The 144,179-nt window shown below is 34.9% G+C and overlaps 2 protein-coding genes and 1 long non-coding RNA gene across 3 annotated transcripts in view; 2 read left to right on the top strand and 1 right to left on the bottom strand.

Annotated features, from left to right (window-relative positions):
• Positions 1–27,593: 27,593 nt before the first annotated feature.
• On the top strand, positions 27,594–93,564 carry LOC150095505 (cytochrome P450 3A8-like). Its single transcript, XM_090410274.1, has 14 exons — positions 27,594–27,766; positions 35,097–35,193; positions 39,408–39,460; positions 51,734–51,830; positions 53,691–53,807; positions 58,253–58,341; positions 63,171–63,316; positions 64,194–64,309; positions 66,588–66,714; positions 75,185–75,345; positions 77,325–77,413; positions 86,017–86,160; positions 90,110–90,272; positions 92,920–93,564. The coding sequence occupies exons 1-14, from the start codon at positions 27,684–27,686 to the stop codon at positions 93,019–93,021; spliced, it is 1,584 nt and encodes a 527-aa protein (XP_090266400.1). The 5' UTR covers positions 27,594–27,683; the 3' UTR covers positions 93,022–93,564.
• A 15,671-nt stretch (positions 93,565–109,235) lies between these two features.
• The window catches only part of LOC150095503 (cytochrome P450 3A8-like), a 59,212-nt gene continuing 24,268 nt past the window's right edge, over positions 109,236–144,179 (bottom strand). The window contains exons 9-14 of the mRNA XM_090410356.1: positions 143,508–143,634; positions 130,913–131,073; positions 127,321–127,409; positions 118,841–118,984; positions 112,280–112,442; positions 109,236–109,677 (exon numbers count right to left, since the gene is read on the bottom strand). Coding sequence (XP_090266482.1) covers positions 109,576–109,677; positions 112,280–112,442; positions 118,841–118,984; positions 127,321–127,409; positions 130,913–131,073; positions 143,508–143,634 — 786 coding nt within the window. The 3' untranslated portion in view covers positions 109,236–109,575. The remainder of the gene's footprint in view (positions 109,678–112,279; positions 112,443–118,840; positions 118,985–127,320; positions 127,410–130,912; positions 131,074–143,507; positions 143,635–144,179) is intronic.
• LOC150095504 (uncharacterized) lies at positions 131,011–143,223 on the top strand. Its single transcript, XR_016550069.1, has 3 exons — positions 131,011–131,136; positions 135,804–135,894; positions 142,972–143,223. It is a non-coding gene; the product is annotated as an uncharacterized LOC150095504 (long non-coding RNA).

Below are 144,179 nucleotides of genomic sequence, written 5' to 3'. Positions count from 1 at the left end.
TTATATATTTTTTGTCCATTTAAGGTGGCAATCTATGTAGAGACCAAGGTATTTTGTATGTGTTACAGGTTTGATTTCGGGACATTGGCAGATTTTTTGTTGTTAATGCAGCGGTATGTGTGACAGCGTAGCGGTAATGGTGCGGGGCGCATGATTCTTCGGATGTGTATTACCAACATCTGTGTTTTGGTGCCGTTGATTACATTTTGCGTTTTGGTAGAAGTATGATATGATTTCATTTAGATCGTCTTGTGCTTTGGAGACACTTATTTGCAAACTATTTTTGTAAATTGATATTATCGAAATTATGCAAAATAGTTGCATAAACCTATAATTAAAAAAAATATTCCGGATGAGTCTAAAGAATACTTCTTTACCATGCTACTCAGGGTTATTCTTAATTTACCTCATTTGGAATGGTATAAGAAACGATAATATCCCATTTTATGGACATTTTACTAAGAAACCATTATTACAACTGATAATTTCATAGCAGGAAACTCAGTCTCAATTTCCACATTGATACATAAAAAATAGGGATGTGATACAACATTCCTTAAATGGGATGTCGTCAATGTGTTGTACGGAGTGAGGTCACTCAAGAGCGCATGCAAACACTATATGTATACGCGGCATTCAAATGATAGACTACAGTTGTCACGGGTGGTGTCTGATATCTCATTTGCTGGCGAAGAATTGTTAACTATTCACAACATCTCTTTAATTCTCTAATATTTAAAAAAAGTAACTACCGTCGGCATCCCCTAATTCCTCTAAACTTCCAGGAGCATAATATAAACAGATACGAAGTACTAATAATAAATAAATTATATCTATCATTTATAATCACGAGTATCTATTGATTTTCTCCAAATAAAATTAATAAGAATTATGAAAATAAGTAAAGATGAAAGTCTCACTTTGTAACTGATTAATAAGATGCTTTTCATAAAACTGTATTAAGGTAGTAAATAATATGTATATTATGAAAAAAAACGTGATATCATTACGTAGGAATCAATATTTTACATATTTTGTGGTTGTACATCATCCAGTAATTCAGACCTTTCATCATGTTCGCTTAATGTCCCAGTATCGACCTCTGGTGGTGGTTAAAATATGATTGAATTTATATCAATTGCAAATTCAACACTATTCAAATTAATAATCCTTAATTCATAAAAATGAAATCAAAAATTGTTTCAAATATTATAATTTGAATTTTCGAATTTCAGATTATTAACCATTCCATACTTATTCTTCAAGAATTTATATCATAATTTAAGGGCAAGTATTTAGCACTTAGAATATTGTTATGTTTCTGTTTTTGTTTTCATTTCATTTGAACCATTATCCAAATTGTTCAAAACAAAATTATGTTTTCAATGCATAAAGTGAAACAACTCTGTGTCAGCAGAGTGTGAAAATGAAAATATATAAAATTTATGATTGTCTGCAATCGCTGCCTCACTTCTTCTTATTCTCTTCCACTTGCTCCTCTTCCTTCCCTTCCTCTTTGTGCTCCTTGACACATCTTCAGCTCGCCTCATTCAGCTGAATTTCTACCAAAGTTTTATATCAATTATTCCTTTTGTTGCTGAATTCCCTGTCATAATAACAATTCGAAGATAACACCTCTAAATTTTCGTGGATAAAATGAAGAAGGGAAGATCCTCTACAGATGAGAATCATTGTAGCACAGTTAGACTAAAAGACACATTAGTTCTAAACGCTGCTTTCAAATCCCATTTAGGACGAAAACGTTTTATGAAGATATCTTCATCTGAAAGTAAACCAGTCACATCTGAAGCCAACAAGGTCTTTCCTATCGGACACTATTTTTTTTTCCTGATTGTATTCTGAAAAACAGAGAAACATGCCAGAGGAACCTGTCAAAATTACAGGTATAACACACTGCTCATAACTGCTTCGACTGTAATTCCAAACAACCATTGACCAAAACGCCAGTGGACACCTCCATAAGTCGCATCATTTAATCAATGTGTAGATTTCATTCGTCGACTGTTTTTCCTACTTCATCTCTAAAAATAATTGTATGTTTAGCACTAAAACAAAATCATAAATACAAAAAGAATAAGCCAAGTACCGAGATAGCAGGAAACCTGCAATTTAGGAACAGTTACGTGGTTGGTGTTAAACTTTTACTTGTTCAGAATGCAAAATTCAGAATAACATTCGAGCAGTGTCATACAGTAGAAACAACATTCCACTAAGTAACAAAAATAATGTCAGTAAATTTGAAAATTTCTTTCTTCGCTGAATACTTGACTTTTCTCTGATAATAAAAACATAAGCGTCAAATACTATCTAATTCGAATTTAATATGCTTTTACTCAGATCTCGTTTTTCTATTTTATTTCAGTTATCTTACTAAGAACCATAACTAGTTTCTTGAAGTATTTGGAAAGGTAAAATGTTGATGTTTTCACGAAAAGCCCTCGTGGTTTAAGATTAATGTTGCTGTTTATTTTGATTAAAGAAAAAACTAATTAAATTGATAAAAGATTTTATTGAAACATTGAGTGACTTAAACTTGATGAAGCAGACAAGTGGTGAAAAAGAATATGATAAAAGGAATTCATGTGATAAACAGTAAATGACGCGATACAAGATGTGCGTTTAAAATGATGAAGAACCACAATAGATGCATATACAGTAGATATGCATCTACTGTATATGCCCCTATTATACGAATATGTTTTACCCTGGGGGGGAGCTTATGTTAGAGTTAACTGGAATCTAAACTTTAATAAAAATATTGTTTCTGTTAGATTAATAAATTCAATTAACATTAATTCCTCGAAAACTATTAAGTAGGTCAGTAGAATTTGGTGTGCTTTCATCGAATTAATGGCGTAAAGAGATAGCTCAGATGAATTATGTGCCGAATAACTTTGATTATTCAGACCTCGAAATCTTTTGAATTGAAGTAATTGCCTTTTACAACTAATTAAGCGACAAAAGTCAGAGATACGTTTCTCTACTGCTTGATCAGCATCAGTTTTCAATTAGGAAATGAATAGCTATTAATATAGTAATGTAGAGGAAAGTCAAATACCGTAGTTTAAATATTTGAGACGATAGGTTGAAATCCAAATATCATTACCATTTTCTAGGTAGAACAGAGAGCTAATAATTATCACCGGTGAGTTAGAAAACGGAATGGATACACCATTATACTTGGGTTTTGGAAGGATTTGACTAATTTCTGATGATGCAAATAAAGGTAGGATAATCAGTACTGTGGCTGATATGCAGTATACTTGCAGAATGATTTGAGTAGATTGGAATTGTGAGCATGTGAAAATGGCTATCATATCAATGCTACGAAATGTAAAATCATGTACTGAGATTCAATGTATTATTACCTAATACCTCCAGGGAGTCCAAAGACTCATCGGGGGAAGGCACTACTCACAACTCTGTCTCCACCACTCACAATCTACCAACAACAACGAACCGCAACTACCATCATCTACATCAACGCCATCTACCACTCACCACTAATATTTTCACAGACAATCACAAACATCCATGCCAACGGGGGGAGGGGGAGGATTCGATCTCCCGCAACCTTTCGGCTGGAGAGCGGATACGCTAACAACACGGCAAACCAGGCTGTCTTAGATTAAAAGAAACTAATTGATTAATTTCTTGGATTAAAAGAAACTAATCAGGCTAGGCATCTTGGAGGTTTTAGTAGATAGTAAGTTGAAGTTCAAGGGCCATATAGCAAAGATTGCAAATAAAACTCGGGGAATAACTGCAATGCTGACATGCAAAGGAAGTCACTGTGCTTCTTTACAACGTCTTGATAAGACCTCACTTGGACCATTGTGCACTAGTCTGGTCTCCTGATTTGTGTGGTAATTCTGATACAACGGAGAGTACAAAGGAGGGTAGGTATTAAAATGATATCAATGTTAAGGAATACTGATTATGAAGAGAGATTGAAAATTTGTAGACTGCAGACATTGGGAAGCAGGAGAAAGTAGGGTGATATGATTGACACAGACTTCTGAAAGGATCATGCAGGATTTCAGTACATGGATTTTTTTTTCATTTTATGGAGGGTGGGGTGGAAGACGCGAAGTCATCCTTGGAAGTTAAGATTGAATTCTGTCGAGAAGGTGATGAGGAGTAGATTTTTCTCACATAGAGTGGTAAGTGACTAGAATGGACTGCCATTGGATGTGGTGTGTACCATTTCTTCCAATGAATTTAAGAACAAGTATGGAAGCAGGTGCGGATAGTATGTAGTTTCCCACGATGAATTCCTGACTCCCTGGAGGTCTCTCTAAATACTAATAATAATTTTGTGATGTTAGCAAACAAAATCTAGTTACAAATCTCTAGAGATGAAAATTTTTAAAATCAGATTTTAAAATTCCGATCTGTGGCATTTGATCATTCTAGTAGATTTTTTTGAAATATTATTTTAATAAAGTGAATTATATTTATAAAAATAATAAATTTCAGAAGACTAAACCGGAAAATAAATTAAATGTGATGGGGAGTGTTTGCAGATAGGCGGGAGTGGGAGCTGTTCATTTGAAGCAGTCTGGTGTTGAGATCGAGGTCAATAAAGACAAAATATACAGTGGATTGCTGCTATAGGTCAAGCGGTTCCGCGGATGACCTGGAAGACATGCATCTGCAAATTAGCAATGAGTGACGGTCAAATGATTATTATGGGGGACAACAACTTTGGAGATATACCGGGTGATTATAAAATAACGTCAAGTGTTCATAGCCCTCTAGCGAGTAATGTATTGGACGAAACACACCAATATTCAGTAGACGTATACAGTGGAACATGGGGATTCGATTTAACGAAAAAAAATAGTACCAAAAGTCGCAACAGGAGAAATTTTGGCGCTGTTTACCGAGTAAAATGCATTAATTTGCATTATCGCGTTTCTTGTGAGCGATCATGCAATAAAAGGAAAGCGTGTGTGATTTCTTACCATTCGTAGGCGAACTGCTTTTCGATGCCTCTTACCTTAAGTGAGCGTGCTTTGTAAACAAACTCTATTATCAGCGGAACAATAATGCCAGTGCTTGTCTTCGTGATTTTCGGCGTATGAAAAATTTACGAAAAGGACCGATTAGCGTAATAATCTTACAAAAACTGATTCGGCGATTTGAAACTACTGGAACTCTAGCAGTGCAGGTAGGCAGGGAATGCAAACCAATCAATCACCAACAAGTTGAACAAGTTGCAACTGCCATTGTGGAACAGGAGATGATGAATGTGCAGGGTACCAGCAGTGCACGAGCAATATCCTGGCAAACGGATATCGCATACACAACGGTGTGGAAAATCCTACATCAGATGTTGAAGTTTTACTCCTATAAAATCAGTCATGTTCAAGAATTGCGCCCTGGTGATGCGACCACACGAATGACTTATCTTTGAGATTCTTAGCGCGCATGGAAGTGGATGATGCATCGCTGTGGCAGATTTTATGGAGTGACGAAGCGCACTTTTATTTGAATGGCGATATTAACACACGCAACTGTAGCATATGGGCTGCAACTAATCCGCACGTGCGTCTGCAGATGCCTATCCACTCGCCCAAAGTCACAGTGTGGTGCGGATTTACGGCATCTTTTATCATCGGTCCATACTTTTACGAGGAAAATCGCCAAAATGGACCAGTGACCTGTTCCGTCAATGCTAACAGGTATGCCAATATGCTACAGAACTTTGTGGTTCCACAACTGCAGCAAAGAGGATGTTTCGATTCGACCATCTTCATGCAGAATGGTGCACCACCCGATGTGGGGTGGTGCACCATCCTGCATGAAGATGGTCAACATTTATTTGACAGAAGAATCATTAGTCGTGCATTTCCCACGCCATGGCCACCCAGATCGCCTGATCTCAAGCCTTGTGACTTTTGGCTGTGGGATTCCTTAAAAGCATTCTGTATCAAGGACATGTACCCGATATTCCAACTTTGAAAGATCGAATAACGTTACACGTGAGACAAATCAATTCCAATATGTTGAGAGCCACTGTGGAAAATGTCGTCCACCGAATGCAGTTCCTGGAACATCAGAATGGTGGTGATATTGAACCTCATTTGTAATTAACAATAAACATCATGAAATTGATGTGTGCGCTCTTTCATTTGCCATTTAGTCATTCATTAGTCACACCTACTAAAATTAATTTGGCAGCGTCAAAATGTCCACTGTTGGCGACTTTTGGTACTATTGTTTTTCCGTTAAGTCGAATCCCCATGTTCCACTATGTACGTCTACCAAATATTGGTGTGTTTCGTCCAATACATTACTCGCTAGAGGGCTCTGAACACTGGACGTTATTTTATAATGACCCGGTATATTGGAAGAAAGAGTTCACATGGTAGGAAGGAAACTGAATTTATTTATATACCTACTGTGAGATAATTACTTGACGCAGAATGTGATGGAGGAGACTCGAAGTGCCATAGTATTAGATCTGTTCATTGGATCAAAAGCGCTATACATAACTAAGGAGACCATATTACCTCCGATTAGGGAAACTTACCATGCGATCTTGACTTGGGAGATTGCAAAAAATGAGGAATATTCAGTCAAGAAGGGTATGTGGAATTACAAAGCAGGTGATTATGACAATCTTAGGCGGAAGCTCGAACTATGCCATGACATAAAATTCAGGTATGAGTTATATGGATAAGTAATATCATTAAGCGTGAACTATAGAAGAAAATACTGTGAAGGGTATATAAGCAGAAAGGTGATCAGCAAACTGATGAAGAGTACAAGGCTGAGGCAAGAAGAGTGACCAGTTTGGCAAGGAAGGCAAAATCAGATTATGACAAGGAATTATCTCCGCAGCCCAAGGGAAATCCCAATTAATTCTTTCACTATGTGGCAAGTAAGAGGAAGCATGACTATAGAAGATTAACTTTAATGAGTGCTGATGGTCACAATGTTACAAAAGCAGAGAAATCAGTTGAGTTACTGAATGACAACTTCGCAAGGGTATATATATCATACAACGTGAGGTTAATGATGTGACATATATGATAGACTTATGTGGGAACAGAGGTGAATGAACTGGAGGTTCTTGGGATATTGCAGAATCTCAATTTAAATACAGCTGTGGGATGGAAATCAGCTCGCTTTTTTTGAGGGCATGCGAAAGGGAATTGGCAATGCCTCTGAGCAGGCTTTTTAATTTGTCTCATCTCTGGTAGAGTTAGAAGGGAGTGGAAAGAGGACAAAATAATTCCATTATATAGGGTGTCCCAAAATTCAAGCAAGAAGTAATTTTGATAGAAAACACAGGGTTTTAAATAAAAATTGTAATTTCTTATTGATTCATGACGTATAAAGTATAGGGTTATGCATGGAATAGCATATCGGGTAAATGGCCTCCACGGCTTTGCTGACACATACGCACTCTTTTGTCGAAATTTTCCATGACCGTTTTGCATAAATGTGGCTGAATTTCGTTGATACAACGCTCAATTTCCTCCTTCAAGGCGTGGTTGGTCGTGGGCTTGTTGGCATGAACCTTAGACTTCAAAAAAACCCAAAGAAAAAGGTCCAACGGCGTTAAGTCACATGATCTGGGCGGCCAATTCTGATCACCAAAACGGGAAATTACACGACCAAGAAACGACTCATGCAGTAATTGAATTGTTTCTCGGGCTATATGGCATGTGGCACCGTATTGTTGAAGCCACATGTTGTCCACATCCACATCTTGCAATTTAGGCACAAAAAAAACTGGATTATCATGTCGCGATAGCGAGCACCATTAACTGCTATTGCCTTACCAGCCGCATTTTCGAAGAAGAATGGACCGATGATGCCTACAGCCCAAAATCCGCACCACACAGTGACACGTTATGGATGCATTTGTTTCTCAACAATCACTCGTGGATTTTCTTAACCCCAAATGCGACAATTTTGTCGATTAACGAAGCCATCAAGATGAAAATGAGCCTCATCGCTGAAGATGATTTTGTTCGAAAAATAAGCATCCACTTGTTGTTGTTCCATAATCCATTCAACGAACTCTCTTCGCTGTGTGTGGTCAGTAGGGCTTCAGTTCTTGAGTCAATTGAACTTTGTAAGCATAAAGATGCAAATCTTTCGTGAGAATACGCTGTAGAGAGCTTCTCGAAATGCCCAATTCAAGTCCACGGTGCCGAATTGATGTTCCTGCACTCTCAGTAACACTCTCACGAAGTGCTTCGATGTTTTCTGTTGAACGACTTGTTGAAGGACGGCCAGAGTGTATAAGATCACTAATTGATCCAGTTTCCTTGAATTTTTTAATTAATCTTTTCACAGTTGATGAAGTTAAATCACTATTCCGACTATATTTTGTACGAAAAATGCGAACTATAGCTGCCAAACCTTCATTATTTTTAAAATATTGCTCAACAATGAAAATGCGTTGTTCTTTTGTGTAGTGCTCCATTTTTAATAATCCTGAACTGTCAGTTGTAACGCTGTCTTTTTTTTTCTCGTTGGCAACACTTTTTTGCACAAATGGCGCTAAATTTAAATCCTGCGTGAATTTTGGGACACCCTGTATAAGGGAGGTTTTAAGACTGCAGTAGTCAATTATGATCAGGATGTATGAATGGTGGTAACAGTACCGGAAAAATTGGTCAAAAAGAGAATTCAAGAATGGATGGATAAAAATATGATACCCTACAAGGGGGAATATGACTTTGTGAAGGGTCGGTCATGCTTTAGTAATTTACTAACTTGTTATAATAGTTAGGAAATAGTTAGGAAATATTTCCTTTATTATGATAAAGGAAATAGCTACACGATGATTCTGCTGGATTTTGCAAAGGCATTTGAGCGAATACCACATAGAACTCTGTTACAAAATTAGAACAAGTGGTGATGTGTATATAACACTGATTATATGAAAAAGAGGGATGCCTACTTGACAGATATCAAAAAGTGGTATACGAATGAGCAGAATTCAGGTGAAAGCTAGTGACTATTGGTGCGCCGCAAGGTTCGGTTCTAAGACCACCACTGTTTAATTTCCATTCAGGTTATTTCCTATATCAGTTAGGTACAAATTTAGGTACATTATCAGTTAGATAATGTAAAATTAGGTAGAGTAATAGTGAATCAAGGTGATGTGGGAATTACAGAACGATTTAAGAAGACTACCAGTACGGGGGTAAGAGATAATGGGTATCAGTTTAATGTGGAGAAATGTAAAGTTATGCATTTCGGGATAAAGGTTACAAGCTGTGTACCACATTGATGAAATTGTATTCCAGGAAATTGATAAAGCTACGGATCTAGGGATGGTGGCAGACAGAGAGTTGAGGTTGAAAGCAGTGCTTCCAAAACTTATGGATGTAAAGGCCCCTTTGGAAAAAATAAAATATTTCATGGCCCCCATCGAAAAAAAATCGTAATACAGACATATTTTGTTATAATATTTATTATAACACTGGCAATGAAACATTAATTTAAAGCGCGAAAAACTTGGCCGTGTTAAATGAGCACAAGATTTTGCATTTGTAAGCTTTTTTGCGCTTCTTATCAATATCTTTGAAATGAAACTTATATCAATAAGCATATATTTACTAATATTCATTAAGTTTACTAATATTGCCGAAATACTCATTTACTAATATTGCCGAAATACGCAGGAAGCAAAATTTGTGAACTAACACCAATGTATGACTTTTTCCATTAAAATATAAAAAAAAAATTACAAAAAAGAAATAATAAAAATTAAATACGTTTATTTTAAGATAAAAAATATCTACTTAGTCTTAATACATTTTAAATTTGTTTTCATTATTTCACGGCCCCCCTCAACAAAACTAACCATCTGAAGGGGGGGGGGGCGGCCCACATTTTGGGAAGCGCTGGTTTAGAAGACATCCTTTAAGGATACAGCTGATAACATTACTTCAGGGCTGTCCAAAGCACTGCCCGCGGACCGCATGCGGCCCGTGGTGCGATTTTGTGCTGCTCGCCTGTCAGTTTTGATTTTCACGAGCGAAAAAATAAAATAACAATCGAATTCCTATTAGATATTTTAATTCTATTACTAATCGATAATCTCGATGTTGATATATTTTTTTTTGGTGTTTTTACATCGCTATATACCCACGTGTTTTTCAAATATTAGATGTGTCAAAGAAGAGTTTTTACACTGTTTTGTTTCAACGCGCATGCTCCGGGCGCTCACGGGGAACGTGAGCGCGCGATTAGTGTTCAGTCATTACCTAAGGATGGACAGTCCTGTAATAATACAACTAGAAGTTAAAATTGAAGAAGTTTTACAATATTGAAGATATTAATCTGTTTTATGCGATAGGTTACAAGAATATTATTTAAGTCAACATTAAATAAATCTCGTAATATCTTCATTAATGTTAGTAGTGAAGTAATATTAAATTTGATATTATGCTATCAAGTATTTCTTATGATACCATGTTATCATGATATCTTATAGTTTCGAGATCATACAATTTCATTAATCCCTGTGATATATTATTGTGTTTCTTATTAAACTTCATAGCATTAAACAGCATTACCTCTGAAAGAGAAATAATTGTCACAATCAGCGGGTGGGCCTGCCACCCAAAGCACACTCTACTAGTGGTGATCACAAATAATAAAGAGCCTTCTATAAAGTTATATTTAATTTGATGAAGACTACGATATCAACTTCAGTGCTATCAAAATACTGTACTATCGTATTACACACAGATATACCTCACTGTATCTCCCCTCATCTGATAATTTAATACCCTATCTCTGCTCAAAATCTCTCTCTTCTTGGACTGACTTCCACTTCGAACATTCCCTGGCAGGAGAACATCAAATTCGCAGCCTCCTGCACCTCCGAAAAACTAAACATTCTTTTGTTCTCCTCATGTTACTTCTCGTCAGTACAACTTCTAACACTTTATAAATCCCGGCCGTCGAATATTTTTAATCAAATTTTGGTTGGTTTACCAAAATCACTCCAAAAATTATTGATGCCACTCAAAGGAAGGAAATTCGAATAACTGATGACCCCCCCTCTCTCTAAGAACCCACCTCAGTCAATGTTTCACAGTCGTTCACATCTGTCGACTTCCGTTACTTTAGTTTAAGCCTGTAACAACAAGAGCAACATTTCCTGAGATTTCATGCCTTCTATCCCTTCTATTTACCATACAAATAATGCTCTGCTGAGGGTTTTGCAATAAACCCTTAGCAGAGCATTGTATGTAGGATTGATGACGTGTTGTGAGTATGAATCCTACCCAAAGAACAGTGTAAAACTATAATGCATTCGTACGGAGATAAGCTAAGAATTGCACAATGCGGAATTCCTGTCCCAATGACCAAATTTGGAACTTTTCGAGCCACCTCAGGCCTCCGTATGAAGGTCATGATCTCACTCATGAAATTCATTTACCATCAGGATCACAGCGTGCGTTATTAGAATCGATGTCTTGTATGGTCTATGCATTTGATGAATTCAACTGAATAATTTTTTCTTATTTTTTTTCGCTCTGCACTTATTTGATTTTTACCTTGCGATCTTTTTTTATGTTGTAACTTTATATTCTTCCTTGGAAATTGAGAATCTTTTGCGCGAAATCAAAAATCACCGGTGCTGCAAGTATGATACCAGTTTGTCTCTTTATTAAGGATGTATATGATTGTTATTTAAATTTGTTGATCACATTTGAAAATTCTAAATTTTTTATCTGCCTACACGAGAATTTCCAGACAGAATACAATAACATTTAATTCTATCTGATATGATTATAATCCTAGCTATAAAGAAATAGTTTTATATCTTATTTATTGTTATCAGTATAATCAAAACCAATTCTTCATTAAATTTTCTGTTCTTTTGATAATCTTGATGCATTGATTATACTAAGAGATATTTTTACTTATTTTAATTTGTTATTTTTGTAGGAAATTCGTACTAAACAACTGGAATTGTACCGGAAATACGGAAGGATGTTTGGGTAATCATATAATGTGGTTATTTAAGTCATCTTCTTTCAGGCTTCTCTACTTTTGAGCAGCCTTTACTCAGATTCCACTCCACAAGATTCCTCTAATTCTGATACCGTAAGTCTCTTTTCTCCATCACCTTCACAATGATTCTTTTCCAGAACTTGTACAGGAGGCACTCATACTTCGTCTGAAGTAATGCATTTCCACAAATTGTACTTGTCTCGTGTCTAAATGAAAACCTGTATATACACCCTCTCTGCAAAAAGAAACTGAACTTTTCGAAAAATAAGAAACTTATGGCGCCATCTGTTGTATCTTTTTATTGTCGAAAGCAGCAACCACTTTCATTAGTGTTGTGACAACTGTTTATGACATTTGTTTCATTAGAAGCCGAGTTATAGTGCCAAGAGTGACAGTTTGTTTTGACGAACTGTCGGTAGTCACGATATTCATGCAGTACGAATGAATATCTTCAAATCGCTTCAAAACTTCGAGATAAAACTCACCACTGACTGATCGGCCAGGCTAAATGAATTCCTCGTGGATAATGCCCTTGAAATCGTAGAAACAAATGAGCATTTTCTTTACTTTTGACTTCTCCAAACGGATGCCCCTCTTCTGGTGGTCTCCACTCAGCATTCTGTCGTTCTGTTTCGGGCTCATACTCAAAACACTATGTTTCCTCACCAGTAACGATCATTTCAAGGAAGTTTGAGTCCTTTACGAGCGGTTTTAATGAGGTACTTGCAATTCGATACATTTTTTGATCGTCGGTCAACTTGTGGGGAACAAATCGCGAATTCAATTTACGAAGGCCCCAAACTCTCGGTTAAAATGTTATGCGCAGTTGATTTTGGAATCCCCAATTCAACTGCAATCAATCTCACGGACGATTTCGGATTTTGTTTGATGAAATCACGCATTTTGTGGATGTTAACTTCGCTCAATCCAGTTTTTGGATGGCCCAGCTTTTCATGGTCCTCAAGCGTCTCACGACCACTTTGAAATCGCTTAAACCACTCGTTAATTTGAGTTCGCGATACGCATTCATCACTGTATGCTTTTTGAAGCATTTGATGCGTTTCGGTAACAGTGTTGGTCATTCTTTTACCAAGTTTAACACAAAAGTCAATCGCAGCTCTCTGTTTGAAACTCATTTTCCGACCGTTCGTCAACACACACTGTTACTCTTGGCACTATAACTCGGCTTCTAATGAAATAAATGTCACAAACAGTTCACACAACACTAATGAAGGTTGCCGCTTTCGACAATGAAAAGATACAACAGTGGCGCCACTAATTTATTTTATTTTCGAAATGTTCGGTTACTTTTTGAACAGAGGGTGTATGACCATACTGGTTATTATCTTTCATTAATTGACAAGTTTTTCTGAAAAACTATACAAAAATATAATAATATTATCGAAGAATAACTTGGGTAGTTGTCGAAAGTAATACACTACATTTAACTCCTACCTCAACTTGAGAAAACTGCCTCCTATAAACAAAAATGTCTAATTTTATAAATCACTTAACCATTGAGCTTTATCATTGGAGGATTTTATACTTTTTATTATAAGAAAGATCTGCATAAAAAGTCATCGTTTGAAGAGAATCCATGATGAATGTTACCACCGGAAGTTTTACGTCTAAATTTCAACCAGTTGAGAGTTGCTTTCACAGTTTTTGGATTTGTACAAAATTAGTCAATAGTTTCTCTCTCTCTCTCTCTCTCTCTCTCTTAAGGATTCTGGAGACATGCGCAAATGTAATCAAGAATTTTTACTCTCTTTCAAGATATGTAGAAATTTTTGCAAATCAAGTTCAATAAGAAGTTGTGTAGATTTGTAAAAATTTAGGCTGCTTGCAGTGTAAAAAAAGAAATGAAAGAGATTTTACAATTACTACAGGAATTCAAAATAATCGTCGTTTTTTAATAACCTCGCAGACAAGAGATCTCGATACCTGCAACACGACAAAAATGTGTGTACGCAAGAAATTAGAGAAAACAAACAAATCTGTTGGTGTTTTTATTGTAGAGTTGTAGAAGTTGAAGGGTTGTGTGCTGAAGAAGAGTGAATGGGGACAATTGTTTCAACGCATTACGAAATTAAAGGAGAATATGAAAGTTGTTTGAAGAGTTTGGTATTGAAGAGTAAATGTTTGTTGACTAGCAGCAGTATTGCTAGTCAACATACCTGTAGAAAAGACAATTCAGAAAGAAAACATCTGTGGAAAGCGAGTCAACAAGAGAAGAAACATCTACGAAATGAGTAGATCATCTCTATAACATTCGTAAGGAGAAGTTTGGTGCAATACCCCCGGATTTGAAAGTGATAACTTCCAAAATGAAGTAAGCATCTCTGAGAGAGAATTCGTGTAGCTTCTGCTGGCAGTTGAGTGCGTTTATTTAGGCAAATTATAAAATCTTTCATTTGTTTACAGCTAGTAGTGGAATTCTGGTTAGTACGATGACGATTATTTTTTTCTATTTCATTTTACTTTCTTGGTATTGTGTTTTGCTAAAATATATTCTTCTTCGTCTTGTTTAAGGAATTGTAATGATGATATCCCACTTGTTTGCCACTTAGCAAAATTTCTATTATTCATCATTTCTTATGTGCGAAAATAGGTTTGGATGAGGGAGGGAGAGAGAGAGAGAGAGAGAGAGAGAGAGAGAGAGAGAGAGAGAGAGAGAGAGAGAGAGAGAGAGAGAGAGAGAGAGAGGGAGAGAGAGAGAGAGAGAGAGAGAAAGTGAGAGAAAAAGAAGAAGAAAAAAAAAGAAGAGGGGGAAATGCTAAGTATCATCTTTGAACTTCGTTTTATGTTATTAATACCACGACCCGTTTCTGATCACTGTTTGAATTTGAATTGAAAGACAAATGAAATAAAATAAAATAAAAATAAACGGACAATATGGCTGTTCATCAAATGCTTTTGCAGTGGGAGGGGAAGCCGACACTTTATTCAGAGATTAAAGTACGATTAAAGGTAGCCAGGTGATTAAAGGGCTTCTCAGAAAAAAAATGTGAGATCATGCCCAATTTCTTTAAATTCTTAAATTTCTTAAATTCGTTTTCTGAGTTTAGCTACATCAATATCTTATTTGGTTTCCAAATTTCTATGTGATATCACAACGGCAGCTAAAGTTTTATTGTTTTACAGAATATTTAAGGTTTCTAAAGTTTGGTGTGAGGCATAAAACGCGGGTTTTAATTACTACATAAACAGAAGGGTAAGTTAAAAGAAGTAGCTTTTGCAGTTGGTCTTAAACTTCGAGTTGAAATCGAAATGCGAATGAATGACAAACGTCCAAGTTTACACTCACGTTTATAAAGTATAATTTTTCCCCTACTTCAATTAAAGCGATGCATAACTTAGACCAGTAGCAGAAATAAAATAATGTAACACTGGGATAAAATTAAACGAACGTCGACCACAATGGACACCTTTTCCGCTGCATATGTTTTAAATCCCTACTGGTATGTCTTTTTTTTTTAAATGTTACATTTTTATAGCAACAGAAAAAGAAACGATGTTGAAAGCAAGTACCACAGAGCTATCAAACGCTTTCATTAAATACTAAATTCTAATTATTTTTTTCCTCTTTGATGCATTTGAGAATTCAAGTTTTACATTTCGATTCCTTAGTGCTTAATAAAGGAATTGTAGATAGTGCACATAAAATAAGAACACATAATATTTGATACAGATCACAAAAGAATATTGATCCTAGCAAGGTTGCACTATTCTTCTGCGATCTATCGTAAATTTTATGATGAGTCGAAGTTTTACACGCATACAGAAAACACGATCTAGAATGCATCTACAGTAGGTCTGATATCGATGAAGAAATTAAACTGTTAAACTTCGAATTAAATAGAGAAAAAATCATTATCGGAATAATCACTTACTTTTCATTGTTTGAATTTAATGCTTTTCTTTATCATTCTACATAATTCTTACTTCTGTAATTATAATTTTACATAGTGACTTTATCAATGCAATTTTCAATAGTTCCGTTTATATTGCGTTTCTTGTGTCAGTTTGCTTGTTAGCTGACCTCTTTATTACGTAAGCCAATCAAGAGAATAATTATCTCTTGATTAGCTAAAAGATTTATCATTTAGCTGCCGTTCTCGTTCTGCTTGGCAATTTAAAACGTAAACATTCGGGTTAAAGCTTACTCTTTTTGGAATTGGTTTTGCTATGGTGGCGCGCCTATTTTGTCATTCGAACGTCTTTACAAAGAAGCACAATACAATATAACCAAACGAATCGTAGAACACACCGAGTCCATTCTCGTCATAATTAAAATTAAGCTACTAGAAACAGAGTCAATGCATGAACTAAATGGAATTAATAATACAGGAGAAAAAATTAAATGTGGAACAGAAACTAATTTGTTTTTAATCACATCAACATCAATCTCTCAATTGTGAAAAATAAACGATTGAATAATCGAATGACATTTCAGACATTTTATTTCGGAAAATAAGATACCAGTTCATCCTAATATTTCTAATAAATCCTAATTCCTAATAAGCTCATTAAGTTGCTTAGGGATGGACTTTACCAACGTGGTACACATATTTCTTATTTCTACACCTCGAAACCATTCTTTTATAGTGGATTGTATTAAGTTATCCTATGTATCAAGTATAACTTAATAACTTAATTACCTGGCCACCGAAACAATTGGATGTTTTGATTTTTGAGGACCTCTTTCACATTTGTTGAACTGTGGCACGGGGAGAGATCCTGTTGGCAGTTGAGTTCTTTGTCTACCTGGATCTGTGGGGGCCACTCTTTTCTCCAATAATTTTATGTATTGGTCACTTTCATCATTGTTCAACAGGTAGAAGTGATTATGGACTGTCATGTGTAAAACAACCACAGAAGATCTTTTTAGCTAGGTGTTTAAGAGCTTGTTGAAGGTGAGCAGAAAAAGTCTTCTCAGGCGCTAATTTGCGTATATAAGATAGTCTACTCGCTCTCCTTGGAGAAAGAAATGGCTCTCATCTGAGAACATTACCTTCTTCCACTTTGTACACTTTTCCTTACTGGAGCCTCTTTTTATGCATAGCCATCGTCAGCAGTTGTTTAATTTTTTTAGGTCTGTGGACAGTTTTTCTTGCTGCCAACAATCTTCGACGAACTGACATATCAGAAACATTAATCTCACTATCTGCTAAGTCTATGTAAATCTACAGCAGACAATCTTGGATTCAATTTGCTTTTCGTAACTAGTAAATGATCTTGAAAAAAACCTCTTTAAAACGCATTAACATTACACACACCAACACAATACTAATTGAAAATTTGTCTTTGAATCGTGGATACTGTAGATAAAACGTACCGTTCGCAGATTGGGTCAAAAAAGATTTGTATTTCATGTTTATTCAAACGACACCACTTTGAAGTCATCTTGTGCAATTACATGAATGTTTCACCATCAGTTTTTCGAATGAGCTCGTCATCTCAAAATAGTAATCTTGAATCCAGTAATTTGTCTTTGTATCACTGAAAAAGCACGTGACCTGCAAACGACTTACAACCGACAGCGATGTGCATTGGGATGTCAGTTGCAAGTTCTGTTTTCCCCTGTATTATTAGTTCATTTTTCAATCCTTTGTAAAGTGGATTCATATTAGTCGTAACTAAAAAGACATAAATCATAATTTCATCAGAATAATGTCCTTCACATAAAAAAGTGGTTATTGCGTTGTTTATTATGTTATCTTTTAAAACGCATGCACGTATTGTCTACTACTTTATCTGCTGTTATAATCAGAATAAAGTACATTTAAGAATAAGTTATCAATTATAAAATAATTCATTAGTTATTTTAATAATAACTGTCATTGGATTTTAGCACATTGCATTTGGGAATCCAATACCAGATAAAATGGTGTCACTGCAAGAAGACGAAGAATGAAAAAGAATACGAAGTGTCATGAGCCCAGCATTTAGCACGGGGAAGATGAAAAGGTAATTAATGTTGTATATTCATACTTTTTAAAGATCCTTGGTTCCTTGTAAACAGTTTATTATTAAAAATATCACTCGAACTGTCACAAACATGTCGGCTGGGGATAGGAGCACAGTGGAAACTTAAAATACTAAGATTAGCAAGGGAAGACAAATCTCATTATTGTATATAAACAATAACTCTGACATCACTTCCGAATGAAGATTGGTTTATATTTGAACACTTTCATTATTAAAGAGTGATCATATAGTTTATTATTTTGCTGAGTTACAAAATAGGATAAATCTATTCGTCATCTCATTATACCATTTTCCATTTAACTTGTTTAAACACTCAGTGTCCTGTCAGAAAGCTTCACAATGGCAGCTAGTACTGGTATTCATGCTGCATAGCATGCTTTTTGATGCGCTCGCTTCAGTTTGTGTGTGTGTGTGTGTGTGTGTGTGTGTGTGTGTGTGTGTGTGTGTGTGTGTGTGTGTGTGTGTGTGTGTGTGTGTGTGTGTGTGTGTGTGTGTGTGTGTGTGTGTGTGTGTGTGTGTGTGTGTGTGTGTGTGTGTGTGTGTGTGTGTTTTGCCTGTTCTCAAGATTTTTTCGATGTCTCTCCTGTGTAAAACTTTAATTTTCGGAGAGGAGAATCCACGCAGCCCGCCTGTGATACTATTTAACTCATCTTCTGTTGAAAAGTCATTATAACATTCTTCACATTTTAGACAGGTTTTGAAATTCCAGCTAAAACACCAAGGGTATCGTCAGTTGTTTGGTATTTTCCGCCAAACGGTATTTTTGGTGAGAAATGCGTCACTAGTAGTGAACTAATTCCGTGTTTGATTCCGTAATTGGTAATTTTATGGTGATGACTTCAAAATATAAATAAGAAATTCATCAGCATAAAACTAATGAATAAAACACGCAAAAATTTGAAAATCTGAAAACCTAAAAGCCTTGGTGAAGTGATATAGAGATCCTGGCTTAGCTTGTCGTGTGGATAAAGTCCATACTACGCAGTCAAGAAGGTGCTCGTTCGAACTGTACTGTAATATGAAAGTTTGTTATAGATCTTTAGATGGTGACGAATCTCACCATCTCACCCTATGTGAGTCTTTAAACTCTTATATTGAGTCTCAAAAATACTGTTTGGTCTTCACAGAAGAGATATCGGTTTATCTAACCTTAGTTTCAAATTTCCATCTGTGGAATGCCGTACAAAACACAAATTCTAATAAATTATTTTGTCTCAGAATATTCACAATATTTTAGTCTCGCCAAGTGTTTCACATCCTCCGAGGAGAGAGAATCTCTTGTATCGGTGATCTTCAGTTTTCTACATTGGGAAATTTAATGTGAAAAACATTCAGTTCTTTAAGAAATCCTCGTTGTTGTTGTTGTCTATGTATTATAAAGGACCGACCAAACTGTGTTTGGTGGTCCTCTTTAATTTGTAGTAATAGGGAAAAATCTAGAATCTCTCGCAACACCAAACATAATATGAATGAAGACCATCCAGCTTAGATAAACGATATTTATCCGGGAAGGATAAATGTCGTTTACAGCTAGGTATAGGTCACTCTTGTTTACGAACTACATGTCAAATCATAATAACGAAAATAATCTTCAATAGTTAGGACTGTAAGGCCACCATCGGTATAGTTCAGTTTCGCATCCATAATTTCTAGATAAGATGGTTAATCTTATGTCCGAATACATATTTTATATATTTTTGTGTGCAAACTACATCTCACAGGATTCTTTCCTGCTGTTTTACCGACCAACAATGCCTTTTGTTGCAAAGACCTGGGTTCAACTCCTCTCCAGGAGTAGAACTTTTATAAAGGTTTTTTGCTTTTTCAACTGCATGTATATCTATATGGAACAGCAGGTTTTTTAATTCTGGAAACTATACTGAAAAAGCATACAATATTAATAGACATATTACAGAGCGCACACATCCTTATTGCTTCAATTCGAAATAACAAGGACGCTATTGCATACCAGGACCATTTCATATCGCTGAAAACCGTTTAATAAGACTTGTAAAGGACTCAGGAAATCGCAATAATTATTATGATACAACAAATCTGAATCTATCAACTGTTGCCATGTAGGCAGCATAAGCGAAGTGCAGAATACAAATAGAATAAGAGGGAGTAAATCTTTTTGCATAATAATTGATAAAAAAAATATGTAACTTCTCTTCGTTAGACTGGAAATATTTTTTTTCTCCTGATTAGCTTACAACTATATTTAGTGTTTTCTTAATTTCGATATTTTCTTTCGTTAGAATACTTTTATTAAAATTTGAATGAGTTCTGTGTGTTGGACTAATTTAAGAGATAGATTATATACCTGATCATCTACGCCCAAAGAAAAGGCAAATAATCGCCATGCAATAGAAAAGGTACCCCTTGCAAAAATCGTTTCTTTCCATAGACAGGACTTTAAGAACATACCACACTGCTAGACATTTAGTTGTGATCGAAGCACCAACCAACTTCACTTCAAACAGCAGATCGAGTTTTCAGGAATTCTGAATATTTGATAGTAAGCTATTCTAAGCGCCCGAGTAAGCAGCTCCTCCTAATAACGTTGTTCACCAACAGTAGCCATCTATGTTTAACACGACTGCTAATTCTAATAACCATTATTGATACACTTATCCTTCCAAACTTTCCTCTTTGTGGTTTAATCAGTTACAAATATATAAATCCTTTTCAGTTAAAAAAACCAATTCATTCCATGAGTTGGTTTTTTAACTCAAAAGGATTTAAATCGCCATTCGTACCCAGATTGCAAGTCAAGTCTTTTTCTGACGTCTTTATCTAAACAATTAATAATTTCAGTCTAACTGAATATTTTGGATATTTTTATCGATAATTAATACGAGAATAATTAAGAGTTAGAAAATATTTGAGTTTTACATTTTCCAGGGTCTTTAATATTTTGGTGGCACTTCGAAATAAGCCAATCAGTGAAAAACGTATTATGCCATTGATGAAACTTGATTTCACTGTGTTATAAAATTGCTCAGTTTTGCACAGAATGATTCAATATTTTCAAAAATAAACTCTCACTCTCTCTCTAACAAAACAAAAAAAAAACTGTGATAAATATCAAGTACAAATTATGACACGTGATATTTTATTAACTAAAATTCTTTTTATTACCTAAAATAAGCCCTATTTCTCTCAATAATTGATACGGTTTAATTTACATGGCATCGATTGCTTAAATTACCGACTAAGGGTCAAAGCCAGATAACCAGGAGGAGACGTCCATGTAACCTGTTAAGGAATGTTGAGAACCGACCTAGCTTCTGATCCAATGTCCAATCTTAACCTTCTCGTAATACAACTCACTAGTCTATATGTTTACTGAACGAACGATGACGATGATAGAAAATTTGTGGTTTAGCGAACCAACCTGTATTCCGTATTGTCTTAAATCAAAATACAATAAAGGCACAACAAAATAAAACGTTATGCCGACTTGGACGTCACTCGGTTAATCAAGGTCCAATGTCTTTGTCGGAACGAAAACCACCGGATGCAATTTGTTGTACACAAGAAAGGTCAGCACATTAAAATCGTGTATGTGATCCAGGAGACCCTAATTCAAACGAATAAAATATTATTTCCTGTGAGTTCAATCACTACATTAATTTCTGCGTCTCTCGCAAGTTGTTATTTTAGTTTAATTATTATTATTATTATTATTATCATTGTAACGCGCCACATATCCAGCTGGAACGAGTGACGCTGCTCTCGCTTACACCGTAGAAATGTTATTATTCCATTTTATCTGCCTTAATGTAATTATCCCTTGCCCAACGCCAAAATTACCCCTATCGGCAACGTTTGGTACTAAATCTTTTTTTCGCGGAAATCAGCCAGCAAAGGTTGGTCGATTGGTAGAGCCTCTGCTACTAATGGCTCAGTTAAGTAAGCTTGAGCGCGGTTAGTAGTTGGAAGGGGACCAATCGTTCGATGCTGTTGGCACACTTTCCCTCGATGAGTCTTTGGACTCCCTGGAGGTGTCAAATAATAATAATAATAATATATAATATATCTCCCCATGCCTGCAAACATCACAATATAAACTTTGCCCTCATTCCGTTTATTGGTTTTAGCTACAGATGCCTCCAAAGAGGGAAAGTTATTTTATGGCCACCCTTATAATAATAATAATAATAATAAAATAATAATTAATAATAATATGATAACGTATTTTATTCCCTTATAGGGAGTAGGCAAATCCTTTAAACCTTATCTACCTTTTGGAGATTTAGTGGGCAGTTCAATCTCCACCTGTAGCCAATCAGAGATGGTCCATGTCCATCCCTAATTATAGGCAGCCACGATTAAGAGACTAGGAAACAAGTGCTGCCATCTCTTGGTACCTAAACATAAGATATACTATTGTCTGAAATGATGTCCGTTTTACGATAGATTTTCTTGAGTTTACGAGATGAAAAATCCGAGTTTTCAAGAGAAAAAAACCCGCTTGCTCGTGCCAGAGATCGACTAACTTGGGAACCGGCACAAGAAAGGCTTAGAAAAAGTATCTCCATTTTCCAACTAGACTTGAACCATAATTCTATCTTCATGTGGCCTAGCGCAAAGGATACAAGCGCCTCTTTCACTGAGCTACACAGGCCTCCCGAAACTAAATTTCTAATAAAACCGATCCCCAACATTCCATACATGCTTGTTCCTAAGATAATTGACGAGGGAACTATAAACACTATTCCGTCGAAACCTCATCTCAGACTTCATTCATTTACAATGCATGTTAAATATATAAAAAATTTTAACCTTGCATTTCGAACAGTAAATTTCTCGAAAAGAGTGCCAACCTTTTAGTCAGCTACTTTTAGCATAATTAGACTACAGTTTCTACAGATGGGAAGCATTATAGAATGAAAGAGAAAACGGAGTATACGCAATCAATGAGCAAACTAAAACAGTCCTGAATGTCTGCTAATATAACAATTCGTGTTTATACTTCTTAGGTCATACCGTATATTCACGTTCGAAACGTCTGTCATCTATATAGTTCGACTTTAGTGTGTCCTATGTGTTCTATTCAGGACACACCCATCTACCCACGCACACATTGTGCGTGAGAATCTTTTGTTTTCCGGTTTAAAAATATGCTAGTCATCGACACCTATCCCGCTGAACAGTTTTGAAAAAGATATCCTCAAAAGTTTAGTCTAGCTAATAAAAGAGATATGGCAGATGACTAATGAAACAAACGAAATTTCTTAAAACTTTTAAACTGTCTTAAATAAACTTACTAGAACTTTTTTTATTAAGATAAAGAAAGCCAGTGTATTAGGAAGGCTATTTGTTAAAATCAGAATCACTTCATTCTTCTAATCGTGACTTTTAAATCTTGATTATTAATTAAAAATCAAATGTTGTAATTTGAATGTTGATAGCTGAAATTACATTTCTAAAATCATTTCTAGGTTTGAGCCCGAAAACAAAGCCAAACGACATCCATTCACTTATTTGCCATTTGGAGCTGGACCAAGGCATTGCCCTGCCATGAGATTCGCATTAATGGAAGTAAAACTGTGTCTAGCAAAGGTGTTATGCCACGTTAGATTCTCTGTAAGCCCTGAGACAAAGGTAAGCCTGGTTAATAAATTTTTCTCCTAGCTCGCTATGTTTACAATTTCATATTTCATAAACTAATAAATGCGGTTTATAATTGTTAATGATTTCATTTGAATTTTTATCGACTGCATTGTCCCTAAATCTACATCATTGGATATACTTAATTAATTTCATCATCACTGTGTGTTTACTGATAACTGGATTTTATAAATTGTGGGAATAAACAGAAGTTCAAAGAGAAAAAAATATTTCATTTTTTCCCAAAGTTCTCTATGACAAAAATCATACAGAAAGCCTCTAAAAATAATATTTTACGTTTTAAGCAGCAGAGTTTTAATCAGGAAACGAGCATTTATATTAAGGAATAAGGGATAATAAGAATAAGGTGAATATTGATGTAGAGAAAACAGTCTATAGAGTACTTTGGTGACTGTCTTCCTTACAAGAGGAGAAACCAACTTTTGATGAGAAGATGGCAAAAAAAGTATTAACAAATGTAGCGGTAACAGAGTTTTTCTATTACTTTATTTTTTCCGTTTACTAACTTCGCATTTCAAGAAAGAAAATAAATCAATAGCACCATAAAAACATAGTAGGAAGTGTATCAGCTTTATTGTCCTTCGTACATATGTAAATATTATATTTTTATTATTTTTTTTTATTTGAAAGTATTCAACTCTAAATACCGTTTCAAGATATTCACGATTTCCTTAGCTCAGAGGTGAAAAACATTCCAAAAAAGAACTCATTTCAAAAATTTCATGCAATTCTACAATCATTTGGTGTTCTTAATTGAAATATATTATTACTTGTACATAATGTGGAATCGGTTTATAAGAATTATTTAATTATTCTTATGTAGGATCTTTCCGCTTTCTTTCCCCACCCTTAAGAATTGAGCCCTTCGAATGAAGAATTAAGTATGTATTGTGTTATGACTGTAGATCCCTGCTTGTGTTCACAGAATCAGCTTGCCTATTCTGAGCTATCAAAAACCCGAATTTTAGTACGAAAAAACCCTTTTACCTCCGTATCTGACCGGCTAAATCACCTTTAGTCGAAAGAGACCAAAGAATGGTTCCTTATGTCATCATGGACGAAATAGAACCAAGGTCTTTCCGGACCAAAAGGCTTCGTTTATAATGACTGAGCTATGGAGGCTCTTTTATAAGAACAATTCATTGACATATTTTAAATATAATCAAAGTTCTCTATTGAATTAGTCAATAACACAAGAACACATCTAATTGACGTTCACAATCACATTTCGTCATCTATAGGACGCCAACTGCTGGCTGTTTAAACAGCAAACTGAGATGGCACCACAGTTTTTGTTTTCACATCTGAGCATTGTTAATGGATGTATCATTTTACTTTGCAATCCAAAAAGTTGAAGCCTTTAATACAAATAATTGTTACTCAAGCTGAACATAATTGTAAAGAAAATTTAAAGATATTCAAAATAAGAATAAAGACAAGAACGTAATAGAAAATGAACAAAAGAGAAGACAATTTTAGTGAGGACAGATAGCACAGAAAGTGGAGAGGCCTTTGCTAATGATTGAATGAAGATTTGAAGCTAAAAAGAATATACGTTCCTCAAGATGACAGGCATGCAGAATGAAGTTCATTTGAGGCTATTTGGTGTGAGATAGAGATCAACAAAATAAAATATGTAATCGGTTGCTGCTCGGCAAATTAGCATGATGAGTAAATCGAGTAATTATTATTGAAGATTTTAACTACGCTGCATATGGACTGAGAGAAGACATGGTCACAAGGAAGGAAAGAAGTAAATGGAGTTTATATAGTTTTTAAAAGATACGTAATTGAAACAGCATGTAACGGAAGGATCAAGAGGTACGAGATGTTGAATCTGGTCATAGCAGCGGAGAACATGTCCATAACCAGTTTAATTAAACTGTCTCCACTTGGCGGAAGCGATAATGTGGTATTTACCGAGATTGCAAGAAGGGCTGAATAATCTGTTAAGAAAGAGTAAATGTGGAGTTAAAAGACTGATGATTATGACAAACAGAGAAGTGGGGTTCAGCAGTGCTATGGGAACATTTGAAGGGGAAAGATGTTGATGGTGCGTGGAAGATTGTCAAAGGGTGTTTAAGGAAGTTTCACTGGCTGAAGAGAGTCTACAGATAGTAGAAATAGAGGTGCTTAGTATATCACAAAACTTTAATGTTAACACTTCCATATTATTAGACGGATATCGGCCCATGTGTTAGGATAATGTGCAGGAAAATTAGCATCTCCCTTGACCAAGCTGTTTCATTTTATTTAATGAGGAACGGTTGAACGTCTGTGGGTTCCAAAAACTAGCTCATAAGCGGAAGGGAGGAGATGTGATAGAAACATTTGAATTATTAAAGGGGTTTTTATAGGATTGATACTGATGACGTTCTTCTGGGTTTATATTTATTATCCCTTAATCCATTTATACGATACAGTACAGTTCTATTTGCATAACCTAGAACTTTAATTAAAGGAATTCAAAGACAAAGAAATCAGATTACAAACTGCGATCAGTGTTATAGTAGCAACTGATAAATAAATAATTTTTCGGTTAACATTTTAATAAATGAAGTTTAAAAATTACGGAAACATTAAATGTTTGTAACCAACAATTTTATCATCCATCCTCAGGTTAATCTGGAATTTTTCAACTCTGGTCTTCTCCAACCAAAAGACGTACTTTTAGCTGTGAAAGCGCGAAATGATGTTCCAGCAACTAAGGAAACTGCTCTATAATGGTTAAAAATACAAAGTTAGCAAACGCAAGGTTGAGTTAATGAACACAGAAAGCACACGATATTAAATATATTTTTCTGTGTAATATCATATAATTTCAAATGACTTTAATTCCAAATTATGTGTTTTAATGATTTTTTAATAATTACATTCACAGAAGAGAGTTGAATAAATCAGTGTCTCAGACAAGGATGTAGCTTATCTCCAAATGTGTTCAATATATATACAGTATATATGTATTGATCAGATTATTAAAATATGAAAGGCAACAATAACACAAGGTATCCAGTTATCCACAAGAACTGTTATCAATATATTACTGTATGCAGATGATCAGATTGTATTACAAGATAATGAAGATGACATTCAAAAATCAGTTTTCTACATAAAGAAAATACGCCAACAATACGACTTAAAAATTTCATAAAAGAAAATAAAAGTCATGACATCTAAAGGTCGAGATCATGTTAGATCAACAATAGGTATAGAAAATAAAGTAATCGAAAAGATTACAGAGTTTCATTATTTATGATGCATAATAACATATCAAAAAAAGATATAGATGAAAAAAATAAAATAAAATAATTCAGAAAATCTTTAGAACACTGAAAAAAAAAAACAAGACGAGAAACAACTAAACTTTTACAAAGTAATTCCCACTCTGTTATATGGTTCAGAAACATGAAATGTTAAACAGGAACATAAAAGGAAAATGCACAGATGAGATTTTTAAGAGCAATTAAAGGATGCACACAAAATTTGACACTATAAAAATTCGGCTACGAAACTTGCAAGAAAGAAATGTCTAAATAAAATCCCAAAATTATCGCGAAGAAAGTACTTATTCGTAAACAATTTTTGAACCTTTATATTATCAAAATGTTCAAACCGGTAGCATGAACCTATATTACAAAACCTTCAAACAACTTTGGATGAGATTAAAGTTCTCATAACGGGTAGTCTAATTCATACTTCGTTAAGAATAATATTAATGTTAACATTCTACTAAGAATAATATAAAATTATCTAAGAATATAATTAATGACAACCACGGTCTCAAATTCCACACTGACATAAAAAAGGGGATGTGTTGCAATATTTATTAAGTGGGATGTAGTCAACTATCTTGTGTTATACGGAGTGACGTCACTCAAGAGCGCAATCAAACGCGGCATGTATTGCAAAAGATAACAGTACTGCTATGTCGAGTGGGAGGGCACTAACGTGATATCTCATTTGGTGGCGAAGAATTGTTAACTATTCCCAGCAACTATTTAATACACGACAGGGAGTTTGACGACATCTTCGCAATGGAGATATTCGAAATTAGCATTCCAAACTGGCTTTTATATGCAGTGGTGGTTCAGCTGGTGACTCTGATTGCGTCATACTTGTAAGTAAAAGCTTCCTTATTATTTCACATCTTTCCTGTTTTACAATTAATTCTCATCGTTACTATAACGCTAGCAAAAGTGGGTAGAGCCTCTGCTACTAATGGCTCACTCAAAAAGTTAAGCAAGTTTGAGCGCAATTAGTAGTTGGAAGGGTTTAATTGTTCGATGATGTTGGCACACTCCCTCAATGAGTCTTTGGACTCCCTGGAGGTGTCACATAATAATAATAATAATAATAATAATAATAATAATAATAATAATAATAATAATGTAACGAAACGTGTATGTCAGTATATTAAAAAAGTAACTATCAGAGGCCTCCGTAATTGCTTTAAACTTCCAGATTCATAATACAAATATGAAATAACAATAAATAAATAAATAAATTATTTCTAACATTTATAATCCATGATTATCTTAGGCTTTCCTCAAATTAAAATTAATAAGGATTATTAACATACATGAAGATGAAAATCAGAATTTTGAAGGCTACAGATTAATAGGATTTCTATTCAGAAAAATATAATTAGTGTAGTAAATAATTTGTATATTACCAAAAAACATTATATCATTACGAAGGAATCAATATTTCACATCTTTCCTGATTTTACTTCATCCAGTAATTCAGACCTTTTAACGTGTAAGCTTAATGTCGTAGTGTAAGATAAGGAATCGAGACGTCATTGGCTGATAAGATAATTGACATCATTGTTTGTGATTCTGTGGGTGATGTCATGAGTCCTGGGGGCACATGTGTCATTGACGTCAGGTAATATGTTTTTGTTCGCATGGGGAATTGTGGGTAATGTTTAGAGATAATGATTCGTGATGTCATGAGTTTGGAATGTTTGGAATTTTTTGGGGAACATCTGTCATTGACGTCACATCGCGTGATTTTTGTTTCACATGGAATTGTGGGTGATGTTTAGATATTAGGAATCGTGACGTCATGAGTTTGGAATGTTGGAATTTTTCTGGGGAATATATGTGACAGTGACATCACATATTTCGAATTTTTTGTTCGCGTATGAAATTATGGGTGATGGTTTGAGATAAGATAGATTATGTAATCCTTGGAATTTCCCAGGGTGACTCCTATCCGACATTGATGTCATGTTGTATTTTTTTGTTCGCGTGTGGGATTTTGGTGATGGTTTGTATTCCTAGGAATTTCCATGAGAACACATGTGTCAGTGACATCATGTTATGTCTTTGGTTCGATTGTGGAACTGTTGGAAAATATTTGTCTATAGGTGGCACCACGAATTTTTCCAATATACGTGTGTGGTATTTCGTTCCTGTTATTGAGTATGAGAATTTTAATTTAGAGTCAAGGTATAGCAGCAACATTTAGACATTTTCTAAATAATTAATTATAGGCCATCATTGCTTCCCCCTCAAACACACTTTTTATTCTCATATACATAACTCAACCGAATTGATTTGTCTAAAAATTTAATATCTTAAAGTTCATTACTTTTTTCTAATTAAGTGTTATCTTTATTACAAAATTTTTGGCTATTGGAATTTTTAGTTTAGAGTCAAGAGCTGGCGGCAGCATTTAGACATTTTTCTGAATAATTAATTAAAGCCTATCATTGCTGTCTCTCTCAAACACACACACACAATTTTTTTTCTTTCATGTTCACATTTCTAAATTAATTAATTACTGGCTATCACTGTCCCCTCATCCCCTCAAGCAAACACACTTTTTCCTCCATATACATAACTCATCCAAATATTTTGATTTGTCTATAATTTTAAGATCTTAAAGTTCATTATTTTTTTCTAATTAATGATATCTTTATTACTAAGTTTTTGGCTCTTGGAATTTTTAGTTTAGAGTTAAGAGATGGCATCAGCCTTCAGAGATAATAATGAGTTATTTTTTTGAATGAAAAATCAAATGATATTTAAAAAAATAATAAATGGAGATTTAAATGGATTACAAGAACTTTTGTATGTAGTCGAGAAAAATTCTAATGATAATTTATATTAACTTACTTTCTCTCCAGAATGGCTCTTTTAAATGAAAATAGATATTCTAAAATAGTTGAAGTATAACCATATATTCACAGCACACACACACACACACACACACACACACACACACACACACACACACACACACACACACACACACACACACACACACACACACACACACACACACACACACACACACACACACACACACACACACACACACACACACACACACACACACACAGGCCTGAAAGATCGAGATTTCTGTAAATAACCAGAAGATGCAGTTGACTTTTGTTCCTTATAGATTTCTGTCCGTTTCGTTAATTTCATTCGCACTGTGGGTCATGGCTGTTTTTTCCCACGCTTCTGGTGGTTCTCTACTTAGTGACATCATTGGAAGAAAAGTAAACTCACCGCTTGCCTATTCTGTTAATTTTCGCAATGTAGTGCTTCAGTTTGTACTAAGACTTGTTATCTGCACTTGTTATTTTTTTCCTCCAATGTGATTGGTTATATTTTCTCTATTTTTCTTTTAAAACTTCAAAATATGCTTTTTCAAAACAAGTTTAACTATGATTTTACAGGAGCGGCAGCAGTTTACTATCAAGTATGCGCAAATGCAAAGAATGAAAGGTGTCAAGTCGCGTGTTTAACTCATTTCCCTCATTTCCGTTAGGCACAATTGACTGTTGTTCTCTTAGATAAGTACGGATGTATCTTGTTTGGAACTTGTAGCAGAGGAATTCACATGAAAAGTATAGTATCAATTAAAATACGAAAATGACTTAGCATCATAAATTTCTTTATAATGAACACAACTTTATATCCTAAAGAAATTTGTATTTCAGACAGAACAATATTTCTCAATTTTAGTTTGCAACCGGAAATTCGCATCACTCGATGCGGAGGTTTGATATGCTTCTACATATATATTTTTCAATCTGATTGGTTGTTTTTCTCTATTTTACTTTAAATTCTGCGGGGTTTTTTTTTTTTCGTTCCCGGCATTAATTTGATAGTAGTGATATTTATATATATTTTAACTGATTTATTATGTTAGGATTTTTTCTAACACAAATAAATAATTATTTATTCTTATTTCAACTGAATATGTTATCTTTATTACAATTCTATACAACTTCCAAAGATTATACTTCAGAATCCTGTATTTTTCTTTTGCTTTATTAAGTATTGAGTGAAAGGAAATGAGACAAACTATGATTGGAGTAAAGTCACCGCTATCCTATTCTGTTAATTTTCACAATATAGTTGTGACAGTTGCCCTAAGAAACGATAATTGGGAATCGTAATTTTTTTCAGCATTCATAACTAAACAGAAATTAAGACATTAAACTTAAAAAGTGTCTGAAAATAGGGTTACATATTTCTTGAAAACAATATGCAACATCAATATCAACCATCAAAAAAAAAAAAAAAGTAAAGAAAAATAAAATGTTTACCTTCAAATAAATATTTATGTTCACGGCAAACAAGAAATTCATCAGCTTTTCAAAGTACTCACATTCGCACCATATTGGTTTCATCATTTGGTATACCACAACCTGAAAATTCGCTGCATCATTCGATGTGCGCTTTTGATATGTTTCTATTTTATATATAATATATATATATATATATATATATATATATATATATATATATATATATATATATATATATATATATATATATATATTGCAGTAGTATTTTAATAATGGCAACGTCAGCAAAGAGACCATGTATTTCAACAACTGATTTTTTAGAAGTCGAAATATAAAATTAACAAATTCTGAAGATGCATCACATCAGTGGCCAGATGAAGAGCCTGTAGCTGCAGGCTCAATGCTCTGTAGCTTTGAACCTGCTTTCCCACATTTCTCATAAAATTCAAATGTGCTTTCCAAAATCTACTTTTTATGTATACATCATTGATATACAGAAATTGCTTTTTGCATTTGTAGTTTTTTTTCACATTCATAAATAAACAGAAATTAAGACTAAACTTAATGAGTATATAAAAGTAGGGTTACCATATTTCTTGAAAACAATATGCAACATCAGTATCAACCATGGAAGAAATTCATCAACTTTTCAAGGTTTTGAAATTCAAACCCATATTGTTTTCATCATTTGGTATCATCTAAATCAAGAACAGATCGACCTATTAAGTACGTTAATGTTTTTGATTTTTTTCTTCCTTTGGCAAGCAATATTTGATATTTGCTTGTTGATTCACTTATTCAATCTCTTAGTTTGTCCAGAGAAAGAGAACCAATTTTCCATTTCAATTTCTGATTATGTTTAATTAACCAAGAATTCTGCTTTTTAACTTTTTTCATGTAATTCTTTCCAAATACATGGTGTTGTTGTCAATGCATATCTTACAATAAAACCATCAGAAATAGAAATTTCTTTAGGAAATAAAATGCTTTTCAATATTTCAAATGAATATTAGCTCTGTAGTATACTTTGTTAATTTCTATGTTACCAAGTTCTAAACATTTAAAACTTTAGACTGTAGTGATGTTTAGGTGAGTGTAAAACTCAATGCATCAACTCATATCCTTTGTTTTGATGTTTTTTTTGCATTGTCTTCTGTGTTCTAATGACACGAACATTCTATTTAAGATTATCAGTTCGGGTTTTTGAGTGTGCAAATGAAATGTTTACAGACAACTCAAACAATATCAATAGGTAACATTAGACAATTTTCTAATATAATTAATTATTTACAAAATATCAGTTTTCCCCACTTTTTTTCCATTGCCAGCATTAATTTCACAGTAGTGATATTTTTTTACAATAATTAAACAGAATTGTATTAAGGCATAAAGTTATGGATTTATATATCAACTTCTAAACAGAATAACTGAGGAAAAATTCCACTCTGGAAAACACAACAACAACACCCATCTTTGTTCATTTAAGTTAAAAATGCATATCATATTTTGCTAAAATATTATTATTTACAGAGAAAATCGAAACATGTAATTACATAAAAATATTTCATAATATTTAGTTTACACTCTTAATATTTTCAAAAGAGTTCAATAAAGAAAATGTTCGTTACTCACTGTTTCTTGGTTACATTACATCAAAATACCTGGTCATGCAAAAGAGTCTTAAGATCGAATACCACAGGAAGTACAGTTCCATACATTTGATATTGCATTAGTCTGGAAATGACTCCATGCCTCCCTAATCTTTCCATATATCCTTTTGTCACCAGATATACAAAAGCTGTTTTTGTATAATGTTCGTGAATATCCTAAAATAAAGAATCTTTATCGAATTGAATAAAATCTGAAAGTCTAATTTTACCATTGATAAATTTAGATGATAAGCAATAATTCTTCCCATTATACAAATAACTGGTAATTCAGTTTCCTAAAATAGTAAATGAATATCAATGTCATACATTTTTGGTGAAAATCTCTCAGCTTCTTCACAGCTAATAGAGAAAACTTTACTTCCATCAGCTCATGTATCATCGATCATTAGTTTCCCATCTTGGCATTTCAGAATATAACAGTCATCGACATCCAATTCATAGTCAACCCTTCTTTGCAAGTAGCCAAGGATATCAGACCACTTCCTGCATATCTTTTCCCAAGTGGTCCTGGATAACCACATTACAATGTACATATCTTCTAAATTAATAAACAAGTTTCCATACTTTTAAAGTTATGTGAAGAGCTTTATCTCGTGTCATTTTCCTGAAGAAAAAAAATTTCAAAAACTTTGTGGCACATCCATTATTTTACTTTATCAGATACACAACACCACAACACAATACGATAGCTGCACTGGATGAACGAATTGCAGTAACTGAAAATGCACTCAACTCAATTGTTTTTCCTTATAGTATTGTTTACTCTGACCATTTCTTCAAAAATGTAATTTTTGCACAGATAACTCATGGACATGTTTTTGCATGCTGGTGTATATAATGTTCATGTGATTTTTATCTTACATTGTGAGATGGAGAAAACCTTATCTCTGTGGCTCGAATGATATTCTATATTGTTTATCCTTATTATGTCAAGTATTTTTATTCTCAAACATCGTTTTTCATGTAGGAGCATGTGACTACTTTTGTCACTCATATGTCCCAAATTGTTGGGATGGAAAACAAATATAGCATTAGATGGTGGAGAGTGAATGGGTAGTCGAGATGGTGACAGTGATCTTCCCTACAATGCTCTGCACCCCATCCTCCAACCCCCTCTCCTTCAGAAGATGTCTGCTCGGCCAAGGGGAGATGAGCGAGCTTGCCATTTGTGGATATCTTTTAGTGATGCCACCTCAAACTGATAACCAGGGAACTGTGTGACCTCTCCTTTTTCAGTTGTCTATTAGTGAAGTCACTTATTTCAAACTGATACTGATAAATGTGGAGCAAAAAAACCAATTTTTTTGCTCCAAATTTATCAGTAACTGTTTGAGGTAAGTGACATCACTAATAGACATCTGCAAAAGGAGAGGTCACACAACTCCCTGGTTAACACAACACTATTCCTTATCTATAACCATTACCCACAATTCCATACATGAAAAAAACATATGACCTAACGTCAATGACACATGGGCCCCATGGAAATTCCAAACATTCCACATGCATGACATCATGCAAAAAATCACGCACAATAAAGTCAATCATCTTATCAGCCAATTACGTTACGATTCCTTATCTTATCTTGATCTTGATCTTGTTCAGAGTGACTACAATACTACTTATGAACATATATTCATCAGAAAGTAAACTAGTCTCATCTGGAACTGAGAGGGTTTTATTTCAGAAACTAATTTTTATTTTTATTTTTTTTCATTCTGTAAAACAGCAAATCTGCCCGAAAAAACTAAGAAATTTAAACTCAACTCACTGGTCATCACTGTTTTGACTAGAATTCCAAACACCCATCAACCACAGCCTCTGTAGACACTCGCATCATTTAACCAATGCCTACATTTTAATCCTCTACTGATTTACCTATGTCGTCTCTAAAAATAATAGATATTTCACAAAAACAAATTATTATATACAAAATAGTAAGCCAAGTACTGAGATAGCAGGAAACCTACAATTTAGGAACAGTCACATGGTTGACGTTAAACATTTACTTCTTTAGAGTGCATAATTCAAAATAAAATTCAAGGAGGTCACACAGTAGATACAACACTCCACTTATTATCAAAAATGATGTCAGTAAATTTGAAAATTTACTTCTTCGCTGAGTACTTGAATTTTCTCTGATAATAAAAACACAAGAATGAAATGATATATAATTTGAATTAAATCTGATTTGTCTATTCTGATGTCATTTTTATCTTTTATTTCAGTTATCTTACCAAGACCCATAACTTTTGGCAATCAAGAGGTGTTCCATGTTTGAAACCCCATCCACTAGTTGGGTCATTTCATCATTTTTTTGGAAAGGTAAAATTCTTAATCTTTTCATGAAAAGTCCTTGCGGTTTAAGATTAACATCAACTTTTATATTAATTAAACAAAAAACTAATTTAGTAAACATTTTGATTTAAAACTTGACTGATTTAAACTTGATAAAGCAAATTAATGGTGAAAACAATTATGGTAAAAGTGATATTCACTTACTGTAAACGGTAAGTGAACAGATACGAGATTTGTGGTTAAAATGCTGAAGAATCCACACGTATGCACCTACAGTATATGATTTCATTATATGGATATGTATGAGTTTAACGGGGGGGAAGCATGTTAGTTAGAGCTGATGGAATCTAAACTTGTTAATTATTATTTCTATTAGATTAACAAATTCAATTAACATTAATTCCTAAAGTATTATATAGTAAGTTAGTAGGAATTGATGTACGTTCATTGAATTAATACTCTAAGAAGATGAATCACGTGCTGAAAAACTTTGAATATTCAAACTTCGAAAATCCCTCCCTGTGAAGTAATTGCCATTTACAGCTAATTAAGTGAAAAATGTCAGATAGACCTTTCTGTATTGATTGAACAGTTTATCTCATTTCAATGAGGAAATGAATAGTTGTTAGTATAGCAATTTAGAGGTAAGTCAAATTGAGTAATTAAAATATTTGAGACAATAGGTTGAAATCCAAACAAGATTACAATTTTTAGGTAGAAAAGAGAGCTAATTGAACAACTAGAGGTTGCTATTGAAGTATTTTTTAAAATATTGAAGATATTACGCTCTTTGGCATGAAAGATTAATAGGAATATTATTTAAGGCAATGTGAAGTAAATCTCTTAATATCTTCATTAATATTATTAGTGAAGTGAAGTGATATTTAGTTTGATATCATGTATCAAGTAGTTATCGTAATACCATGTTATCATGATATCTTATAGTTTTGATGTTATGTAATTTGATTTATCTCTGTGATATCATACTAAGATTCACATTAAACTACTTCATAGCATTAACCTTGAAAGATAAATAACCGTCCAAAAGAACTTGTAGGCCTGCACACAAAGCACCATCTAGTAGCTGTGATCACAAATAACAAAGGTCTCTCTATAAAGTAGATCTCCTAGCGATATTTATTTGGGTGAAGACTACGATGTCAAGTTCAGTGCTGTCAAAATACTGTCCTGTCGTATTTCACTCAGAAAGACAGCACGGCACCTTATCTTTCGTAATCTAATATCCTATCTCTGCTCAAAGTGGGACTCTCTTCTTGAACTGAACATACTTGAACATTTCCTAGTGTGGGTTACTGAAATTCACAACGTCCTGCACCTTCGAAAAAACTAAAACCCTTTTCTTCTCCCCATATTACTTCTGATCAGTGCTACTATTAACACTATATAAATACAAATCCTTCCTTCCTTTGACTACTTTGAATCAAATTTCGGGTAGGAGTGCCAAAATCCCTCCAAAATTCTTGATACCATCGAAAAGAAGGAAATTCGAATAACTGTTCACCCCCCCTCTCTAATTACCTACTTCAGTCTCTTTTTCTGAAACGTCTATACCTGTAGCCACAAAAGCAACTACCAGTCATCTGAACCAACTTTCTCTCCTCCACTTCCATGCCTTCTGCTTGTGTGTTTTGGAACATCTTTCCACAGAGTTTATTCCACAACCTTAATTTCTTCACAAACCAGGGTTCTTCTTTAGTCTTTCCCATACTCGAAAATATTCTGATAAGGGCTTCACACCTTCTTTTGTGGGGCGAGTGATCATGTTTTGTGTGTATGAATCCACCCAAAGAAGATTATAAACCTACAATGAATTTGAGGCGAAATACACTAAGAACGTGATAATGTGCTATTCCTATCCTGGGACCAAACATGTAACTTTTAGAGTGATTGCAGGCCTCCCTATGAAGTGTTGTGTCCTGAGTAAGCTAAGAAATGTTTTAATATAAAATATTCAGGTCACAACTTTAATTCAACTTAGGCAGAGAATGTGGAATGTTGGCAATAGAATAAGAAAATAACTTTGTGAATGCAAATCAATTTAAGAACAAAGAATTGTATAAAACTGTATAAAGTGCTTGTAAAATATAATCTGTAATACGTGTGGGTCAAATGTAGAAATCAATGTAAGCTATTTAATCTACTTAAGAAACCCATTTCTTGTACTAAAGTAGCAAAACTTGTGAGCCAGAGTTCAAGGGTCACCTTTAACTATCCTGTGTCAACCTTCCTTCCCTCCCTTTTCATGCATGAAAAGGGAGGGAAGGAAGATACTGGAAAGAGAAACTAAAGCGCTTTCCAGGAAGAGAAAAACAAGTGCACGTGCGATGAAATAGAGGGAGCTAAAGAGAGTGAGGTAAATACATGTGACCGCGTTGGCAGGCATTGATGGTCGAGAAATACCGAGAGGAGAAAATATAACAAAAAGGCTATGCAAACACCATTCGACGCTTTTTTTGGGGGGAATTCCTGGTTCCTGACCTCTCTTGGACAAAGGTCGAGTTCACCGTCGGGGAAGTTCCTAGCTGGCTGTGGAAGGCATTCGTTCATCTGTCGCAGCGTTTGGAATGGGCCAAGCTATATCTTTGGACTAGGATAGCTGTGCGTTGTCGTGCGATGGAGGAACCAAACAGAGTTGTTCGTTCCAGGAAATTTCCCATGCCATCTCCCATTTTTTCCGCTGAGATTCCATTCGTGTAGTCTGATCGGAGATAACCAAATAGGAAGCTAAGCTAGAAGGCCTTGATGACCAGACAAGGCAGGAAGTAAGACATAGCAACAAGATGAGAGACGGTAAAGTAGACTTTTGCATTGAGATTTCCAGTCATAGAAGAGTGTGATACCCTAAGAGAAAATATAAGATGGACTAATATTATGGAACTATAAAAATTGTCTTTAACATGGCTCAGGTCCAATTATTTAAGATTTCTTTGCCCTACAAGGCCGAGTGTATCTCTGTATGAGCTTATAGTAATGTATAAAGTAAGTTAATTAATGACCACGTGGTTGAAGAAGGAATGACTAATACCTAAGAATTAATGCTGTAGATGCTTATATGTATTAGTGGTCTATGCAAATTTGTTTGTGTGTTTATTGTAATTAGTTTTGAGACTATGATTTTACTTGAGAATACTTCTGATATGTCTATAGTGTATACTTGTGTAATTCTTCAAGCTTATTAAATTATTTATTTCAAGTACCTGCCTGACCTGTTCTGTCATATGAATTCAAACAGCCACTCATAAAATATTAACGAACCTAGTGAGATAAACCCATGTGTGTGAATGAATAAAGTGAGCCACGACTGTAAGAAAGAGATAAGTGAATGGAGGTATAAGGTTTATTTCGGTCTAATCATCATGTATCATTCTGAGAGAGCCACCCTGGGTAAGAGTCCCGTCTATCCTAGGTATTAGCTGGCGCAGTAAAAATATAAATTTTGTTAATGCTTATCGGGTGAGCTCTATCAGATTGTTGTGTGATTCAACTGTAGGGAGGCCAATAAGACTGCTTAGAACAAAAGGGAAGAAAATCAGGTAAAGAATAAACGTTTCACTTGTATGTATAAGAAAACTAAGATAACAGTATAAGGATAATAAAGAACAGCAAATACACACAAAAGAGAGAAGGGAGAGATATAACAGAAGGTTATGATTTCACGCATGAAATTCATTTACCATCTGGATCAGAGCTTATTCGAATAGAGTCTTGCATGGTCTATGCATTTGATAACTTCGTCTGAATAATGCTTTTTTATTTTCCGCTTTACTCTTATTTGATTTTTACCTTCCGAATGGTTATGTTGAAACTGGTATGTTGAAGAATATACAAAAATCATGTAATACATGATTTTCGTATATTCATCCTTGAAAATTGAGGATCAATTACGGAACCACAAACATCATCGGTGTTGCAAGGATAATAGGAGTATGTCTCTTTCTTAAGGATGTATATGAGTGTTGTTTAAATTTGTTGATCCTATTTGAAAATTATAAACTTTTTTTATCCACCACCTCAACGTGAATTATTAGATTGAATACAAAAACAATTGATTTTTACTCATTTGATTATGATTCTAGCTATCATGAAAATGTTTTATATCTTATGTATTATCATAAGTATAATCAAAACCATTCTTCATAAAAAGTCCTGTTATTTTGATAATCACTAATTATACTAAGAGATATTTTCCTTATTTTAATTTTAATTTATGATTTTTGTAGAAATTTCATACTGCACAACTGGAATTGTATCGGAAATACGGAAAGATGTTTGGGTAAGCATAAAATATATTCATTTGAATCTTCTTTTTTCAGGCCTCTCTACTTGTTAGCAGCTGCCTGTTACTCAGATTCCCCTCCACACGTTTCCTACAATTATCATCCCGGAAGCCACTTTTTTGAATCGCCCTACCAATGACCCTTTTCTGTGTAGCCCTTCATCTTCTTCTTTTCCTCCTTAGAGAGGATGACCATAATAATTCTCAATGAAAATTATTATCCTCTTATTCTCAGGAAGTGTCCATATTATTTCAAACCACCGTACGGGTAGCGCTCATACTTCTACTTCCTCTGAAGTAATCGATTTCCACAACCTCTACTTGTCTTATGACTAAACGCAAACCTGAATATATATGATTAATGACCAGGCAGGTTATTATTTTTCATTACTTGCTGAGTTTGTGAGAAAACATATACAAAAGTATATGAATATTATTAAGAATATTTTGTGCAATCTTCAAATTAATGTATTAACTTTTGCCTCGGATAGAGGAAACTGCCTTCTATAAACTAAAAATATCTGAATTTATAATTCACATAACCACTGAGCTTTATCATTGGAGGATTTTATACCTTTTATCAAAAGAAGGATCTGTATTAAAAACAAATCATCTTTTGAAGAGGATTCGTTAATGAAGTTGCCACCGTGAGTTCTAAATCAAATCTAGGTTTCAACTAGTTCAAAGTTCCTTAATGGTTTTTGGATTTGCTCAAAAGGAGGCGAGAATGTTCTCTTTCCTTCTCCTCCCCCTTAAGGATTTTGGAGTCATGCGCAAATCTAATCAAGAATTTTTCCTTTCTTTCAAGTACGTAGAGATGCTTACAAATCAAGTTTAATAAGGATTCGTCTAGAATTGTAAAACTTTAGACTGCTTACAGTGTAAACCTCATACCCGGCCATATGAATAATACACATTACTATATGCTTCATATCAATCATATATTTCAATGTAATATCAATGGTATTACAATTTTAATATGCACTCCACATTCTGACCTTGACGTCTATAAACGTCATGGCCGGTTGGGTGATTTTAAAACCAAAGATCATGCCCAAAGTTATTCATCAATAACTTCATTCTCCCGGAAATTCGGGTTTATTATCCTTTCGAACAGGTACTCATCTACAGAAATGAAAATACCAATCCTTAGAGGGATGCAAGAGAGGAACGCAAGCAGGCTGCATTACATTATCTAAACTCTCTAATTATGGAAACTCAATCCTACTTGGATGGATCAGACTTAGATATGTAAATTCCAACTTTTTTTCCCAGCAAGCAGACCATATTGCTCCTTTTAACCTAATTTACTGATTTAGAACTCGTGAGCATCTGATCTCACTCAGTCACCGACAGCTTATCCAGTGCCCGCCTATGATTTTGAAAGCCTTGCGATGACAGTGCGGCAAATAACTGCAGCCTCTCAAGAGATCCAACTCCATTAGCTTTTATTATTATTCTGATATACTGAGACTTCAACAGTCGATTATTCTGAGTTGTGATGGTGGCAAAAATCAGGAAACACAATACATATTCGCTGATCAATTTTTTTAATGAACACAAAGAAAGTGATTGCACTGCTCTGAACGAAAGATACAATTTCAGTTTCACACTTCGCGTTAGCTATGTTATTCGTTCGTTTATGATGATTCCTTGTAGACTAGGGCTACTCGCACCACTACTGATTCCATTATTATTATTATTATTATTTATTCACATACTTGATAAACAGCCCAAACAAGATTTAAACAACAATTTGACTGGTGATACAGAACAATTCAGATTCTACCTAAGAATCTAAGAATAGTCCGTCTGGTAGCGTCGTAAAATATGGACTGTACCAAGTAATGCTGTTTTTTGTAGGTCACATGGGATCACTTCGTTGATGCTTAATTTCTATAAGTAGTTGGATAGCTTCTTTGAAATTGTGCCAAGTGCACCGATAACTATTGGGACAGCTTTAGTGTGTTTAAGCCACAGCCTCCCAACTTTGATTGCCAGATCTCGATATTTAGTATTTTTTTTCAGTTCTTTGTTGTTAATGTTGTTATCACTGGGTAGGTACCGCGATGTTGATAATCCAAACTTGTCGATGTTCAATAATTGTGATGCCAGGTCTGTTGTGTTCCAAATGCTGATCAGTTTGTATTCGACAGTCCGAGAAAATTTTTGCTGTTCCGTTTTTCAATACTGTCCCTATTTTATGCTGCCACCAGTTATCAGATGTCGGTAAGCCATATATTTTGCATACATTCCAATGAACTATTTTGGCAACTTGATCATAGTGGTATTTATAGTCAGTTTGAACTATCTTACTGCAGGCACTCAATAGATGTTTTACAGTCTCATCTTTAGATCGCATAATCTGCATTTGCTGTTATTATTTATGTTCAAAATTTTCGCATTCATTCCATTAGTTTGTAATGCCTGTTTTGAGCTGCTAGAATAAATCCTTCTGTTTCTTTTTCAATATTTCCATATTATAGCCATTGCTACGTCTTGTTCACGAGAATTTTGTCCTCAGTATATCTAAGAAATTGGCCATGCAAAGGTTTATTTTTCCAGGTCACATATCGGTTATTTTGTTTTTTCTTTTTTAATCGCATTTGTTTCCTGTTGCTTTCAGAAGACTGTCTTGTGTAACTGCTTGAAACATTTGCTCAGAGCTATTGTCCATGTAACCTTTTAAGCTAATTTATTCTTCTTCTGCAGTCTGTCTCACTTGCAGAAGACCACGTCCACCTATTCTCCTTGGAAGGTACAATTGGTCAACATCACTTCGTGGATGTAATGAATCATGCATAATCATTAATTTTCTAGTTTACAGGTCCACTTTGTCCAGTCTATTATGCCAGCTGTGTATATGATCACTAGTATAGCCCAAGAATTCATTGCTCTAATTGAATTTAATTGACTTCGTTTTGTTTTCAGAATATTTTTAATTCTTTTGGTATATTCTGCTGCTGCCTGTTTTTTAACTTTTAGAATGTCACTGGCTTCTAATATTCCTAGGTATTTATAGTTTGTATCCATCTCATTGATCAATCTGATCAATGAGATGCTAGATTTTGTTCCCAACACCACCGCCTCCGAAACCATAAAACACAGCTTCATGAAAGACGCAAAACCTATCCAATAACTAGCAAATGACTTTAACCAATACTTTGCAGACTCCATTCAAGAACTGCGTAGAAATATTCCCCCAATCACAAAATGAGACTCTCAACTTGGACCACAATCAAAACAGACATTATGGTTTCCAACCATAAAAGAAGCAGAACTTCTCTCTGCAATATATCAAATCAAACCAAACAAAGGCCCAGGAATTGATGGTATCAGACCTAAAGATATAAAGCAACATGCAACTAGTTTAAGTCCTAACCTACTAAAATTAATAAATAAAATAATTAAAACAGGACAGATACCAAGAATGCTAAAGACTGCCATAATTACATATACAAACATTGGAAAAAGAAATTTAATCAGCAATTACAGACCCATAGCAACATTACCAATTATCAATCAAATTATGGAGCAGATCGTAGTGAAGAAACTCACAGCATACACTGAGATCTTTCACATTATCCCCAAAACACAATAAGGTTTCAAAAAAATAAGGGAACAACATCTCTCTTGGAAGACGTTACAGACGTAATTAATACCGCCTTAGACAAAAACAAAATTGCCATGGTAGTCTTTATTGATCTAACTAAAGCATCAGATACACTTACACATCAAACCTTGTTAGAAAAGCTGAGGCATGTTGGAATAGACGGGCCTCTTCACAGGTGGTTTACAAACTATCTTCAAAATAGAAAGCATATCACACGTATCGGGTCAAACCGAAGCAGAGAACTACCAGTAACCTGTGGAGTGCCACAGGGAGCTATACTCTCCACAACTCTATTCAACATTTACACGCTAATTAATCAGCTACCACTCAAAGGTAAGTTACTCCAATACGCAGACGATACAGCAATAATATCCATCCATAATAACGCAAGCTTAGCCCAAACAAATATGCAACATGACATAAATTTGATCACAGACTAGCTCATGAAAAACTCCATATACCTAAACTCAGAAAAGACAAAATTAATGATATTCAGAAATCCACTGACTCGACCAGTTGATAACAAATATATAACTATCCAACATCCACTTTCCAACATAAAAAACACACAGAACAGCAAAACCACTACAATCACTCAGATTGAAACAATACAATACCTTGGAATTTATTTCGATGCAGATATGAACTGGAATAGCCATATAAAACATCTACACAACAAACTCCGAACAATAAGTGGCAAACTGTACAGGGTAAAAGACATAGTTCCCATGCGCCTAAAACACTAATATACAAAGCACTATGCCAAAATATACTAAGATACGCTATAACAACGTAGGCTTTCTGTGCACCCTACAAATTAAATAGATTAATGTCGCTACAGTACAAAATGACAAAACTGATCTTTTGGGAACAAAGAGAAAATCACGACCTTATACACATTGCAATGTCAGAACACAAAATACTGACAGCAAAACATTTATGTCACTATGCAGCTTTTGCTAAAACATTATTTCGATGCAAACTACAGGACAGTTAGAAATACATACCGTATAACAAGACCTGAGACTACTAATTATATCGCATATAAATACAATAATCACTACGGAAAGGCCACACAAAACTTTTACATCCCAGACATGATAAACAAATTACGTGTTGAATACAGAAACCTTACAAACTACAAGAGCCTGAAAAGAGCACAAAGGACATACTATGAACAAGAAACACGCACCCTAAATACCGTACAAACTTAATGAAACATAATATATTCGTTGAGGCTTCCAGTTCAGCGACGCATCAATACATTCCAAGTTACTGTGTGTGTGTGTGTGTGTGTGTGTGTGTGTGTGTGTGTGTGTGTGTGTGTGTGTGTGTGTGTGTGTGTGTGTGTGTGTGTGTGCGTGCGTTTGAGTGCGCGCGCACTCACCCACCAGCTATGGAATCAATCATAGATTCCATAGCTTCCGAACACAGCAAAAAAAAAAAAAAAAAACCAATACATAATAACCAACTAGTGTCATCCTCAGATAAGCTTACATATAAGCTTCGAGGATGAAAGCAAAGAAATTAGTTCTCATACAAGATGTATCATATGTAACCAAATGCATCTAATGTGTAAGTATCGCATGAAAACCAATGTATGTATTGTATGTATTATATGTAAACAAATGTACGTAATGTAAGTACCACATGTAAATAAATGTAAGTAATGTATCATATGTAATCAAATGTATGTAATTATATAATAACTGTAACAAACGTATACAATGTAATAAAAAAATAGTAAAATAAATAAAAAAAATTATCATTATTATTATTATTATTATTATTATTATTATTATTATTATTATTATTAGGGTATAGTGATATAACGCTGGAATGTCCACATAAGCATTTTGCACTGTGTCCTGTGAAACTAATCATTTCTGTCGGCTGTACTGTATTTTTGTCTGTAAATCACTATGTTCTGATGTCCGGTGCGCTTGGTTTCGGGACGAAAAAACCTGACTTTCATAGAGAGGGCATTCGCAATCATCGGTAAATGATTGCGAATGCCCTCTTCGATTCTCACTCAGGTTATTTCAACCAAAGTGCTTCCTTTATACAAGTGGTTCCCAAACTTATTTGGCTTACTGCCGCCTTTTTTTAAACAAAATTAATTCAGCACCCCCCCCTCTGGAAACTATTTTCTAAGACCCGAGCAGCTCTGCCTGATACATGTAAAAGAAAATTGTATGAAGATTTGGCCATCAGTTCTAGAGTTTATTTAAGCAAACAAATAGATACATACAAAAATAAATAAATTTGCGTTTTATTATGCATCTCGTAGAGATTTTTGAAGTTGGAAATAAGACACCTTGAACTGAAATTTAAAAAAAAAAAAATCAGCTAACGCCTTTTTATTCCCGTATACGGGAGTAGGCGAGGCCATTTAGCCCTATCTAACTTTTGGAGACTGAGTGGGCAGTTCAATCTCCACTGGTACCCAATCAGAGACAGATGGCCCAAGGCTATCACTAATTAAGCGGTACGCAGTGAAGAGAGACGGCTCAAATCTGCCGCCATCTCGTGGTCCCTAACCCTAACACAATATATTTAATGTCTGAAATAATGTGGGTTCTACGGTCGATTTTCTTGAGTTTACAGGACGAAAAACCCGAGTTTCCGGGAGGAAAAACCTGCTTGCCCGTGCCAGAGATCGACTAACTCGGGAACCGGTCGAAAAAAGGCTTAGAAAAATTTCCTCTAGTCGCCGACTAGACTCGAAACCAAGCCTTCCTTCGTGCGGCCAAGCGCGGTGGTGTGAAACGCCACATCCACTGAGCTACACAGGCTCTGAACTGAAATTTTAAAACTATTTATCGAAATCAACAAAAGAAACATAAATTGCACATAAATAGGACACGTTGGTGCCGAAAATGTAATGACACTATTAAAATTAAGAAACAAACATAAAGTGCACATATGCCAAAATCGCACATAAAATAATAAATAACGATCAGTAATATTAAAAACTATCCTAATGAGAAGGATGAGGCTGGTGTGCGGCTACAAATTTATTGATATTTGCTCTATATTTGTCAGCAGAATTCTTAAATCACCGCGATCAGCTATTTACAGTCGGTTTCTTATTTTTAGTTAAAAGATTTTTAACCGCACCGAAGCCACGTTCCACTAATTACGGATATGCGATTAAAAACTTTTTTTACTACAGCCCACAATCCAGTATAAAGTATAGACATCTGCTTTTGCAACCAGAACTGTCGGTACCCGTTTTTGAATTTTAATTTCAATTCCTAATTTTTGTTACTTCTGTCAGTTCTTGTAATTGTAAAGATTCTTCTGTGTTTGTATTTGAAAACGGGTCCAAAACCCAATCGGGTATTTTCATTTCAAGAATATTTTTAAATCTTTGGTTAAAATTACAATTGGGAGCCTCCAAGTGCTGACAATAGCTGAGCACGTCTCCTTCAGATTTTTACGCTGTTGATAGATTTGGAAATGAACGGTATTCTCCTCGTCCTAAGTTTCGTTGGTACAGGACAAGTTTTGACACAAACGCAGAAATAATAGTTTTGTTTTTATTAAATTCAGCTCATCTCATTGGAGCTGTAGATTTGGTTCATTAAATTTGTTAAACAAGTCGGTAAAATAAGCTGTGCCACTTTTGAAATTAATTAAGTTCGCTTGTAAAGAATCATTTCTGTTTTCTAAAACCAAAGACAAAATTTGTTCTCGGCGCTGGCGGAGCCGAAAACAAGCGGATAATTACATTAAAGGCAGATAAAATGAAATACAGCAATCTCTCGATTAGTGCGCCTAATGCGTTCGTTAAAACACGCGCATTAATCGAACATGCACTAAGCGAATATAATAACCTATTGGAAAAAGTATAATTCGTTCCTCAAATTTATTTTTTGAACCTTAAGTTTTTTTTATAAAAGAATTAAGGTATGGTTCATGGTCGCTGACCTTCGATAGAAGATAGCACAATAATAAGAAGAAGGTATGATTCAGGGCCTAGTTAAAGGAAAACCACGAAGCTGAAAGACAATAAAACATATTCAGAATATATATTTTATTATTCTACTTCTTAACAAAGAATTCAGTTAACGTAGTTTGACGGGCATTTTGTTTCTTTTTGTTTCATACAACCGACGGTATGGCCCTATTGCCTCTTTTACTCTTCTGCAAATTTTACTGCTTCTCTCTTCATCAGGGTCAGCCCATAAGCATCGCTGCTTAAAAACTTCGATTGTACGAAAAAGTAATTTCAAATTGTTTCTGTGAAATCTCTTTTGGCTGGCTATCAGTGGTTAAATTTTCTTCATATTCTTCGGGATCTTCCCGCTGTGCATCTAAATTTAGCAATTCGGAATCACTTACTTCTTCAAAATGAGATTTAATTAACTCTTGGTCGTTATCATTGAAGGGAAGAAAGAAATGAAGGACGTACGAATTGGTCACCAACACGCGAAATCACGTACTTTATAGATAAAATTTCACAAACTGTTATAGAAGCAAAATAGTTAACACCACTTTAAAAACTACAATGATCATAAAAGAGAAGTTAATTTTCCAACGTGTAATAATAAACAGCTAATCCCAGAAGACGGATTGATTCCCCTATTATCGGAATGATTTCTCTTTTTTGTGACATGCTCAGAAGTGTCGAAGGGTCTCGAATCTGTGGGCGTACTATAGCAGACGACATAAATTTTGGCGGTAAAAATTTGGAACATAGCATACATGGTGTGCATGGAAGTAATGTAGTATGCCCTTAAAAATAACTTTGTAAAATGTTTCAAAATAGGTAACTAAATTATTTCATTCTGGCGAGTGATTTTTAAAATAGTTAGCCATAAAAATGTATAGATAGAAAAATTTTTAAAATCTCTAACATTTATTTTAAGATGTATATAGGCGCACTAATCGAATTTCAGAGGTGTACTAATCGAATTTGGGTATCGAAAAAAAATGACGCACTAATCGAAAACGCACTAATCGGGGGCGCACTAATCGAAAACGCACTAATCGGGGGCGCATTAATCGAGGGATTACTGTAATAACGAATAAATATTAATGGAATAATAAACAAATAATAATAAAGAATAATGGAAGAATAATCGTTGTGTTGTCGAAAACCGCACTAGCAGCGTCCGTTACTGTCTCTTCTTGCACTGCTTTCCGTCCTCTGCCAGGTCTAACTCTTAGTGATCCAGTTTCTTCAAACTTCTTAATCATAGCTCTCAGTGCTATAACTGTCATAGGACTTGTACGCAGATTATGAAGCCTTCTAAATTCCCGAAGGACCACTACGGCATTTCACTGTTTAAGGTCAAATAACTTAAAAGTAAAGCACGCTGAGGCAAGGTAGGACGCATATTGAGCACAATTCATCAGCATTTGATTAACTGCCAGAACGTTCCCAATCCCTATTTAAGTGGAATTGGTGACGCTGCTGTCACGTACGCACAGCAGAATTTGCATAATCCTTTTTACCTGCATTTACTGCAAATATTTGTCTGCTTTCTGCTCCGCAAGTGCAAAAATTTCCCCTATCGGCGACTTTTGGTACTAAATTTTTTTCGCGGATTTCATCTCCCCATGCCTTCAAAGGTCTCAATATAAAATTTGGTCTCATTCCGTTTTTTGGTTTTAGCTACAGATGCCTCCAAAGAGAAGGAAAGTTGTTTTATGGCCACCCTGTATTATGTATGAAGGAAAGAGATGAAAAGTTGTTCGATGAGTTTGGAAGAGTAAATGTGTTTTGACTAACAGTTCGGGTAAATTATTACAAGAAAGAGAAGGAATGGAGTTGGTCAGTTCAAAAGAGCAGAACCCGTGGATGTGCCTTTAGAAACACAATTCAGAAATAGAGCTTCTGTGGGAAAGCGATTTGAAGGAGTCAATGAGAAAGAGAGAGGATCATCTATCAAGCGATTGGATCTCTTTTGGGTACAATATGACATTCTGAAGGAGGATTTAGTACCCCTATAGGTGTAGTGCCCCTATATTTGAAAGCGATGACTTCCAACATGGTATAAGTATCTCGAAGAGAGAACTTCGGTGGCTTCTGCTGGCAGTTTACTGCGCGTAGGAAAATTTTATAAGTGTTTCATTTGTCTACATTTATCAGTGTAATGCTGCTTATCTGCTTATCACGACGACGATTTTTTTTTCTCTTCCATTTTTCTTTCTTTGAGTTTTATTTTGCAAAAATATGTTCCTCTTCATCATGCTTAAAGAACTGCAATGATGATATACTGGACTTCCAGTTACAAAATGAAAGTGAATCTTCTCAATGGAACAAACTAGAAACAGCTATCATAACTGCTGCTAAGAATCACACCAGTAAACATGAGGAAAGAAAGAAAAAAAGAAATGATAGGGTAAGAAGTAAGTGATCTTATCAATGAGAGAAGAGCATGTAAAAGATGAGCAAATTAAGAAGAAAGATTAAGATATAAACCAGTGGATAAGAGAATCCAACTATTATGCAAGAGATTGAAAAAAAGAATAAATAACCAATGCACCGAGATAGAAGGATGGCAAAGAAAAGAAAAAACTAACCAAGAGATACGCATTCCTGATAATGAAAAAAACGTAATGAAAAAAAAAAGCTGAACGAATACAATCTAATAACATCAAGGACAAAGACATAAACTTAATCATTGATAATTAAAAGATAAATGAGAGCTGGGTGGAATATTTATCAAATCTCTATCATGATGATTAGAACTTGATCGACGACTTACGACACCTTAAGTTATGGGAAATAACAGGTTCCACTCTAACTAGAAGAAATTAAATACAACACATAATCAAGAAGTTACCTAATAATAAATCCCCTGGGAGAGAAACATACCTAGAAAACTACTGAAAGCTTTGACGGGTTAAATTAACGCCTACTTAGCCATCTCTAAAACAATAGAATTACCAGAATTTTTACATCTCTCTGCATCCTAATTCCAAAGAAAATAATACACAAAAATATCAGGATTAGAGAACTGTGAGCCTGATCTCTCGTGCATCTAAATTATTTTAACCACAGTTAGAAGGAAATCGAAAGAGCGTTAACTGGTGAACTAAGCGATGACAGAAAGACTTTAGAAGAGGAATGGGAACCGTTAATGCTACCTGGAACTAAAGATATTAATAGCAATATTACTTGAAAAGAAAAGGGAGATTTACGTGTGCTTCATAGACTGTCAGAAAGCCTTCGAACAAGTAAAACATAATGAACCGTTCAATATTCTAGAAAACTTCGAAGATCATGTACACAAACTTATAAAAATGATTTACTTCCAAAAAAAAAAGCAGTTGTTTAAATCTAAGACTTCTATTGTGAAATTAAAAAAGAAGTCATTCAGGGCAGTATCCTTTCATCAAATTTGATTAATATTTACAGTGAAGCAGTGATGAAAAACAAAATATATCAATAAGTATAAAACAACACAACTTTACATATGCTGATGATACCATTCTAATTGCAGAAAACAGAAACAAATTAATCAAATTACTGCGTCTTCTGACTCAACAGGGTAAAGATTTTGGCGTACATTGAAATACAAAAAAGAACAAATTTATGATAATCTCAAAAGAGAATAGATACGAACAAGAAAATTTCATAAACAATATAAAAATTCAGTATGCAACAGAATACAAATATTTTGGTACCTTTAATGCAGATGAAAAACAAGATAAAGAAACAAAAATAAGAACCGCCATAGATAAAGATCCTTCTGGAAAAATAAAGATCTGCTGAAAACTTCTGTGGATATAGAGATAAAGAAGAGAACGATAAGAACATTAGTTTCGCCAGTTTTCGCATATGGAAATGACACCAGGGTATTTCAGAAGAAATGCCCTGGTGTCACTTCCGAAATCAAATTGAGGCCTTCGAAATGTGTATAATTTGCTTGAAAATCACCCTTGAACATCTCATGGACAAAGCACCTGACAAACGCTGAGGTACTACAGAGAATTAAAACACAGACATCGTTAGTGCAGGAAATGATCTAGAGAAAGATGAGTCTAGCAGGACACGTATTGAGGGGATCAGCAGAAGGGAGGACACTAATAGTTTTAGAAAGAAAGATAAGGGAAGAGGATCAAGAGTTAAAAAAGAAGGGCATGGTTTGTTATATGAGATTATGTGACTATGCTAAAGCAAAAAGTGCTGCCAACAGAGAAGGCTGGAAGGACATGGTGATGCACCCTCACGATGAGGAAGCTACATAATTATGATGATGAATGATGACATCTCAGTTGTTTTCTACTTAGCAAAATCCCTATAACAGCTCACTACTTTTGTGCGAAAATAGTTGTCGAGGAGAGAGAGAGAGAGAGAGAGAAGGTGAAGAAGAAGAAGAGGAACAAGAAGAAGATCACCTTTGGACTTCGTTCGTTACTAATTACACGACTGTTTCTGAGCGCTGTTTGAATTTAAACTGAGACACAAATAAATAAAATAAAATAAAATAAAATTCAAGGGATTTATCAGGAAAAAATTGTGGAATGATTCTTGATTTAGTTAAATTACTTTTCTGAGTTGAATTGCATCAATAACTTACTTGGTTTCCAAATTTTTACGTGATATCACCACGGTATCCAGATGTATATTGTTTTATAGAATATTTAAGAATTCTAAAGTTTTGTGTGAGGCGTAACAGTTTTATAATTTTGTTTTACAGGACATACGAAGGTAGACGCCCAACTCTTATTCTTGCCGAACCTGATCTCATTAAAGATATCTTAGTCAAGGATTTTAACTACTTCATAAACAGAAGGGTAAGTGAAAAGTAATAGCTTTTGTAATTGTCTTAAACCTCGAGTTGTAATCGAGGTGCAAATGAGTGACAAAGCCAGGTGTACAATCATGTTTATAAAGTATAAAATTTTTTCCAACTTCAGTTAAAGCAAAGTTAAAGATAGTATACTGCTCAAAACAATTAGGGAATATTTTGGTTTTCTTGTAAATTATAAAGTTATAAAAATAATTTACATACGTAACACATTTATTTTAAAATATTCTTAATATACAATACTGTAGAACACAAATTGCGTACAAAATCATGTTAAGACTTGTCGAAACGTGTCTTAGCTGTATTACCATTTAGGGGGGGGGGTATAAAAGTGTTGCTTGTTGTGCTCACTTCCACAGTGCATAATTATCACTTCAATTGTAAACGTGTGTCACCTATTATCCACTACTTTGTTAAAAATGACAATGCAACATGATATTTTGGAATTCCTGGCCTGGAGAGATTGGTCGATTAAAATTAGACAAACGCAACAATCTGTTACTCGTGTCGTGTACCTCAAAGCGTAATTTCGCGACATTGGGATTGCTTTCTGGAGACGGGAAATGTTTGCCGAAGAAAAGGTCAAGTTCGGTCATCAACAACAACAACTCCAAGAGACGATCAGTGTTTGTCATTACTTGCCAGAAGAACATGCCAATCCAATCGAACATGCCTGGAATGCTTTAAGTAACGGTGTTTCTGCTCGACTGGTGGCACCACGATCGCTTCAAGAGCTCGAAATCGCTGTTACAGAAGAGTGGGGAAGTATCGCGCAAGAACTGTTTGATCATCTTATCCGCTCCAAGCAATCAAGTTCTACGGCTGTATTGGCTGTTAATGGAGACAATACGCCCTAATAAAAATTAACAAAAGCATTTTTGGATATTCTTGTTATTCTTGTGTAATTATTTCACGCTAAAATGTATAATTTGCTAAATTTGTAATAAACAGGAATTATTATTTAAACAATATCTCATTAATTACACCCTAACCATAAATTTGCAGAAATTTAGAATTATCCGACAGAAACTAAAATACCCCTAATTGTTTTGAGCAGTGTGGAAATAAATTAATGTAACACTGGGATAAAACTAAACGAAAGTGGGCCACAGTTCGGTTTTCTGCACATCTTCCACTAGATATTTCTTAAATCCCTACTAGCATATCTTTTTTTAAAAATTTTACATTTTTATAGCAACAGAAATAAGAAAAGATGTTGAAACCGAGTAAGACAAAGCTTTTCAAACTCTTATTAAATACGAAATTCTACATATTTATTTACACTTTGATAATTCACGCTAATCAAGAGAATAATGTTCTCCTGATTATCTAATAGATTTCTCATTTAGCTGCAATTCACCCTCTGTTTGCTAATTCAAAACATTCGGGGTAAATCCCAACTTTTTACAATAAATCACAATACAATGCAACCAAACGAATCATAGAACACACCGAGTCCATTCTTGTAATAAGTAAAGTTCAGCTACTAGAAACAGCATCAATAAGTAAACTAAACCGAATTAATAATACAGGACAAAAATTTACATGTGGAACAGAAATTAATTTTTTATCCCCAGAAACAACGATCTACTCATTGTGAAAAAAAAATTAACAGAGGTCTGAATAATCCAGTAACATTTCTGAAATTTTATTTCGGTAAGTAAGGTCCCACTACATCGTACAGTAGCGAACAAGTTAATCTGAATGCTCAGATTTTAAAGAAAATGTTAATTTCGCAATTTTCAATTATCTTCTGTTATATTCAAAATAAAGTACATTTAAGAATAAGTTGTCTGTTGTAAAATAATTAATTAGTTACTTTAATAATAACTGTTAACATTTTCAGCACCTTCCATCTGAGAATCCAATAGCAGATAAAATGCTATCACTGCAAGAAGGAGAAGGATGGAAAAGAATACGAACTATCATGAGCCCAGCGTTTAGCACGGGGAAGATGAAGAAGGTAATTAATGTTGTATATTCAGAATTTTTAAAGATCACTGTTGGTTCTTTGTAAATAATTCATCATTAAAATATCACTCAAACTGTCAGAAATAGTCGGCTATGAACAGGAGCACAGTGAAAACTTAAAATACTAAGATGACCAAGGTAAGACAAATCTCATTATTGTATATAAACAATAACTTGGACATCACTTCAAAATAAAAGTTGGTTCATGTTCAACACTTTCGTTATTAATGCGCAATTATAATTTATTATTTTGCTGAGTTACAAAATAGGATACATGTATTGGTCATCTTATTATGCATTTTCTATTTAATGTGTTCAGACACTCGGTATCCTGTCAGAAAGGCTCATACAATGGCAAATAGGCTGAATAAAACCCTAATAGTAGTGAATGCCCTGAAAGGCAGCTCGTGCGGTTATTCCTGTTGCATATTTTGTTATGCTCTTTGATGTGAATGCTTCACTTGATTGTGTGTTTTCGGCCTTTTCTCAGAGATTTTTTCGATGTTTTTTATTCGGAAAACCTTCGTTTTTCGAGAAGAGAAGCAACGACACCTGCCTGTGAAACTATTTGACTCACCTTCTGTTAAAAACCTATTATATAATGTTAATCACATTCTAGACAGGTTCAAGTTCAACCTAAAACACGAAGGAACATCGTCGGTTATTTGATGTTTTCCACGAAAGTCAGTTTCGGTGCAAAATGTATTTATCCCGTGTTCTGTCCATGAGATTGTCAGAGCTCTCCTATAGCACCACATTTCAAAGGCCATTATCCGTGGCCTTACTCTCTTCTTGAATATCCAGGTCTCACTTCTATATCTGAAATCTGGCTATACAAATGTTCTTATCATTCTTTTCTTTGTCTCAATACCTATGGAACTTCTGAGCAGATCTTTATTTTTCCTAAAGGCATCTTTAGTCATGGTTTTTCTTATTTTTATTTCTTGATCTTGCTTTCCATCTGCAGTAAAGTAGGTGCCTAAATTATCAGCATATCTAAGATTGTTGTATTTCATATTATTGATACTAATGCCTACGTTTTGTTTTCGATCTTTTTCATCAGTCTCTCGTTATAGATACTAAATAAATTTGGCGAAAAGATACAAGCATGTCTAACTCCTCTTTTTATTTTCACTTCAGAAGTCACTGAGTTAAACAGCTGCATTTTCTGTTTGGAGCAAATCATTTTTATAATCTTAACTACATCATCTATCTTAGATTTATCTAATATATTGAACAGTTTATCATAATGTTTTACCCGATCGAAGGCCTTTTGAAAGTCTATGAAGTATATGTATATATTCTTATTTCTTTCAAGTGATCTTTCTATTAGAAGTTTTAGTTTCAGGATAGCATTAATGGTTCTCATTCCTCTTCTGAAGCCTTTCTGTTTTTCATTCAATTCACCAATTAACTCTCTTTCAATTTTTTGCTAACAATGGTTAAAATAATTTTACATGCATGAGATATTAGGCTCACAGTTCTGTAATCTTCGCAATTCTGTGCATTATTTTTCTTTGGAATTGGAATGCAGATAGATGTTTTAAACACTTAAGGTAAGTTTATTGTTTTATAGGTGTTCTGGATGGATTCCACTAAATAGTTGTTATTTTAGCCAGTCAAAGCTTTTAACAGTTCAGCTGGGATATTATCTCACACAGGGTATTTATTATTAGGAAGATTCTTAATTATGTGTTGTATCTTCTTACCTATCATGTTACCATTATCATCAACATAGAGCTCTGATAAGTAGTTCACCCAAATCCCATTTATCGTTTCCTTATCACTGCTTACATATTTGTCCTTCATGATATTAGACTATGTATGTTTTGCTTTGCCATTAAGTTCTTTTACTTTCAGTAATGCTTTTCTGGTTTTGTTCTTATTTTGTAATTCTTCTATCTCGGTGAATTGGTTATTTATCCATTTTTATTTCAATCTTCTGCATAACCGTTTGATACTTTTATCCAATGTTTCATATCTTAATCGTTCTTCTTCAATTGCTCCTCTTTTCCATTTTCTTCTTTCGTCGATTAGGTCGATTCTTGTGTTACCCATGTTTTTTTTATTTCTTTCTTCATGTTTATTGATGTGGTTTTTAGCAGATATTATGATAGCTGAGTGTAGTTTATTCCCCTGATAGGGTTCATTTTCATTTTGCAACTGTGCAATCAGGAAACCTGAAATATTTTCTTTAAGTTTCGATTTTGCTATTGGAGTTTGTACCATCTGCAGGTCCCATTTCAGGGGTTTTGTTCTCTTAATTTTTATTGTTTTCAGGCGAATATTCATCTTCATTAAGACCAGTCTATGAGGAGATCCACAGTCTGCACTTGGCATCGTCTTTGAATTCCATATTTCATTGAAGGAACTTTTATCGTGCAAGATATAGTCTAACTGATTTTTGTATCTTCCTTCCGGACTTTCCCATGTGTGTCTTGGTGTTTGTTTTTGCTTAAAATTCAACAAATAATTTCGAGCAATAATAACAAACAATTTTGCCCAAAATAAACAATTTAACAAATCTTATAAACATTTTACTGAGTAACCAGTAAGACGCTTGCGCTTGTTTACGCTTGTACAGTTCATCGATGGTTGAGGTTATCTTGCTGAGGTAGAGTCGCAAGTCACCATAAATATCCAACCTGTTCGTACATTTATTTTGTAAAGCAGTTAAAGATGTAAAACCAGTTTTCCATAAACAAATTGCTGTGAAAGTTAATTTTTTTTGACAAACTCAGATATTCCTTCTCAATTCTACTGCCAAAACTAATGAAGAGCTTTTTGGAATGAATGCTTTGTAAATTATTGGCACAATATATCTGAATCAACTCTTCTTTATTGGACAATGGAACTTTACATTTTTCCAAATAAAATGTGAAGGAGTCTCGAATTCATTCTTGCGTTTCACCAGTGGGCGGAAAATTGCCTTACAATAATTTTAAGAGTGTTTAAATGAACGATTATATTTGTTGTCTGATGTCTTCCAAGTCTGCAATCGTTTGCTAATTTTCTTTAAGAAATGAATCTAGTCGCTGAAATTGATCACAGCTGCCCTTTTACTTTCTCTGTTTTCTTCTCAACATGGAACACGTCAAAGTTGTCTCCTTGTAATGATAAGTTCCAAATATTCATTTTCTGAAAAATATCAGCTAAATATGCTAATCGTATAAACAATTCGTAGTCTTGTAGTCTGAAAGAAAGTCGAAACTCCTGGGCCATGAAAAAAGACGTACTTCATTGTGGAGTTCAAATCAACGGCACAGAACATTTCCTCGTGACAACCAACATACTTCTGTGTTAAGCGACAATCTCTTATGCAGGCAACCCATTTCTTCACAGATAATCGAAAAACATTCGCGACTTCAGTGGTCGGATATTGATGAAATTAACCATTTGTACACTTTCATCCAGAAATCTTTCTAAATCATCAGAGAGAAATTTAGCTATCAGCGCTTCACATGAAGACAACAATGAGTGAACTTACATTCTGGTGCAACTTGTTTTATACGACCTGCTAGTGCTGTGATATAGCCACTCATTGCTTTACTCCGTCGGTACATACAGAAATACAATTTTTCCATTCAAGGTTGTTTTCGACAAAAAAACGAATCAATCATTTTAAAAATATCCTCATCCTAGTAGTTTCGAGAGGCTTACAAAATAAAAGATCTTAAAATATTGCATACTGGAATTTTACACGCACAAAAACAAGTAATTTAGCAAGCCCAGCTTATGTCTGTCGACTCTTCCACTTGTATGGCAAACCAAGAGCTACATTGAATATCTTGTATGAGTTGGTCCTTATTATTACAGTCCATATCTTTAATTCTCGTGGAAATTGTCGTTTGACAAAGCAATGGTTCTGACAATGTTTGCCTCTTCGACCAAACATACAAGAAGCTATTTCTTCCGCTGCTTAAAGAATGAGTGACTCGCTTATTATGCGAGCCGGAAAGGCTCACACAATAGGCGAGTCACACGTAGTTACTGCTGAATCCACACCTCTTTACTCACATGGGATGATGACGTATTCATAGATGTAGAAGCAATCGGTTAAGGCTTAAATTCTTAATTATCCATTTATCCATGTTTGAAGGCGCTTTAGAAACATGTCCATTTAACTTAATTCATTATTGTTGGGGATTGGAATTTAGATTTAGATTAAATATCTCTGAATGGCAGATTTACAGATAATATCTGTAGTAGTTTGTGTTTACGAATATTTGTAATCTAGTGAATAAATGATGCCCTTTAAACCCAATAATTTAAAATTTAACATGTAAAATGCAATATGCATTTTACACCTTTTGTAATAATATAGATTTGATTTTCTCTAGTTTAAGTGGTGTTACCAAAAAACGTACGAAAGAATTTACTGAACTTATATATGTAGGTAAAAATTTCAATTAGAAATTAATTTTTTTTTCCATTCAGATAGCCGTGATTATCAATGAATGCGCTGACACCGTAGTACAGCATTTCTTGGAAGCCACTAAGAAAGAAAAGACAGTCGATTGTAAGAAGTAAGTAAAAGTACGATATCGTCTTCGTTATTTTTAACTATATTATGAATTCACATTTTTTAACAGAATATAGTTTATGTTCTAAAACATATTATGTTAAAATAAAATTAGTAATCCGCTTCAAAACGTTTACCAATATTCAAATTACTTATATATGGAACTGAAGTTATAAAGGCGAATAAATTCAAGACAAATAACATGATAGTAATGCAAAATACTAATAGTAATAGGTTGCCGTAAGTCATCAATAAGCATTCCAGATTAAGCCGAAATGATCTTAAAAACTCAAGACTATTTCTTGGGTTTCACGTCGTCAAACCCACAGAGGAGTGAGGTAGCATACATAGACTAAAAAAGTGCCAAAGGGTGATGTGTGTGTGTGTGATTTAGTTGTCTCATTGGAGTATTAGCTGTGACTTAACTGTCCCACTAACCCTGATTTGAAAGCTTCCACAGCGATTTAGGCCAAAGCATTAAAAACTGAAGATTTTACCTTCATAACCGATTTCCGTGGAAGAATAGTTGGATACAAGCGAAATATCACACCAGACGATCTCGGGTTTGTTCCCTGTACGGGTGCCGTACTCACACGTAATATTTGACCTGATAGTTGCAATTAATGATAGGAGAGGTGTATTTAGCAGAATGTATTACAGCACCTGTGAAGTGCGTATAATGGTAACGATAGGATATATTTCCGTGGCCCTTCGACATTAGAAACACCGAATGTTGAATGTCCAGAAGGCTGCCATTTCTGTTCCATTCTGTGTTGCTTATGCTGTGATCGTTGTATCAACACGTTCGGTTGAACTGCTATGATCGAAGGAAATGAGCGTGAAAGAATCGACTAGGCATAATCCGAATCCTGTGGAGCAGGATTTTGATTATGACTTGTCAGCATGTTAACATATATTGGTCTCCTGCTTAATCAAAATTCTTTTGATTAAGCAGGATCAACGCTTTAATTTCTTTCTATGAAATGGGAACCATTTTAGTGGAGAAATACTACAGAATATTTCTGTTTTAGCATTTAATGCTAAAACTCGACCAACCGTTTAATCTGGCTTGTAAAGGACTCAGGAAATCGCAGTAATTATTAGGATACAATAAACTTCTGAATGTATCAACTATTGCCGTCTTGGCAGCATAACCGAAGTGCAGAATACAAATAAATAAGTGAGTCTAAATTTCTTTTCATAATAATTAACAAAAATTATATACCTTCTCTTAGTTAGACAAAAAATTAAATTTTTCACCTGATTACCTTCCAGTTATATTTAGTGTTTTCTTAATTTCGATATTTTTTTCCCGTTAGCATACCTTCCATTAAGAATTCAATGGCTCTGCATGTTGACCAATGTAAGAGATAGATTATATAACATGCTGTCTATCTCAAAAAAAAATGCCAGTAATTGCCGTGTAAGAGAAAAGATACTACATGTAAAATTTCCATGATCGGGATGTTTAATAAATCGTACCGCACTGCGGGACATTTAGCTCTGATCAAAACACCAACCGACTTCTTTTCAAACAGCAGATCAAGTTGTCATGAATTCTGAATTTTTCATAGTAACTATTCGATGCGCCCGAGTAACTAGCACCTCTTAATAGCGTTCTTCACCTACAGTATCCATGTATGTTTCAATAAGAGCGTTTGTTTTAATAACCGTTATTGATCCCCTTATTATTCTAAACTTTGTTCTTTGATATTTCATTAGTTCCAAATGGTACGCTATTTTAGCTCAATAGGATTTAATTCTTCATACGTACCAAGATTTCAAGTCAAGTCTCTGAAGTCTTTATCTAAACAATGGATGATTTCAGCCTTACTGAATAGTTTTAGATATTTTTATAGATAATTAATACGAGATTAATTAACAGTAAAAACACTATGCTTTTACATTTTTCGGTGCCTTTATTTTGATGGTGACATTTAAAATAAGATAATCAGTGAGAAATGTATGTCACAGATGAAATGTGAGTTCAGCGTGTAATGAAATTAAACAGTTTTGCACAAAATGAATCGATATTTTCAAAACTAAACTCTCCCTCTTTCACTTAAAAAAAATAATAATAATCCTGTGACAAATATCAAGTGCATATTATGACTCATGATTTTTACTACCTAAAAGTATCTTAATTACCTAAAATAAACCCTATTTCTCCCGATAATTAATATGATTTGATTTACCATCAGTCACATAAAAGTATCGCCAAAGGATCAAAGCTAGATAGCTTTTAAGCTTTTAAGGACTTTGGAGAACCGACCGAGTTTCTGATTCATTGAATCCCCATTTTCTCGTAATGCAACCCATTAGTATATATCTTACTAAATCAACGAGGATAGGCTGGTGATTTGGAGTCTAGCCGAACAAATTGTATTCTGCATTGTCTTAAATCAAAATACAATAACGGCACAACAAAATAAAAAGTTACGGCGACTGGGCTTCTCTCTGTTAAACAAGGACCCATAGTTTTGTTAGGACGAAAAAGCAAACCTTCACCTGCTGGACCCACTCCAACTCAACCTCCTCAGAATTCAAGATAGGTACCATTAAACATAAGAAAAATCAACAGGCCAAAAGTGGAACTAAGATAAAAAATCAGGGAAGAAACAATGGCCATAGATATAATTAGTTTTAATGAAACAATGAACACAAAATCTTGTAAGGTTCTTCTAAATAAAAATTACAAGATGTTGTATTCTGGCAACAATGACCAAGAAAGGGAGGAGTCGTTATTATTTTCAACACCTATGAAACTAATCCTGCTGAATGGCAGGCAATATTAACAAAAATAATGTGGGCAAAAAATCATATGGTCAAACATCAAAATGAAGAATTAGACTATAAGACGTATTTGTGAGTATGATCTATAGACCGAAGAAATTGCGAAATTTTCTAATCATTGGAGAAGGCAGCAGCTGTTAAAGCAAAAGGGAAAAATTCATCCTTATTGGAGATCGAAATAACAGGCATACATACATAAGTTTTGAACACTAGGAAAAAAAATGACACCTGGATGTCACTAAGACCTCAATTACGGGTACAAAAGGAGGCATGGAGCTGTGTATGTTGTTCAGTTGTTCAGTGATAAGACGCACGAGCAGAATGAGTAGGTCAAGGAAGCTCAGTGACTTCGAACGTGGACTAAATATTGATTGCCACATCAGTAAGAAATCTATATGAGACATTTCAACCCTCCGCAACTTGCCCAAGTTAACAGTTGGTGACATTATTGTGATGTGGAAACGTGAACTCACAACCACAGCAAAACCACTGTCGGGTAAGCACCTTTTAATAACAGACAGAAGAGTTGAAGAAGGTGGTTCGTGGAAATCTCCAGAGATCGAGTGAAACAATCACAAGGGAGTTCCGCAGTGCTACTAACTGTCCAGCAACCACCATGGCCGTGCATCGAGAGTTACGAGGAACAGGGTTCCATAGTCGAGCAGCTGCCCATAAACCAGACATTTCTCCTGTTAACGCTAAGCGTGCAGTGGTGTAAAGAGCGACGCTACTGGATAATGGGCAATTCGAAATGTATGATTTGGAGTGAAGAATCATGCATGTGGCAGTCCAATGTATGGGAAACGATTCCTGCAAGATTGCACAGTGCCACCAGTAAAATTTGGAGGAGGTAGCGTTACAGTGTGGGGGGTGTTTTTCATGTAATCGACTTTGTCCTCTCGTGATACTACATGGAAATCTAAATCCAGAAGGGTACAAGGACATTTTCACCCTTTGCGTGCTGTCTACGGTAGAAGATCAATTCGGTGATGACAATTATCTCTATCAGCATGACAATGCTACCTGTATAAAACAACGTCTGTGAGGGAATGGTTTGTGGACAATAACGTTCCAGAAATGGACTGGCCGGACCAGAGCCCTGACCTGAATCCTATAGAATAACTTTGGGATGAATTAGAACGCCGACTTTGCTCCAGACCCAACGACTCACATCACGACCTCTTCTGGCTACAGCCTTTCAGGAAGAATAAGTTGTCATTTCTCCAGAAACGTTCCGAAACCCAGTAGAAATTCTCGCTGGTAGACTTAGAGCTGTCATAGAAGCAAAGGGTAGACCAATCCCGTATTAATATCCATTACTGGAAAGTGTGTCACAGGGAAAGTCTGATTACAGTTTCGATTAGGTGTCCGGATACTTTTGATCAGATAGTGTATATACCTATTAGATATATAGGGAAGATTTAGACTCTCATTAATATTGTTCCAGTTCATTCAACATAAAGATGTTTACAAATTCACATAGAGAGTGGATGCAAGGAATAAGAAATGTCTCATTATCTATATTACCATTAGTGGTTCATGACAAAGACGTATAGAGAGTATTTGAAAGACAAAGTAATCCCCATTTAGTTTTAAGCAGAATAAAAGTGAGAATATATATATATATATATATATATATATATATATTATATATTTTTTTTAAGCTCAATCAAATCCATGTTCTTTTGATTTTTGCGCAAAGACACCCAGTGATTTCGCGGTTTGAAGAATTTGCATGCTGTCCTATTTAAACTGTTGCCGACAGAATAATAAATGCAAAGATAGCTGGAGAAAGTGATCCTAAATATATGGATGGGAACTACTGACAAACTCATTTAAAATAATTCCAGACAAACCATGCCGAATTAATTAACTTCGTTTTCATAATACTCTTGCGCATCAAGTCCATGACTTATCACATCACTAATGCGGCTAAGTAAATAAGTATTTCAATCAAAACATTTATTATATTTATTAATTTATTTAATCACCTTCTTATACTGAGCATTCTTAACTTCTTTCAATCATTTTTTTTTCCAGATTATTCGGAGCATTTACAATGGATGTGATATGCTGCAGTGCCTTTGGAATAAAGATCGACTCTCACAATGACGCTGACAACCCAATGGTTGCAAATGCGAGGAAAATATTCAGCAGAGATATTCCTGCATCTGTCACAATTTCTTGTAAGAATTATAAATCCTTTCTTTGCATTATTAGACAACAGTTTGATTTTCGATAACATGCGTATAATATTTGCCGAGCTTATGTTTATATAATTCGAAATTATGAAAAATTTAACGAATTCGTTATTTATTCGTTTAGATTATCTGTTTATTCCTGTTTATTTCGCTTTATTTAATCATAATTAGTAATAATTAATTTCATCTTGCTTGAATCTAAGTCTCCGAACTTGCTTAGTGTTTTAGATCCAAAATAAGCAAATTGTGTTTGTCTTTGAAATTTAAAAATTCAGAGCCTTCATTAGGAATTGCAGATATACAATTCGCCATCAAGTGATCCTTTCTTGCTGCATTATTTAAATGGCACGTAACTCTTTCTAAGAGCTCTTAGACATGTTACTAATGCTTTAGATTGAAAGATTTCAGCGCTGTCAAATTTCTGAAAGTTTACTTTATTTTCGTAGACACCCTCGACACTTTTGTAATATTTAAAGTCTCAGACACAAACACTGTGATTACAAAGTGCTTGATGAAGACTTTTGAAACTTGCTGTTTTCGTCCATAATTGTAATATGGACAATGCTAATTCAGCCACACTTATGAAAAATGATTAGCTACTCAGATATTTATGTTTTCAGCCATCCGGGTGTTATGTTTTGTCCTGGTCTGTGAACTGAATAATTCATAAAGCAGATTCATAAACAAAGAACGAATTTAAAAATGATTTCAAATTTTATCGCAAAAGGTTGAATATGCTGATATTAAAATATTTAAATTTTATTGCTTTTTTTACTGTTCAATTCTTATTGACATTTCCAAATTACAAGACGAGTAGTTTTCAATGATGCTGATTAATCTCAAACTTTATTTCTTCCTTTAGTTCTGTTTCCGTCACTTGGGAAGCTACTTGGCAAACCCTTCTTTAGAGGAGATGTAATAAACTTCTTTCGAGATGTAGTCTTACAAGTGATCGGTAACAGGAAACGACAAGTGAAGGTAATGGCAGACACAATTGAATTATGTGCATTAAATTTAAGATTTCTAATAAAATAAGATTTTTCGATAAATAATTAAACTCCGACACTTTTTTAATATCATATCAGAAAGTTCTTTAAAAACAATTTTCTACTAAAATCTTCTATCTTGCTAATTCGCGATGAACTCCTGACAGGGATTTATTTAAATATCACTTTTAGACAATGATTATGTACAAATTTGCCAATCTTTCGCTTGTCACTGAGTTGTTTTGCATATTTTAACTTTTGTTTACACAATTTTTTTATATATCGTCAACTAATCTTTCCATTGTTATTCTGAAGCTAAATAATAATAAAATACTTTCTAAATGTCAAAAAGATATTTAGCTAGCATTTAATAGAAAATATTCAGAAGTGTATGTAATTTCTGTGATAAATGAATGCAGTGTTCTGTCATACATGTCACTAAAAATATTTAAACCTTCACTACCTGAAGAAGGAAGTATAAAAAACTCAGAATCAAAAAAGTACCAGCTGCTGAGGAATAGTAGCCGAACTAATAAAATATAATAGTAAAGAATTAATTACAGAACGACAAATTTCTATGATCTTCCTTTCCTCAGAATAGAAGGAATCACTAATCATACCAATATATACATATAAAGCTAAATGAATAAGCATAACTGAATGCGAATAACTACAATGAATATTACCATATGCTGTTGATAACAGTGATGAGCGTCAACAGAGTTTCGAAGATATCGTTCCACTGTTCAGCAGATTTTTATTTTAAGCCTACGACTAAACATTATTAAAAATGAAATATTATCAAGCCTATTCATTTCATTTATATATTTTAAAAGAGAGTATGGTAGCATTCTTAAAGATAACTTTTTTGAAGAGTATTAAATAAACTTGGAATACCTCACAGAATAATAAGTTTAATGGAAAATTCTCATATGTAAAGAATAGTTTTGGCTAAGAGAAAATTAGATCTGAATCTTTTAATATTTAGGTAGGATTAAAAAAAAGTATATTATCCACCTTCCAAAATTCTCTGAACAAGAGATTAAATAGAAATAAACACGCAGTCATTTCGTACTGTTCTTCTATACAGAGTTGAAATCGGTATCATCTCGGTCTTCAAACTCTGATGAAATCAGAGCTTGAAAATTGAGACCACTTTGACATGTAGGGAGAATGGGTGAGGCGAGAATGGCTGAAAGAAGTATCCAATAGAAAGCAGCTGAGACGAATCACATGCCAACTGTTGCAGAATAACATCCGAAGAAGCTTAGTTCAGATGGAAACCTGGTAAGGGCTAGAAGATAGACAAGAGTTCAATCTGTTAGCAATAAACTAGAAGTGAAGAAGGTGTAATAATCGGAGTCAATTAAGCATTACTTATATGTCACATAAATTAAGTTTCGTTTGAATTACTGATAGAATTTTGATCTTTGTATTAAACTTTTCAGTACAGCAACTATTGAAAATCACACGTGAGCGGTTGAATTAAATCTACTTGTTGAATTTTCAAAGTTAATTTCCATTAATATTCCATATCCTAAGCTTTCAAGGTCACCATTTCTCAAGTCAAGCTAGTAATGGAAGAGTGGGGTATTACATTTTGCTACGTTCGGTATTCATGGTACAACTACAGTTCACTGCTATATTTGAAATATCAGTTACATGCAGCTGAAAGTCTTTAAAAAAGAGGCTGCAGCGCTTTACGTAGTATTCGTTACTGACATGAGACGTCTTAGACTCTCTCTAAAATGTAAAACATTCACTGGTACATCTGTACTGGTGAATTACTCAAATAATCGAATTCTATTGCTTTACAGTTGTTAAATATATGATTCATATCTGAATTTCTTGCAAAGTTATTGATCTTCTAAATGCATTAATTATGAAGATTTGGTTTCATGAACATTTGCAGGCGCTATGATTATTTTATGCGGCGAATGCAAAAAAACTATTAAATGTAATGTACATTTTAAGTTCTCAGGGTAGAAATATAGTCGAATATTGATTAGATATTCGACCATATTTCTTGGCTTAGGCCATAAACAATGGATCAAGACTATATATTTATTTAAGATTATACATCATTTAAAGACATTCACAAAACATCCTGGTAAATATATTTTAATAGAGTATTTTATTAAAATTGTTCTGAATGACAGCGAACATTTTGCATTAATTTTGTATTGCAATTCGATTCATTTAAGATGAAACTAAAATAATGCACATTAATTTTATGGCAAAACTGCATAATTCTTAATTTTTTTTTCCAGCCTCAAAATGACTTCCTTCAGATGATGATGGAAGCAGCGAAGGAAACACAGATTGAAGAAATCGAGATATCAGAACTGGAAGCTGACAAATATAAGCAAAAGTTTCATTATGAACCTAAATATAAAGGTAAAAAGTTTATTCTATTTGAAAACATATAATTATCACAATCATGGTACTGTTTGAAATTCTAAAAGTTACATTCTTTTGAGTAGTTCTATAGTGCGTGTGATGAACCATTAAGTGCTTGAAAGCTCTTGGTAGAATCGAGGCATATTTTTGGATTTTGAACGCAATCTGATTTCGCAGATGACATACAAATATGGGAAGCTTTTTATCGTACAAAATAGAAACCCCAGATAGATATTAAACACATTGGTAGAGGGACTGTCCATATTCTGAAGTACGCTTACAAGTCCAGTTACTTGTGTGGAATAAGTCGTTACGCTTAATACTTACAGAAAGATGGGATGGAATATTTTAATTTCTTTCATAAATCAAAACTGTGTTTTTGTAAAGCTGCAATGAAAACTGGTTATTATTGGAATGAATGAAATAAAAATAGTTGTAATAATCAGGTATCATAACATTAAAATAAAACACATTAAAATGAATTATGAGAATATGAAAGTATAACACCAATATAAAGAAAACATAGTTAAAGTAGTTCAGAAAACCCCACTAGTTTGAAAGGTTGGCGTTCGAATCCCATCTATGACGTGAGGAACCTTGTGAGGTTTTTTTCAATCAAACGGTGAGTTACCCAATCTCATATCGGGGTAGGAGATGTCTCCAAGAAACACAGATTTTTACTCCCACGAAACAGAGAAACCGGCCTGAAAAACTCGCAATACAATGTCCTAATTCTATATTTCGTGTGTTCTTCTGGCAGGTTTCTTTTGAGAAGTAGAATTAATGATCCTATTCAGTCGAATTTGGTTTCGAACGCCTGCACAAAGAAGGGTGGGTCTACGCATGATTAAGGAAATCTTTAGCATCTTTTCCTAACCGAAAAAAAGGTGTTTATATTACTCATAATTCTTCAACAGAACCGTAACTGCATTTAGTTAAATAGCATTATTACTAGATAGAAAATTCGAATTTTGTATCACTCCGCTTGTACATTTTCATTGATAAGTGATTAAAATTCGTTCAGAATTTGCCTTCAGATCTCTGGATTTTCAATATCTCCTTCCTTCGTTTCAGACACTTACGAATGACGAAATTAATCATTTTGGGAACTGTTGTACACTGTGCTGAAATACATGTTGGCACAGCAATGTGTTTCGTTACATCCCAAAGGAAAGTCTTCACAATAGGGCATTGATTCTCTTTTCTTTGGCCACTTTTATTCTTGTCAGCCCAACCAGACATATCTTTTATTCAAAACACATCATTAAATTGCCTTCCTAGCAATTCAATGATGCGTTTCGATTCGTTCTTATTTTTCTAATTAACTCAGTACTGTTTTCGATAACCCATGTTCCAGCTGGTCTGAAAGTTGAGATCACATTTCAATGCAAGTCAGTAAACATTTCGACAACATTTTCCGCACTTCATGTCACAATACCATCTGAGGAGTGTTAAGTTCGCTCATGTGATCAAAGGACGGCATGTTGTTTAACACTGCCGCATTGTAGGAAGCATTGTTTAGCGTTAAAATTCCGCTCATAGTATTCTTTGTTCATGGTGCAAGCACAGTTCATTGGTATTATTGAAATATCAGTTACATGCAGCTGCCCTTCGTTAAAAAAGAGGCTTCAGCGCTTTACATAGTGTTCGTTACTAACATGAGAGGTCGTAGACACACTCTCTGAAATCTAGAACACTTTCGAGCACTTATGTAGTCCTGTAATTTTTTTTTGTTTTCTTTGAGGCAGAACATTCATATTTCCACATCATATGATAAAGATACTGATTAATGACCCTGACGGTTGACTTTCGGTCGTGCTATTCACTTACTGATACGTTTATCTGGCATCTGATATAAAAGTAGCTCTTTCGAAATCCTTCAGTTATTTTCCACGTGCTTACCATCGACACACAGACTGGTGTATACTGTAGATCATGGACGATGACAGGATATATATATATATATATATATATATGTGTGTGTTCATTCTAAAACGGAGGTATTCTGATATTTATTTCAATATATTGTACATTAAAATATAAGTACACAGGAGCGAAAACTGTTTATTTTCCTGGAATTTATAATGTATAGTAACGTAATGCCTGGCAGTCTTCAACACCTGATTACTTTCAAGGTGGATGACTCATCTTTTCTTATCTACGCATTAGAATTTCAGTCACCTTTGAGTGGCGAAAATCCTAATGAATCTCCTCTGCTTGCAATAAAATTATCATCTCGGAATGCTCCTTAATATCATGCTAAAATATTATAAAAATATAAAATATGCTTACATCGAATCTTACCAATTTTGTTGGCTGAGTGAGCATTGTTTATGCTTCCGACTGATAGTCTAGGTGCTGGAGGTGATCAAATCCCATTGCGACATGGAAGTTTGTGAATCTCTTTAAAAAGTAGATGAAGTTAATCTCTCGAGTGAAATCGCTATCCTACCTCTTGGGGATCTGAAGTAACTTGAATTGGTTTCGTTAGATAATCCGAAAGCCAATCCTGATATTTAGTCCAAACAATTTTCGTGCAATATTTTGTTGATGGAATTACATTAAAAGAAGATGATTGCATTTCAGCAAAGTCACAAGTGTACAATGAAAGATATAACATTTTTGCTAAACAATATTCTGATAATATAAATTTATGTAACAATAATAATAATAGTACAGGGCTATTTCCGCAACTATTACTACAATTACTGTTATTACTGCTAATAGAAAGTACTTAAGGGAACGATAAGAAACAATCATAAAAAGTTGCATTTCGTGATAACATTATCACAGAAGTTGAACTTTCGTCTTTCCGTCGATGTACTGTAGAAAGACAGTTGTAATTTATCTCTTTTTACCACTCGAAATGGGCAAATATTCGCGATAACATTTTAGTTGATATTTCAGTGAATCTCGTCGTGTTCGGGCTACAATACTTTAGAGCCATAAATAGACCAAGGACTAAATATTCAAAGAATTACGTTCTATAAAATCATATATTGAACTACTATTTCAAGCTAATTTTATTCTTAGTAAACAGATATTCACAGACATCCATTCCGTAGCGAGAATCGAACCCAAACAGGAAGGTTACAGAAAAACGAAACGTTCTGCACTGCACACTTTCAGCAAGCATAAATGTTAAAATACATTTAAGTCAATTATTATTATTATCAGCAATATTAATGAAAATTAGAGAAATTTCTCTTTCTCTCCCTCGCACACACACACAAACCTATGACAAACCCCTCTCAAAAACACCACTACAAGGACATAAACACACCATGTCGAAATCCAATCCTACTTGCAAAAGTTAAACCGTGTAAAAGCAGTTGTTATCTTCCAAGCACGTTTCTACAAATAGTAAAAACAACACCTGGCTTTCCCCCGGTATAGAAACATAACCACAAAACCACCGCCATCTATTATCTTCCTCAGATAAGCTCCGCAAAGCTTCGAGGAAGATATCAGAAATGCCTCCCAAAGAAAGAAAAGAAACAATTATTATTATTATCATCATTATTATTATTAATTGTGTATATGTAAATAGGCTGTATAATAATAAGCTATGATATTTATGATTACATATCCAATGTCGTATTATATTGGTGGGATTAGGTTAGAAGAATCTGATAAGGATAGGGATCTTGGAGTGTTAATAGATGGGAAGTTGAAGTTCACAGGCCATGTGGCAAAGATTGCAAATACAATTCAAAAGATAATTGCAATGCTGAAACCAACGTTCACCTGTAAAGATAAAGATGTTATTTTGCCTCTTTACATGGCCCTGATAACACCTCACTTGGACTATTGTGCTCTGGTCTCCTACTTTCCGTTGTGATTCTAATATATTGGAGAGAGTACAAAGGAGAGTGTTAAAAATGATATCAGGATTGTGGAATACTGATTATGAAGACAGATTGAGAATTTGTAGACCTGCAGGCACTAGAAAACAGGAGAAAGAGGAATGATATGATTGAGACTTACAGACTGCTGAAAGGATCATACCGGATTTCAATTGATGGGATTTTCCAATTTATGGAGGGTGGAGAAAGAACGAGAGGCCATCCTTGAAAGCCGAGAATGAAGGCCGCCAAGAGGGATGTGAGGGCTAGATTTTTCTCTCAAAGGGCGGTGTGTGATTGCAATGGATTGCCATTGGATGTTGCGAGTGCAAACAGTGTGAATGAATTAATGAATAAGTATGATAGCTAGAGTGTGTAGTATGTAGCCTTCCTCGATGAGTTTCTGACTCCCTGGAGGTCTCTCTCTCTCTATGTCTTTTAATAATAATAATTTATTGATTACTAAAATATTTACACTTACAATAAACATTTCGAATGACACTGCACATTATAATTTTACAGAATTCAGCACTAAGTGCTGCATTTTCTACATTGGATTTCAATTAAAATTTTTAATAACTTTTTTGCCTTTATATTATATATTTACAACACATGTTCTTCTAATATTAACAATGAAGATTATACAGCATTTTTTGTATAATAATAACAATAATGATTTTTAATAGTAATAGTAATTTATTGATTGCTGAAATATTTACACATACAATAGACATTGGAAGTTTATTTTTCATTTGGTTAGACTATAATAAATTTAGTTTAATCATTTATCCAAGTGTAAGCAAACAAAGTTTGCGCCTGAAAATATCTTCAGGACTGAGGTAAGGTAGTGCAACACCAGGCAACTCCGAGCAAAGCTGGACCAAGCTCTTCTCACTCCTGTATACTGTATACTGCTATGCATGAAGGGAAGGGCCACTACCGCCCGGTTTCTCTTTGTTTAAGTGCGGGGATACCTTTCCAAAAACTCGTAAAATCCCCCTGACCACCCAATAATGAGCGACTTACAGGATCAGAAAGTCAGAAACGCCCATTTGCTCATCTGGAAGGGTAACAACAACAGCCGTGCCTCAGTTAACTTCACAGGCTACAGCATTGCCATTCATTACCCCACCACGCAGGCCATGGATGACAGCAACAGCCGAGCCTCAGTTACAACTTCACGGGCTACAGCATTGCCATTCATCACCCAAGCTTCCAACCGGTTTCGACCTTTATTGAGGTCTCGTCAGTGGGAGGTAGACCCAAATGTAGAGATACAAAGGCAGAAGCAATAGGAGAGGTCATATTTACCTATAGGAGTTGCCAACAGGTGTACCACCTTATTATTGAATTACTCTGGATTTAGAGAAAGATGTTGGAAGTTTATTTTTCAACTGGTTAGAATATAATAAATTTAGTTTAATCCTTTATCCAAGTGTAAGCCAACAAAGTTTGCGCCTGAAAATATCTTCAAGACTGAGGTAAGGTAGTGCAAAGAAACCGGTCTGGGTAGTGGCTCTTCCCTTAATGCATAGCAGTATACATGTCCGCAAGGAGATGTGCTTTGCATTATGGGAGATACTGAGAAAAGGAGTGATGAGAACTTGGTTCACCTTTGCTCGGAGTTGCCTGGTGTTGCCTCTCTTGTAAGGAGGGAATGATGCTTAAAAGCGCTGTATAACGCTCTACTGTGACAAAAACAGTTCGAAATGTACTGCTGTGGACTTTCTCAAAGAAAAAGGACCTATAATAATAACGCAGTGAACCCACACCATGCTTTCACATTTGGCTGATGCAAAGGGGTTTCCACAATCGAGTGTGGGTTCTCTCTCACCCAGATGCGGCAGTTCTGCGCATTTACACTTCCATTAAGCGAAAAGTGCGCCTTGTCAGTCCACAGGACATTTGACAGCCAGTCCGCATTGTTTTCCATCTGTTGAAAAGCCCAATTTGCAAATTCATGACGTCTCTCGAAATCGGTTGGTTTCAGTTCCTCTACGTGTTGGATTTTGTAAGGATACCTCTTGAGGATGATCCTGAGTGATCGCCACACAGTCCCGTACGAAATGCCAGTTCGTCTTGAAATTTCACGCGGACTGCATTCCCCATGTGCAGAAGCTGCCGATTGTGTGTCGGTCTCGTGTTCGACCTCTTGCACAACTGCAATATTTTTTTCGGGTCTCTCGCTTCTTGCACGTGCTTCCAAACTGCCAGTGTCCTCAAACCTTTTCATCATAGCTATCAGTGAGGGACAAGACATCGGTCCATTTCCACTTCTAATACCCCGCATCGAACGATGGGTGCGCAAAGCCACACTTGCACATTCGGAGTTCTGATAATACAGCTTAACTAAAAGTGCTTTATCTCGTAACGATAACATGCTTCACCTTGGCAGAACTGTTGATGTAGTGAATACCGAAGTTAAACTTGAAAGTTAAACTTCAGTATTCACTACATCTGAAATTTACGTACTTCACGGTTTAAATAGTGACAGATGGCAGCTCCGGGACAGCTATAGCTCCACCTGTCGGTGACAAATGTAACTATTCTTGCAATAAAATGTTTCGTTATTAAAAAAACCCATGTCTTTCTGTGCGTTTCTGTGAAAACCGCATCGTGCTGCTGTCTATACTTTTCGAATTATTGAATTTTTACTTTTTCTGTGACTTTTGGATCACCCGGTATGGCTCCCACTGATGAGACCTCAATAAAGGTCGAAACCTGTCTGGGTAGTGGCCCCTTGCCTTTAGTACATAGATCTCCTCAAGGAGATGGGCTGTGCATTGAGGGTAAATATTAAGAATAGTGATCAGAGCTTATTCTACCTTTACCATGAGTTGCCTTGACTTGCAATACTTTGAGGGTCAGCTAGACTTGCAATACGTGCAGGCGCAAACTTGACTTATTTGTATGTTTGCTTACTTGGGAAATGGAGTAAAACCAAGTTTAAAATAGCTTGGCATCTTTAACATTTACACACACACACACACACACACACACACACACACACACACACACACACACACACACACACACACACACACACACACACACACACACACACACACACATATATATATATATACATATTTATATATACTGACTTAGATCCGAGAACTAGAAAAAAACAATTAAATTTATTCAAAACGCAACATGTTTCATCGGATTGTCCGACTTATTCAGGCGTGGTAACATACAAAGCAAATAAAAAACACTATAAGAAACATTGTATCACAATAAAAACGACTATTATAAAATTCAATTAGCTTTGAACTGTAGCCACAATCCGTGTTGAAGTTCTATTGTTGGGCATGTGCGTGCGTCTGACTTCAAGAGTGTGGCAATATCGGCTAACAGAGCTGAAAGAGTCCGGTAGATTATAACTAAGGTTACTATTTATGTGATGAGGGTCCATAACAATTTCCTTAGATTTGACTATGCGGCGTTCTACCTTTTCATGGCATATATGAATGTTTGAAGTTGTTGTCCAGTTTATCTCATGTTGCTGGCCTTCATCATTTGTGTTTACTGAAAACAGTACATGGCTTGACACCACATGATATAAACTGGACAACTTCAAACCTTCATATATGCCATGTATCGAAGTCAGTATATATATAAATATGAACATATCTCAATTCACAGTTAATATTACAGATCGTTATATATATAAACCTACTTGATAGAATAACTCGCGATTTCACATGGATGCTTAAGAGATGTACCAACTCAGAAAAAAAAAATCTTACCGATAGTATTGCCATCTATGGTCGAGGCCGAGAACTTTTCAGACCACCCTCGTATATATATATATATTTGTTTTATTTTTTATTTTTTCATTTATGAAAGATATGAGATGCCACAATGCGGTTTTCTTGGTTTGTCCCCGGGACAGTATATAACACTGACAGTGTCGTCAGTTTGTACATATTTTAGAATATTCCATATAGAAATACTTTGGAGTGTTTTAGTTGCCTTATAAGTAGAGATTGGAAGTAAATCAATGATTACAGAAGAGAGAATTAGAGATATTTCGTTTCTACTGCTTATACTGCTAGTACTCATCATATTAATGATGAACGAAAACGACCATGTTGTACACATCTACACTTAACTTTCTTCTGCATTCAAATAAAAGTGAAATAACCAAGATTTATTTTAATGATCGACAATACTATAAAGATGAATATTGCAGTGATTTTTGTGCCTTCCTACGTATAGCAAACCGCTTGTGTTTGTTACCTTAAGAATTACTTTATTTTTCAATTCAGAACTTTCTCTAGCACAAGTTATAAATCCATATTTTTAAGAAATGTTATTATATTGAAATATACGTAGTGAACTGTATGTATTTGTTGTCTCTGACATCGATTTTCTAGGACTATCACAAATACATTCTACTTTTTCATCTTCTATTAGGTATTTTGTTATTAATTTACTTTTCTATTCGTTTTCTTTTTGTATAAATTATAAGTTAGGTTCAGGCTATTTTTTTAAATTAAACAATTAATATTATGTAATACAATATTTGTTTTAAAACAACCGTAACATATTCATACTCGTTGCATGCAACACAGTGAAATCAACTATTGACTAACGTTAGCATTCAATAAAATTTTCAGAACTTTCTCGAGAAGAGCTGGTGGCTCAATGTGTTCTGTTCTTCATTGCTGGATACGATACCACCGCGTCTACGTTGTCTTTTACTGCAAACAACTTGGCTTTAAATCCAGAATGTCAAGAAAAGCTTATAGAGGAAGTGGATAGGATCTTTGACGAATACGTATGTATCCCTTCTGACTTTCTATATAGAGTAGCTAAATTGTAAATAAGTGAGTTCACAAATGAGCTTTAATTTGCAATTGCAAATTACAATAACGATATACTTTGATAATACTTTTTTCGTCATTTTCAAATGTAGTTAGTTCTACCAAAAACTGAATTACAACTATCTACCTATTCTAGGACACAATAGCGATTCGAGAAACACTAGTGTTACATACTGTTCCTGCAAAGGTGAAGAGAATAATATTGAGAACTAAATAAGCCACGTTTTTCCCTCAATAATAAATTCTACACAAATAAAAAGCACCAAACATGGCGCTTGTCAAGTCATTACAAAAAGACACATTTATGAACAAAAACTTTCAAACACAACGGATTTATCTGCAATTTATTCAGAAGTAAGCAACTGTATTCGAAGCTGTGCATCAAAACAGTTCTCATTTCCTGAAAAAGGTTGGTTATGGACATTGATTTCTGAAGTGTGATAACTCCATTGGCAGACCGAATTAATCAATGCCTCCAATCAAGTAACGAGGCAAGATCCAATACTAAATTTTTCAGCGTAACTATCTTGTCATCTCACAGCCTGCTCTTATTTCCGAAATTGCATGCGTTGTGGAATATTAAACAAGTAGCACCAGACAAACCTAAATTAAATATCCTGACTTGTTATTAAAATATCACCAACACTAGAAAGCATTCATGAAAAGTTCAGTTTGCTTCTTACGAACAAGATCATAGATTAGATGCAACTGAAGAATCTTCATAACGTAAATCTTCTTAGGGATTTAATGTGAGACCTTCAGTTTCAGGTTTGAATGAAAACAGTGCGGCAATGCAACTCCGCAAGAAATCAACGAATAAGCGAAAATATATCCTCACTATCCGTTTGTACTTGCGCGAAGAGCCATTGTGTGTGTGTGTGTGTGTGTGTGTGTGTGTGTGTGTGTGTGTGTGTGTGTGTGTGTGTGTGTGTGTGTGTGTGTGTGTGTGTGTGTGTGTGTGTGTGTGTGATGCACATTTCAAAATCATACCTGTCTCCATATGATAACGAACTCTTATGACTGCAATATGCAATGTCGGTTATTAGTTTTCTGTCTTGAGGTATAATAAAGCCTCCTGATTGGGTGATATCCCTCTGCCTGCATTTGCGACCGGCTTTCATTATCATTTGAGGAGCGATATAAAAGTTCTTTTCATTCCAGAATAGATTCAAATCCAGGATTTCCCACCAGCAGCCGTTTTGCTCATAAGGAGGAATTGCAACGATCCGATTAAGTTGTAAATGGATCCGAATTGATCTGGAATAAAGAAAGTGATATCTTTCCTGTGAGTTAGAGATAATCGCTGTGGAAAGGAAAAGAGAAAAGTATTTACGAATAAAAATTCAGCATCGATGCAGTGTGACAATAATCGTAGCAGACAGCAGATATCAGATAGTTGCAGCAGACATAATAAGGCTCAAAGTTGAAACATGCAGGACTTTTTGTATTCTTCTTATTGTCAACCATTAATAAGTGAAATAGCCTAAAAAAGAAACAACCAATTATAAAAATATTCTAAAATTCAAAGTATTTTATTTTTACTTTTAAACTTAATTACAGTTTGATCAGCTAGTCAGGGGTGATATTTACTTTCTATATATGGACATACCAGTCCTGGATTTGAGTCTATTCTAGAACGAAAAGAACCTTTATATAGCTCGGCCATAATGTATATAGAAAATAAATGCAATGGGGCTAAGATTCTAAATGAAGATGGGTAAGCCTAAATGGTTAAATTTAATTTTTATTTTCTTTCTTTTTTTTAGGGAATGTACATGATCATGTGATTCGACTTTCTTGAAGTGAATTTATAAAGATTAATATGCAATATTTGGAAATAGGTGGCTTCAACTTATTACTTCATAGAGCTAAAATATAAGCTATAATTTGTCAATTTAGAATTCACTAATAATTTATTTTTCTTTACTTGCAGGGAGAATTAAATTATGACACCGTCAGCAAAATGAAATATTTGGATTGTGTTATTTCTGAAACTCTACGCGCGTTTCCTCCTGCTATAAAGTAATCTATATTTTTATTTAGTGTTGAAATTATTGTTATTATAATTTGTTTCATGAAGTGTGTCTGTGTGTATTTCAAATTTTAATATCAAATTATCTTACATGAAGTCCTGCCGATCCTAGTTATAGTAGTGAAGAAAAGGCAAATGATGAAACGACATATATACGAAAGATGCTCCTCTAGAATCTATTGTATATTATGTCTATATAACTGTGAACTGATAGAGTAGAATTTTCTTAGTAATAATCTACTTATTCGCGCCAAAGTAATAGCAATAACTGCTCTAAATTTATTATTAGCAGTAGTATACTACTTGACTTATTTACCGCGAAATTAATATTATTAGATATTATCAGCGGAAAACAAAAGGAAATTATTTTAATCCACAATTTCATGCTACTTAACTTATTTACATTTCAAAATAACATACTGTAATTTATGTAATAAATTGTACCATGTGTTAAATATAAAATTGCAATTTTATTTTCTTAAACTCTTAAGAAATTAGAGTTGCTATTGCGGGAGGAGGATCATGTTGCCTTTCTACAACATCTACAACGCCAGTTTTTTACTGTTTTTTTTGTAAACAAAACCGCGGGAGAATGTCTATTAATTTCTAAGCTCATCCAAATCCAAACTGCTTTTTAAGTAAGTTTCTAAAATCTCTTGCTTTAGAAGCTAAAATTTTTATTCCAAGATAAAGACGTATTTTGTTTCTCATTTTATAAATTGCTTTTTCAAGCTCTTTTTAAATTTTCTACATGTCCTTTGTAGTTACGTTACTCTTTTATGCTGTTGTTTCTCATAACTGTAACTTACATTGTTTAGTTTTAAGAAAAGATATCACTAGCTTGGTTAGTAACTGCATTTTGTTTCATCACAGGATGATTGTGCATCTTTTGCAAAGGAAGTGGAAGTGAATTCGCAAAAAAATAAATAGAAATGGTCAGATAAAAATGGGATATGAATGGTTCTGCAAGAAAACCACATAAATATATTCGAATCGACTTAACAAATACATTATGTACCAATAATTTTCCGAACACTTTACCAATTTACATTTGATACCAGGAACTGAACCCTAATATCGGGTATGTCTACCTTTGGCTTTCATCTCCGCCTGCACCCTTTTAGGTACGCTTTCTACCAATGCACTGCAAACATCAGGTAGAATTTGTCTCCATTTCTATCAAAGTAGACTGCTTCAGCGAAACACAACCATCGAACACAAGTGTTCAATGGGGGGGGGGAATTCAGGTCAGAACGACAAAAATGGAAGCCCCCTCTAGCACTATCGAATATATGTCTATATAACTGTGAACTGATAGTATAGAATATTCTCAGTAATGATATACTTATTCGCTCCGAAGGAATAGCTATAAGTACTCTAAATGTATTATTATTTGAACTACTACTAGCACTAGTAGTAAGTACGGCGTTATGCTACTTATTTGATTTTCCCAATATGAATGCAGTCGATTTTGTGGCAAATGCATAAAATTCGTATGATGTCTACGTACTCTTCGCTTACTTACCGTGAAATAAATATTATCAGTGTAAAATAACATGAAATTATTTTAATCCATAATTAATGATACTTAATTTATTTATATTTAAAAACATACTATAATTAAGATAACAAATGTTGCCATTATACTTGTAAAGAATAAAATTACAACTTTATTTTTGAAAACTTTTAAGAAATTAGAGATGCTGTTGTGGAAGGTGGATCACTTTGCTCTTCTTCATCAACACCTACACACCGTCAGTTGACTTATTTAGGTTTTTTTTTTTTTTTCAAAAAAAGAAAAAAAAACGTAGAGAATTTATTGATTTCTAAGCTCGTCCAAATCCAAAGTTTATTAAGCAAATTTGTTAAATATCTTGTTTAGGATCTAAAATTATTATCACAACGATCGATATATGATAACACACTTATTTTCTTTTCTTATTTTATAAATTTATTTTACGTATTCTTTTTGAATTTCCTTTGTAGTTACGTTACCCTTTTATCAAAAACACTATTTTAGTGTTATGTCTCATTATTGTAGCTTATATCGTTTAGTTTTTTGAAAAACATGAATACCTTGGTTAGTATAGAATTTTCTTTCAGCATACGAGGATGGCATTTCTTTTGCACAGCAACCGGACATGAATTTGCAAAAATTAGCCCGAAAGGAATCCATAAAAATGTGACATGGATGATTTTGCAAACAGACAGACATATATATATATATATATATATATATATATATATATTTTTTTTTTTTTTTTTTTTTGATAGCAGGTATGTCAACCTTTGGCTTTAATCACCTCGTACATCTTTTGTGTGAGGGTCTCAACCATTTCCTTCAAATGGAATTTGAAGGAAATGGAATTTGTCTCCATTTCCTTCAAATCAGCACTGATTCAGCGACAGATCGAGGACGTGCTCATCTGGATCGCATCGGCACTCCACCTCGTCACACAGGTATTCAATTGGGTTGAGGTCAAGCATCAGTGCAGGCCAAGACAGTCGTTTAATATCCATCTCTTCATAATATTTCATAACAGATGCAGTTTGGTGGAATGAGGCATTGCGGTCTTTCTAACACGGTCCATTCCATAAAAACTCCACAGTGTAAGCAGCACCTAATTATCCAGAATATCAAAGTACTGAGCAGCCTTCATGGAACCATGGACAACGACAAGCGGTCCTACACCAAACCAGCTGAATGCATCTCCACACCATTCTCCCCCACCAAAGTTTATTCTATGTACAACACACTGTGGTAACAAGCATTCACAAGGCTACCTCTACACCGACACCCTGCCATCAGACTGGAAATAGGTGAACCTTGACTCGTTACTCTAGAGTATCGTTTTACACTTTTCAATTGCCCAGTTCTCATGCTCTTTGCACCAGGTAAGACGAGCCACCTTGTTCGTTGTTGTGAAAAACGGCTTTTGTTTCGCTGCTATTCCGTGCAAACCCTGTAAACGGAATTCTTACCGTACAATGTTATTGCTCACCATTGTGGTACTACTAATTTTTGCCGGTTTTTACGTGCCACCGGTTTTAACATTCTCCTCTCTCTGACAATCATTTTCGGCAACCTTGGGCGATTTCTTGCACTAGTGAAACCAGAATATCCCAATTTGTTGATCAGATCACAAATTGTCGATTTCCAATGCTCCAGTTGAGCAGCAACGGATTACGTGCCAAGGACATTTCATCAAAGTGGCAGCCCATGATGACACCTCTCTCGAAGTCACCGAGTTCATGTCGTGTGAACATATATATATATATATATTATATATATATATATATATATATATATATATATGACAGAGTGATCATTGACTCGGTTAACATACATAGATTTATGAAAAAGACTGAATGACTAGAACCGAGATTTAATTAAAAAGGTTTTAATATAAACACACTACTAGTTTCGGCCTGTAACAGCCTTCTTCAGGTGACATTATAAAAGAAAAAACAGTAAATTGAGGGTTAAAAGACTATGAACAACGTAGACAGTCTTTATACATAATTAGTATGAAAACGTTATAGTTGTATTTGAAGCTGTTCTTTCATTGGTTGCATTGTTGGGAGAGTGCGTGCTTGCTGCATCACGTGAACGCCAGTACATGATTACAGCTGAATGACTATCTGGGAGGTTGTAGCTTAAGTTTTTATTTAGATGAACAGGATAGATGATGATTTCTCTCGATTCCACAATTTTTCTCTATATTTCGTCACTGCAACGGATGATGTTTGTGGATTTTTCCCAGCAGACTTTGTGACTTTGGTTATCATCATTAGGATTAGCCGAGAAGAAGATATGACTTGATAATGCACTTGCTCGCTGTCTCTTGTAAGTAATGTCTCTCTCATGTGTGACTGCGATATTCCTTATTTCGGGCAGACAGACAAATCTGTCGAAATGCGTATGGAAGAACACATGAGAAACATTACTTACAAGAGACAGCGAGCAAGTGCATTATCAAGTCATATCCTCTTCTTGGCTAATCCTAATGATGATAACCAAAGTCACAAAGTCTGCTGGGAAAAATCTACAAACATCTTCCGTTGCAGTGACGAAATAGAGAGAAAAATTGTGGAATCGAGAGAAATCATCTTCAATCCTGTTCATCTAAATAACAACTTAAGCTACAACCTCCCAGATAGTCATTCAGCTGTAATCATGTACTGGCGTTCACGTGATGCAGCAAGCACGCACTCTCCCAACAATGCAACAAATGAAAGAACAGCTACAAATACAACTACAACGTTTTCATGCTAATTATGTATAAAGACTGTCTATGTTGTTCATAGTCTTTTAACCCTCAATGTTTACTGTTTTTTCTTTTATAATGTCACCTGAAGAAGGCTGTTACAGGCCGAAACTAGTAGTGTGTTTATATTAAAACTTTTTTAATTAAATCTCGGTTCTAGTCATTCAATTTTTTTCATAAAACTATATATATATATATATATATATATATATATATATATATATATATATATATATATATATATATATATATATATATATATATATATATATATATATATATATATATGGGAAGGGAATAAATTTTTAACTTGGGTATATTGTATATTAGGATAACCAAGCAATTTTATATGCTTGGTTATTTTAGCTCCTAATTTAGGAGCTAAAATAACCAAGCTAAAATAACAATATATATATATATATATATATATATATATGGGAATAAATTTTTAACTTGGGTATATTGTATATTAGGATAACCAAGCAATTTTATATGCTTGGTTATTTTAGCTCCTAATCCCAAGTATGCAAACAATTAAGTTTGCGCCTGAAACAAAGTTCAAGTCTAAAGATGGTACAACACCAGGGCAACTCATTGTAAAGGTGGTTAAAGCTTTGATCACTATTCTTAGTATTTTCCCATAATGTAAAGCACATCTCACTAGAAGATGTATACTGCAATGCATTATGGGTGGGGTCACTACCCAGACCGGTTTCGACCTTTTTTGAGGTCTCCTCAGTGAGTAGCTAGACCCTAAATACCAAGGTTTTAGTAATACAAAGCCTTATCAACTTTACCTATATAAGTTGCAACAAGGTGTATTAAGTTTTAATAAAAATCTCTGGAGGAGATATTGATGGGAATAAATTTTTAACTTGGGTATATTGTATATTAGGATAACCAAGCAATTTTATATGCTTGGTTATTTTAGCTCCTAATCCCAAGTATGCAAACAATTAAGTTTGCGCCTGAAACAAAGTTCAAGTCTAAAGATGGTACAACACCAGGGCAACTCATTGTAAAGGTGGTTAAAGCTTTGATCACTATTCTTTACAATGAGTTGCCCTGGTGTTGTACCATCTTTAGACTTGAACTTTGTTTCAGGCGCAAACTTAATTGTTTGCATACTTGGGATTAGGAGCTAAAATAACCAAGCATATAAAATTGCTTGGTTATCCTAATATACAATATACCCAAGTTAAAAATTTATTCCCATCAATATCTCCTCCAGAGATTTTTATTAAAACTTAATACACCTTGTTGCAACTTATATAGGTAAAGTTGATAAGGCTTTGTATTACTAAAACCTTGGTATTTAGGGTCTAGCTACTCACTGAGGAGACCTCAAAAAAGGTCGAAACCGGTCTGGGTAGTGACCCCACCCATAATGCATTGCAGTATACATCTTCTAGTGAGATGTGCTTTACATTATGGGAAAATACTAAGAATAGTGATCAAAGCTTTAACCACCTTTACAATGAGTTGCCCTGGTGTTGTACCATCTTTAGACTTGAACTTTGTTTCAGGCGCAAACTTAATTGTTTGCATACTTGGGATTAGGAGCTAAAATAACCAAGCATATAAAATTGCTTGGTTATCCTAATATACAATATACCCAAGTTAAAAATTTATTCCCATCAATATCTCCTCCAGAGATTTTTATTAAAACTTAATACACCTTGTTGCAACTTATATAGGTAAAGTTGATAAGGCTTTGTATTACTAAAACCTTGGTATTTAGGGTCTAGCTACTCACTGAGGAGACCTCAAAAAAGGTCGAAACCGGTCTGGGTAGTGACCCCACCCATAATGCATTGCAGTATACATCTTCTAGTGAGATGTGCTTTACATTATGGGAAAATACTAAGAATAGTGATCAAAGCTTTAACCACCTTTACAATGAGTTGCCCTGGTGTTGTACCATCTTTAGACTTGAACTTTGTTTCAGGCGCAAACTTAATTGTTTGCATACTTGGGATTAGGAGCTAAAATAACCAAGCATATAAAATTGCTTGGTTATCCTAATATATATATATATATATATATATATATATATATATATATAAAGCACCTTTTATTATGGGAACAATTTTCGTTTTCTTTTGCAGATTCGTTCAACTTCTACTTGCAAATCGCGATACTTTGTAATATTTTTATATTCTTTGGGTTGATCGTCAATCCGACTATTTCCTGGTACTGATAGTTCGATGAACTTAACACCATTGTTTTCACATTTTTCAACCACTGCTATATCGGGTGTATTGCATTACAAGCTTTTGTCAGTCTGGATTTTGAAATACCAGAGTAATTTAGCTTTTTCATTCTCTACTACTTTCTGGTGAACTTTATGCTTCAAATAGTCTTTAGAAATTTTAAAGCCAAACTTTTTACATAAATGCAGGTGAATTATTTTAGCTAAGTTATCATGCTTTTTACGGTACTCAATTTGTGTGATGTTGCTGCATCCACTTATAATGTGGTCTACCGTTTCTTCCGTTTTGTTGCACAATCTGCATTTACTGTCTCCTTGAATTTTTTGTATTTTTGCCTTAATAACTTTGGTTTTAATGGCCTGTTCTTGCGCTGCAAAAATTACCGATTCTATTTCTTTCGTTAGTGCTCCATATTTCAACCGTTGCCCGAACACTTTTCAAAGATGGAAATTAAGGCATGCAATGCCTTAATTTCCATCTTTCATTTCTCACTTTTACTTGGTTGGTTTTGTATTCCAATTCTGTCTCCATGGGTTTAAATAAACCTTCTTTCCTTACCTCACTTAGATATTTTTCCGTTGTTTTCTGCATATAATCATTCGATTTTCATTTTTCTTCTTCTTCAATAACTTGCTTTGCTTGTAATAATCTTCTACCTCCTTTTTTGCGTGATAGATAGAGCTTATCAATGTCGCTGCGAGGATTGAGGACATGGTACATTGTCATTAATTTTTGAATTTTTTAGTCTACATCTTCCACCTGTAACTGGGTCCATTCAACAATGCCTGCTGAATATCTCAAAACAGGTATGGCCCAGATATTAATAGCTTTTATCAAATTTCCAGCATTAAACATTGACGTAAGGAGTTTTCTTAGTCATCTTATGTATCCTGCTCTAGTTCTTTCTTTGATCTTATTGTGCAGTATCTCTGATTCTTCTAAAATCCCCAAATATTTGTAGCTATCTTCGAATTTAATTGCTTTGATTATTTTACCATTGAGGAGCTAAATTTCGTTCAGATCGTCAAACTTTCCTCTTCTTATTCCAGCAATTGCACATTTATCTAAGCGAAAATCCATTGATATATCTTGACTGAATATGTGCACAGAATTAAGCAATGATCCGAGTTCATTCTCTGATTTTGCATAAAACTTCAGATCGTCCATGTATAAAAGATGAAATATCTTTGAAATTTTTTTAGCCGTTTGATAACCATGAACAGTTTATTTAAAATTCTAGTTAAGGGGATCAATGACAAGATAAACAATAGAGGAGATAATGAGTCTCCTTGAAAGATACCCCTTTTTTATGTTTACCTCTCCAATTTCTTCTCTATTCAGAACCGACGTTGTTTTCCAGTTTTTCATGCTGGATTGCAAAACTTTTTGTACGTTTTCGCTAATACCGAATAATTCTGTGCATTTTAAAATCCAACTATGGGGCACCGAATCAAACGCTTTTTTATGATCTATCCAAGCCATATTGAAGGTTGGATTTTGTACGTTGAAAATTTTTCAGAATCATTTTATCAATCAGCAATTGGTCTTTTGTGCTTCTTGAATTTTTGCTCCCACCTTTTTTTGTTCAATTGGGAAAAGAAAATTTCTTGTAAGATAGCGGATTTTGCTTTATGATATATATATATATATATATATATATATGTGTGTGTGTGTGTGTGTGTGTGTGTTAACTAAATTAAAACCACCACCAATGTAACTTTTAAGCTCATCTTATTTTTATTTTTATTATGGATATAAATGTTGTAACTCTACAGTATACAGTATCGTGGATCGGCGAAGGTTTATTGATTTTTTTAAAGTTTTTTAATTATTTTTTAAAATTGCTGTTACCACTTCACTCCAATGGTGCTTACCCTCAATCACCAAATGTTCTCCTTTAAGAACACCCTAGGAGTGTTGGAGGTAACCGACAGTTTCATGGCTTATAAAAAAAGTGTGGCGTGCACAAGCATACATTGCTCGTACTTTCATCAGTTGTAATGGATACTGTGATAGTATTATATGAAAATTTATAATACTGTTGCCTTCTTACGAATAGTTTGTGTAGATTTCTTTATAAATTTTATTTACGTTGTGTTTATTTCTGTACAGTGTGGATCGAACAGCCGAGTATGACTATAAATTAGGAGACACTGGAATTGTTATCCCAAAGGGCATGGTAATTAGTATTCCAGTGTATGCTATGCATCACGATCCCGAATACTATCCTGATCCAGAAGAGTTTATTCCAGAAAGGTAGGATTATTCATATTGCTTTACTGCCATTAAAATATTTTATGATCTTTGATAACCGTATAAATTTATAATTTCTTTAGATGCTTAATCAGTTAACGGATATATTTTAAGGAAACATTGTGAGGACATATGTGCACAATTTCTAGAACTCTTATGATACTCTAAGTTTAAACTGGAAAGTAAATATTTCAGAGGAAATGAAACCGATCCCCAGCATCCCATACATACTTGTTAGTAAGATAATTCACAAGGGAACCATAAATATCATCATGTCGAAACCTCATGCCAGACTCTGTTCATTTAGAATAGATGTCAAATACCAAAAAATTTATACTGCCATTTCCAACAGTAAATTTCTCGAAACGTATGCCAAAATATTGTTAGCTGCTTGATAACATAATTAGACTACAGACAGGAAGCATTATAGAAGGAAAGAACAAACGTACATACGCAAGCTATAAGCAAATTGGAGCAGTTCTTCATCTCTAGTAATATATCAATTAGTGTTTATTTCTGAGGTCATACAGTATATTCCCTTCAGAAACGTCCGTTATCTGTATACTTCGACTTTAGTGTGTGTTCTTTTCAGAGCACACAGCACGCACGCTCTTTCTCTCTCTCTCTCTCTCTCTCTCTCTCTCTCACACACCGAGACCCACTACCCACCACACACACATTGTGGGTGGGTGAGTTTCCTGATGAAAGAGTTTATCAAACTGAGAAAGAAGAAGAAACGAAATCCCAAAACGTTATCTGCGTCTACAAAATCTGAAAATAGTTTGTTACTTTGCGTTGGACAAAGAAGAGACGCCGTGAATGAAATGCCCCAACAGCCAATGCATAGTCGCAATCTGCAGAAAACAACAACAATAACAAAAATACATTAAATATTCATCTTTCGTTATATTTTGGAAATACCAATAACATCCGTAATTCAAATTGAATTCTTGAACGACTTTGGGATTTATTCAGACAACTTGCAATCTGCTTTTCAACATTTTGGGTTTGTGCTGTTATTGTTTCTCAATAATTCGGAAACTATTGTAGAGACCAAATGAACGTTTTCAAACATCTTTAAAACTTCAAATTGAGGGGTGTTGTTCTCACTAAGTGAGGCGACACGAAAATTTAGACCACAACTTAGTGCTCATCTCCTCCCCCATGCAAGAACTCTTACACAGTCACTCCCACACAAGATTAGTTTGGCATTATAACAGTGTCAAATGGGACGGTCTTCGAGACTACGATGCTTCATTCCTATGTTTAGACCGTTTTTTCCGGTCTTCTAGTTCAAACATATGCATCACCAAAGTGATCCTCACTGGCATGAAAACATATACTTCCCACACTACTGAGACCTGCCATCCCCAAACTAAACCCTGTTCTCCAAAAAATGTGCCAAGGTTGTACAAATGAAAAATCATTCATACCACAAGTGGCTCAAATCAAGAACCCCATCCTCATTCCATGCCTATACTGAAGCCCGTAACAAATGCAAGAAAAATATCAATACTTCCAAAACAGAATTTGAACGGGCCGAAAGCAGGAAGCTTGCAGCCTGTCCAAACGGCAGCCTTGCCTTTTGTTCTCTTGCCAAGGCAATTGGCCGTAACTTTTGTCCAACACTATTCACACCTCTATCATACCCAGATGGCTCAATAGCAACATCAGCCATAGAAAAAGATAATCTCCTGGCATCACACTTTGCCTCCAATGGACACATAACTGACAATGAAAAATGCCCTCCAATCATTCCAACTGCCTAACATACAATGCCGTCTGTATCTTTTTGCCAAAAAGACATCACAAGCCTGTTGTCTAAATTAGACAAGAAAAAGTCTCATGGTCATGACGGCATTCCTCCAATTATCCTGAAGGTCTGTGCATCGGAACTCACTCCTACCTTATGTGACCAGTACACACTCTCTTACTCCACTGGTATATATCCCAAAACCTGGAAACTGACCTTTATTTAACCCATTCCTAAAAGGGTGACTAATCACTGCCATCTAACTACCGCACTATTTCACTTACTTCAGTCCTATCTAAAGTAATGGAGAAAATCATCAACTCCACACTCCTAATCTATCTTGAAGGCACCCGGCTATTAAGCGACCATCAGTACCAATTCCGCCAAAGCTGTTCAACAGCAGATCTACTCTTATACATCACCCATCACTTGACAAACGCCATGGAAAAATTCGGTGAAACCCAAGTAGTTGCACTTGATATCTCTAAAACATCTGACCGAGTCTGGCACAAAGGCTTACTAAGCCGACTCCCATCATTTGGACTACCTCACTACTTCTGCAGATGGATTGTCAGCTTCTTGTCTGGACGCACACTATGTGTGATGGTAGATGACTCCCTATCCCCTCACCATCCTCGTAATGCTGGGGTCCCACAAGGTTCAGTTCTCTCACCGACCTTCTTCCTTCTATATATCAATGACCTACTTCAGTTGACCTCTAACCCAATACACAGTTTTGCAGATGACAGCACACCACATTCCTCCCTTTCATTTGACAAACTACTCTACATAACTCACCTCAACTCACAGAACACCAGCAACCACTGCCCTTAATTCTGACCTCCAAGCCATCCACCAATGGGACTAAGATAACCTTGTCAACGTCAACGCTAGTAAAACCCAGTTATGTCTTATTTCTCACAAAAACGAACCATTTTCCCCAGCATTGTTTTCGATTACACTCAAATTCTCAGACAAGCTGAAATTTCTCTTCTCAGAATTATCCTGACATCAAGCCTCTCCTGGCAAAAACACATCACAACCATTGCATCCTCGGCTTCCAAAAAACTAGGTTTTACCTCTTTAGCTCAAGATTCTACTTCACCTCTAAAGAGCTGTTAACACTACACAAGTCACAAATCCGCCAGCTCTCGAGTACTGCTTTCACATCTGAAGTGGGACTCCAAAAAGCTCCATCAAAATGTTTTACTCAATACAGAGGAGAGCAATTAGACTAATAAATGACCCATCCCTCATAAACTCTCTCCCCCCAATTTCACAAAGACGCTTGATCTCTGCAATCCGTATATTCTGTAAATATTTCGATGGGAAATGTTCACCTGAAACAGCATAAATAATTCCCCACCCTATACTAAGCCCATTGGAACACGTACAGATGCTGCCCAACTTCCTTTCACAGTATACCTCGAAATCCACAGAGCAAGTTTCTTTTCCTCCTCATTCATCCCTGCTACTGCAGTGCTGTGGAAGAGTCTTCCCCACAGACGTATTTCCCAAGGAATACAAAATACAGGCTTTCAAATCAAATGTAAACAAGTTTCTCCTTTCGCAACCCACTACCCATATACGGTACTAACGTACTATAAGTTGATCAGCCAACCTCCTATATATGGGGCCCAACATAAAAGAAAAAAAAATATAAGTTCTTCTGACGTAATTTTAGCCACACACACACACACACACACACACACAAAATCCAAATGAAGCCGACATTTCTCTGCTTTGATTAAAAGAATATCCTTCTTCTGGAAGATGACAGAGCTATGATTTTCATCTCAATATCTAAGATGCTATATTTTCTCAGTCGCTTCAGGCATTACTTTACTTCTGAGATACGATAAATATTTCTCTTAACTCCGCTGTCATCAGCAGAAATCGGTTCCCTGTAGTATAGATTATCAGTGACATTCCGTTTATGCCATATTTGTCCATATCCATCCTTAGATAACATGCCACTGACTAATCAAACATGTGAAATTTCTTGAAACGTTTAAACATTCTTAAACAAACTTACTATAACTTTCTTATGAAGATGAGGAAAGCCATATTAGGAAGGCCATTTGCTAAAATCAGATCCACTTCACTGTTCAAATCACGTTCTTTAATCTTTGATTATTAATAAGAAATGTCGTAATTTAAATGATGATAGCAAACTTACTTTTCTAAAATCATTTATAGGTTTGAGCCCGAAAACAAAGCCAAACGACATCCATTTACTTATTTACCATTTGGAGCTGGACCAAGGCATTGCCTTGCCATGAGATTCGCATTAATGGAAGTAAAGCTGTGTCTAGCAAAGGTGTTACGACATGTGAGGTTCACTGTAAGTCCTGAGACGAAGGTAAGCCTGCTTAATGAATTCTGTTACTAGCTCTCTATTTTTAGCTGCATTCCATAAACTGCAATCTGAATATTTTATCGACTGCCCTGTGCCTAAAGCGACATTGTATATTCCAATTTAATTTCTTGATCACACTCTGTTTACTGATATTGGATTTTTATAAATTTTGGGAATAAATTGAAGTTCAGTTAATATAAAATTATTTCAGTTTTTCCCAAAGTTCACTATGAAAAACAAATTATACTGACAGCATCTACAAATGATATTTTACGGGTTAAGCTGCACAGCTTTAATCATGAAACAAGCATTTCTATTAGGGAATAAAGGATAATGAGAATAAGATGTATATCGATGCAACGAAATCAGACCTTATTGCACGTTAGTATCTAAATTCTTTAGAAGAGGAAAAACCTAACGTTTGCTGAGTATTCATGGCAAAAAAGTATTAACAAAAGGCGCATTAATAGAATTTTTATATTACTTTATTTGTACTTTAATAACTTTTAGAAAGAAAATAAATCTTTCACACAATAAAGACATAATAATCCGTAATAATAATAATATTCATAATCCGAATACTATTTCAAGACACTATTTCAAGCTACGGAGTCTCTTTGATAAGAACAAAGAGGCAAAGAGAATAAATATAATCAAATTTCCTGTTGAATTAGCCAATAACGCAAGAAACATCTAGTTATTGTTCTCATTCACATTTCCCAATTATAGGGGCTCAACTGACTACATACAAGTCTGCCAGTAAACTGAGATGAACCCCTGTTTTGTTTCCTGGATTTTCGCTTCATGGATTTCTTGATTTGAAATCCAGGAAGGCGAAGAACAAATGTGTGGCATTTAATACAAAAAAAATCTTAATCAAACTAAGCATTATTAAGAAATTTTAAAGGTGTTCAGAATAACAATAAAGGCAAGAACGTAATAGAAAGTGAACAAAAGAGAAGATAATTTCAGAGAGAGGACAGAGCAGACAGAATTGGCAGAGAGGTTATGCTAATATTAGACGAAGAGTTGAAGCCATAAAGAGTAGAAATGCTTGAAGATGACAGGTATGGAGAGCGAAAGGAATTCGAGGCTGAGATAGAGATCAATCGGATGAAATATGTAATCGGCTGATGCTAAAATCCAGGGGGTATAAGGTAGAATGTGGATGGAGAATGTGGAGGATGTGCTTTGGAAAATTAGCGGGATGAATCAATCCAGTAACTAATAATTGGATTTTTAATAATATGGGACATAAACTGGAAGAAAGAATGGTCACGAATAGGAGAGTAAATGAAGTTTATATAGATTTTAAGAGATAACTTCCTGATACAGCATGTAATGGAAGGGACAAGAGGTTACAGAGTGTTAGATCTGATCATAGCATCAGAGAAAATATCAGTAACCAATTTAATTAAACTGTATCCACTTGGCGAATCGACCGTGTGGTCGTGACTTTGATTGGTAGAAGTGCTGAATATTCTGCTACAAGGAGGTGTATGAGGAATATCTATAATAAAGTAACAGTGCAGTTAAATAAAGGAAATCCTTACACTGATTCTGCTTACTTCGCAAAGGCATTTCTCAGTAGGCCACAAGTACTCAGTTGCGTAAATTGGAGCAAATGAAAATGGATCCGAAGCTGCTTTTGGATTACAGGGTGGCTGATGGACAGATACCAAAGAGTAATTTATTGTTCATGCATTCTCCTGAGTGGAGAAAGCATGCGACCAATGATGTACGAGTACTGCCGGACTTGATACATGGTTTGCTGTTGTTTAATTTGCACATTCATGATATTCGAAATAATTTGAGAGGAAATATCCACTTGTTTGCGAAGAGCACAAAAAATTGCGAACAGCGACAGTGATGCAGATATTTTGCACGGTGACTTAAATATGCTGGCGGTATGGGTTAATGTTAACGGCTGTCAGTCTAAAGTATCTGTGTAAGGTGATACGCTTTGGGGGGAATGCAACTACAAGAAGTTGACTAGGCAAAGAAGTTGGGGGTTACTCTGGACAGAGAAATTAAATTTAGAGGGCATATTCCGAAGGGTGCTAAAACATCACATCAAATTACATGGATGTTCAAGAACACACTGACAAAGCAAGGAGAAGGAAGTTATTTTTCCACTTTATAAGGCATTAATAAGACCACATCTTTACTATTGCACACAGCTCTGGTGACAAAGATTCCTTGTTCATGAAGAAATCGTGGAGTGGATCGAGAGGCTAGTGACAAATGTTGTTGCAGGTCTGTGGACTATTTCCTGTGAGGAGAGATTGAAGGTCTGTTTACACCAAACAATAGCTGATAGGTGTAAGAGAGGAGATAGGATAGCAGAATTTAAATTATTAATGTGTTTTATAGGATTGATACTGATGACATTTTTCTGTATTTATATTTATTATCCCATAATCCACTTATAACAGGTTATTATACGATGCAGCACAGTTCCATTTGCAGAAGCTAGAACTATTAATTAAAGCAATTCAGAATCCAAAGAAATCAGATTATCTATAATTATCCGTGTATCCCTAGAAATTGAAAAATAAATGAATTTTTAATTTACGTATTAATAAATGAATTTTTAAAATTATAGAAGCACTAAAGTTTTTTAACAAGCAATTTTGACATTCATTCACAGGGTATTCTGGAATATTTCAATTCTGGTCTTCTCCAACCAAAAGCCGTACCTTTAGTCGTGGAAATTCGAAATGACGTTCCAGCAAGAGAAACTACATTGTAATGATTAAACGGGCAAAGTCATTAAAGGAAAGGTTGAATTAAAGAAACTCAGAAGGCTCACAATAATAAATAAATGTTTCTATGTTATAAAATATAATTTCCAATGTCTTTATTCCAGACTAAGGATTTTGATGAAGTTTAACAATTATCAGTGGATTTATGTTTCTTGCACAGCTTTAGAAAAGTTCATCAGCCCGAATATTTGCAAGTGTTAATCATCTTTAATATTTATTGTAATTATGTCTTTCATTTTGTATCAAAGAACCAATCATGAAAATTACATGAAGTTTGATATGACTAATGGAATTTTGGTTCCTTAAATTATTTTTATTTCTTAAAACAATGTGTCAAATTCATAAATTAATTATAAATATTTATTTCATGCAGCTGTTTCATAAAACAATTATAAAAATGCAATTTCCTTATATCAAAAATAATAATAATCAAAGCAATTTTTTGAAACATTCAATAACTGTTGAACGTTTTTGTTAAAACATGATAGACATTTTGTAGAAAACACAATAAAGCAAACATGCCACCTAAAATGAAATAATGCATTGATTTTGTTTTATCGCTTTTGTAATTTATTGATTTGTGTTTTTTGTTTTTTTAATTAAAAAGAATGCAAGGAACATTTCTTGAAAAAACGTCACCGGATATCCATAGTACGAAGAACAAAAAGCCTACACCTTAATAAGATATAGAACCTCCTTTTGATACGATGACTGAAGCAGTCCATTTGGACATACCGTCCACAGCAGAAGAATAGCGATCAATAGGAATTTTGGTCCATTCTTCAAGTAGACATGTAATGAGGTTTGTGGGGCGCACCCCTAAAAACTGGAGTATTGTGAGGACGGATATCCCTAGGGATCAACCAACGCTGCTCTTAACAGATGCTCAATAGGGTTTGAAATCAGGGCTATGTGGATGCCAGTCAAGTGTGATGACGTTCCTTTCCACAAAACATGTAGTTACAAAAGCATCCTTATGACACACGGTGCATTTTCTAGCTGACAGAATGAATGGTCAGTTCGGTGAAATACAAACAACTATGAAGAATTGAATTGTTCAGAATGTTCAGATATCTCTCCAAGTAAAATCTTTGGGGCACCACAAACAGATGTCCGAGGCGAAACCAGGTAAGGGACACTTACCGATATTCCCCACACAATCGCACCCATCTGTCTCTCCTCGGTAGAGAGTGTATCCTGATTTGTTACTCCATCAGACAGGTTTCCAACTTGCACTTTACACTGCACACGCATTTTGCACCACTAAAGAGAATACCGTATGTTGGTTTGGAAATGTTCGACCTGCATATTGCTGTCCTACCATGGAAACCCATTTTGTGAGACGGCTATTTTGGATGTTTTCGTGCAGTTTCGTTTTCCAGTCGTCTCCCGGTACACCGCATTCAATGTGATTTTGTATATTATTTCGTAGCAGGTTACGCCATATTCAGCTGACTCCCTGCGCTTCCATTTCTATATGCTATCACTGATTGTTGATCTGTTTCGTTCATTTTATTAAATTTACCAAACAAATAGGCTTGTAACATGACATCCTCTCACAACCTTCTTTCAAACTCGCAAACATTTCACCAGCACAAGAGTGAGCAGCATATTCCTCCAATTTCTACCAGCTTCAAACATGTGACTCGTTACATGGCGCAATGCACCTTGCCCATTGCAGAGCTAGTTGATTTCTTTCCAAGCCGTGTGTAGAGTTAATGTAGTTAAATTATTTAATGAGAGCAAGGATACTTAAAAAAAGAGTCGCCTGCGTCTGATCGATGCACCAACATATCCTTCTCCATATGGGCCACCGAGGAAATCTCTCAATCAAGAGCCTATCTATGCATTGTCCGATCGGGATGACAACACAATGGCACAGATTTCGTCAAGAAGGATAATGCCCGAGATTCCGGCATCGTAGTTTGAGAGTAGTTCGCTGAACAACTTCCAGGTGTTACACTATGGCCATTGGATTTTAATTTCATAGAAATAAGTCTATAAAACTTCTAAATTCTTGTAGATAATAGAAGCAATCTGACAAAGGATATATATATATATATATATATATATATATATATATATATATATATATATATATATATATATATATATATATATATATATATATATATATATATATATATATATATATATATATATATATATATATATATATATACATATATATACAGATATTATAACAGTTTGTTGTAATCCGATTAGTCGTACACAAGGGAATGTTGCGATTTTCTTAGGTTTTTTTTAAGTTTTTCAAACCATCAAAAATTACTATTCCTTAATAATTAAATCAGTTTAATAGGAACATTGACAAACTCTACAGTATTTTTAAAACAACATAAGCTATTTCTGAGAATCATATGGTTACATAGATGGCATAGCCTAAATTGACAGTCTTGAGTATTCAAAATTCTCACGGTTAGAGAGGAAAGTTCTTCTGACGTGCAGGTCTCCGTCGACACTTCCGAGTATCTTTTTCTGCTTTTTGCACTAAGAAAGTGGCAAATTTATTTTGCGCTACTTTCTAATGATTCCATTGACTCTCTCTCTCTTTCGTACCTAAATCAAGTAGTTTCTTCATAATGAGTAGTACAGTGCTCGAAGTGTGATGAACTCAACTTACTATGATGAAAGGCTATTGAAGGTTCTCCTGCTACTGGCGTGATCTGAACCAAGGTTATCTGTGAAGACAAGCTGCAGGTAGCGTAACCATTCAGCCATCTTGGGAGGGGAATTCTTACAAAGTCATAGATATGAATGTAGTTATGAGTCTGCAGTAATTTCTCTTGATATAACTATTTGAGAAATATTCTTCATATGTCTTGTTGCATAATTTGAGTTATATATGGTACCGAACTGCTGGAAAGTTATGAGGCTAGGGACTTTAGGATAATGATCATCAGAGATGAAATTCTTAGTACATATTCAAACATTGGTAGAATAGCTCAAAGGATTACTTGGATGTTAAAAAACATATTAACCATGTCACAAAGGAAAGTTATTATCCATCTTTATATGGCTATGATTCGGTTGTATCTTAACTACTCTGCACAGATTTGGCTTCTGGCTTTCTTGGAAATAAGCAAGTGGTGGCGAAGATTCAGAGACAAATAACTATGCTCGTAATAGGTCTACGGAGTGATCGGTATTAAAATAGGTTTGGAGAGGATTGTTGTGTACAAAATTTAGCTGATAGGCGGGACATAGGGCATTTTAGAATCTCAAGTATTGAAGGGATTTATAAAACTGATACAAAGAACATTTTTCATTATGTGACAATTAGAGAACTCGGGGTGATCCATGGAAGAGGTGTAAAACTGTAGTTAATAATGACGTACGGATTAATTTTTTGCGTGGAAAGTGGTGTATGAGTGGAAGGGATTATCTGAATTATATGTATGTTTGATGATAGGGAATAACATTAAGGAGAGGTGTATGATAGGTTTTCTATTTATAGATCTTCCAATATGTGTCTCCAAACTCCATGCAGATACCGTAAAATAATCTTTCCCTCCAGAAGATTTCTTATATCCGCTTCAAATTTGTACTCTCAAGTCAGAAAACATGCTGACGTTGCAGAGAAAAATGTGGATATCAGTTCAGGTACCGTGTCATCCCCAAATCCTTTATAAATGAGCCTAGTCGGAAGATAGGGATTCCGATGAAATCAAAAAAATGCTCAACAGCAGAATCCACTTTGGGAAGAAGTCTTCAGAATGCTGATGATCCATTTTATTAACTAACATTTACACAAGAGTTTCTTTTTCTTGAGTGGAAGTAGAAGAAAAAAATTAGTAGAAGTAAATTTATGTTAGCATAGGTAACATATGATTGCAGAGAAGCTACCGTCTTCATCTTAATAGTGTGGATCATGAATCATTCTCATGATAAGTGATGATAAGAATCTCATGATAAGTTCACTTGCCCTTGGAAGGTGAATTATAAAGTCTACTTGAATTGAAGAAATGTTTATTGGCCAACCGTAAAATATGATGTCAAGAACGATGTGAAATCTTATCATACTTGTCGGCTAAGGAATCCATTCAGAGGGAAGGCACCTTTTCAGTCTGTGGACCTGCCAGTTAGGTCATTTTTGTACATTTCTGCTGATACAGTTGGTGCCACAACACAACTGAAAGAGGTCAGATATTGCTTTCCAGCAGCATTTCCACTGATTAATCAAAACGCAGAAACTTTGACTCGATATTTTACTGTCAACTTTTGCAGGTATTTTATATGAGAGATTCTTAACTGATGTCTATTCAAACTTCACATCAGAATTGCTTCTACATATGCAAGTTTTTGAATATAAAGAAAATACTGACAGCTCCACATTGACATCAGTGCAATGGTCTATGTGAGAGATTGAATAATTCACTGAAGTTATTTCTCTCACTCATGCTACAGCAGAGGATTTCGACTTGAAAATCCCACCCACAACAGCTTTATTCTCTGTTCCGTCCGCTATGTATAGTAGTAGTATCAGAGTTAAACCGATGTCATTCTTCTAGAGTTCCGACCACGTAGATTTCAAATATCTTAATACTAATATATATAAATCTAAACCCACCGCTCTTCAAAAAGGTTAAACCGTGCTCATACAGTGGTGGCCCGTGGGTATCTGTACTCGCCTCTACACATTAACTAGAAAAAAGCATTTATATATATATATATATATATATATATATATATATATATAAATATATACTAAAAATATATATATATATGTTTCCAAGTATATACCCAATTAAATCTACAACTCGCTCGCGACAGGTACTGAAAGAAATCCACGAAAACATCACCATCTATTATCTTCCTCCGATAAGCTCTGCAAAAGCAGCGAGAAACAAAGTGGAAATGCCGCCCAAACAACCAAAAACTATATCAAAAGAATGTAATAACTAGCATACCGAATTCTGTGTAGAGAAATAAAATATCTGTATTAAATACGGAATCTGTATATAAAAAATATTCAAAGAAAACACGAGGCAAAATGCAGAAAAATTATTCATATTAATATAAAATTATTCCGTTACTATTATTACTATTGAACTGTTAGTTGTATCACAACATTGCCCAGCGAAATGTATGCACTATCACGGCAATCAATATGTAAATATGATAGATAAATATTAAGTTAGTTTTAAAAATGCATATTTATATTGATAAAGAAATAAGTACTCTAAAAAAATTAACGGTAAATTTGAAAAACTATGTGTTCTTGAACCAGTCGAATAATGATGTCAAATTAATAATGTTCTACATTGTTATTGCAAATATATTTTAGCCGTAATGATTGTTGTAATAATAGTAGTCACTCACGTAATACAGTGTTTAGCTTAACAATCACTATAGTGAATATATGTACGAAGTCCCTCTTCAAGAGCAGTTGTGTTTTTTATCCATTGTTTCGACCTTTCTTATACAGTAATTTACAGTCACATTCTAATTTATACTTGCACTTCGTAAGTACTTACTACATTTTTGATCTATATATATAATGATTTTAAAAAATAAATAATAACAAAATGGAAATATAAAAAAGAACTTCTTAAGAAAGCCTATTATAAGCTTCGATTATAATTGCCTGCTACGGCACTCTTTTGTATGCCTTTTAGAGCCCGTTGCCAGTTAGTCAAATTAGGGAGTCAGACAGGTATGCAGCTTATCACCAAATGTTAAATATAAATATATTGATCAGATTACTAAAATAATTTGGCTATAATAGTCTTCTTCTTTTTCTCCGTCGAGCGGTTACCAGTTCATAATTCTCAACGACAATTGTTCTTTTCTCCTTCTCTGGACGTCTCCATATTATTTCTAACCTCATTTGGGTGGCTCTCATGCTTCGTCTGAAGTAATCCATTTCCGCGACATCTACTTGCCTGATGATGAAATGCAGACCTGAATAAATGATCAATGACCATGCAGGTTACTATCTTTCATTAATTGCAGAGTTTTACAATAATATATAAATATTATCCAATAATATATTCGGAAATCGTAGAATTAATATAATACATGTAACTACTACTTCAGATTGAGAAAACTGCCTTCTATAAACTGAAAATGTCTAAGTTTATAATTCACGTAACCGCTGAGCTTTATCACTAGAGGGCTTTATTCTTTCTATCTTTCTAAATCTTTTCCCTCTTTTAACTTTACAGTGTCGAGGGTTTATATTCCTTTCTCGCGAAAGTATTCGATAGACCATATTTATGATTTTATGAATAACTGAAACGGAAAATATCACTTCAATAAAATTGTTTATTAGAGGTAAAATGTATAGCGGATTTAATCTTAATTTAATCTTTTTTTAAACTTTGCTACAGTTTCTGTAATATGCTATGTTAATATGAGAACAGTTAAGTTGGTTTTAAGTAGAATGAAAACAGGATATTAAACATGCTTATTTCCTGAATAAAAATTGGTAGATTTGATGCTTTTCTCTGCAGTGTTTCATCCTGAGTGAGCTTCTCAAGACAGTCTTTGTGGAGTGGCATGGGAAAGACATTTGTTGCTATGAATGAGAAAATGAATGCAAAAGAGTTTATGATTACTACAAGTATCCAAATTGCAGGTATTGAGATCTGTCGTGGAAGCGGTAAATAAAAAGGACGATTATTTTGGATGCTTGTCGTAATCATAAACTCTTTTGCTTTCATTTTCTCATTCAAAGCATGAAATGTCTTGCTGCTGAAAGTGAAGATGCCTGAAAATAGAAGACTTTTATAACCAAATTATATGCTCATCCGGACATCTTTCCGTATTTCCTATGCAGTTCCAGTTGATTAGCATAAAACTCCTACAAAAATAATAAATGGAAATAAGGAAAAATATCTCTTAGTATAATGAGTGCATAAAGATTATCAAAATAAGAGGAATTTTAATGAAGAATGGTCTTGATTATACTGATAATAAATAAGATAAAGTATTTCATCATGGCTAAAATTATAGTCATACCAGATAGAATCAAGTGTTTTTGTATTCCGTATAATAATTCACGTTGAGGCGGAAGATAAAAAAAGTTTAGAATTTTCAAACAGTCATATACATCCTTAAAAAAGGGACATACTGTTATCAGCCTCACAACACCGATGACTTTGGTGGTTCCGCAAAAGATATTCAATTTTCAAGGAAAAATATAAAGTTACAACTTAACGAGATCGTACGTTAAAAAGAAAACGAGTGCAGAGAGGAATACATTATTCAGCTGAGTTCATCAAATGCATAGAACATGCAAGACGTCAGTTCTAATAATACTGCGATCCAGGAGGTAAATGAATTTCCCGAATAAGACCAAAATCTTATTGGGGAGGCCTGAGGTTTGTCAGAAAAAGATCCCTGTTTGGTTATTAGGATAGAATTCCGCCTTTTTATAATTCTTAGCCTATTCAGCTGCATTGTAGGTTTACAATCTTGTTTGGATAGGATTCAAATACAAGACGTCATGACTCTCACACAAAAGAGGGTGCGAATCCCTTAACAGAGCATTTTCTTGTAAGGGTAAGACGAATGAAGAGATTTCCGAACAAATGAAGGTTGTAGGATAACCTCTGTGGGAAAAATGTTCCAGAACACGAAGTTAGAAGCCATGAATGAGCAGGAAATGTCGCTCTTGTTGTTACAGGCAGAAAGGATAGTATAGACGGATACGATAGCTGTAAACGACTGTGAAAAAATGACTGAAGAGGGTTATTAGAGAGAGAGAGGGAGGGAGAGAGAGAGAGAGAGAGTGGGTGATCAGTTATCAGAATTTAAAAGACATTAAAAAACGTGAAGGTGAAAGACACCTTCATGTCTTTTAATATAATGTGATAATCTCTTTCCAGCATTCTACTAATAACAGATCTTCGGATAACTGGATACCTTATTTTATTCTTGCTTTCCATATTTTAATAATTTTATCAATATGTTTATATTTAACAAATCTGGAGATAAGTTGCATGCCTGTTTGACTCCCTAATTTGACTAATGGCAACGGGCTCTAAAAGGCGTGCAAAGAGTGCTGTAGCAGGCAGTTGTAATCGAAACCTATAATGGACTTTCTTAAGAAGTTCTTATTATATTTACATTTTGTTTTGTTATTATTGATTTGGTTGTTTGGGTGCATTTCCGCTTTGTTCCTCGAAGCTTCTGCAGAAATTATCGGAGGAAGATAATAGATAGTGATGGTTTCGTGGATTTGTTTCAGCACCTGTCGCGAGCGAGTTATATATATATATATATATATATATATTTAAATATAATAATTAGATTTGGGTATGGCATGTTTGTGTCCTTGTAATGATGTGTGAGAGAAATTCATTATAGGTTTGTGTGTGTGTGTGTGTGTGTGTAATTTCCATCTAATTTTCAGTCTTGCTATAATATCTATGTTCCGCCTGTTTCAGTTCTTCGTAGGATCCTAGGAGTCCGTCGTCGAATGGCATTTTATTGAATTATATCAGGTATGTAAAGCGCTTCGGGTAGCTTTTCCTAAGTGATTATTGTACTTTTATGTTATGTAGTTTGTTGACTGTTGTCTTATTATCTGATATCTTTCTTTTAAGGTTACACGGTGATCAGCATTCATATTTATGAATTTAGGGACACAAAACACACGTGTTCAAAAGATTATTTTACTGATTCATAATAAAATAATAATTTGACGTTCCGACCTCCGTAATGAGGTCATCATCAGATGGATACAAGTGTATAAGAACCAAGCTACATGCTGTTGCACTCTATACAGGTAAATTACATCTACGTTGTTAACTAATCTTTTATGAAGGGGAATGACCAACCAATTCCTTGAGTGTGGCCGCTAATTTTTTGGCTAAGTGGTATTTCGGACTGTCAATTCCTTCCACAATTGGACGTAATGGTGTGTCCGTTTTGTGTACTTTTGGCAGGCCATAAATTCTGGGCGCGCAGGCATACTGCGGTATTAATTTTTTAATTGTTTCTTCCGGCCACGTGTTAACTGATTTAAGTAGTTCAGTAGTTTTCTTTTTGTTGCGTTGCGTGGGATTATAATTTACCATTTGGTAGGTGTTGTGGTCCATACCAAATGGTTCATTTTTTCTATGTAGGATGTCCGATTTAAAACAACAGTGGCATTCCCTTTATCTACTTTTGTGATAATAATGTCACGGTTATTTTTTAGGGATTTGAGGGCCAATTTTTCAGCTTTGTTTAAGTTGCTGCTTAATATTTTGGTTGAATTTAGTAAACAGCCAGTTTCCATCCATGTTTTGTCAGCTAAATTGGCTGGGAGGGATCTTAAACCTCTCTCGATATGATAGATTATACATAGTTTATTTACCGACCACGGAATAATGGCGTAATTTAATTAATCTACAGAGCAACCCGAACAACATGATATGTTGTTCTGGTTGCTGTGTAGATTCGACTGAAGTAATGTTTTCTCAGGACAGTATAGTGGAATATGTGTTTCGCTTTAAATATTTTGTGTTCTGCTTTTGCTTCCTGCATAAGTGTAGGCTGTTTTCTTTGTTCCCAGAATATCAGTTTTATAATTTTATTTTGCAACAATTGTCATCTGTTACGTTTATAGTCTGCAAAGAATGCGTTTGATGTAATTGCGTATCTTAAAATGTTTTCACATAATGTTTATAGGTTAATATTTTCATGTTTGTTGAGGCAATGTCTTTTAACGATGTAGTTTGCATGTTATTATCCTGAGGTTGTTGTGTAGGTAGTTAGTAGGACTATTCCAAATTTGATCAGCAACGAAGTGAAATCGCAAATAAAGTCTTGTTTTTTCTCCTGTGTAATGGTTGTAGTTTTATGATCAGCGCTTTGTGTATAGGAATATGGATGTCGGATTTTGAAATATTTAGTTTCTATTGGTAAGGTCTGGGGTTTTTTGAACATTATTAGCTTCGTTTTATCAGGATTTATATATCTACCGTAGTCAGTTAGCCAGTTAGTGATCAGACTGACGTCGTGTTGCCAATTTGTGTAAGCTATATTATTTGCTTTGTTGTGAATGAATACTATTGGTTACTACTGCATACTGGAAGATATCAGTTTTTAGGGAAAGATAGCTAATATAATGTGTGTGTGTGTGTGTGTTAAACCGCATACGAAATTGAACAGTTCGTTTTGGTAATCCACAGGTTACCGGTACCACTTTGCTCTACGCTGATCCTATACGTGTGTAAAATAGAAAGCAGATCCTATATCTGCTTTCTATTTTTCATGTATGCTTTGAACGAACTGTTCAAAGTTCCGTTCAAAACGATTCCAATATATGTTAGTTTGTTCAACAAGGTTTTGTGTGTTTGTGTGTCAAACGCTTTTGTAAGGTCAATAAAAAGGACTAACATTATTTTAATTTTATCTAACGCAGCGTTAATTACATCCGTGAAATCTTCCAGGAGAGTTGTCGTTCGTTTATTTATTAATTAAAATTTTTTTTTTTTTTGAAAGTCATATTGTATTTTCGGGATGATTTGGAATATTACAGTGTATGTGGAGAGTTTAAGAAACGCAATGATTCCATGATTAGGTCGATTACAGACAATGTGGTGATTTTTCTGTAATTACTTATAATGTTTCTTTTTCAATGTTTAAGTTTGGGAGTGATTAATGAAGTGTTTATTAATTCAGGTATGAGACCAGTTTTTAAGATTCAGTTGAACAGTTTTATTATAACTCTAAATTGATTAGTTGAGTGTTTTTTTTTTTTTTTTTTTTTTTTTTTGTTGTCTGATTCCGTCTATTCCTGGTCCTTTGTTAGTGTTAAATTGATCAATTGCAAGTTACAGTTCTTCTTTTTTTTAGTGTGGGGAACCGGACTGATCTGGATCGCTGTGGTCCTAATTTCTCGGTCCTAATTTCTGGAGATCACTTTTATGCTGTTGTTCTTTTATGAATTCGTAATCGTTTTCAAATTTTAAAGAATTCACTTCTAACCGTAGTTTCGTTGTCTCTTTAATTAAGCGTCAGTTTTTCTTTTATTACTACCCATGAGGCGACAAACCTCTACATCATGCCCATAAAAATCCATAGTCTTGTTATACTATATTAGGATGAAGATATCAGAAATCTACGAGATCGGAACTCTAGAAGAATGATATCGGTTTAACTCTGTACATCGGTTTATACAACTACTATATATAGCAGACTGAACAGAGAATAAAAATGTTGGGGGTTTCAAGTCGGAATCCTCTACTCTGGCATGAGCGAAATAATTAACTTCAGTGAATTATTCATTCTCTCACATAGACCATTGCACTGATGTCAGTATAGAGCTGTCAGTATTTCCTTAATATGAAAAAACTCACATATGTAGAAGCAATTCTGATGTGAAGTGTGGATAGACATCAGTTAAGAATCTCTAATGTAAAATACCTGCAAAAGTTGTCAGCAAAATATCGAGCCAAAGTTTCTGCGTTTTGATTAATCAGTGGAAATGCTTCAAGAAAGCAATCTAACATCTACAACAAATATCTGACCTAAGATAAAAAGTCAAACGGCTATCGTTTCTGGCGAAGTTAATTAAATTAAGGGGATAAAAATCCCTTATTATTTTCCAGGCAATATGAGAAACTCTGAGATCGAAAACTACGATCTAAGAGTTTCATGCCCAACAATTATCGGCATGAAATTTTTAAAATATGGTTAATATATGACTTCTTCTCTGAGTCATATTTTAACTATTCTAATATAAAGTAACTTCTACTCATTTTTCTTCTAATTCCACTCAAGAAAAAAAAATTATCCACCTTTGCTTCGAGTTGCCTTGGTGTTGTACTATCGGCGATAGTTCTTTGGCAGGAAACTCTTAGATCGTGGTTTTCGATCTCAGAGTTTCGCATACTGGCTAGAATAATAAGGGATTTTTATCCCCTTAATTTAAATATACGATCTCTTTCAGTTGTGTCGTGGCACCAACTGTATCAGCAGAAATGTAAAAAAAGGATCCAACTGGCAGGTCCACAGACTGAAAACGTGCCTTCCCTCTGAATGGATTCTTTAGCAGACAAGCATTACAAAATTTCACATCGTAATTGACATCATATTTTACTGTTGGCCAATAAACATTCCTTCAATTCAAGTTGACTTTTTAAATATAAGTTGACCTGCCAAGGGCAAGCCTGCCATAGTGTGGATCATGAGATTAATTCATGATCCACAATATTAGGATGAAGACAGTAGCTTCTCTGCAGTCATATTTTAACTATTCTAACATAAAGTAACCTCTACTCATTTTCTTCTACTTCCACTCAAGAAAAAAAATAGTTAATCTAATGGATGATCAGCATGCTGAAGACTTATTCCCAAAGTGGATTCTGCTGTTGAACATTTTTGATTTCATCAGTATCCCTATCTTCCGAATAGGCTCATTTATAAAGGATTTGGGGATGACACGGTAACTGAACTGATATCCACATTTTTCTCTGCAACGTCAGCATGTTTTATGACTTGAGAGAACAAATGTGAAGGGGGCGAAAGAAATCTTCTATAGTTATTGATTATTACACGGTATCTGCATGGAGTGCGGAGACACATATTGTAAGATCTATAAATAGAAAACCTATCATACATCTCTCCTTAATGTCATTCCCTATCATCAAACATACAAATAATTCCGATAATCCCTTCCACTCATACACCACTGTCCACGCAAAAAATTAATTCCTACATCCTTATTAACTACAGTTCTTCACCTCTTCCATGGATGACCCCTAGTTCTCTAATTGTCACATAATGAAAAATGTTCTTTGTATCAGTTTTATGAATCCCTTCAATACTTGAGATTCGATAATGCCCTATGTCCCGCCTATCAGCTAAATTTTGTAAACAACAATCCTCTCCAAACCTATTTTAATACCGATCACTCCGTAGACATATTACGAGCATAGTTATTTGTCTCTAAATCTTCGCCACCACTTGCTTATTTCCAAGAAAGCCAGAAGCCAAATCTGTGCAGAGTAGTCAAGATACAACCGAATTATATCTATATAAAGAGGGATAATAACTTTCCTTTATTACATGGTTAATATGTTTTTCAACATCCAAGTAATCCTTTGAGCTATTCTAGCAACTTTTGAAATATGTTCTAAGAATTTCATCTCTGATGATCATTATCCAAAAGTCCCTAGCCTCATAAGTTTCCAGTAGTTCAGTACCATATATAACACAAAGTATATGAAGTATATCAACAAGACATATGAAGAATATTTCTTAAAAGTAGTTATATCAAGAGAAATTACAGCAGACTCATAACTACATTCTTATCTATGACTTTGTAAGAATTCCTCTACCAAGATGGCTGAATGGTTACGCTACCTGCAGCTTGTCTTCACAAGATAACCTTGGTTCAGATCACATCAGTAGCAGGAGAGACTTCATTAATGCCTTTCATCACAGTAAGTTGAGTACGCCACACTTCGAGCATTGTTCTACTCAATGAAACTATTTGATTTAGGTACGCGACAGAGAGAGAGAGAGAGAGAGAGAGAGAGAGAGCTTCATTGGAATCATTAAAAAGTAGCGCAAAATAAATTCGCCACTCTCTTGGTGCATAAAGTAGAAAACGATACTCGGAAGTGTCGACAGTGACGTGCACTTCAGAAGAACTTTCCTTTCTAACCCTGAGAATTTTGAATACTCAAGACAGTGTCAATTTAGGTTATGCCATCTATGTAACCATATGATTCTCAGAAATAGCTTATGGTGTTTTAAAAATACTGCAGAGTTTGTTAATGTTCCTATTAAACTGATTTAATTATTAAGGAATAGTAATTTTTGATGGTTTGCAAGACTTAAAGAAAACCTAAGAAAATCGCAACATTCACTTGTGTACGTCTAATCGGATTACAACAAACTGTTATAATATCAGAATAAACTATGAACTATTCATATTTATTCTGCCTATCCGAAAGAAACCTGGAGTTTTGATTTTGCAATTACTAAAATTAACGATTATAAATAGATACTGTATGGTCTTAGAACCCGTGGCGCCTAGAGCATGGCATGGATACTAAGACATCTGTTTATTGTACGATATATATATATATATATTATAGTTACCAAGTAATTTTATAACCTTGGTTATTTAACTCCTAATCCCAAGTATGCAAACAATTAAGTTTGCGCCTGAAACATAGTTGATGATTTATAGATGAAATAAATTCATCTATAAATCTCCTCCAGAGATTCTTATTAAATTTAAACTCCTTGCAGCAACTTGTATAGGTAAAGTTGATAAGGCTCTGTATTACTAAAACATTGGTATTTAGGGTCTAGCTACTCACTGATGAGAAGTCAAAAAGGTCGAAACCGGTCTGGGTAGTGACCCCACCCATAATGTATTGCAGTATACATCTTTTAGTGAGATGTGCTTTACATTATGGGAAAATACTAAGAATAGTGATCAGATCTTTACCCACCTTTACAATAAGTTGCCCTGGTGTTGTATCATCTTTAGACTTGAACTATGTTTCAGGCGCAAACTTAATTGTTTGCATACTTGGGATTAGGAGTTAAATAACCAAGGTTATAAAATTACTTGGTAACTATAATATACAATATCCCCAAGTTAAAAAATGATTACATATATATATATATATATATATATATATATATATATATATATATATATATATATATATATATATATATATATATATATATATATATATATGCATAGATAGGCTCTTGATTGAGAGATTTCCTCGGTGGCCCATATGGAGAAGGATATGTTGGTGCATAGATCAGACGTAGGCGACTCTTTTGTTAAGTATCCTTTCTCTCATTAAATAATTTAACTACATTAACTCCATAAACTGCTCGGAAAGAAATCAACTAGCTCAGCAATGGGTACGGTGAATCTCGCCATGTAACAAGTCACATGTTTGTAGCTGGTATAAATTGGAGGATTATGCTGCTCACTTTTGTGCTGGTGAAATACTTGCGAGATTGAAAGAGGATTGTGATAGGATGTGATATTACAAACCTATTTGTTTGCCAATTTAATAAATTGGACGAACCAGATCAACAATCAGTGATAGCATATAGAAATGGAAGCGCAGGGAGTCAACTGAATATGGCGTAACGTGCTACGAAGGATAATATGCAAAATCACATTAAATGCGGTGTACCGGGATTTGACTGGAAAACGAAACTGCACAAAAACAATCAGAATTGCAGGTTTACAAAATGTGTTTCCACGCTAGGACCGCAAAAAGCAGGCCGAACATTTCCGAACCAACATGCGGTATTCTCTTTAGTGATGAAAAGAGCGTGTGCAGTGTAAAGTGCAAGTTGGAAACCTGTCTGATGGAGTAACAAATCAGGATACACCCTCTACCGAGGAGAGACAGATGGGTGCGATTGTGTGCGGTATATCGGTAAGTGTCCCTTACCTGGTTTCGCCTCGGACATCTATTTGTGGTACCCCAAAGATTCTACTTGGAGAGATATCTGAACATTCTGAACAATGCAATTCTTCATAATTTTTGGTATTTAACCGAATTGACCATTCATTCTGTCAGCTAGAAAATGCACCGTGTGTCATAAGGATGTTTCTGTAACCACGTGGTTTGTGGAAAGCAACGTCATCATATTTACTGGCATCCACATAACCCTGATTTCAAACCCTTTTGAGCATCTTTGGATTGAAGAGCAGCGTCAGTTGAGGCCTAGGGATGTCATCCCCTACAATACTCCAGTTTGTGGGGGTGGACTCCACAAACGTCATTACATGTCTACATGAAGAATGGGCCAAAATTCCCATTGATCGCTATCCTACTGCTGTGGACGGGGTGTCCAAATGGACTGCTTCAATTATCGTATCAAAAGGAGGTCCTATATCTTATTAATGTGTAGGCTTTTTGTTCTTCACACTATGGGTATCCCGTGACGTCTTTCCAAGCATTGTTCCTTGCATTTTTTTTGATTAAAAAAAAACGGAATTAATAAAATACAACAGGGATAAAACAAAATCAATGCATTATTTCATTTTAGGTGGCATGTTTGCTTTATTGTGTGTTCTACAAAATGTCTATCATGTTTTAACAAAAACGTTCAACAGTTAATGAATGTTTCGAAAAATTGCTTCGATTATTATTATTTTTGATATAAGGAAATTGCAGTTTTATAATTGTTTTATGAAATACCTGTATGAAATAAATGTTTGTAATTAATTTATGAATTCGACACATAGTTTAAAGAAATAAAAATAATTTAAGAAACCAAAAATTCATTATTCATATCAAACGTCATGTAATTTTTGTGATTGGTTCTTTGATAGAAAATGAAAGACATAATTACAATAAATATTAAACATTATTAACACTTGTAAGTATTCGTGCTGATGAAATTTTCTAAAGCTGTGTATGAAACATAAATCCACTGGTAATTATTAAAACTTCATCAAAACCCATAGTCTGGAATAAAGACATTGGAAATTATATTTTATAACATAGAAATATTTATTTAATATTGTGGGCCTTCTGCGTTTCTTTAATTCAACCTTTCCTTTGATGACTCTACCCGTTCAATCATTACAATGTAGTTTCACTTGCTGGAACGTCATTTCGAGCTTTTACGGCTAAAGGTACGGCTTTTGGTTGGAGAAGAGCAGAATTGAAATATTCCAGAGTACCCTGTAAATGGATGTCAAAATTGCTGGTTAAAATACTTTAGTGTTTCTATAATTTTAAAAATTCATTTATTTTTCAATTGGTAGGAAAACACGGTTAATTATAGATAATCTGATTTCTTTGGATTCTAAATTGCCTTAATTAATAGTTCTAGCTTCTGCAAATAGAACTGTTCTACATTGTATAATAATCTGTTATCTGGTTTAAGGGATAATAAATATAAATACAGAAAAATGTCATTAGTATCAATCCTATAAAACGCATTAATAGTTTAAATGCTGCTATCGTATCTCCTCTCGTACGCCTATCAGCTATTGTTTGGTGTAAACAGAACTTCAATCTCTCCTCACAGGGAATATTCCACAGACCTGCAACAACATTTGTCACCAGCCTCTCGATCCACTCCACGATTTCTTCATGAACAAGGAATCCTGGTCACCAGAGCTGTGCGCAATAGTAAATATGTGGTCTTACTAATGCCTTATAAAGTGGAGAAAGAACTTCTCTCTCCCTGTTTGTCAGTGTGTTATTGAACAGCCATGTAATTTGATGTGATGATTTGGCAACCTTCGTAATATGCCCTCTAAATTTAATTTCTCTGTCCAGAGTAATCCCCAACTTCTTTGCCTAGTCAACTTCTTGCAGTTCCATCCTTCAAAAGCGTATCACTTGACACAGGTACGTTAAACTGACAGACATTAAATCTAACCCATCCCACCAGCATATTTAATTCACCCTACAAAATATCTGCATCACTGTTGCTCTTCGCAATTTTTATGCTCTTCGCAAACAAGTGGATATTTCCTTTCAAATTATTTCTAATATCATGAATGTGCAGATTAAACAACAGCAGACCATGTATCAAGTCCCGCCGTACTCGTAGATCACTGGTCACATGCTTTCTCCTGTACACAGGAGAAGGCATGTAAGCATAAATTACTCTTTGGTATCTCTCCATCAGCCATCCTCTAATCCAAACAACAGCTTCGAATCAATTTCCATTTGCGCCAATTTACGCAACTGAGTACTTGTGGACTAATGAGAAATGCCTTTGCGAAGTTCAGCAGAATCACCGTGTAAGGATTTCCTTTATTTAGCTACACTATTACTTTATTATAGAAATTGCACATACATACCCTTTTTAGCAGAATATTCAGCAATTCTAACAATCAAAGTCAATACCATATGGTCAATTCGCCAAGTGGAGACAGTTTAATTAAACTGGTTACTAATATGTTCTCCGATGCCATTACCAGATCTAACACTCTAGAACCTCTTGTCCCTTCCATTACATGGTGTATCAGGAAGTTATATCTTAAAATCTATATAAACTCCATTTACTCTCCTATTAGTGACCATTCTTTCTTCCAATTTATGTCCCATATTGTTAAAAATCCCATTAGTAGCTACTCGATTGATTCATCCCGCTATTTTTCCAATGCATACCATTCACATTCTACTTTATACCCCCTGGATTTTAGCATTAACCGATGATATATTTCAACCTATTGATCTCTATCTCACACCAAACAGCCTGGAATGCATTTCCCTCTGCATACCTGACATCTTCAGGCATTTTTACTCTTTATGGCTTCAACTCTTCGTCTAATATTAGCACAGTCTCGCTGCCCATTCTGTCTTCTCTGTCCTCTCTGAAATTATCTTCTCTTTTGTTCATTTTCTATTACGTTCTTGCCTTTATTGTTATTCGGAACACCTTTAAAATTTCTTAATAATGCTTAGTTTGATTACGATTTTTTGTGTTAAATGCTACACATTTGTTCTTCGCCAGGAAACGAAACCGGGGGTGCATCTCAGTTTACTGGTGGACTTGTATGTAGTCAGTTGGGACCCTATAATTGGGAAATGTGAATGAGAACAATAACTAGATGTTTCTTGCGTTATTGACTAATTCAACAGGAAATGTGATTATATTTATTTTTGTTTGTCTCTATGTTCATATCAAAGTGACCTCGTAGCTTGAAATAGTGTCTTGAAATAATATTCGGATTATGAATATTATTATTATTACGGATTATTGTCTTTATTGTGCGAAAGATTTATTTTCTTTCTAAACGTTATTAAAGTACTAATAAAGTAATATAAAATTCTATTACTGCGCTTTTTGTTAATACATTTTTGCCATGCATACTCAGCAAACGTTAGGTTTTTCCTCTTCTAAAGAATTTAGCTATTAACATGCCTAAGGACTGTTTTCGCTGCATCGATATACATCTTATTCTCATTATCCTTTATTACCTAATAGAAATGCTTGTTTCATGATTAAAGCTGTACAGCTTAAACAGCAAAATATCATTCGTATATGCTGTCAGTATATGATTTGTTTTTCATAGTGAACTTTAAGAAAAATTGAAATAATTTTGTATTAACTGAACTTCAGTTTATTCCCAAAATTTATAAAATCCAATATCTGTAAACGGAGATTGGTCAATAAATTAAATACGTATATACAATGTCACTTTAGGCACAGTGCAGTCGATAAAAGATTCAGATTGAATCATTAACAAATAACCCCATTTATTACAGTTTATGGAATGCAGCTAAAAATAGAGAGCTAGTAACAGAATTGATTAAGCAGGCATACCTTCGTCTCAGGGCTTACAGAGAATCCTACATGTCTTAAGACCTTTGCTAGGCACAGTTTTACTTCCATTAATGCGAATCTCATGGCAAGGCAATGCCTTGGTCCAGCTCCAAATGGTAAATAAGTGAATGGATGTCGTTTGGCTTTGTTTTCGGGCTCAAACCTATAAATGATTTTAGAAAAGTAATTTTGCTATCATCATTCAAATTAGGACATTTCATTTCTAATTAATAATCAAATAATAAAGATCGCTATTAGAATAGTGAAGTGAATCTGATTTTATCACATGGCCTTCCTAATATGGCTTTCCTCTTCTTCATAAGAAAGTTATAGTAAGTTTGTTTAAGAATTTTTAAAAGTTTTAAGAAATTTCATTTGTTTGATTAGTCAGTGGCAATTTATCTAAGGATAAATAAATTCACTTGATTGAGTCCTGGGAGCTATCCACAAGATTGAAATATGTCTGTCATATCTCTTTTATTAGATAGACTGTTCAAAATATCCTTTTGAAAAAAATTCAGCGGATATCTGTCAATGACTTACATTTTTAAATAGGAAAACAAACGATTCTCACGAGATATTCCATATCTTCTTATAGGATTTTCATCTCAACTATGTTTAAAACAAAAAAAAAAAAATTCCTGCATGGCAGTTTTATTTCTATCCAAAAACAAAAAACGTGGTTCTAAGGAATAGCATTAGGGGATTCGATTGGAGAGGAAGGAACACATCTTAGAAGAATTACAGATGCCGCTTCTGAAAACAGCTACCATGGAAATATTTGCATGGAAGTATTTGATTAAAAATGCAGACAAATATAGCATAACCGGAATGTCAATGATAATCTCTACTACAGGGAACCGGTTTCTGCTGATGAGAGCGGAGTTAAGAGAAATATTTATCGTATCTCTGAAGCAAAGTAATGCCTGAAGCGACTGAGGAAATATAGCATCTAATTAGATATTGAGATGAATATAATAGCTCTCTCATCTTCCAGAAGAAGGATATTTTTTCAATCAAAGCAGAGAAATGTCAGCTTCTTTTGGATATATTTTTTTTTTTGGTGTGGTTAGAATTACGTCGGAAGAACTTCTATTTTTTTTTTCTTTTATTTTGGGCCCATATACATGAGGTTAGTTGATCAACCTATAGTACGTTAGTACCGTATATGGGTATTGGGTTGCGAAAGGAGAAACTTGTTTACATTTGATTTGAAAGTCTGTGTGTTGTATTCTTTGAGAAATACGTCTCTGGGAAGACTGTTCCACAGTACTGCAGTAGCAGGGATGAATGAGGAGGAAAAGAAATTTACTCTGTGGGTTTCGAGGTGTACTGTTAAAGGATTTTGGGGCAGCAACTGTACGTGTTCCAATGGGCTTAGTACAGTGTGGGGGAATTATTGATGCTGTTTCAGATGAACATTTGCCGTGGAAATATTTATGGATTATACAGATTCCAGCGACCAAGCGTTTTTGTGAAAGTGGGGGGAGTGAGTTGATGAGGGAAGGGTCATTTATTAGTCTAATTGCTCTCCTCTGTATTGAGTCAAGCATTTTGAGGGAGCTTTTTGGAGCTCCACTCCAGATGTGAGAGCAGTATTCGAGAGCTGGACGGATTTGTGATTTGTTTAGTGTTAACAGCTGTTTATAGGTGAAGCACTGCCCTTGAGAAGTCTACATTGAGCGAAAGAGAAAACCTAGTTTTTTGGAAGCTGAGGATGCAATGGTTGTGATGTGCTTATGCCAGGAGAGGCTTGATGTCAAGGTAATTCCGAGAAGAGAAATATTATCTTGCCTGAGAAATTGAGTGTTATCGGAAACAGTGCTGAGGGACAATGGTTCTTTTTTGTAAGAAATTAGAGAGAATTGGGTTTAATAGCGTTGACGTTGACAAAGTTAGCAAGCCCCATTGGCGGATGGCTTGGAGATCAGAATTTTCTGTGAGTTGAGGTGAATTGTGTAGAGTAGAGTTTGTCAAATGAAAGGGAGGAATGTAATGTGCTGTCATCTGTAAACTGTGTATTGGGTTAGAGGTCAACTGAAGCAAGTCATTGATATATAGAAGGAAGAGGGTCGGTGAGCGAACTGAACCTTGTGGGACCCCAGCATTAGTTGGATGGTGAGAGGATAGGCAGCCATCTACCATGACACACAGTTTGCGTCCAGACAGGAAGCTGGCAATCCATCTGTAGAAGTTCTGAGGCAGTCCAAATGATGGGAGTTTGCTTAGTAAGCCTTAGTGCCAGACTCGGTCAAAAGCTTTGGAGATATCAAGTGCAACTACCTGGGTTTCGCCGAATTTCTCCATGGCGTTTGCCCAGTGATGTATAAGAGTAGATCTGCTGTTGTATCTTTGGGTGATGTATAAGAGTAGATCTCCTGTTGAACGGCTTTGGCGGAATCGGTACTGATGGTCGCTTAATAGCCAGGTACCTTCAAGATAGATTAGGAGTGTGGAGTTGATGATTTTTTCCATTACTTTAGATAGGACTGAAGTGAGTGAGGTAGGGCGGTAGTTAAATGGCAGTGATTTTCACCCTTTTTAGGAATGGGTCGAATAAAGGCCAGTTTCCAGTTTTTGGGATATACCGGTGGAGTGTGTACTGGAGACATAAGGTAAGAGTGAGTTCCGATGCACAGACCTGCAGGATAATTGGAGGAATGCCGTCAGGACCACGATATGTTTTTGTGTCTAATTTAGGCAACAGGATTGTGGTGTCGTTTGGCAAAAAGATACAGGGGGAATTGTATGTTTGGCAGTTGGAATTATTGGAGGGCATATTCCGTTGTCAGTTATGTGTGCATTGGAGGCAAAGTGTGATGCTAGGAGATTAGCTTTTTCTATGGGTTATGTTACAATTGAGCCATCTGGGTATGATAGAGGTGGGAATAGTGTTGGACAAAAGTTATGGCCAATTTCCTTGGCAAGAGAACAAAAGGCAAGGCTGCCGTTTGGACAGGCTGCAAGCTTCCTGCTTTTGGCCCGTTCAAATTCTGTTTTGGAAGTATTGATAGTTTTCTTGCATTTGTTACGGGCTTCAGTATAGGCATTGAATGAGGATGGAGTTCTTAATTTGACCCAGTTGTGGTATGAATTAGTTTTCATTTGTACAACCTTGGCACATTTTTTGGAAAACCAGGGTTTAGTTAGGTCTGAGTAGTGTGGGGAATATATGTTTTCATGCCAGTGAGGATCACTTTGGTGATGCATATGTTTGAACTGGAAGACCGGAAACAATGGTCTAAACAGGAATGAAGCACAGTAGTCTGAGAGACTGTCCCATTTGGTACTGTTATAATGCCAAACTACTCATGTGTGGGAGTGACTGTGTAAGCGTTGTTGCATGGGGGATAAGATGAGCAATAAGGTGTGGTCTGAATTTCTCAAGGTGGTCACTACATTCAATGCATATTTGGAGGCGTCATTAGTAAGGAGGAGATCTAGGTATTTGGGGAGTGTTTTGGGTTATCTGATATTCTGGTCGGTTTTTTTAATAATTTGTGTGAGGTCATTGGTGACTGCAAATGTTTCAGCATCTCTGCCTGCAGTGTCTGCATAACTGGAAGAGGATAGTCAATTAGTGTTATGGACGTTGAAATAATGGAGTAGGATGATTTCGCTGTTAGGAGAGTGGGACTGGAGAAAATCAACTTTTAATGAGAGGAAATGAAAGAGCTCAGAGTGATTGGTGGTATTAGGAGAGCGATAGAGACAGCAGATGAATTTGACTGAGTGGGGAGGGATATCTTCAGCCAAAGAAGGTCGAAGTCCGGTGATTCTAAGTTAGTTGTTCTCTGGCAGGGCATGGCAGAGCGGATATATGCACATACGCCACCCTTCATTCGAAAAGGAATTAAGTAGTGTATAGTTAGGAAGGTTGAGATGAATAGTGCTGGGGGAAGGTGAGATTTGAGTTTCTGTTAAAAAGAGTAGGTTTTGGTGGACTGCAGATGCTGGTGGATGCTATTAAGGTTGGAGTTGAGGCCGGGGATGTTGGTGAAGTGGATATGCAAGGTTCTGTGAGGCATGGATTTGACCGCAAGGATCTTGCACTTTTCCTATGCAGTGCCTGTATGTTGGGGGTCCTTGATGGCTGCTAGTGGTTTTTGTACTAGTTTGGATTGTTTGTAGACTATTACCCAACTGTTGTCTCCATTTTGGCGTTTTTCTTCTAGTTGTCTTCGGAGTTGGGGTCTTTCGTCTCTCTGGGGAAAGGTTAAATCAGGTCGAGCAAGAATGCGCGACTGGGGGCAAGTGTCCTTTAGCTTGTTGTTTATCGCTGATCGTTCCGTCCTTTCTTTTGTTTATGGGTCCGATACGATGGCATTTGACGATGTTTCTGGGATCGAAATTGCATTCTCCTGCAAGTTTGCCGATGTCTTCTTTTAGGGATTTACCGTTTTCTGTAGGTAAGTTCAGGATAACAGCGTTGAGTTTCCTATTTTCGGCCTCGAGCGAGACTCGAGGTAACAAAGACCGTCGTTGGTCTTTGTTGTCGCCATCTGCACTTCGCACGGTAGGCATAGCGCTTTAACGTGGTTGTTTTTAGTTATAAAATATAGCAGATTTGATGGACTATGGGTACTTACGAGTTGTACAGATGTAATGAGCTGCTTAGTACCTTCTGTTACTTTTCCATTTGCTGCTTATTTTGCACAAAAAAACACTTACAATTACAGTTAAATGCGGGAGCACAAGTTTAAAATTACTTATTCGCAGGAGCCACATATACTCCCTTCTATGAAGCCATTGTATATTATTAACAGGCAAAATGTCCAAAGCAAACTTGCATGGAATAGAATTTCTCTTACATGGATGGCCATTTTGCCTGTTAGAGAGATTCATATTGTGTTAGATGAGATTCTAACCAACAGTCGTCCATCTTTCAATCCTAAAGAAATATCGCGTCCCCCTTGCAACCGCGCTACGAAGACTCACTGGGTTTAATAAATATGAGTTTCACATGATTAAGCAAGGAAACGCGATAGTGTTATGGTTGCATTTCCAGGAGCAGTTTGGAAAAGTTTTCGGAAAAATATTTAAAATAGTTGGCAGATTGCTATTTCAGATAACTATCATAACTTGTAGCTTTCTTCATTTGTGCAATGCACTGTTTCTCAGATAATAATCAGAATCAGGTCATTCTTCTCTCAGATAAACTGAGAAGTGGATTTGCTTTCATTTGCAGAAACGTTTCAGAAGTTCTGTCATATGGATGAGAGTGAAAGAAAGAAGTAAACCACAAACCACAAGATCTCAGAATTAGATGTGCAGTTTAAGGATGAAGGTCCAAGTCCTACCTCAAGCTGAAAATTAATGGAACACAGCTTTTTTGTTTATCAGCTCTTTATGCAAAATCTAGAAACGAAGTGTTCACCTAAGTTTGTCTGCTTTTGTTTTCCAATGAAGACTTTGGTGTCACCTCACTCAGTGAGAACAACGCCCCTCCAATTGAAGTTTTGAAGAGGTTTGGTCTCCAGAATAGTTTCCGAATTATAGAGAAACAAACCTAAAATGTTGAGAAGCAGAGTGAAAGTTGTCTGAATAAATCACTAAGTCGTCCAAGATTTCAATTTGATATATTACGGATGTTATGAGTATTGCAAAAATATAACGAAAGATGAATATTTAATGTATTTCTTTTTGTTTGTTGTTTTTTTTTTTCTGCAGATTGTGACTATGCATTGGCTGTTGTGGCATTTCATTCACGGTGTCTCTTCTTTGTCTAACGCAAAGTAACAAAATATTTTCAGATTTTGTAGACGCAGATAACGTTTTGGGATTTCATTTCTTCTTATTCCTGAGTTTGATGAACTCTTTCATCAGGAAAAACACCCACCCACAATGTGTGTGGTGGGTAGCGGGTCTCGGTGTGTGTGTGTGTCTATGAGAGAGAGAGAGAGAGAGAGAGAGAGAGAGAGAGAGAGAGAGAGAGAGAGAGAGAGAGAGAGAGAGAGCGTGCGTGCTGTGTGCCCTGAATAGAACACATACTAAAGTCGAAATATACAGATAACGGACGTTTCGCAAGTAAATATACCGTATGACCTCAGAAATAAACACGAATTGATATATTACTAGAGATGAAGAACTGTTCCAGTTTGCTTAGCTTGCTTATGCACGTTTGCTCTTTCCTTCTATAACTTCCAATCTGTAGTCTAATTATGTTATCAAGCAGCTAACAATATTTTGGCATACCTTTCGAAAAATTTACTGTTGGAAATGACAACATAAATTTTTTGGTATATTTGACATGTATTCTAAATGAACGGAATCTGGCATGAGGTTTCGACATGATGATGTTTATGGTTCCCTTGTGAATTATCTTAGTAACAAGTATATATGGAATGCTGGGGATGCGTTTTATTTCCTGTGAGATATTTACTTTCCAGTTTAAGCTTAGTGTTTCATAAGAGTTCTAGAAATTGTACACATATGTCATCACAATGTTTCCTTAAAATATATCCGTTAACTGATTAAGCATCTAAAAAAATTCTAAATATATACGGTTATCAAAGATCATAAAATATTTTAACGGCAGGGAAGCAATATGAATAATCCTACCTTTCTGGAATAAACTCTTCTGGATCAGGATAGTATTCGGGATCGTGATGTATAGCATACACTGGAATATCAACTACCATGCCCTTTGGGATAACAATTCCAGTGTCTCCTAATTTATAGTCATACTCGGCTCTTCGTTCCAAACTGTAGAGAAATAAACACAACGTAAATAAAATTTATAATTAAATCTAAACAAACTATTCATAACAAGGCAAGAGTATTATAAAGTTTTCATTTAGTACTATCACAGTATCCATTACACCTGATGAAAGTACGAACAATGCGTGGTCTTGCACGTAATACGTTTTATTAAAGTCATGAATCTGTCGGCTACCTCCAACACTCCTGGGGAGATCTTAAAGGAGAACATTTGGGAAATGAGGCTAAGCACCATCGGAGTGAAGTAATAACAGAAATATATATATATATATATATATATATATATATATATATATATATATATATATATATATATATATATATATATATATATATATATATATATATATATATATATATATATATATATATATATACAGTATATATAAATCTACTAGCAAATTCAGCTATCTTAAAGCAAATTGTCTTTCCCAATTGAACAAAAAGGTAACAGCAAAAATTCAAGAGACACAAAAGACCAATTGCTGATTGATAAAATGATTCCGAAAAACTGCAAACGTAGAAAAACCAACCTTCATATGGCTTGGATAGATTATAAAAAAGCGTCTGATTCGGTGCGCGCATAGTTGGATTTTAAAATGTTCAGAATTATTCGGTATTAGCGAAAACGTACAGAAAGTTTTGAAATCGAGCATGAAAAACTGGAAATCAACGTCGGTTCTGAATAGAGAAGTAATTGGACAGGTAAACATAAAAAGGGGTATCTTTCAAGTAGACTCATTATCTCTTAATTGATTCCCTTAACTAGAATGTTAAATAAAAACTGTTCATGGTTATTTAGCAGGTATATTTCAAAAAAAAGTGCAAAGATATCTCACCTTTTATACATGGACGATCTGAAGTTGTATGCAAAATCAGAAAATGAACTCTGATCATTGCTTAATACTGTGCACATATTCAGTCAAGTATATCAATGGATTTTGGCTTAGATAAATGTGCAATTGCTAGAATAACAAGAGGAAAGTTTGAAGATCTGATCGAAATCGAGTTGATCAATGGTGAAATAATCAAGGCAATAAAATTCGAAGATAGCTACAAATATTTGGGAATGTTAGAAGCATCAAAGATTCTGCACAATAAGATCAAAGAAAGAACTAGAGCAGAATACATACGACGACTAAGAAAACTCCTTAAGTTTTCTTAATGCTGGAAATTTGATAAAAGCAATTAATACCTGGGCCATACCTGTTCTGAGTTATTCAGCAGGCATTGTTGATTAGACCCAGTTACATGTGGAAGATTTAGACCGAAAAACTCGAAAATTAATGACACTGCACCATGCCGTCAATCCTCGCAGTGACATTGATAGGCTCGATCTATTACGCAAAAAAGGAGGTAGAAGATTATTACAAGCAAAGCAAGTTATTGAAGAAGAAGAAAATGAAATCTGAATGATTTTCTGCAGCAAACAACGGAAAAAATTTTTAATTGACGTAAGAAAAATGGGTTTATTTAAACCCATGGAGACAAAAGTGGAATACAAAACCAACAAAGTAAAAGTGAGAACTGAAAGATGGAAAAATAAGGCATTGCATGGAAAATACTTTCACATCATAGAAGACAGTGCCGACAGCAACGTGACCTAGCAATGGTTGAAAAATGGAGCATTAAGGAAAGAAATAGAATCGGTAATTTTTGCACCGCAAGAAGAGGCCATTAAAATCAAAGTTATGAAGGCAAAAATACAAGAAATTCAAGAAAACAGTAAATGTAGATTGTGCAACGAAAAGGAAGAAACGGTAGACCACATTATAAGTAGATGAAGCAAAATCTCACAAATGGAGTACCGTAAAAGGCATGATAACGTAGCTAAGATAATTCACTTGCATTAATGTAAAACGTTTGCGTTTAAAGTATCTAAAGACTATTGGAAGTATAAAGTTCACCAAAAAGTGGTTGAGAATGAAAAAGCTAAAATACTCTGGGATTTCAAATTCCAGATTGACTAAAAGCTTGGAATGTAACACACCCAGTATAGCAGTGGTTGAGAAAAGTGAAAACAAGGGTGTTAAGTTTATCTAAATATCAGTACCAGGAGATAATCGGATTGACGACAAAGAAAATCAAAAAATTACAAAGTATCGCAATTTTCAAGTCGAGGTTGAACGAATCTGGCAAAAGAAAACGAAAGTTGTTCCCATAATAATAGGTGCTTTAGGCACCATCCTTAAATTGAAAAAACATCTAGAAGTCTTCAAGAGAGGTGTCATCATGGGCTGTCACTTTGGTGAGATGTCCTTGGCGCATAACCCATTGCTGCTCAACTGGAGCATTGAAAATCGACAGTTTCTGATGTGATCAGCAAATTTGGATATTCTGGTTTCACTAGTGCAAGAAATCTCCCAAGGTGGTTGCCGTAAATTATTGCCAGAAAGAGAGGAGAATGTTAAAACGGGTGGCACGTAAATACCGGCTACAATCGGTAGTACCACAATGGTGAGCACTAACACTGTACGGTGAGAATTCCATTTACAGGGTTTGCACGGAAGAGCAGCGACACACAAGCCGTACTTCACAACAACGAACAAGGTGGCTCGTCTGACCTGGTGCAAAGAGTATGTGAACTGGGCAATTGAAAAGTGGACCACGATACTCTAGAGCAGGGGTCGCCAAACGTCTTTGACCGTCGCCCCCTTCAAGAGTTTCTTGACTTTTTATCGACCCTCTCTATTTTACTATTACGTAATCATAATAGGACAAGCAAAAAAGACGCTTATGTAAGTTTTTAGATTGTTTATTTTATAATTACAGGGTTTATTTTATGTATAATGTAGTATATATTATTATATTTGTTTAACGTCAAAGGGTTTTGTTTTTGAGGTCCTTATTAACATTACATATTTGATAGGAGGGATAAATAATATATAAATTTTAATTTAGATAACAAAATAACAATAATACAATCGTCCTTATATATATGAAAATAAGACTTATTAACTTAGTATACAATTTACTAACGTTGTCAATGTGAAGGGTGTGGTTCGTGACTCTTGACAAGATTAACAATGTTGGGTTCAAAATGAGTAAGTTTCAGCCTTAAATCGCCACGGAATTCTATATCTAGCTTAATTTTTGCTTTGTTAAAATAGAATTAACATGGCTGAAACCAGCTTCAACCATGTACGAGCTTGAAAATGCAAGCAAAAAGGGAAGTACCACTTCAGAAAGTTTGGGATATTTTTCTACAACATTTATATTCGTCCAAAAGTAACTTAAAGTCCTATTTTTAAAACGCCTCTTAGCTTTAAGATCAACTGACAATTCAATAAGTTCATCTTGTAAGATACATTCGATATTTTCAATATCTGCAGAAAATGGCGTGATAACCCAATCTGGAATGTGCATGTTTTCAAAATCTGCAAAAGCGCAATTTAAAATCATCGCTCAAATTTTGAAGATGTTTTGTGTATATTTCTAAGTCTTCATCTTTTACTTCCAATTGCCGTAGATTCGAAAAGTACTGAAACTCTTTTCGTAACGATGATGATTTTGATAAGGCTAATTTAGCTTGGATGCTTAAAAGAATCGTCCGAGCTTGAATAATTGTGACATCTTTACCTTGTAGATGGGTATGTAAATCATTAAATTTTGAAAATAACTCCTCCAAGTAGCAAATATGATTCTTATTTCTCTTCAGTTCATCACTCAAAAACAAATTAACAGCTGTAAGAAACTCTAGGGTTGAGTCGAACAACTCAACAAATCTTTGTAGACTTGCACCTGTAGACAACCATCTTACTTCAGTATGAAAGAGTAATTGGTTTGACACTTCATCATTTTTTTTCTCACAAAGTTTGGCCAACAATCGAGATTTAAGAGGATGAGCACTAATTTGATTAATAGATTTAAAATAAACTCTTAGAGTATCATGCAGTTCGTCACTGAGAGTTTTTGCCACCAAATGGTTTCTATGCAACACGCAGTGAATAGTACGTACACTTTGAACTTTTTCTTTCAGAAAGGCAGCGAAGCCTCGATAACGGCCCAACATTGTAGGTGCGCCATCTCTGGCTACTGCTGTTATATTAGTAAATGGAATATCATACTTATTTAAATATTCCAACAATCGCTGAAAAATTGTCAACCCCGTTCCATCACTTTCAAGATATTTTGAAAATAAAAATTCGTTAATAATTTGATGTTTGGTTTTACTATAATATCTTACATAAGCCATAAGAATAGAACTATCGAATGTAGATTCATCAAGAACTTACTATTTTTGAGTTCTAATACTACAGTTTTTTCTACATCTTCAGCCATTTCACCAATATGTCTTTTCACGGTATTCATACTCAATGATAAGTATTTTAAAACAGGGACAGAATTCTTTTTCATTATGGTTTCAATTACTTCTTTGATTGCGGGTATAACAATGTTCTCTGCAATTGTATGTGGTTTTCCTTTTTTTGCTATATTAAAAGAAATATTGTAGGAGGCTATTAATCCTTGTTTATTGTCAGCTTCGGCAGGAGCTTTCATAACTGATTTTATAGTTGGTCGATGTCTGTATTTCTCTTTCAGTTCTTTACAAAAGTGAAGACCTTTATCTTTCTTATCGGGATGGAGTCTTTGAAGATGATCTTTCATTTTTGCTTGTTTCATTGCATCGTTACTAAAAGTTTTTTCACAAAGAAGACAGGCCTCGTTTCGTTTCTTGATGTAGCAATAAACCCAAGTTTCAAATATTCTAACACATTGTCTGCATTTATTTTTAGCATCCGAAGCTGACATTGTGGTTACTGGGGTTGTAACAAAATAATTAAAATTGAAGTCAGTAAGCAAAAGTAATAAGTCTAAATAATATACCTACTCACGTATTTATATAGGATGTACAAAACTACCAGACCTGCACAACTCTTCAACATAGAGAAGTTTAGTTCGTGAATGAATAACGATTGAATTGTAATATGTATGTTGATGAATATTAGAACATTAACGCTCACTTATATGTCGATGCGCAAAAATGATACTGGGATCGAATACGTGGAAGTATAATTAAATAAGCAACCGCGCACGTGTTGCAATCTCGCTCCCGCCGAACCAGCCGGGCGGGAACCCCCGACATCCGTTTATTGGTAAATACATTTTGGCCTACTTGATTAGCCTCCGTAACTATTTTCATGACCTTGCTCCATCTTACAGGTCCTATTCATGTCACTGCTCCCATGATTCACTCTTAATTGTGTTGTCATTCAGGATGGAGGTAATCCAAGTTAACTGAATTAAATATTACTCGTACAATGATGTCTTATATTTTTCTATCGACCCCTAACAATGTTATATCGACCCCTGGGAATCGATTTCGACTACTTTGGCGACCACTGCTCTAGAGTAATGAGTCAATGTTCACCTGTTTCCAGTCTCATAGCAGAGTGTCGGTGAACGCTTGTTACCACAGTATGTTGTACCTACAATAATCGTTGGTGGTGGAGAATGATGTGGAGAATGCATTCAGCTGGTTTGGTATAGGACTGCTTGTAGTTGTCCATGGTTCCATGAAGGCTGCTCAGTACTTTGATATTCTGGATAATTAGATGCTTCCTACACTGTGGAGTTTTTATGGAACGGACCGTGTTACAATTAAGACCGCAATGCCCCATTCCACCAAGCTGCAGCTGTTATAAAATATTATGAAGAGATGGGTGTTAAACGACTGTCCTCGCTTGCACTGAGTCTTTACCTCAATCCAACTGAATACCTGTGTGACGCAGTGGAGTTCCGATGAGGTCCAGATCAGCACATCCTCGATCTGTCGCTGAATCAGGCTGATTTGAAGGAAATGGAGACAAATTCCACGTGATATCTGCGCACAATGGTTGAAAGCCTCCCTGAAAAGGTGTAGGAGGTGATTAAAGCAAAGCTTGACATACCCAATATCATTGTTCGATTTCTGTTATCAATTGCATCTTAATAAAATGTCTGGACAATTATTGTTAGATAATATTTATGTTTCCTAGATTAGGTTATATATGTATGTCGTCTGTTTGCAGAACCATTTATATCACATTTTCATGAAATTCTTTCTGGTTAAATTTTGCGAATTCACGTCCCGTTCCTGTGCAAAAGAAATGCAATCCTCGTATGTTGAAAGAAAATTCTTTACTAACGAAGGTATTTATTTGTTTTCGAAAAACTAAGCAATATAAGCTATAATAATGAGAAATAATAATAAAATAGTGTTTTGTTTTAAAAGGGTAACGTAACTACAAAGGAAATTCAAAAAGAGTACGTAAATTAAATTTATAAAATAAGAAAGAAAATAAGTGTGTTATCATATAGCGATCGTTGTGATAAGAACTTTAGATCCTAAACAATATATTTAAGAAATTTGCATAATAAACTTTGGATTTGGACTAGCCTAGAAATCAATAAATCTCTATGTTTTTTTTTTGGTTTTTTTTTTTAAAAAAAACTCATTAAGTAAACTGATGGTGTAGATGTTGATGAAGAAGGGCAACGTGATCTACCTTCCACAAGAGCATCTCTAATTTCTTAATAGTTTTCAAAAATAAAGTTGCAATTTTATTTTTTACAAGTATAATGGCAAAATGTGTTATCTAAATTATAGTGTGTTTTGAAATATAAATAAATTAAGTATCATTAATTATGGATTAAAATAATATTCATTTCACTGTAAGTAAACGAACAATACATATACATCATATGAATTTTATGCATTTGTTACAAAATCGAATGCATTCATATTGGAAATATCAAATAAGTAGCATAACACCGTACTTACTACTGGTGCTAGTAGTAGTTCAAATAATAATAAATTTAGAGTATAGTTATAGCTATTCCTGAGAAAATGCTATACTATCAGTTCACAGTTACATCGAAATATACGATATAGACATATGTACGATAGATGCTAGAGGAGGCTTCCGTTTTTGTCGTCGTGCCCTGAACCCCCCCCCCCCCCCATTGAACACCTGTGTTCGATGGGGACTGAGGCTGAAATTGAGTTTCAGAGCAGCACGTCCTCGATCATTTGGTGAATCAGTCTAATTTGATAGAAATAGAGACAAATTCCACTTGAAGTTTGCCGTGCATTGGTGGAAAGCATACCTCAAAGGATGCAGGAGGAGATCAAAGTCAAATGTAGACATACCCGATATTAGGGTTCACCAGCTGGTATCAAATGTAAATTGGTAAAGTGTTCGGAAAACTATTGGTAGATAATGCATTTGTTAAGTCAATTCGAATATATTTATGTGGTCTTCTTGCAGAACCATTCATATCCCATTTTTATATGAACCATTTCTATTTATTTTTTAAGAATTCACTTCCAGTTCCTTTGCAAAAGATGCAAAATCGTCCTGTGATGAAACAAAATGCTGTTACTAACCAATATAGTGATATCTTTTATTAAAACTAAACAATATAAGCTACAGTTATGAGAAACAACAGCTAAACTAGTATTCTCATAAAGGAGTAACGTAACTACAAAGGACATATAGAAAATTTAAAAAGTGGTTGAAAAAGAAATTTATAAAATGAGAAACAAAAGAATACTTTATCATGTATATATCGTTCGGATAACAATTTTAGCTTACAAAGCAAGAGATTTTAGAAACTTACTTAATACGCAGTATGGATTTGGGCGAGCTTAGAAATAAATAAACATTCTCCGGGTTTTTTTTAGAAAAAAAAACCTCAGTAAAAAACTGACGTGTTGTAGATGTTGATGTAGAAGGGCAACATGATCCTCCTCCCGCAATAGCAACTCTAATTTCTTAATAGTTTTAAAAACTAAAATTGCAATTTTATATTTAGCACATGGCCAATTTATTACATAAATTACAATATGTTATTTTGAAATGAAAATAAGTTAAGTAGCATGAAATTGTGGAGTAAAATAATTTCCTTTTGTTTTCCAGTGATAATATCTAATAATATTAATTTGGCGTTAATTAGCCAACAGTAACGATATCATATGAATTTTATATGATAGCATTATATGATATGAGCATTAGCAACACAATCGCAATCTGCATTCATATTGGAAAAATCAAATAAGTAGTATATTACTAATAATAATAAATTTAGAGTAGTTATTTCTATTCCTTCGGAGCGAATAAGTAAATCATTACTAAGAAAATTCTACTCTATCAGTTCACAGTTCACTAGACTCTATCATATATGTCGTTTCATCATTTGCCTTTTCTTCACTTCTATAATTAGGATCGTCAGGACTTCATGTAAGATAATTTGATATTAAAATTTGAAATACACACAGACACACTTTATGAAACAAATTATAATAAATAATTTCGACACTAAATAAAATCATAGATTACTTTATAGCAGGAGGAAACGCGCGTAGAGTTTCGGAAACAACACAATCCAAATATTTCATTTTGCTGACGGTGTCATAATTTAATTCTCCCTGCAAGTAAAGAAAAATAAATTATTAGTGAATTCTAAATTGACAAATTATAGCTTATATTTTAGCCCTATGAAGTAATAAGTTGAAACCACCTATTTACAAATATTGCATATCAATCTTTATAAATTCACTTCAAGAAAGTCAAATCACATGCTCATGTGCATTGGCTAAAAAAAGAAAGAAAAACAAAAATTAAATTTAACCATTTAGGCTTACCCATCTTCATTTAGAATCTTAGCCCCATTGCATTTATTTGCTATATACCTTATGGCCGAGCTATATAAATTAACAGTTTTCAAAAATAAAATTGCAATTTTATATTTAATACATGGCACAGTTTATTACATAAATTACAATATGTTATTTTGAAATGTAAATAAGTTAAGTAGCATGAAATTGTGGATTAAAATAATTTACTTTTGTTTTCCACTAATAATATTAATTTGGCGATAAATAAGCCAGTAACGATATCATATAAATTTTATATGATATGAGCATTAGCTACACATTAGCATTAGCTTTTAGGCAGAGACGCCGAAATCTTTGCCATCACCAACGACCTTACACAAATTGTTCATAAGCCGACCAGAATACCAGAGAACCGAAATCACTTCCCAAACACCGTGGACCTCTTCCTGAAAACGATCCTTCCAAATATACAGTGAATGTAGTGAGCCCCCCTGGGTAATTCTGACCACAACCTAGTGCTCATCTCCTGCGCAAAGCAACAACGCTCACACAGTCACACCTTCACAAGAGTAGTCTTACATTACAACAGAGCTAAACCGGACAGCCTCCGAGACTACTTTGCTTCATTCCCATGGTTGGACTACTGTTTGCAATCTTCGAATCCTAACATATGCACCGAACACATCACTAAAATAATCCTCACTGGCATGATAACTTACATTCCCCACACCACTCTGAACTGCCGCCTCTATCCAAACCCAGGTTCTCCAAAAAATGTGCCAAGGCTGCTCAAATGAAAAATCAGGCATATCACAACTGGTTCAAATTAAGAACTCGTCCTCCTTCTGTGCCTATACTGAAGCCCGAAACAGATACAAAAAAAGTAACAATAATTCCAAAACAGAATTTGAACGGGCAAAATGCAGGAAACTTGCAGCTTTTTCTAGCGGCAGCCATGCCTTTTGGTCTCTCGCCAAAGCAATTGGTCGCAACTTTTGTCCTACACTACTCCCACTCCTATCATACCCGGATGGCTCAATTGCAACATAACCCACAGAAAAAGCTAATCTCCTAGCTTCACACTTCGCCTCCAATGCACGCATAACCGACAACGGCAAATGTCCCCCAGTCATTCCAACACACAATGTCCCCTGTATCCTTTTGCCAGAAAGAGATCATAAACCTCATCATGAAGGTTATTTTTGTACTTGCACGAAGATGGATTGCCAACTTCCTTTATTATTATTTACTAGATCATAAACGTGTTGTCAAAATTAGACACAAAAAAAGCCCCTGGCCTTGATGGCATTCCTCCAATTGTCCTGAAGGTCTGTGCAGCAGAACTGACTCCTATCCTATGCCGTCTATACACACTCTCCTACTCCACCGGTATATATCCCAAAGTCTGGAAATTGGCCTATATTCAAAACATTCTCAAAAAGGGATTCAAATCGCTGCCATCTAACTACCGCCCTATCGCACTCACCTCAATCCTATTTAAGTGATGGAGAAAACCATTAACTCTCAACTCCTACTCTACCTTGAAGGCACCCAGCTATTAAACGACCACCAGTATGGATTCCATCGATGCCGATCAACAGGTCACCTGCTCTCATATATCACCCATCTCTGGACACATGCCATGGAAAAATTTGGGGAATCCCAAGTAGTCGCACTTGATATCGCTAAAGCCTATGACCGGGTCTCTCACAAAGGCTTACTAAGCAAACTCCATCATTTGGACTGTCTAAGGACTTCTGCAGATGGATTGCCAACTTCCTGTCTGGACGCACACTATGTGTGATGGTAGATGGCTCCCTACCCTCCCACTTTCCAACAAATGCCGGAGCCCCACAAGGTTCAGTTCTCTCACCAACCCTCTTCCTTCTATACATCAATGACCTACTTCAGTTGACCTCCAACCCAATAAACAGTTTTGCAGATGACAGCACATTGTACTCCTCCCTTTCATTTGAAAAACCTCACCTTGCACTACTCACTTCAACCCGCAGAACATCCACCACAACTTCCCTTAATGCTGCCTTCCAAAACATCCTCCGATGAGGCTCAGATAACTTCGTCAACTTCAACGCTAGTAAAACCCAGTTCTGTCTTATTTCACACAAAAAAGAACCTTTTTCCCCCCAGTATTATTTGCGATAACACTCAAATTCCATTTGCGATAACACGTCAAAGGCAAAGGGATATCACCCAATCAGGAGGCTTTATCATACCTCAAGACAGAAAACTAATAACAGACATTGCATATTGCAGTCATAAGAGTTTGTTATCATATTGAGTCAGGTATGATTTTGAAATGTGCATCACACACACACACATACACACACAATGGCTCTTCGTGCAAGTACAAACGGATAGTGAGGATATATTTTCGCTTATTCGTTGATTTCTTGCGGAGTTGCATTGCCGCACTGTTTTCATTCAAACTGAAACTGAAGGTCTCACCCTAAGAAGATTTACGTTATGAAGATTCTTCAGTTGCATCTAATCTATGATCTAGTTCGTAGGAAGCAAACTGAACTTTTCATGAATGTTTTCTAGTGTTGCTGATATTTTAATAACAAGTCAGGATATTTAATTTAGGTTTGTCTGGTGCTACTTGTTTAATATTGCGCAACGGATGCAATTTCTGAAATAAGAGCAGGGTGTCATATGACAAGATAGTTATGCTGAAAAATTCACTATCGGATTTTGCCTCGTTACTTGATTCGAGGCATTGATTAATTCGACTAGTATTGGCTGATAGTTCAAACTCCTCCCTGCCACCGTGTACCAAGGGAGTTATGACACTTCAGAAACCAGGTATCATAACCTAACATATCATAATATATCATAACCTAACTCTGGAAATGAGAACTATTTTAATGCACAGCTTTGCATACAGTTGCTTACTTCTGAATAAATTGAACTTAAATATGTTGTATTTGAAAGTTCTGTTTATAAATGTGGCTTTTTGTAATGGCTTTTCAAGCCATTACAAAAAGAATTTATTATTTGTAGAATTTATTATTGAGCGAAATAACGTGGCTTATTTAGTTCTCAATATTATTCTCTGCACGTTTGCAGTGACAGTACGTAACATTTTAGTGTTTCGCGAATCGCTATTGTGTTCTAGAAGAGGAAGATGGTTGTAATTCTGTTTTTGGTAAAACTAACTACATTTGAAAACGACGAAGAAAGTATTATCAGAGTATATCATTATTGTAATTTTCAATTGCAAATTAAAGCTCATTTGTGATCTCACTTATTTACAATTTAGCTATTATTGATAGAAATGTAGAAGGGATACGTACGTGTTCGTCAATGATCCTATCCACTTCCTCTATAAGCTGTTCTTGACATTTTGGATTTAAAGCCAAGTTGTGTGCAGTAAAAGACAACGTAGACGCGATGGTATCGTATCCAGCAATGAAGAACTGAACACATTGAGCCACCATCTCCTCGTGAGAAAGTTCTGAAATTTTCATTGAATACTAACGTTAGTCAATAGTTGATTTCACTGTGTTGCATGCAACGAGTATGAATATGTTGTGGTTGTTTTAAAACAAATATTGTATTACATAATATTAATTGTTTAGTTTTAAAAAATAGCCTGAACCTTACTTAGAATTTATACAAAAAGAAAACGAATAGAAAAGTGAATTAATAACAAAATACCTAATAGAAGATGAAAAGTAAACCGCATTGTGGCATCTCATATCTCTGATAAATGAAAATATAAAAAATAAAATATATATATATATATATATATGTTTATATATATGTTTGGTTATAAAATTCTTTGTAAAAGAAAGTTTAACGGCAAAAGAAATTCATTTGAAGCTCATAAGTGTTTATCGGTACTCTTCTCCTTCGTTTTCGACTATTAAGAAATGGGCTGAAGAGTTTAAACGTGGCCGTACCTGCCATGAAGATAATCCGCGTGAAGGAAGTCCAAAAAGTGTAACAACACCAGACATCAGTGACCAAGTGCACGATATGGTATTATATGACCGGCGAGACAAAGTGGGTAAAATTGCTGAAAGTATAAGCATTTCAAATGAACGTGTAAGATATATTTTGCATGAAGAATTGCTAATGAAAAAGCTTTACGCAAGATAGGTTCCACACTTGCTCACAGCAGATGAAAAAAAATAATCTCACGAGAATTACTGAAGTGCTTGGAACGTTTTAACAAGAAGAAAGCTGATTTTGTGCGTCGATTTATTTCTATGGATGAGACTTGGATTCACCATTACACACCAGAATCCAAACTGCAGTCAAAACAGTGGACAGAATCCGGATGTTCCAAAGAAGACAAATCATAGCATCGGTGTTTTCGGATGCTAAAGGCATTTTATTCATTAGTTATTTTTAAAAGGATAAAACAATAACTAGTGAATATATGTCCGATCTTTTAACCAGACTAAACGAAAAAATTCGTGACAAAAGACCTGGGTTGCAGAAGAAAAAATCATCTTTCACCAGGACAATGAACCTGCCCACAAAGGTGTTTTGGCAATGTGAAAGTTATGGGATCTGCACTATGAATAGTTGGAACATCCTCCCTATTCCCCAGATTTGGCTCGCACTGACTTATATCTCTTTCCAAAGCCAAATGTCTTTCTCGCCGGTCAGCTTTTTGCTTCGAATCAAAAGGTGATTACAGCTGTAGAGGGGTATTTTGCAGATCTTACTGAGAACCACTACAGGGATGGGACAATGGTGTTGGAGCATCGCTCGAATTATGCTGAAAAATAAATATAATTTTAAAATTATAAATTCATTTTTTCATTGTTAGATCGAGAACGTTTATATATATATATATATATATATATATAAGGCAGCATGTGATGGAATGAAAAATATAGTATTTGAGTTTATAATTATTTAACCCATTTATACATGAAATTAAGGCAATCTAAAATAAATTAAATTGATGAAATTAAATATAATTTAAGTTTAATTTAATTTTAAATTTGTTACAGTTTTCTTATAAAAATATTAAATTTAAATTTAACTATTAAAAATCTATAAAAAACATTTTTATAAAAAACATTTTTTTTAAAGCTATAGTTAGAAAGTAAAGATGGGCAGGGGACTAAAGAGCTGAAAATCCATGTACTAGTGCAGAAGTGTCAGGGATAAGAATGAGGGACATGTATCGCCAAATTAGTACAATGAGTACAAGTCGGATGGTTATTATGGGGGACTTCAACTATGAAGATATAGACTTCATTATCATCACAATGGCAGGAAGGAAATGAAATTCATACACTTGCTAAGAGATAATTACTTAAGGCAACATGTGATGGAGTGCGACGATGGGGTGGGAGAGTATTTTACCCGGTCATAGTCAAGACTGCATGGTCATTGGTGAAAGTGACAATGTAGTCTTGACTTAGGTGAGGAATAATCTGTCAAGAAGGGAAGGAGTTAGATGGATGAATGATATCATTAATCACGAGATACAGAAGAAAAAAATGTTGTGAAGGATATATGAAGGGTAAGGTGACCAGCAAACTCACGAAAAGTACAAAGCTCAAGAAAGAAAGTTGAAAAGCATGGCAAAGAAGGCAAAATCATATGAGAAGAATCTAACGGAGCATGCCAAAGGAAATCCCAAAGATCTCTTTCGTAATGTGGCTGGTAGGAGGAAGAATGACTCTGGAAATTAACCTTAATGAGTGATGATCGTCACGAGGAGATTAAAGCAGATAAAACAGCTGAGTTTCTGTCTGACCACTTTGCAAGCATATATCTTCTTAGTGAGGTTACTGCTTTAACTTGTATAACAGACACTAATGTGTGAATGAACAGTGGTGTATGAATTGCTGGTTCTTAGAGTATTGCAGAATCTCCATGTAAATACAGCTGTGGGATTAAATATGATATCGGCTAAGATTTGGCTAGAATATACAAGGGAAATGGCGATGCCTTTGACTAGGCTCTTAAAGTTAAGTATCAGCTGTTTCCAAGGGAGTGGAAAGAAGTCAAAACAATTCCTTTTCATAAGGGAGATGCTAAGAATGCAATGGCAAACTATAGACCAATCGTTATATTAGGCGTGGTGGTAAAACTAGCTGAACAATTGGTAATCAAGAAATTTCAAGAATAGTAGATAAAAATATGATAATGTATAAGGGTCAACATGGCTATGGGAAGGGTTGGTAATGCCTTAGTAATTTATTAACTTTTTATAACAGAGTAACAGCTGAGTTGGATAAAAGAAATGAATACACGATGATGTTGCTGAATTTTGAAAAAGCATTTGACAGAATGCCTCATGAAACTGTTACGTAAATCAGAATATATGCGGATGGATATGACTCTGGTTAAGTGGACAAGAGGGTGACTGCTGGATAGATATCAAAAAGTGATATATGGAGGGCAGAAGCAAGGCGAGGCGAATACAGTTGACTAGTGGTGTGCCGCAAGGTTCAGTGTGGAACCATTGCTGCTTAATTAGTACATGAATGATATACGAATAACCTTAAAGGAAATATGCAGTTGTTTGCTGATGATGCCAAATCATCATTATTATTATTACTATTACTACGTTACACCTGCAGGGAGTCCAAAGACTCATAGAGGGAGGGCACCTGCTCTAGTGCTCTCTGTCTCCATCACTCAATCCTCCAACTATACCAATGATATCTAACGCCCACTACCACCACTAATATTTTCACAGACAATTACAAACATCCATACCCACGTCAGGATTCGAACCCGCAGCCATTTGGCTGGAGAGCGGATAGGCTGACCACTCGGCCACCCAGGCCAATGAAGGGCTATAGTTAACCAAGGCGATGTGGAGAGCTTGCAGGGCGATTTTAAGTAGGCTCTCAGTAAAGGCAAAAGTGAGCGAGTGTCAGTTTAATGTCGAAATTGATGGATTTTGTGATAAATAGATTACAAGTTGTGTATCACAGTGATGGCATTGTAGTCTAAGAAATAGTTGAAGCTCAAGATTTAGTCATGGTGGTAGACAGAGAGTTAACGTTTAGAGGATATATTGCTAAAGTAGCACACACGATTTCTTGGTTTGTGAAGAACGCATTAACAAGAGAGAAGGAAGTTGTAATTCCTTTTTTATAAGGTGTTCAAACGTTGCCACCTGAACTATTGTGTTCAAATCTGATTCTCCTGGGTTTCGTTGGGATGAGGAAGCAGTGGAGAGGATTCTGAGGCGAGTGACTAAGATGATGAGTAGTCTGTGGAGTTTTCCCTATGAAAATAGTTTGAATATGTGTGAATTGCATAAGGTGGTTGGTAGGAGAAAAGAGGGAATATGACAGAAATATTTATGTTGCTTAAAGGATTTTTTAGGATAGATGCATGGAAAATGTTTCAGCATCTGGCTAGATGGACTAGAACAAGCGGTCATCCCTGGAAGTTGAATAAAGGTGTGGTAATTAGGGGTGTGAGGACTTGATTTTTTGCTTGGAGAGTGGTGAATGATTCGAATGGGTTTGCACGAGTCAGTTGTGAGAGTTTTGTCTGTTAATGGGTTCAAGGAGAGGTAGGATAGATTGTGTGGTCGACTGGATCTCCCGCACGTCAGAAATATTCCTCTAAGATAATAATTTTTTTTTAAATTTTAAAATTTATTTATTTTTTATTTATTTTTATTTTTTAACTGTAATAACATTTTACTTATCATCATACAGAGAATTTACATATATTCCAGTGATTTTCAACCTTTTCCATAATACGGCACACATAGACTAATTATTAAAATTCTACGGCACACTAAAAATACCTTCTTTTAATTGTTTTGATGATCTGGCACAAAACAGGCATAATTTTGATTGATTTACACACACACAGGAAGAGGGAAGAGCAGACACTAATAAATAAATGCCCAAATTACGACATTATTTCTTTCAATTAATTTGTTTTCATAAATCTCGCGATACACCTGAAGCCCTCTCGCAGCACACCAATGTGCCGCGGCACACCGGTTGAAAATCGCTGATATATACAATAAAGCATAATTTTACTATTTCTGTCCAGTACAAAATGTAGGTACAGTGATTTTTTTTAAATATAAATGTAAATTTTTTTTTCTGTATCAATATCATGGCTTATTATTATACAGCGTATTTACATATACACAATTAAAATAATAATGATGATAATAATAATAATAATTGTTTCTTTTGTTTCTTTGGGAGGCATTTCTGATTTCTTTCTCGTTTGTAGAGCTTATCTGAGGAAGATAATAGATGGCGGTGGTTTCGTGGTTATGTTTCTATACCGGTGGAAAGCCAGGTGTTGTTTTTGCTATTTGTAGGTACGTGCTTGGAAGACTACAACTGCTTTTACACGGTTTAACTTTCAAGTAGGGTTGGATTTCGACATGGTGTGTTTGTGTCCTTGTAGTGGTGTTTTTTGAGAGGGGTTTGTCATAGGTTTTGTGTGTGTGTGTGTGTGTGTGTGTGTGTGTGTGTGTGTGTGTGTGTGTGTGTGAGAGAGAGAGAGAGAGAGAGAGAGAGAGAGAAATTTCTCTAATTTTATTAATACTACTACGAATAATAATTCTGTTAGAACAGGATGGTATTGAATGTATTTTAACATTTATGCTTACTGGAAGTGTGCAGTGCAGAACGTTTCGTTTTTCTGTAACCTTCATGTTTGGGTTCGATTCTCGCTATGAAATGGATGTCTGTGAATATGAATATCTGTTTACTAAGGATAAAATTAGCTTGAAATAGTAGTTCCATATATGATTTTATAGAACGCAATTCTTTGAATATTTAGTCCTTGGTCTATTTATGGCTCTAAAGTATTGTAGCCCGAACATGACGAGATTCGCTGAAATATCAACTAAAATGTTATCGCGAATATTTGCCCATTTCGAGTGGTAAAAAGAGATAAATTACAACTGTCTTTCTACAGCACATCGACGGAAAGACGAAAGTTCAACTTCTGTGATAATGTTATCACGAAATGCAACGTTTTATGATTGTTTCTTATCATTTCCTTAAGTACTTGCTATTAGCAGTAATAACAGTAATTTCAGTAATAGTAGCGGAAATAGCCCTGTACTATTATTATTGTTACATAAATTTGTATCAGAATATTGTTTAGCAAAAATGTTATATCTTTCATTGTACACTTGTGACTTTGTTGAAATACGATCATCTTCTTTTAATGTAATTCCATCACAAAATATTGCACGAAAATTGTTTGGACTAAATATCAGGAAACGTCTTTCGGATTAGCCAACGAAACCAATTCAAGTTACTTCAGATCCCCAATGAGTAGGATAGCGATTTAACTCGATAGATTACCTTCACCTACTTTTTAAAGAGATTCACAAACTTCCATGTCGCAATGGGATTTGATCACCTCCTGCACCTAGACGGATCACCTCCAATCGGAAGCTTAAATAATGCCCATTCAGCCAAAAAATTGGCATGCTTCGATGTAAGAATATTTTATATTTCTATAATATTTTACAATGATATTAAAGAGCATTCCGGGATGATCTCTTTATTGCAAGCAGAGGAGATGCATTGGGATTTTCGCCACTCAAAGGTGGCTGAAATTCTAATGCGCAGGTAAGAAAAGACATTGTGTATATGTGTTTGAGTCACCCACCTTGAAATAATCAGGTGTTAAAGACTGCCAGGCATTACGTTACTATACGTTATAAATGCCAAGTATGTTTCGCTCCTGTGTACTTATATTTTAATGTACACTATATTGAAATAAATATTAGATACCTCGGTTTTAGAATGAACACACACACACACACACACACAAAATATATATCCTGTTATCGTCCATAATATCTACAGTATAAACTATTCTGTGTGTCGATGGTAAGCACGTGGAAAAGAACTGAAGGATTTCGAAAGAGCTATTTTTATATCAAATGCCAGAAAAAATTATCAGTAAGTGATATCACGACCGAAAGTCAACCGTCAGGGTCATTAATCGGTATCATTATCAGATGATGGAAATATGAATGTTCTGCCTCAAAGAAAACAAAAAAAAATTACAGGACTACATAAGTGCTCGAAAGTGTTCTACATTTTAGAGAGAGTCTACGACGTCTAATGTTAGTTACGAACACTATGTAAAGCGCTGCAGCCTCTTTTTTAATGAAGGGCAGCTGCATGTAACTGACATTTCAACAATATCAATGAACTGTGCTTGCACCATGGACAAAGAATACTATGAGCTCAAGTTTAACGCAAAAGAATGCTTCCTACATTGGGGTAGTGTTAAACAACATGCTATCCTTTGATCACATGAGCGAACTTAACATTCCTGAGATGGTATTGTGACATGATGTGCGGAAAATGCTGTCGAAATGTTTACTGACTTGCACTGAAATGTGATCGCAACTTGCAGACCAGCTGGAAAATTCGTTATCGACAACAGTACTGAGTTAATTAGAAAAATAAGAAAGAATCAAAACACATCACTCATGTCACTGTCTTGTTGGGCTGACAAGGATAAAAGTGGCCACAGCAAAGAGAATCAACGCGTAGACCTTCCTTTGGGATATAATGAAGCACATTGCTGTCCCAACATTTATTTCAGCACAGTGTACATCAATTCCCAAAATGATTAATTTCGTCATTCGTAAGGGTCTGAAACAAAGGAAGGAGAGGTTGAAAATCCAGAGATCTGGAGGAAAATTCTGAACGAATTTTATTCACTTATCAATGAACATTTACAAGCGGAGTGATACAACATTCGATTTTTCTATCCAGTAATAATGCTATTTTAATAAATGCAGTTAAGGTTCTGTTGAAGAATTATGAGTAATGTAATCATCTTTTTTTTCGGTTAGGAAAAGATGCTAAAGATTTCCTTAATCATGCGTAGACCCACCATTTACTGTGCATGAGTTCGAAACCAAATTCGATAGAATATCATGGTTACTTCTAATTCTCAGAAGAAACCGGCCAGAAGAACACACGCACTATAGACTTAGGACAATGTATTGCGAGTGTTTGTCATGCTGGTTTCTCTGTTTTGAGACGTCTCCCACCCCCATATCAGAATGGCTAACTGATCATTTGATTGAAAAGAAACTTTACAGGTTCCTCACGTCATAGATGGGATTCGAACGTCAACCATTCCAACCAGTGAGGTTTTCTTAACTACCTTAGCTATGTTTCCTTTATATTGATGTTATGCTTTTTTATTCTCATAATTCATTTTAATTTGTTTTATTTTAATTTTATGATAACTGAGTATTACAACTATTTTTATTTCATTGATTCCAATAATAACCAGTTGTCATTTTTATTTAAATTTTTTTTTTATGTTGAGATCATACACAGAGGTTGGTCGGTCAACATATAGTACATTAGTACCATGTATGGATGGTGGGTTGGGAAAGGAGAAATTTGTTTACATTTGATTTGCATGACTTTAAATGGTATTCCTTGGGAAACACAGCAGGTGGGAGACTTTTCTACAGTGCAGCAGTTGCAGATGTTGGATCCTACTTCTAAATTTTTACCTTGGATCCGACATGTTAGTCACTATGATGTTCCTAAACCAAATTATAAGTTGCTAGTTGATTTCTAATTCAATATAGAGAAAATTTATATTTATAGACTGCACCACTCTATATCTGAATTAGTTCAAGAACTGAAGAAAAACCAGCTCACAACTATCTCTTTTATATGATGTTATTATATATACTGGCCGAGTATATTTAACTTACTTAATTTTCCCGCTTTGGTTAGAATATTTTATGAATGGTGCAGTAAAAGAGATTCAGGCAAAATACAACTTTTCATTAACAAAAACAAACATTTAATTTAGGATCACAATTTATACGCATGAGTTCAAATCACTAATTAAGATACTACAAACACTTCAGCTCTTCTGATAATACAGACATACAAACTCTAACAAGATAAATCTGTTATCTCTATATTACAGACTTCTCACAGTTCCTTAAGTTCCAAATACAATAAAATCGAAGTGACACCGCTTTACAAGTAAACACTTTCAAATTTTCGCTTCAGTTAATCTTCGCGATAGTTACTGTTAACATAAGGAAATTCTGGGATGAAACTCACACACTTGTCTATATAGGAAAACTAAGGTTGGAATAATCTTACCGATAATCTTCTATCTTCATCAATTTATACACAAACACTTTTTATAACCGCAAACACTTTTAACAATAAACAGCACTCATTAAAATAAATCTTCTAAGCATTAACTGAATTAGTTCACAGGCACAATCAGATGTTCTTGTATGAAGCACTACTGATCACTCTTGAATTAGGGCAATACACAATAATTCCTTAACTTGGGATTTTATATATACAGATGTTCATTCCTCCCGCATTCAAATAATTCTTTAGGCACTATAATTCTAAACACCGCTATCATTAAACACAACCCTGTTGCCTCTATTTATTCTCTAGTTACTTCTTACTATGCTTCACGTTTCAGTGTGTTCTTGAAAGGTCGGCCCTGAAAATAAATCTCAACTAAAATATCGCTAGTCATTCAGAAGTCACTCAGCTATCTTCCGTTGCTTTATTTGTTATTCAGAAACTTATTAGCTAACTGCTTCTCAACTTGTAGACTTTATTTAGTTGCTTGAGTGACTTGCCGACTCGCTATTATCGCACTGTGATTGCCAAATGCCCGATTCCGACCTAATGCCAATCTCTTTTAAAAATCCCTAATCTCCTAATTCCCTCGTAATTCCAGCGTTCGTCGCTTATATATCTGTTCCCCCCCCCCCCTCAATTGCTCATGTCATTTCTTTCTAAAACTCTTTTCAATATACCTCACGTGGTGTTCCAAAACGTGCTCGCTCACTTACATACGTTTCCATGACAACAAAACAAAATTTAATAAAATTGAGCTATTACATAACGTTAAACTTCTACAAACAGGAATAAATAGACAATATTTACATTTCAATAAATGCCCAGTTAAAATATTGAATATAAATTCTTATAATATTAACATAGTAATAATTAAAATTAGCTTAATAATATTTAATACAGTCTTTTCATTATTAATACATATATCTTTGATTAAATAATTAAATATTAGACAAAATTCATCATCATCATCATCATCATCAAATTCCTACCATGTACCCTCAAGGGGTGTACAGGATATGACAGTACTACATGAAAAAAATTATATCATTACTAACTTCCTATCTACAATTTTCCTCCAAATCAGTCTGTTACTTGTCAAGACTCCAACATTATCAGATCTTATATTTCTATCGTCTAAGGCACTTTGTACCGTATCAATCCACCTATATCTTGGTCTTCCTCTGGGTCGTTTTCCTGCCAACCTGGCAGAGAACACTTGTTTTGCTAATCTTTCCTCTCCCATTCTATTTAAGTGACCATACCACCTGAGATTAGCTCTGCTAACGCATTCCTGTATGCTGACAATGTCAAGTTCTTTCCTAATATCCTCATTTTTAATATGATATTGCCATTGATGCCATCTGTTCACGCCTCTAATCTTTCTCAGGACTCTCATATCTGCGGTCTCCAGTCTTTGGTCAAGTGTTTTACTTCTGACCCAGCTCTCAGATCCATAAGTTAAAACTGGTTTGAACACTGTCTTGTATACAGCTAATTTAGTGTTCCGACTAATTTCTCTCTTATTCCATATGAATTTATTCAATTGACTTCCCACCATACCAGCTTTGCTGATTCTGTTGTCAATTTCTATATTTAATTTACCATCTTCAGTAAAACTCGTGCCTAAGTAGCTGAAATGTTTTACTTGTTCCACAGGTTCTCCATTCACAACACAGTTGACATTTTCAATGATTCTGCCTATTTTCATTGTCTTTGTCTTTTTATTGCTGACCGTCATACCGTATCTATTACAACAGCTATTCAATTTAGTCAGAGAATCTTGCAGACTTGTAGCGGATTTATTTAGAAGTATAACATCATCCGCATAAAGCAAAGAGCTGACATTAACATCTCCAATTTTGATATCAGGTTTAATACCACTTTCCTTCATAATATGATCCATATAGATAATGAATAACAGAGAGGATAATGTACATCCTTGTCTCACACCAGATTTAACATTAAACCATCTTCCGGTACTTCCTTCAATTCTAACTGCTGACTTACAACTCAAATAAAGACTAAGTATTGCTTGATATAATGCCCCATTGACACCATATAACTGCAGCGTATTCAATAGCTTCTCTCTTGGCACCTTGTCATATGCCTTTTGCAAATCGACAAAACTTAAATACAGATCTTTGTTATATTCTAATGCTTTCTCGAATATTTGTCGTAAAGTAAAGATCTGATCCTGACAGCCTCTATTTGGCCTGAATCCAGCTTGTTCTTCACCAAGCTTTTCTTCCACAATTCTTCTCAACCGTTTCTCAAGTATACTTGCATAGATCTTGCCAGGAACACTCAGTAGGGAAATACCTCTGTAATTCTCACATTCAGTTTTATTTCCCTTTTTATATATGGGTACTATGAGAGCTCTACTCCAATCATCGGGAATTCGTCCCTCTGTCCAGGCTTTCTGAACTATGCACTGCAGCCACTGTAAGACTCTTATACCACCATACTTCAGCATTTCTGGTCGAATATCATCTACTCCTGCTGCCTTTCCACATTTCAAGCCTTTGATGGCTTTTTCTACTTCAAGTATGGATATGTATTCCTGACTGCATGGCTGGTCAGTGTTTTTTATCACTGTGCTGTCATCACTGCTTGTTTCATTTAGCAGTTTTTCAAAGTAATTACTCCATACTTCAAGGATATCTTTTTCTCCTGTTTTTATGTCACCTTTATCATATATAACTCCTTTTACAGCACTCTTTCCTCCATTCCTAAGCTTCTTCAACAACCTCCAGAATATATTGCCACCTTCTTGATATTTATTTTCTACATTCTTGCCAAAGTCTTCCCATGACTTTTGTTTAGCTAGTTTTACACACTGATTAGCTTTCTTACATTTGTCTCTGTATTCTGTAAGAGTAAAAGCTGACTTATTTGCCAGGAACTTTTGATATGCTTTCTTCTTTTCCTTCACTGCCTCTTTAACTTCCTGTGTCCACCAGGGAGTTCTGATTTTTTTATTCTTGCACACAACCTCACCACATGCCTCTCTGGCAGAATCAATCAATGTTTTCTTCAGAGTTTGCCACTGAATCTCCAAGGTTTGATTCCTGTTTAGACAAAATTGAGGTAGTTATATAAATATTAAATTGTAAAATAAGTTGTTTACATTAAATAATATTTACACAAGTCTTGCTTGGTATATGGTATATTATGTTAAATGTGAATGAAAAATATACAAAACAATTTCATTCACAGTTTAACACAGAGATGAACGAAGAGGAAAATAAACTTTTTCTGTTTGTTTCTAGGTGAAAACTGTGAAGGGATGTTGTGCAGCAGTTGCACGTTTTCCAATGAGTTTAGTACTGAGCTGAGGAATTATTGGTGATATTTCCGATGAGCATTTCCCATGGAAGTATTTGTAGAATATACATACTACAAACATTCATTGCAACTTTACTAAAACACAGTTTTTATTTATGACAGAAATTAAAATATTCCTTCCCATCTTTCTGTAATTATTCAGTCTAACCATTTATTCCACAAGTCACTGGACTTATAAGCGTACGTCAGGTTACGGACAGTTCCTCTACCAATGTGTTTAATCACTAGCTAGGGTTTCTTTTTTGTACGACAATAAGCTTCCTATATTTGTGTGTGATCTGCGAAATCAGATTGCGTTGAAAATCCAAAAGTTATGCCTCGATCCTTCTAAGATCTTTCAACCACTTAATGGTTCATCACGACTCACTACAGAACTACTGAAAAGAAGGTAACTTTTATACTTTCAAACAGTACCATGATCGTGGTAATAAACTGGCTTCAAATAGAATAAAATTTTTACCTTTATATTTAGGTTCATAATGAAACTTTTGCTTATATTTGTCAGCTTCCAGTTCTGATATCTCGACTTCTTCAATCTGTGTTTCCTTCGCTGCTTCCATCATCATCTGAAGGAAGTCATTTTGAGGCTGGAAAAAAAAATCAAGAATTATGCAGTTTGCCAGTATTATTGTATTATTTTAGTTTCGTCTTAAATAAATCGAATTTAATGCAAAATGTTCGTCGCTGTCATTCAGAACAACAATAATAAAATACTTTATTAAGAATATATTTACCTGGATGTTTTGTGAATGACTTTAAATGATAGATGAAATCCATGTTCGGTGTGTGAACAATAAACTGCGTAGTAGAGGCGTGTATAGTTTTGATACGTGTTTAGTGTCTAGACCAAGAAATATGGTCGAATATCTAATCATTAGCCTACCTGAGAACTAAAAATGGACATTAGATTTAATAGTTTTTTGCACTCGCCGAATAAAATAATCATAGCGCCTGCAAATGTTCATGAAACCAAATCTTAATAATTAATGCATTTAGAAGATCAATAAGTATGCCAGTAATTCAGATATGAATCACATATTTAACAACAACTGTAAAGCAATAGACTTCGATTATTTGAGTAATTCACCAGTACAGATGTACCAGTGAATGTTCTACATTTCAGGGAGCGTCT

The sequence above is a fragment of the Typopeltis vanoorti genome, chromosome 20 (assembly GCF_054136105.1).
Source record: "Typopeltis vanoorti isolate ZY-2024b chromosome 20, IOZ_Tvanoo_1.0, whole genome shotgun sequence".
Lineage (NCBI taxonomy): Eukaryota > Metazoa > Arthropoda > Arachnida > Uropygi > Thelyphonidae > Typopeltis > Typopeltis vanoorti.
Note: the sequence above shows the minus strand (reverse complement) of the source record. Positions and strands in the feature narration are given on the sequence as shown.

What these genes read in the sequence shown, in the direction of transcription:
- LOC150095505 (XM_090410274.1), top strand. Translation starts at nt 27,684, where the DNA reads ATGGAGATATTCGAAATTAGCATTCCAAACTGGCTTTTATATGCAGTG. An exon ending in TTCATCATTTTTTTGGAAAG is followed by an intron (nt 35,194 to 39,407) that starts GTAAAATTCTTA and finishes TGATTTTTGTAG; the next exon opens with AAATTTCATACTGCACAACT. An exon ending in AAATACGGAAAGATGTTTGG is followed by an intron (nt 39,461 to 51,733) that starts GTAAGCATAAAA and finishes TTTGTTTTACAG; the next exon opens with GACATACGAAGGTAGACGCC.